Source organism: Python bivittatus, unplaced genomic scaffold (genome assembly GCF_059951505.1).
Source record: "Python bivittatus isolate LINGU-HERP-01145 unplaced genomic scaffold, Pbiv_v1 ctg000700_np1212, whole genome shotgun sequence".
Lineage (NCBI taxonomy): Eukaryota > Metazoa > Chordata > Lepidosauria > Squamata > Pythonidae > Python > Python bivittatus.
The window spans coordinates 8,250,351-8,394,032 of NW_028277098.1; the positions used below are offsets into that span (position 1 = coordinate 8,250,351).

General features: G+C 40.1%; 6 protein-coding genes across 8 annotated transcripts; 3 read left to right on the forward strand and 3 right to left on the reverse strand.

The window, feature by feature from the left end:
• Window positions 1-3,401: 3,401 nt before the first annotated feature.
• On the reverse strand, window positions 3,402-7,522 carry LOC112542326 (uncharacterized). Its single transcript, XM_025174911.2, has 6 exons — window positions 7,319-7,522; window positions 6,440-6,763; window positions 5,973-6,290; window positions 5,491-5,616; window positions 4,366-4,412; window positions 3,402-3,841 (listed from the first exon to the last, which is right to left on the reverse strand). Exons 1-6 carry the CDS (start codon window positions 7,353-7,355, stop codon window positions 3,770-3,772), a joined length of 924 nt encoding a protein of 307 aa, XP_025030679.1. The 5' UTR covers window positions 7,356-7,522; the 3' UTR covers window positions 3,402-3,769.
• A 443-nt stretch (window positions 7,523-7,965) lies between these two features.
• On the forward strand, window positions 7,966-15,480 carry LOC112542327 (uncharacterized). The gene is made up of 4 exons (XM_088153300.1): window positions 7,966-8,008; window positions 8,792-9,100; window positions 10,928-11,255; window positions 13,757-15,480. The coding sequence occupies exons 1-4, from the start codon at window positions 7,966-7,968 to the stop codon at window positions 13,773-13,775; spliced, it is 699 nt and encodes a 232-aa protein (XP_088009426.1). The 3' UTR covers window positions 13,776-15,480.
• Window positions 15,481-16,810: 1,330 nt separating this feature from the next.
• Window positions 16,811-22,945, forward strand: LOC112542325 (uncharacterized). Its single transcript, XM_025174909.1, has 6 exons — window positions 16,811-17,060; window positions 17,420-17,755; window positions 18,620-18,931; window positions 20,761-20,856; window positions 21,947-21,996; window positions 22,774-22,945. The coding sequence occupies exons 1-6, from the start codon at window positions 17,018-17,020 to the stop codon at window positions 22,804-22,806; spliced, it is 870 nt and encodes a 289-aa protein (XP_025030677.1). The 5' UTR covers window positions 16,811-17,017; the 3' UTR covers window positions 22,807-22,945.
• A 4,757-nt stretch (window positions 22,946-27,702) lies between these two features.
• On the forward strand, window positions 27,703-72,544 carry RGSL1 (regulator of G protein signaling like 1). Its single transcript, XM_088153303.1, has 20 exons — window positions 27,703-27,754; window positions 29,083-29,165; window positions 34,516-34,590; window positions 36,637-36,766; window positions 40,671-40,832; window positions 42,054-43,042; window positions 43,613-43,675; window positions 44,414-44,636; window positions 46,401-46,508; window positions 47,754-47,859; window positions 49,383-49,576; window positions 50,145-50,262; window positions 50,723-50,819; window positions 56,308-56,437; window positions 58,122-58,311; window positions 58,786-58,924; window positions 61,376-61,500; window positions 64,113-64,231; window positions 64,517-64,612; window positions 72,483-72,544. Exons 1-20 carry the CDS (start codon window positions 27,703-27,705, stop codon window positions 72,542-72,544), a joined length of 3,261 nt encoding a protein of 1,086 aa, XP_088009429.1.
• Window positions 72,545-73,244: 700 nt separating this feature from the next.
• Window positions 73,245-96,426, reverse strand: RNASEL (ribonuclease L). 3 transcript variants are annotated; one of them, XM_007431847.4, is made up of 7 exons: window positions 96,147-96,416; window positions 92,811-94,278; window positions 88,732-88,823; window positions 87,974-88,176; window positions 84,940-85,069; window positions 78,210-78,367; window positions 73,245-75,434 (listed from the first exon to the last, which is right to left on the reverse strand). In XM_007431847.4, the coding sequence occupies exons 2-7, from the start codon at window positions 94,201-94,203 to the stop codon at window positions 75,296-75,298; spliced, it is 2,115 nt and encodes a 704-aa protein (XP_007431909.1). In that variant the 5' UTR covers window positions 94,204-94,278; window positions 96,147-96,416; the 3' UTR covers window positions 73,245-75,295. The 3 variants fall into 3 exon arrangements, 2 of the variants coding, with proteins under 2 accessions (XP_007431909.1, XP_088009201.1); XM_088153075.1 differs by having other exon boundaries at window positions 92,811-96,416; XR_015798308.1 differs by lacking the exons at window positions 73,245-75,434; window positions 78,210-78,367 and adding an exon at window positions 86,555-86,652 and having other exon boundaries at window positions 85,047-85,069; window positions 92,811-96,426.
• Window positions 96,427-102,699: 6,273 nt separating this feature from the next.
• Window positions 102,700-112,199, reverse strand: RGS16 (regulator of G protein signaling 16). The gene is made up of 5 exons (XM_007431848.3): window positions 112,071-112,199; window positions 108,756-108,848; window positions 107,929-107,990; window positions 107,044-107,210; window positions 102,700-105,600 (listed from the first exon to the last, which is right to left on the reverse strand). The coding sequence occupies exons 1-5, from the start codon at window positions 112,112-112,114 to the stop codon at window positions 105,400-105,402; spliced, it is 567 nt and encodes a 188-aa protein (XP_007431910.1). The 5' UTR covers window positions 112,115-112,199; the 3' UTR covers window positions 102,700-105,399.
• Window positions 112,200-143,682: the final 31,483 nt, after the last annotated feature.

Genomic DNA, 143,682 nt, shown 5'->3' on the forward strand with positions numbered 1-143,682 from the left:
AATATTTCACTACTGTGGAAGAAAAGATGTATACAGGAATATGACTTAACCCCCGAGGCAGGGAGTTCTGCAGATGGGGAAGCCTATTGTATTAGTGCCTAACAATTGTCCATCATCAATTGTTTTCTCTTCTTCTTCCTCCCCCTCCTCTTCCTGTTTGCCTTCTCCATCTCCATCTCCTCCTCCTCCTCCCTTCTCCTCCTCCTCCTCCTCTTCCTCCATCTCGATCTCCCCCTTCTCCTCCTCCTCCTCATTCTCCCTTCTCTTCCTCCTCTTCTTCCTTGTCCCCCTCCTCCTTTGTCCTTCTCCTTCTCCTTCAATGGATCAATGAAGAAGGAAGCATATTTGATGGTCAGCTCCAGCAATAATGAACAGAATTTGGAGGGAAGGATCTGTGAGAGAGCTAATGGTGAAGAGTCGGGATGGTGCTGAGAGAAGTATCAGTGCACATAAAAAATGGGCAGAGTTTGGATCACATCATCATGGCTGTCATCTTGGATTTTTTTTTACCATATCCTGCCATTACCCATAGAAGGATCCATGCTGGAAAGATAGCCTGAGAGCCATACTAGAGTGGAGAAGTATGGCCCAGGGGCCAGATTTCTAAGAGAGCTCAAGAAACAGGGTTTTTTCCTCCTTTGTCCTTTTTTCTATAAAAATGGCTAAAGTAGCAGGAAAGCAAAACTATTGCTAAGCTGCCTAGAGAGGGGAATTAACAAAGCTCAGTGATTAGGTTTAGCAACTGTGTGGATGAAAAAGGGAAAGGAAATGCATGAAAGCAGTTAAAGAACTTTAAGGAAGCTTTGGAGATAGCTTAGATATCGTTTGGTTAGGCCTGTAATTAAGGAAGCACATATGCATGCACACAGAGACTAGGTAAGGACACTGCAATTGAACACCAGCACAAATTATTCGTCACATTCATCTCTGAGTAACCATGAAGTTCACTTTAGTTGGCGGAACATCACTGTGTGGTGTTACTCTTCTATCCCATTCCCTGATAGTCCCATAACAAAAAATTTGCATCCCCCCCCCCCAAAAAAAAAACTTTATTCAGGAATTGACTTAATCAGCAAAATGCTCAGGCATGACTTGGCAAGATACAGTATGTCTTTACTGCTGATACAATAAAGGCATAGGCACAGAGAGAAGATTTGTGTGCTATGGTACACACAAATCAACCCATTATTTAGGTCTCTGCTCCAAGGTTTAAATTCTAGGCTTTTCTGAGTCAATGGATACTTGGACATTCTCTCAGTGGCCTTGGAAAGCCCCTGAACTACGTTGACATAATTGTTTTTACCATGGGAGCTTCTTGTTCCTGCCTCATTCCTTACACCAAAAAACACTGGATCAAAGGGGATGCATACATTTTGAAACCATGGTTATAAGACATAATAAAGCCACAGCTCATTGAAGGATTTTCCTGATCAGATCCTATTCATGCAGATGTTTGAATGATGACCCAGTCGCTATTGCTGTTGTTTTATACATTTGGGTTCAGACTCCTGTCATGGGTGTGGAAGATGGAGCAGAACTCTGAGGAGGAAGATCACACTTAATTGAAGCAACGATTGTTCGGTTCCAGCTTACAAATGAAGAGGAACAGAGAACAATAGAAAGGAAAGACATTGTATAAGAGTTTTGAATTCTAGACCTAAAGACCAGCGAATGTTACACAGCTGATGTGGAGCTTAGGCAGATGCAGAAAGCAGTTTCCTAAGAACAATTTCGGTTGAGGAAAATTAAGAAAATGGACTTGGAGATCAAGCCAAATAAATAAATAAATACCATCCAGAACCCAAAGAAGAGTGATAGTGTCTTTTGTCATTAGTATTTTGCTCACGTTGTTTGCTTCTAGTTGTGGTTTCTGCCATGGGTCTTGTTACATATCTGTGGTCTCCTTAGCCTTGAGAAATGGACAGCAGTTGCCTAAAAATGGGTTTTGAAGTGCAAGCTATTTGTTTCATTTCCTGTTGCCTTTCTGCGTAAAATAAAGTGAGAAGAAGTCTGTCACCAAGTTTCTATTATGTCAGTAAATCCCATGAGTGTGGCTCCAGACCTAGTTAATTGCTATTGTTAAATATCAGGCCACTTCTCACCCTTAAAAGGGGGTTGTCCAAGCACTTAATGTAGTACCAAGATAATGCACTTTCTGATTAACAAAGCATTAAGGAAAACAAGTAGCAAACCAGTCCAGCACCACTGCAGCTCTCAAACACTTCTCTAGACAAAAATAAAGAAAAATGTACTGAGAATCTCTGGAAAAATCACAAGCAAGGTGCGTTGCTGAGGTTTTTTTAGACAAAAGGCTTTACAAGGAGAGTGCTACAATAGAGAAGGCCCTGCTCCTCACAGGCACCTCTAGATTCAGTTGAGGGGTAGATGGCAATTATATATATAGAAAGTATTCCTTCAAGGTCATCAGATCTTCCATTATTCTGTCTCCTTTTTTCCCCTCCTCTCTGAAGCTCATCCTGGAATGGGAGGCTGTAGTTGCAACCACATGCCCTAAAGCAGGTCAAAGTTTGTATGTGAAGGAATATCTATGGTATGTTCGCTCCAGTTACCTCATCAGCCAATATCTCTAAGATGTAACTCATCCTTATACTGTTTTATCCAGAGCAAAAAAGGGATGGTCCAAGAGGGACAATGTGCTACCTGGTAATGCTTCGGTCACCTCAAACTTGCAGAGAACATTTCCTTCTTTGTTCCCAACCAGACTGACCAACAGTCTCCTGCTGTTGCTGGGGACATTCACTTTCCCCCCTGGAAGCCTGGGGACATAGAAAGGATTAGGAGATGCAAAAATTCTGCTGGGAATGGAAATCAAGTACAGGGAGGGCACGAACATCCACGGCTACTCAAAGTGGAGGAACCCTTCCAGACAGAAACTGGACAGCTTTTTTTTTTTTTTTTTTTTTGCTGTCCCTTCTTTTGCAAGATGGGTATAAGGGAGCAAATCTGGAAAGCAGAAGATCCCATCCTCAATAAGCAAATCTCTCTTTTTCTGCAATTTACTTTTTGCTGTTTTTTTGATATGAGACCTCCATCCTGTCTTTTTCCTCAGAAAATTATCAGTAGTTTAACCAGATGTCTTTTTCTTCTCTGTGATTGCTCTATCCTATGTGAAAGGGAGTCACAGATTGATTGATTGATTGATTGATTTGTCAAATTTATATAACAAAAGAAGTGATTCTGGGTGGCATACAACAAGCTAAAAAACAATTACTAAATACAGAATTATTACTACTACTACTACTACTACTACTACTACTACTATTAAAACATTAAAAAACTCTAAAATACAAAACTAAAAAGAGAAAATATTGGGCGAAGGGATGTTAATAATAACAGATTATTATGAAACTGACGTAAACACATTCATATAGTACTGTACCTTTATTAAGTTACCTCAAAATCACAAACAAGTGCAAGCTTTCAATTTCTCAAGGCCTTTTCATCAGATAATTTACAGAACTCTTCCCCATTTGCCAAAAAAAGGGGGGGGGTGAGAAAACTAGTGGCTTATGTTGAAGTATTCCTTTATTACAAAAATATATTTATACTCATTTTCCGTTACATGACAGTTGGACGAAGTAGGGAATTATTTACATTGTAGAAGGGAAAAATCAAGGCCTAGCGCCACATTCTGTCAAAATCCCAGATCTGGGCTTCTAATCCCAGCCTCCAAAGGCAAAATTATGTTGTCCATCCAGGTTTCTGCTTATCGGTTTTGACAGGCTGCTCAGATCTTTGCATTCGCCTATCAAGATGTTTGTCTCTTCTTCCCATCCTCATTATTTGAAAGAAACACCAGCTGAGAGTAGCAAATGTCCTCCTGTAATAATTAATTGATTGTTGATGAAATAAAGTAATAGTAACAATTCATTGGTCAATTCATAGTCACAAGAGAACTACTGATATAGCCAAACTTATACCAAGTGGGTTTACTTCTAAGTATACAGGTGTATAAACCATACTCTTATGTATATAAGACATATATAGGAGTATATGCCATGAATGTTCTTCTTAGAAGAAGACTTCATTTTTCCTTCTCTCTCACATGGAAGAGAGAAACAAATCGTTTAAGAGTGCTTCACAGAGAATATGAAGAGATCAGCTAAAAATAAAGAACACTAGTCTGCAGATTTATTGACTTATTTATTAATTGATCAGATACTTCTTAAATCTTCTTGCCCCGGCCAAATAAAGGCACTGCTTTCCTTCATTGTGCTATGTGTCAGAAAAGCTCAGACATATGACTAGATCTACATGTTAAAAGGGTACCAATATCCAATAGGAAAGGGCAGTAGCAAAGCTTGAGATATTGTCCAAAAAAGGAAAAGTAGCGAAGAGCCATACCTGTGATGTCTCTAAAGCTGGTGGCATTGAGTCCTTGGGTTGGTATCCTTATGGGCAAAAAGGAAACAAAAAAATGAAATGTCATTTTCTTTGCTTTTCCCTCCTTATTTCAAAATTTAATCCAAGATTGTGATTTTAGAGAATTAACTCCAAACCAAACTTTGGGCATTTTGGAGTTTTCTCCTGACCCCCTGGGCTCTTGAAAGCTCTGCCTTTTGCTTTTCCCAGAGACGTTTAGCATATATAAATCAAATCAATCAAATCTATAAACAGAATAATAATGTTAAGACTTGGAATAGGACTGCAGTGGAAACAGATAAATGGTACCATGAAAGAATTGGGGTTACTTCCCTTGCTGTTCATTTGCTCTCCTTTTTAAAAAACAAAACAAAAAACACAAATCTTGCTCTTTGCACTTTTTAAAGATTACCACAAAAGTCTGTTGTTCTGAATCTCCTTTGAAGATCATATATCACTGGTCTTAATCAACCTATAAGGGTTCTTTCAAAGTATTTTCAAGCTTCAGAAGCCACTTTTGCTTATGAAAGGGTATGGAAAAGAAATGCCTCTTTGCCCACAAATGGGCCATCAACCCTTTCTTACATCCGAAGCCCTGTGGCTTGCCTTCAACCCGAAGAGGCTAGGGGAGAGGCTAGGTGTACTTTCTGCAACCCTCTCCAACTGGAATTTCTTTTTGAGGGAATGTGCTGGGTGCCATGCAAGAGAATAGCAATGTTTGCTCAGGTCTTTTTACTTTCATTTTGTTCTGATTTATGACCTTTCTGTATTTGCTTATTTGTACATTGTTCTGAGGAGCCCTGGAGGACAGACCTTAATCATTCTTTCAATCAATCAAAGGATAACAGCAGGGGCATACTGAGAAAGGATCAAAAAGTCAAGACGGTGGTTGCACAGTGCACATAAAAAGGATGGGGTGGTCCGTTTGAGCATGTGGTCACAGCTGCCATCTTGACTTTTTTGACCCCACAGATGAATCTGGATCACAGAATTATTAACTTACACTGTATCCAACCCCAACTGTCATAGTAAGCCTTAACATGTGAATACTTCTATTTTGCAAGCCAGAATGCTACAAAGAAGTAGGATATATTTTCCTGATATTACCAAGCCTAGAAGGACAGCATCGAATCCCAAGCCAGGTCAGGATAAGCAGCAGAAATGCCAGCATTCCTATGACAGCCAAAGGTATTGCATAATGTTGACAATCATTTCTCTGCGAAGTCCTTGTTTCTGTGGGAAGCGGGGAGAGAGAAAGGAGGTTGGTTTACTCACAACTGCTCATAGTAACCCCAAACCAACTAATTCTATCTTGAACCCCATTTCACAAGTTTGGTGAAATGCAACAGGAAGGGATCCATTTTGGCTGATTATCTTCACCAACGTTCAGCATTGCTCACGCACAGTTCTTTTACAAGACTCTGGCTTCCTTGTGACCTTTTTGATGAAGCTCAAATTGGTGATCAAGGAGCACCCCAGACAATGTATAGTGAGGATGACATTACAAATCTGACTCACTCAAATACCACTTCAAACCTTGTGGGTGAAAAAGCACCAACATTTTATCATGGGCATGGAAAATAATTTACCTGCATACAATGTGGTGCTCAGATTCATGGGGGTGCCAGATGAATTGAATTTGACTTGGCAGATGAATTTCTCCCCAATGATAGAAAAGTTCTCAGGGATATAAAGGACGCTGACAAATGTTAAGGAGCCACTGTGGTTTTTCATTAAATGAGTCTGTCTGTCTTGGAGAACTTGAGAGGTATCCCAGGATATCTCGACCCAGTTGGAAACTCCATGGACCACACAAGCCAGCTGGCTGCCACTCTGCATTGCCTGGAAAGGTGGATTTTGTGCAGGAGGTTCTAAAATCATCATCCAGCTGCTTGAGGTATAACTGTCTGATGAGGAAGAGGAAAAGGAGGAAGAGGAGGAGAAGGGAGCTCAGTAAGATCCATTGGCTGAAATTAATTGTTCAAGTGAACAACTGCTCCAAGGGACACAGCCTTAGCCCTACTAGTGGTATTTCCATTTCAAATCCATTACTTACCTCCCACAATCAAATAGAGTGCTTTGGCAAAGTTTAAGGAAAAGTAATTTTGGGTTCTGTCCGCACACAGATATAAGCCAGAGTCCTCCACTTTCGTGTCGAAGATTTCTAGCATCAATTTTTGTGCTTCAGTCTTGCAGTTAAACTTCCTGTCAGTTCCACCAATCTTACAATCATTAGTTAAAAGTAATAGCTCATTCTGTCTTCTTTTATACCAAAGAAGGTTATGTACGTTGTTGGTAATGTTTTTTGAAAAATTGCACACAAATGTTGCGTTTCCCCCAACATCCACAAATAGTAACTGATAGTTCTGGGCTTTGTATACTGTGAAGACAAAATAAGAAGAATCTGTTGGGATTCTAATTTTAACTTGAGTGTCATCTTAGGAAGAGGGAGGTAAAATATCATATCTCACCTTGGCTACAGTTCTCTCCACATGACCTTGGGCCACAGATTATGAGGATCTGTTTCCCATTGGAGGAAATATATGGTATAATGGGACAAAGTAAGTAACTTAAAAGGCAGCATTACTCCTTTAGTAGAATACTGTACTTCACTAGGATGAAAAGCAGAATCAAAGTTGTGGAGAAAACTCTTAAGAAATTATGTTAGGAAACCATACAAGGTTTTGTGGCATTTTAAAGACTATCAAGTGAATTCTATTTGATTTTGTGGATTGAAAATTCCTAAAACGTTGTTAGTCTTTAAAACACCACAAGTTTTTTCCTTACCACAACAGACTAGGCTGTCCCTCTATAACGTACAGCCTAGTTAGATAACAACATTATTACAAGCTTAACTATGTAGAAAATCTCTTCTCTGAATCAGATCCAAACAGTGCTTAAGCTAGAGATTTCTGATAGAGTAGATTGGACTTACCGATGGAGAACAGAACAAGGTATTTGGTGAACAGCATTGCTAAAATAAGAGCATCTGAAGAAGGGCTGGCGATTTGTGTACCAGGTGGGTGGCACAAAGTGTTGATGGGGAACTGTCAAGAAAACGTTGGTGTGATGTGATTCACCACTTAGGTTGACACAGTGATGTGGATTCCGCTGCCTGCATTTCACCACCCCCTGCTAATTGTTCCTCACATCTTTAGACTAGAGCAGGATTGCAGGATTTTAGTTCACTAGGTTAGTTTGGGGTCACAGTTCTTGCTTTTTGGCTCCTTTGCTTGGCAAGCAGATTTTACATACAATTAAATCATCATTATTTGAGCAGAATACTTCGTTACTCAGTAATATAAATGTTAGTGCCGGTGGAGAAAGACTTGGATTTTCTCATTGCATAGTTCAATGTCTTCCTAAAACCCTGCCTGCTTGCACATTTTTTAAAAAAGAAAAGCTACCAAACCTATATCCAAAGTTTTCCCAGTTGAGGATGTTTTTCTTGCCCCTCCTAATCTTCATTTTCCTTCTCTACAGATTGACAGGAAATCTAAAGGTGTTGATGTTCATGGACTTCATTTAGATTGAACTGTTAAAAATTAACTGAAGAGGTTGGAAGCTGAAGAGGAGTGTAAGATGTTTGCCCATTGTGCTGGGATTCTTCTACTTGTCTTGCACGGTAAGTGTTTTCAAAAATCAATCTTATTCAGACTCAAAACTTATTACAAGCTTTTCTTCTAGAGGTTAATTATCATCTGTGAAGGGTGCTTTCAGATTACGTTTTTCTCCAGTTTTATTCAGATGGGTTTTTTTCCCCTCATCCATGTGTAATCCGGTCTCCTTTTATCTACATGCACATGCCCACACAGTATAAGGGATAAGAAGTTATTAAATTGTATCTATGACTTGTCACAATATTACTTCAGACAGGTTATCTCAATGATCAATTATAGCACATCATTAAAAATAAGCAAAGTGTAACTGACAACTTTCAGTATTTTCTATCAGCAGAGTGTAGCTAATAGTATATAAACAGGATATTTCTATCCTGTTTATACTGGTTTGCATAATACGTTTAGTTCATAGATAAAACTCAAGAACTTCCCAAATTATAACTTATTACATATCATGCATCTTTTCCCTAAGATACTGTAATTTTGTGTTATTCTTCATAAGGATAGTAATGTGAAATATATATTTTGTGGGGCTTCTACACCAACAGCTTCTAGGACTGTTAGTCTGTTGTGTAGGCTGTATGAATCCTCTAACTGCTCCATCAGCCAAGGTGATGGTTTTGGGGTCTGCACAGGAGGAAATCCATCTTTATGTGGATTGCAAGATTGAATGCACTGCACCAATGAGTGAAAAATACATATGCAAACACAGAGACACACAGAGGCACACTCATATTTTCTCTCTGCTTCATTTTGTAATAAAAGGCTCTTTTGTTTTCTTGCTGTAGCTGCTGATTCACAGGGGAACAAAGTAGAAAATATTGTGTCTCCTCTTGGAAAGACGGTAAGTATCAACTGCAAAAATTCAGCTAACGCTCTTGCACGGACCTTGACCTGGTACAAGGAAGGACACAACAAAAACCTGCGCGTGATTGATCAGAGTGACAAGAACTTGAGAAAAGAACAAAAGTGCTCCTCACACAGATGTGATCTGATTATCAACAATGCACAAAGGAATGCCTCTGGTGTGTATACCTGTGTTGTAAACCCTGAGAAGAAGGTACTACCCATGAGCAGGACAAGAGTGATAATCACAGGTGAGAACGCAAGCAAATTTTAAGATGTCTTATTAAAAGGTTGCATTAAGCCTAGACCTGCTTCTCTTCATGCTGTTTCCACAGCTCCCATGGTTCTAATGTTTCATCCCATTATTCTGGTGGGAGTATTTGAGATGCAGCGACAGGGTTTTCTCTCTGCACTGATTTGAGTTGGGCTACAACAGAACCATGGTCACTAGTGGAAACTGGATATACTTGCATATATCAGGGTCTTGGGAAGACCCAGGTTCAAGTCCACCCTCAATGAGAGTAGTAACTCACTGAGTGACTTTGGGCCAGGTACTCTTCCTCAGCCCATCCTACCACACAGGATTCTTGTGAGGAAAAATTAGGAGAGGGCTATGTATACCACCCTTAGCCTTGAAAGAGAAGCAGGATATAAATCTAATAAATAAATAAATGACGTGATCAAGTATAGCTGATAAAAATGATATTTGGGTTGAACTAGAAGGAAGATGGTTCACAGTGGAAGGTAGACAAATGGTGCCCACTTCAGTTACAAGAGAAAACCCATACTCCTTCACCATCTTAAATTGTGAATTGTGGCCATGAAATATGGAAATATAGAACATTCTTGGATGTCCTGCCAAAGTTTGGTCATTCTTTACTGTGAATAACCCAGATACATCTCCTTCTGATTTTCCATTTACATACACTTTTCACAATAAGCTTTAAAATGTATTGGCCTTTGGCTGCTATAATTTGCTCTACTTGTGTTATCACCTCTCCAAATGTTTGTTTTGATCTCATTGCTAGCCTACCTACCAGTTTTATGAATGCTGTGCTAACCTATTACTGTATTTCTACAGTAATGCTAACCTATTACTGTAGAAATAAATTTAATTCAAATTTAATTGAAAAATATAGTTTAAAAGAAATGTAAAAGAATGCACACAAATTCCTTCTTGGATGGAAGGGAAATTTGAGCTACCACACATTTAAATATGTTTTAAATAAATCTATCCACAAACAAACAAGTTCTTTCCTTGACAATCCAAGACTGGGATATGTGTGAAAAGTTGCTTTAGAACTTAAAATGCTGGTATGACTTACTATCTGAGTTACTGGTTCAGTTCTATGTGATTAGACTTATTTTAGAAGTTATTTTAAAAATCACACACACATATATATTGATTGATTATGTGCAATCAAGTCGGGGTCCACTCTTAATGATCACATAGATAGATTCTCTCCATGATAATCTGTTCCTCACCTGGTCCTTCAAGTCTTCCAACTCATTGCCTCTGTAACTGAGTCCATCCACTTTGCTGCTAGTCATCCTCTTTTCTTCCATCTTTCCCAGCATTAGAGCCTTCATCAGAGAACTAGATCTTCACATTATGTGAAAAATGCACATATATACATATGGATTTAAAAAAAAAACACAGAGACCAAAAAAGCAAATCATATACCTGTAATGAAAAATTAATATTTCCTTATTACTCCTCCCATACATTGATATGTTTGGCTGGTAGAAAGCAGTCACCATTCCTTTGGTTAGCAGAAGCCAGAGCTCCAGCATCATAATTTTGTCTCTTCAGTGTTACCTTATGGACATTCTGGTGGCAATCAACAAAATACCACTAATTCCTTAGAGTGAATATCTGCAGTGGAGCCTAAGAATATATCCAACAATGCAAGCTGTGGATACATATTAATTAATTGATTTATAACTTTACCAATCTCCAAGAACACCTCGACCACAAGGCAAAGACATAGGATTTAGAAGTGTTGTTGACCAAACTGAACATAAATAATTCAAGGGACATAAAGCTAATAACCACTGTCATTTTCCATCTCTTGTAGAAACTTTGAAGCCAAATCTTTCTATCCTTGTGCCATCCTTCTTGCAGGATGGATCTCTGAAGCATGATATCCCTCTGCTATGCTTCCTTTTCAATGTGAACCCTATTTCAAATTCTGTCATTTGGAATATTAATGGGAAAACATATCAGGATGGGATGGATGTTGACGTGATAGACGGGAAAGGAGCTTTCAGCATTTGGAGCCTGAAATTGATTCCTCCAGAGGAGTGGCACCCAGGAATGCCTTATGCTTGTTCATACCCAGGAGACAAAGTGATCATGCTGCAGTCTTCACAACAGGAAGTGTCCTCAAATAGGAAGCATCACAGGTACAGCATGGCAAAATAGACAAATCAGTTGATCTCTCCAGAAACTTATAATACAATCATCTCTAACCTGCTGTCCTCCAGTTATGTTAAACCACATCTCCCATCATCTACACTTAGAAAGGTAGGAATTTTAGTCCAACAGATGGACAGGTGGAGGCCAAGAAAATTGCATGGATGTGTCCGTATAGCCGCTAGGAGTCAAGCACAACTCCAGGGAGTCTTTTCCTTTTTTATATCTGGAGTGTACCTGACTGGGGAAACCTGTAACCTTATAACTCAGAGCTGATCCTTAGAATCTTCTTGCCTTGGCTTCTAGACAGCCCACCTAGCTTTCACCAGGGCCATATCCTCACAACAAAGGCTCCGTAGTGTTGCCAGTGTAGAGAGTAAGAAAGATGACCTTAATGGAAATATGCAAGAACCATTACCTAGGCAAAGGGGGCTGAAACATCTTGTAAGGCCTGAGAAACAAGGTAATATTTGGAAGCGGCTTAGGAAAATGCCTCCCCGATTCATTGTAATATAAGAAGGAGGAGGAAGTACAACACAATCAGACCCGCAAGATTCTGCTATTATAGCCAGTCTCAAAGTAGTTTTAGCCTTCCTGTGGAGTTGATTTCCTGGTCTGATCTACCTAATGTGGATGGCACTAAGCCACTGCTAAGGCAGGCTGAAGCTGGACCAAGGTGAACCTGCAGGAAAGTAAGATTTCCATTGAGAGATGGAAGACAACATCTATTCAAGCATTTGGATTCTCACAGAGGAGAAGCCTAAGGGAAGTCAATGAACTGCGGGATACACCAGGCCTGCTACATCACCACTCCCTCCCATACAGCCATTGAGTTCTGCATCTCTTTGTCCATTTCTGTTTTAGCTGCCAAAGAGATCAGAACTTCATCTGGTGTCCATTGTTGCCCTGTTACCATCAGCCACAGCTAACCACTGCTTTTGGACAGAACCATCCTGGGCATTAGTGACCTGTGACTGCTGCTTCTGTTGGGACAGGTGGCAATACTCTCCAGCAAACACTGACATGAGAGAGAGGAGCAGGGAAAGTGAAGGACACGCAGTTGGCCTGGTGGAGGGAAGAGAAGGAGGCAGCTGAGAAAAAGAATCATCTCCTGCCACTTCCCTGCTTTATGCTCCTGTGACGACAGCACCAGCTAACTGTCGCCTCCATTTCAGAGCAGGGAATCTACTAGCTTTGTTCCTGATGTGTGTTAAGAGGAAAGCACCTCTGTGAGTGGGTATATACAGTATGAGGCCTCAGAGACATTGCTCTGTAAAAAGCTAGAGAAGTATAGATGAATAAAAGGTTAAGCTGGGAAAGCAGATAGGGCTAGAATACCAAGGCTATGGATTTGTGAAACAAGAGTTTCTGGTGGTTGGGAAAAAGGAAGAAAAATGTATTGGAGGGAGGGGGCAGAGTTCTAAGCATAGCTACCTTGGCAAAGGGGTGCCAGTGGAAGAGCAGGGTGGCTAAAGTAGCTCTTAAGAAATTCCTACCAGTTTCAGTTCTTTCCCAGGACAAAATTAGCCTTGGTTGGAGATCTGATTGCAAGCAGACAGGCCTGCACTGATGATCGTCCATCAACTGAAAAACTTCAGCCACTTGCATTTTGGACCAGTGGCTAGTCCAGCTGGTTGTATTTATTTTTCCCTTCTCTCTTTTCACATAGAACTGCTTTTACAGGCTTCTCTTTTGGATTATCCCATATTATCCTTCTCTTTTGGATTGCACTGTTGATTCTATTGTTCAGAGTGTATGTTTTCTGAAGCAATGCATTTGACAGTGGGTTTGCCTTGTACAAACTATTATTTGATTCCTAAGCCCTTCTCCTTCTCCTTCTCCTCCCAGGAAATAAAGATAAGCCAGATATTCAGGAAGAAGATCTCAGAAGTAACTGGCATCCTTACCTGATGCCATTTTGGAAAGTTCATGTTGTTGAAGGGTTTTGAGATCAAGCAGTCAAATTCTGCTAGAATTAATAAAGAAGGAAGGCTGTACAGGGAGTCGGAATGGGAACTATGGGCATTATATATGAGTAGGGTATTAGAACATTCTTATGTGAAACCTAGGATGATTGAAAATAGTTTCCAGAACAGTGATGGCTGGGATGATGGACTGGAAAAAGTGTTTCTGGAACTAGCATTTTCTGTTAATCTGTTTTTCATTTTAGCTGTTTTTATATTCTAGCAGAACAATTTTATTTAAATTGTCATTTTAATTAAAATAGCCTAAGATATAGACAATAAAAGCAGCCAGTTAGCATTAAAAATAATAGTAACAGGGAAACTAAAGAAGTCTACACAGAAGGTGTTCTGAACTAAGTAATTCTAGGGTTTCAGCCCCAAATAGTTATTTAATGTTACATGTGGGTAATGGAACTCAGCAAAACAAAACTCAAAGAGCTTTCTGATGCCATTTTCAAACTGTAGACAAATAAAGAATCCATAATCATTGCCGAGACTGCCTTTGATCTTCCTGTTTTCTTCTTTAGATCAAAGGTGCAGAACTAAATCGGAGAAGCTGAAATGTGCCTTAAAGGGATTGAAAGTTTTACATGATAAATAGAAGATGGAAAGACTTGCAAAGAAGAAAGTGAATGACAGAATTTAAAGGTTTTAACTTGAAGAATAGACGTGCTTATGCAATATCCAACCTTTCCTTCCAATATATCCCTGTGATTTATAGTCCACAAGCATATACTAAAGACTAAGTTGCATTTGCCATGACTCCATGTGAATTTTGAGGAGGAGGCGCTGCCTTTATTCTGAAGTAATTTGAACTTTATCTCAACAATTATCTACGAGTTGGGTGCCTGCCAGTTTTTATGATATTCAAATGTCCAAGTATTTCTCTTTTATTATATCCAGCAGTGATCGTGTGGAAACTATAACACAATGCACAACATGTATAAAATTAGTTACATGACTACCTTGCAACACTTCCTCTATACTACCCAAATTAGCTTGCACAAAGATCTTTATTTTCTCTTAGCAAAACCCTCAAGGGTAAGCTAGATCTAGACATAATGGACTTTCTAAGCCTTTTGCCTAGCTGAATATAATTCAAAACTAGTTCTTTCCAGGCCAGATCCCACACCTTGTCAATTGCTAAAAATATAGTGGTACCTCTAGTTACGAACGCCCCTCCTTACGAATTTTTCAAGATACGACCAGCTCCGGCCCCAAAAATTTACCTCGACATGCGAACTCTGCCTCAAGCTATGAACCGGATCTGCGGCCATTTTCCCTGCTGCCACGCGGTCGCGGCTTCCTGTGGGCGAGATCACGGTAGCAAGGAGACATACGGTGAGGCTTGTGGTGTGTTTTGTGGCATTTGGAAGGTTTTTGGTGTGCTTGTCAGCATGGCTCCAAAGAAAATGCAGAGCAGGCTGGCAACTGAATTTAGACAGGTTTTTCCCCAGAACTGAGCCTGCAGCTAAGAGGCAAAGAAGAGAGGAAACCCCTGAAGGAGATCTCCCCAATGTCCCTTTGGAGGGGGACTCTCCCTTCAAACAATAGCTGCCTCCCCACCCCATTCTCCCTCTTCATATTCTGCTGTACTGTACTTTTTTTTCATGTTTTTGAGGTTTAAAAATAAAATGCATATGTTTCAGAACTGTTTAGCCGTATTTACATTGAACCTTATGGGGGAAATTTATCTCGGGGTGCGACCAAATTCGGAGAGCGATTAGCCATATTTACATTGAACCTTATGGGGAAATTTGCCTCATGGTGCGACCAAATTCGGAGGGTGGAACGGATTAACCGTATTTACATTGAACCTTATGGGAAACTTTACCTCGACTTGCAACCAACTCGAGTTGCAACCAGAGTCACGGAACGGATTAAGTTCGTAACTAGAGGTACCACTGTAGTTTTTTCTTATGTTACTGGATCACTGTAGATAAATGTTCTATCTCCTGCTTGCTAGTCTAACATTTCCCCAAGTATACTAGGATGGCACCTACTTTCTAGAAATAAGTCCCTCACCTATATTTTGGAGGCATAAATCTTCATAGTTGTGAACTATGCCTAAAGATCCATTCTTTTGCCTAGAGATTTCTTCTATCAATGTTTGTATGGATAGTATGCTTGTGTTTAATTATATTGCATATGCTCCAAATGCTTTTACTTCTTGCATTTTACTTTTATGCTTATCAAATTATGTTTTATCAAAATGTATGTACTTCACCTGAAGATGTCTTTTGATATGGGATAAAAATTACATAAATAAAACATGCATGACAAAAAAATTGAGTGTGGAATTCATGTCAAGTACAGCTGGGAAAAAGATCTGTGGGATTCTAAAACCACAACCGGATTCATAAGAATTACATGGTGAACTGAATATGTAATCAGATCTAAGAGGCATCATCTTACAAGAGTCATCCATTAACAGAAACATGCAGTTCTCATTTAAAAGCTAGGAAAATAGCCTTTTTGTCATTATATGCAAATATATGCCAGTTCTGTCAAGGTATTGACAGATAAAACTCAAACAAGGACAAAGATTAGTTTAATTGATATAGCCCAAATCAAACCCTCCATGTCAATTTAACATTGTGCATTTTCTTTAAATTGTTTATAATTTGATCCGTAGCTAACAAAATCTGAGTTAGAGACTTGCTCAGATTTGCATATGCAAATGTATCTGGAGCACATCTCAGCACCAAGACTGAGACGAAGCTGGAATCTCTTGGGTGCAATAAGAATCTGTCAAAGGACAGATAAGACTATTTTCCTTCTTCTCTTTCCATACACAGAGTGAGGACATAAGAATCTTTTGGATTAGATCATGTAAGTGGACAATCCCACAAACAAATGAACAAAGCCTGTTCTGCAAGGACAGAGATAAGTTGAATGGATCCAGATGTAACTATGGGTGCTTGAAGGTGCTGACATTTTCTAGTGTCCCAGTTTCTTGCAATAAAATCATTTCATATCAGGGGCCTCTCCTTCAGCTTGACTCTGAGTCTGTCAAAACAATGAACAACCCTTCAGTGGAAGTGGATTAAACTTTATTTGACAGCATTTTATTTTAGATCAGCTTCACTGTTTTAAATATTCCCTTACTAAGATTTGATAGCTAACTGAAATTGGTCTTGCACCAAATGCAGTGGGTGAGTAGAACATTTGATGCTGTGACCCTAATAAAACTGGGCTGAAGCAGTTCATTAGATAAGAGGCTATAAGAAGTTCCATTTAATAACAACAGTTCCATGTAACTTTTTTTTTCTTTTTTGAGCAGCCATTGTAAACCTTCTTTCTTACCTCCCATAATCAGAAAACTCCAGATCATCTATTGCTGAAAAGGAAGCTAGCATTAATTCCCTTTTGCAAACAAATACAAACCAGAAATAGATATAAGATGCCAAGGAATATAATGTCTTCATGTCTTGCACGGACAACATGAAATATGAGGCTGCTAGCAAAACTGGAAGAAACATAGCTCTCAAAGCTCTGGCCTAAATCCTGCCTCTGATGTGTGCAGCTTTAAGCAGTTGAACCAAAGCTGGTTTCTGATAAAGGAACACCTCCTTGTGAATGTTGCAGAGTGCTGCTGAGGGCCATTAGAAAAACGGTAACACACTTCTTAGTCTCTAAAATGCCACAAGACATGTGGTTGCTAAAGAAAGATCATCGAGGTGTCTCTCCTAGCTGAAAGCAACCATGGGCTTTTTGTAGATTTCCCAGGCTCTGGATCAAAAAGGAGTCCACCACTGCAGAATTGCAAAAATCTACAGCACAGAAAGATGCTTTTCTACTTTGCTGGGTTCATTCTTATGACATGGCAGGGTAAGTATTTCTGCTTTCTTGCACAATGATTTGTTTTCACTGAAGTTTGGGAGTCATCAAGGGGTACAGATAATATCAAACTGAATTATAAAAATGCCTCAAATGAGAACAATAATATATAGCATTAATACAATGGAGATAACATTCAAAAGTTGTCCATATATTAGTTCAGTACTTAGAATCAACAAATGATTAAATCATATCCTGGTATCCTGATGTCATATTCTCCCTTTGTTAAATATCAGAGTTACTAATGAATAAATTATTGATACTAGAATTTCTACTTGTAATAATAATTGCCTTTAAGTATTCCACTGCTTACTCTTATCTTGACTTCCTTTTTTGAATATTTATTCTAGCTTCTGAGATGAGTAAAAAAATCTCACTATATTCAAATTGGATTGTGGAATCTCCTGGAAAAACAGTGGCAATCCAGTGTAGCTTCCCAAGAGAAGAATCTCAGTTCCCAGCAATGTCATGCTACAAGGAAAGGGAAGACAAGCACCTTTATAAGATTTATGATTGTACCATAGGTGCAAAGTCAGAAGGAAAGTATTCATGTAGCACGGATAAGCAGACCTACTACGCTCTAGTTATTAGTAATGTGAGCAGAAATGACTCTGGAATTTATCACTGCTTCACCCCTAAACCTGGGTCTTATGAAATCTGTAACACAACTCAACTGATCATCACAAGTGAGTGTTCCAAAAGAGTTTGACAATGATTTTATGTCATGCCAGGATGAACTTTCTGCCCTACAAACTATACTAATCCAAAATTTTCCATTGGATGAGTAAGATTGCATTGTGCAGGAATCAAAATGGATCAAGTATTTTGATTGGATGAAAAGCAGTGTTTGCTTTACACATTAAAAACCCGATTGTGCATTATCTGTCATACAGTTTATCACAACCATTTAGCTTCCTGAGTTTGCTATTGCTTTCTTAGGAAAACATGCATTTTCTTCTAGAAAAGATGGCTTCCCCATTTCATCTCATCATAAATGGATGCCCTCTCTTTTCCAATGGCATTTCCCCAAGTTTATTGTTTTAGAGATATAAGTGATTTAGTCAATAGTGTACGGAGTTTTCCTACAATACTCACCCTTGCCTTATAAGTCAATTTCACGTTTTCTTCCACACACAGTAAGTTTAGAAATACTTCTTCTTTCTTCTACCCCTCATTTTCTCCCTGCCCCACATTTACTAGTTTTACTATTATCACCTAATCCAAAGTGTTTTAATAGTGGTTACCACAACTTTTTAAAATCAGGCAAATCACTTTATTTTTTCATAGCACTTTGGAATGTTTATTTTGATATATGCACGCATCACTTCTTCCCTCCCTGTGCATCTATTTACCGTTGTCCTTCCTAAACATTTCAGCTCTGTCTTTCTGCTTCTAACTGAAAAGGCAGGGCTGTCCTAGGACTTTCTGTAGCTTGTCCTGAAGGGGAAAATCAACAGACAGGATGATGTCTTCCCCGGGCTTGAAATCCTTTGAGCGTGTAAGTAGTAGGATTTTTTAAAATGTCACAACACTTTTATGATTCTTTCCAGGTTTTTCTAGGCAAAGCCTTTCCATGCTTGCACCTTCCATTGGGGAGGATGCTCAGGTGAAACACAGTATCCCATTACTCTGCCTGTTCTGGGATGCAAATCCTGCTTGGGATAGTATCTCCTGGAATTTTGCTGGGGAAACATCTCAGGATGAGTATATTAACCCAACATATAGGCAAGAGCTTTTCAACATATGGAGCCTGAAGATGATTTCTTTGGCAAGATGGATCAACAGAACATCTTTTAGTTGTTCAAGTCCAAATGGAAACATGACTTCTGAAGTTATTAAAAAAGGAGCGTCTGCAAACACAGGTATGATACAGCAGGGTTAGGAATTTATGACACTGACAACATCTTCATCTGGCAGCACTGCCTTCCAGCTAAACTCTAATGATACTATCTATAGAAGGGTTGGATTTTGAAGAGGGATTTGAGGAAGTAAAGAGGATGTAGCCCCCGATTGGCCTTCTGTATATAGGCTAGATAGATTGGAGATAGTCTGGATTGGAGGGCAGCAGGTGTGATAGTCTCAGAAAGGGGGGGACAGGGAGAAAAGTGTATCTCTCCCTCTTGAAAAAAGGCATTGAATATAATTGTATTAGATACATGAAGAACTAGAAAGCCAAGGATTTAAGGAGATAAACAAACAGCCAAAATAGAGTTCTGTCTCAATATGGGTCACCACCTGAGTAGAAGATCATTCTTGGAGTTTAAGGTGATGAAGCAAGCAATGTGAACTACGGCAGAATTTCAGTAGCAGACCATTGGATATTCAGAGCTGGTCACTGCAGAGCAAATCAGCAGATCACAATTCATATGGCCCTTCACCCTAACCAGCCAGGTATGGCATTTTAGGTATTGAGTGGTAGAAGCAGGCAACCCAGGCAATTGCCCAGGGCTCCACATTTGAGGGGTCCCCAGTTTTGGTACTGATATCAGTGAATAAAACTAAAATAAACATTTCAGTGTTCTTTCATAGTATTATATGAAAATATCTGATGCCATCAGTGTGTATTCAAGTGAATGATGATTAAGAGATGATGATATGTGAAGATAAGTTGAAGCCTTCCAGAATGAATAAATGAAAAAAATATCACAATTTGTTAAGATATATGCTGACAGCTACAAGGACAGTTCTGACCCAATGAAAGAGACACTTTGCTGACAATATCGGAATGGGAAAACAAACCTGGGGAATTTGCAATGGCAAAATTAATGTTATATACCCAGGACAGAAGTTTGGCTAAAGTAAAGCAAGAATGGCTCCCCCATGTATCGTGTGTAACACAACAAGGCAATCTCAGACACTCTAGAGTACAGTTTTTAAGGGGGAAATCATTGATGAAAAGACAGTAATTACAAGCAATGTCAACGTTTAGAAATATTTTGATACAATCACCAGCTGGGTACAATCGGAGGGAATTTAGAATTTAATATTGCTTTTACTGCTTTTTCTCCTTTTTATTGTTTTGTTTCTTTTTTTCTCTCTTTTCCTTTTCCCTTTTCTTTCCCTTTACACGATTATGTGCTTTTGTTTCAGGACACTGACCAATAGTGGTGATATCGATATTAATATTAATGTGTAGAGTTTTATAGATATTTTTAGTCATTTATGAAGATGATATAATGAACCTGGTTCTATGCATTTAATTAATTAGTTAACTGATGGATTGATTAAGGAAATAAAGAATTTTAAATTTTAAATCCTTTATTTACTGATATTTATTCTTTATCCACTATGTCTTTTTCTGCCTCTTCTTCTTTTATGGTCCTATTTATTCTGTTCTTTAAATGTTTTAAACAATTTTTTTTTTTTTTTAAAGTTTCACCTACCCCCCCCCCCCCAAAAAAAAGGATAGGTTGAATCCTTCATCATGCAGATATATGAAGAACAGAATTTTATAATTTGTTGTTTGCTTTCAATTATGAAGTATGCTAATTGTACTTTCATAGCAATTTCATAACTTGAGAAATATTAGAACAAAATCAGATATATCACAGCTGGTAAGTTGCTGATAGATTGTAAAAACTGGGTCCCCATTTAGACTCTTGCCAGTGCCCCCAAAATTCTAAGGCTACTATTGGGGACAGGTAGGCACTTACCCCACAAATAATGCATTAACTTTCTGTCTCTTTTACAGGGCAATGTAATCTCTTTTTATATTTTGGAGTACCTTGTATCCTCCTCCTATTTTCTGCAACCTTATGCTTAATCTTCAGAAAACATCCTGCCCGAGGTAAGTCCTAATGATCTATTTTGGTATGCAGTTGGTACTAAATAGAAAAGCAAATTCTGTGACAATATTTTCTCCTGCTGCCAAAATTCAAGCCAGAGTGGCTCACAATATGAGGATGTATTTCCAGCTGGGGTTAGATAGCAGCAGTTCCCATATTTGTTTGCAGAAACAATATTACAACAGTCTTCATGCTTTAGGCCAGAACACACATAAAAGGAACACGTCAGAACTAGAGTTTGATTCAGCAGCTGCCATGCAATCAGCTCACCATCTCAGTTTCTCTTCAGTCCAGAGGGCTTCTTTTACGTCAAACCAAGTCTCCAGGAGATGACATATTCTCAGTGACTTTTTTCAGAAACAGCCTATACATACATACATACGTGCATACATATATATATAATTTTTTATTAAAACTTTTTAAAATAGAAGATAAAAACTAATACAAACTAATATAAAGTAAAAAGAAAAAGAAAGAAATAGAAAGCAAAAAAGTGCAAGAACAGAAAAAAAGAAAGAAAAATAGAAAAGAAAGAAAAAAGATACTAGGAAGTGGCTTCTGATATTCTTCACGGCAGTTATAAGTACAACTATATTTTAACCTCTTTCTTATGTAATCTTAAGTTACATCATAATATTCTTTCTATAATCTAATATAAAAACAGTGTATAGAGATGCACGTACAGTATAGATTGTGTGCATCATCTGTTGTGAGGTTATGTTTTGTCTCTTAAGTAAAGAAATAAATAAAAATACTTATTTTTAAAATAAAGAAAAAAGCTGAAGTAAAGACTTACCTTCCATGACTTTGCTTCAAGTGCTGAAAAATTGGCTGTATCATTTCTAATCTTAATTTCTGCCAATACTATAGAAACCAAGCAATAGTCGAAGTTGTCTAAATATAAGGAAAGCATTGGAACAATAAAGCGGGTTCTTATACACTTATTAAGTATATAAAAAATATTTCAATTTTCAGCCCATGATATTTTCAGTGGCAGTTTTTCCAGGGCTAAAATAGCAATAAATTTGTAAAGTGCATTGCAGCACATCAAGCTATCATTCAAACTCATTCAACCTTGTCTTCTCCTGATAGGAACTGTACAGGAATTAACTAATCAAATACTCATGAGGAATATCCATCAGGTAACCAGCATTTCAAAACTATGAGTCTTGTCAATATTTGGAAAAGTGCTTGTGAAAAATAAGTATGAAGTCTTCAGATAAGCCAATGTTTTCATAATGGGAAGTGAGATTCATCTTGGATTAAGAAATGGGGAAGAAGGAATATAAAGGGCTGTGGAACTGCAGATTTAAAGTAACAGGTCAGTGGACAATGTTATGAGAATAGGCTTGTGTGGGCCTACTGTATTTATATCATTACCTCTGCTGAGCATAAATGACCTCCAGATGACCAGCTGCAGAAGTTTAAACTAGAATAAAGTTCTTAGGTGTTTTATTTTAAAATTCTCAGTATAAAGTGAACTGTAAAGGAAGCTTTGAGTGAAAAGTCAGTTTTCAAATTAATGTGTCTTTGCAATATTATAGAAATCAATTTAATCTGTAATGCATCACTCTGAATATTCATTATTCTTACCAGCATAATCTAATACACTCAAAAGTCACCATCCCCCTTGAATTCAGTGGATATGAGATTTTAAATTGCCCTTTTAATATAGATTGCATGATATCAGATGAATAAAAGAAGTCAGTTCAGAATATAGAAACTGTAATAGAACTGTTATGAATATTGGAATATTAATGGAACAGAGAGACTTGTTTCAAGCACAAAGAATACTTTTTTTCATTTTAGAAAGAAGCATTTTGATTTGATTTTTCAGAGGTAGGAAATGTAAAAATAACACCAAGTTCCATTTTATCTGAGAGAAAGGCTCATGCCATTTTTCATTTTTTTCCTTCTAGGCTGATTATTCAGAATTCAGTTGCAGAAATTGAAGTATGGTCCAAAAGAAATGGCTAGAACCCTGTGTTAAATGTCTGTGTCCCTTTTATAAGATGAAAAAGCACTGAGAAGAAAATATATTTCAGTTTGTAAAGATGATCTATTTTGGGTTGCTAATTGTAAATCTTTGTATTAAACACAGTTTAGTTTGCATTAATGTGACTCTATGCTCTATTTTTCAAATCTTCCTCTGGTGGCCTGAATGTGACCAAAGGCAATGAAAAGGGAGTGTGGAAACTCACATCAGGCTTACCTCTGGTGAGAACTCCAGGCCTGTAACATTAAAGGAAAATAACAGAAAATTATGTAGAAAGAAATATAACTTTGGGGTTGGGAAAAATATTTCTAAATGGACTGAAAGACCAGGGAAATCAAATTGGCTTTCCCATACAGAGGAGAAAAAATACATAAGCAGACAGATGTTTGACATAGCCAACTGATTTAATATAGGCTAGCTGTCAATTTAATTATAGGCTAGTGAGGGTCAGGGAGGGTGTGCAAGGGTGCAGCATGGGTCAGTGTCTGTGCAGGGGTTGGGAGGGAGGGAAGGAAGGAGGGAAGGGACGGGGAGGGAGGGAGGAAGGAAGGAAGGAAGGAAGGAAGGAAGGAAGGAAGGAAGGAAGGAAGGAAGGAAGGAAGGAAGGAAAGAAGGAGGGATTTCTGATGCTCCCTGCCAGCTTTCCACAAGGAAAGTCAAGGGGAAAGCCAGTAGGAAGTTAGAAGTCACTCCTGCTCTCACTGCTTTTTTGCCTGCCCATGATCATTCTGTTTCCCTGTTTAGGTAAGGAAATGCCTCTGAAATGTGAACCCAATGGGTCACGGGTTGTCTAGTTTACTGTATATCTAATTTGGTATACAGATGAGAGAGAATGACTTCTGTTTCCAGGCTGGAATCCTAATTCCAGTTAGGGATTGCTGAAAGTCAGCACCACGGAGAGCTCCCTCTATTCGTCTACACTTCCAGGATGGGAATTTAGCCTAACAAATGCCTCATATAAGCTCATAAATTAGGTCTCTTGAAAAAACTTTATATTCCTCCAGAACAAAAATAGCCATTTGATTAATTGTATTCAGAGTGGCATTATACTTCTTCCTGAGCCTGAGTTTTGGTGGTTCAGTTTTAGATTTTACCTATAGTAAATAATATGAAGGTTAAATGAAAATAATGCCTCTACTTCCATAACTTTGGTTTAAATAGGGATGTTTTAATAAATAAAACAGGAAAATAATCCTGGAAAGTGTCTCTTTTGTTGTATTTACTTCTTCACATGATCACTATAATTCTCTACACACCACTGCAAAAAATGGACAAGCTTCTTAAAGCTGACACCAAAGAACTCCACCTTTTGCAATTAAAGGTGTAGCATTAGTAGCATTTAACCCCTACTAGATTAGCATATATACTATACAATCACTTTTCAAAATGTCATAGGAGTTGTACACAAAAGGGATCATTTTACCATATATGGTGGACATGCAATAAAGTAGTAGCCTTCTGGCACAAGATTTTTAGTGAAATTAGTATTATTACAAACCAAAAAGTTGAGTGCTCTCAGAACCAGGTTTATTATATCTATTTATGCAATCCAGTACCCCACTTAAAAATGAAGAGCCGATTGTCTATTTACTATTGACAACAAAACTAATTATTGTTCAACATTGGAAATTTCTTCAAAATTTAACAATTGATTCGTGGATCAAAATGCTTTCTCAATTACTTTATTAGAAAAAAGATACTATATTAGAAAACCTTAGAATGTTGAATTTCTAGAGGCAAGAATCACACTTTTATCAAGTTTAGACAGATTATATTCATTATGTTAGTTGCAACAGGTGTAATTTTGTTAATTCTTAACAATATATGGCAGTTAAGAACAACTTTTAAACTTTTTGTTAACTGTGCCTTTTACTCTTTATTTTTTTGTGTTTGTCCTTATAACATTGTATATTCTTTGCTTAGCCCTTTGTCTCTTTGAACCACTGTTCAGTAAATAATAATTCACTTTAAAAAAATACATGCTTCAGTAGTGTGGAGTATAACAGAAGAACAATCCACTCTTGACCTGAACTCTAGAAACTGGATCCTGCCTACATTATTTCTTGGAAGCCTGTCAGAGAGAGGTGGAGGAACTGTGGCTTTTCTTTGCAGTAGAGTGAAAGTGAAAATATGCAAGTGAGACGAAGCCTCAGACTTACCAAAAATGATTCAGAGGCAGCTACTGAAATTGTCATTGTCATATGGGCCCAAACATTTTATTGATCTTCCAGTTCCGGCCCCAGCAAAATGTGGTCTGGCAGGCAGAGTGGTTTGACCTCTTGAAAGGCAGGCGGTGGGGCACTGGAGGAAGGGAAAGAGTGGGTGTTAGTTGCTTTGTGGTGTTTACCAAGAATGATAACTTCTTCATGATAACAAACTGCCTGATATATTTTTGTCACTCTGTTGCCACGTAATTTGTGCAAAAAATAAATATTTGCAGAACTGAGGAAATAGGAAATCTATGTTTCCTTCTAGCACCAATGTTGCTTTTTCTTTCTTTTCCTTGTGCATCAAGGTTTCAGTCTTATATTTACAGGTAAAATACTCCTAAAATTGGATACATTATGACTCAGAAGTTGCACTTTGTCAGCATTGGACAGAGACCACAGTTGACACAAGATAATAGATTTTGTGCAAAAAGTGAGAAAACCATCCCCTTTTAATCAAGAACTGCCTATATTATAAATACCAAGGAAGATTTCTTTGGTAAACTGCAGGGAAAAAGGTGGCACTTGGACTTCTGGGGGCCTAAAGGATTATTCCAGTTTCTATTTCTGTGCCAAGGAAAATGATAGAATCTTTGAACACTGAATCATAGCCCAATCATTGGAAGGCTGACTTTTGCTCTGGAAGTACTAAGTAGCAAAGACAGGTTTATTTTGCATAAATTACATTTCCTAACTGGCAATAAATACTAACCCTCTGGAAATTCAATCCCACATTTGGCAACAGCTGATGTTTCTCTGATTTGACATGGCTGCCTCTTGCAGGAATCAAGTTCTATGTATGAGTCAGCCCTAGGGTTTAATTTCTAGGCTTTTTCCTCCTGCTGCTTCACGTCAATGGACTTTTGTCTGACCTTTTCCTTGCCTTGAGAGTCAGAGGCATCTGTTCTGTGTTTCCATAGAAGCTGCATCTGACCTAAGAATTGTTTGTTGCCTTCTTGCCACCTTCAGTCCTTATTGTTTTATAAGCTTAAAGTCCAAGAGGAGGGCAAGTGAAGGAAAAACTGGATCAAATGGCCATCCCATATATGGTAGGCAGTTCACTTGCTGAATTCTAGCCATCACTGTCGTGAGTAAAGGTGACCCTGTGTTTTGAAAGGGCCAGAGACTAGTTGAAGCCTAGTTGAAGTCCCAGCACATGCCTTACTGTGAGTTTGTGGATGCTTCCCAGTAGATCTTGTGAAATTCCTGCTTGTTTTTTGTGTTGCTTTGTCAGTAGCAATAAAGTTGTACTTTAAATACTTGATAACTGGAATGTTTTTGTACATTTTTATTGACTTTTCTTTATTTGGAATATAGCATGATCTTTGTTCAATTATAAATTATTTTGGGGAGCCTGCAATTTTTTTAAAAAAATGTTTAAATGTTAAATATCATAAGAAGAGGAAATAAGAATGTTAGAATCAGTAATCCAGAAATATATATTTACAGAATACTTATATTTCCACACATGTCTTTCTTCTGCAAAGCACTCAGAGTGGTATCAAAATACACAAGGATCTTGCAAGTAAGTATTGGGCAAATACAATACACATCCTTGCTCTATTGAAGCATAAATGCATTAGTGGTTTCTCTGGGATCTGCTTATATGCTGTTTTCCTTCATCTCCTGAGTTAAACTCCCTAATTTGCAACTTCTCCTTTCCTGTCCTGTCCTGGCAAGCGTTTCTGGGATTGCTGTTAATTGCTTTTCCTTATTCTGTATGATCACAACTGACATGTAAGCCAAGGATTAATCAATAATCCAGCACCAAAACTTAAAAAGAATAAGATGCCAGCCCTGTTCTATACAAATCTGACTCTACACAAGGAAGACCCTACAAGAGTGAAATGTTTTCCTATATCAGTCCAAGATCTAGGCAACCTGTGGTTCTGTTTTAAGTAGTTCCAGCCTAAGGCAAGAGAGAGAGGGGGAGCACAAACTTTGCTCTCCTTGTGGAAGGACTCACTTTCACAAATCCACAGCATAGGCTCTAAGGCTGGCCTCGTACCTCTGATCTGCCTTTGCAGCTCTGAAGCACAGCAAAGCACAAGTGGCAGCAGATGCCATTACATGCCACTGGAAGTGGGCCTGGATGAAGGTCATCAGGAATGCATTTCAACAACTTTGCTTTGCCAGCTGGAGGTACAAAGGTCTTATTTTGGACTGGTTTCCACAGTTAGATTTAGGCAGGAGATGTGGCTTCATCTTACTGATGTGTGATATATTGTATTATATATGAGATGCCTTTTTTCCAAACGAAATAGGGCTGTATTGCCACCCAGAGTCACTATGTGAGATGGGCAACTATACAAATATGATAGATAAATAAATAAGTAAATATTATCTGCATGGAAGGCTCTCCACCCAAAATGTAAGTTAATGAAACAAGAGGTTTCTCAGCTGTAGGGCATCACCTCCTCCCTTGACATGACCCTGTGGGTTCTTATAGGGAGGTGCTCTCACACAGTGATGGATTAAGGCTGGTACCTAAGAAGAGGAAATGTGTATAAGAAAACTGTGTAGATCTTAAATGACCTAAAAACATTTGGAAAGATCTTGATTGGAGGAAAGGGTCTTAGTGGAATGTGGAACCTGCTGGAACCTGCTGGAACAACAAGAGATCTAATGCATTGTAACAGAACAGAATGCTCAGTGGGGAACAGTCTGCTTCAGGACACCTGAGCATGAATACAGCTAGTGAGTTGATCAATTATATGCTCTTCATATTCCTATTCCACCTTTCCGCAAAGAGTCTCTAGGTGGCAATAGAAATGAATCTCTCTGTCTCCTGATCCTCAACATATTGAGAAGATTTGGAATCAAGGATGGCTCCCACAACCAAAGATGTGACTGTCTTCCCGATTAGTGAACCTCCAGATGGGTTCAGTTACTACTTTGGAGTCCTTGGGGTTCTCTGAGTTTGGTTGTTTTCTTGCAGACATTTCATTACCCATCTAGGTAACATCTTCAGTGCTAGAAAAAAGTGGGGTTTGCTCTCTGTTTATATACAGAAGCTGTATATAAACACCAAGCAGTGTTGGTGGGGTTCTTGTCTTTTTTCCTTGGTAGTTCCTGGATTAGGCTGTTGTTTACTGCTGGATTGTTTGTCTGAGTTGGTAGTTCCTTGATTAGGGTATTGTTTACTGCTTAATCCTGGTGTTAATTCCTGCTTATCTGGGTGTTGATTGCTGGAGAGGAGATATTCTGATCTTTTTGTTTCCTTTTTATTGTCTCTTTTGAATAATGTGTGAAAGGTGTTTATCTCTATGTGCCTCTTGATGGTTGACTTGTTTGAATACCAAGCTTCCAGGAATTCCCTTGCATTTTTGGATTTAGCTTGGTCTAAGATGCTAACAGTTTCCCAGTTGAAATTATGGTTAAATCTGTCCATATGTTGTGAGATTAAGGAGTTTTCATCATTAATTCATTATTTCATTAAGGAGTCTTCATTCTCCCCCATTGATATCAGTTACTACTTCCTTAATTAACCAATCATCAGTTAGCCATGAACAGAGGGCTTGTATCAGTTCATCTTATCCACTACTATATTGCCCTGCAATGAGGGCTGGAGATTATAGTCTTATATCTGAACATGGAAAGAGATGAGTTTGGAGAAACTAGGCAGAGATTATGGTTATATAACTAAAACCTGGGAAGCAAAATTATGTTACTATAGCCTGTATCAATAGAGTATAGTTCCAGTCAAACTTGTGGAATCTGTTTCCTGTCTTTAAGGATTGACAGAACATGCAGTTTCTACCACTTCATAGGTTCAGGATGAGATGGACATATTTGTGGCATCTTCCAGGGTGTATTTCTCTGATCTGAGGGTCAAATTGCCACAACAGTAAATTTAGTTGAGGCCTTACATGTACCGTCTCTGGAAATTAAGTATGTAAGTTTAGTGGTGTAGCCTAGTTTCTCTGTAGTAAGGTGGAAGCAAATAACCCAAGAGATGATATTATATCAGCCCCAGGCCACATTTTCTGCTTATTAATGTCATACCTGCTTTTCCTCTCTTGCAGAGTTGATCAGCAGCAAACATTTGTCTGTTCTGCTAAAAGATGAAATATTTACAGACTTCTTCAACACATTCCTGAATCTTTCTGTAAGTTTCTCTCTTGAGTCAAGCATCATTTTCCGTATATAAGCCACTTATCAAAAATCTGTCATCTGTCCACAGCAGATGTGGACAGTTTTGCAAATTTGGTAACCATGGTCCAAATTTATTTCTTTTTTTTTCAGTAGTACTTTCAGTGTACTTTCAGTGAAGTGATGATGACATAAAGTCAGGCAGATGGGTAGGATCACTAAGGAGAGATTATGAGGTTTTCTTCTTTTGGTTCCACCAGATACATAACCCCAGCGAAGGCTTAAGTATATGGGTACTATATTTGGGATAAAACATACCTGAATGGTATTAGGTGGCAGCAAAAAGTTAGAGATTTCTGTGCCTTTTCTGCCACCTACTGGCCATCCAGATTTTTCAGCCCAAGATTTGTTAAGGTAAGATCTCCTTCAAGATGGGCTCAGCAAATAGTGATTTCATGGACACATCCACACCGTTTTCTTAACAACAAGATGGAAGCAATTTGCCATTTTCTTCTGGGATGTTTTCAGCTTGCCTATCTAGTTTACAGCTCTGTAATTCCCTGGAGGTCTCCCATCCAAGTACAAACCAGGCCTTAGCTTCTTAGCTCTGAGCCCAGACAAAGTATGCTGAGCACTGCCTAGCTCTACTGTAATGGGAATTATTTAAAAAAGGAGAAACAACAAATTCTCAGCGGTTGGAATAATGACCTGAAACCACATTGAATCCTTCTCAGAATGCATGCTCTTCTTCCTCCTGCATAGCAGAATGGAAGTTGTCCATTCATACAAGGAAAAATACATAATTCTGTGTCAAGTGCTCTATTGGTTCTTACTCACACTGAGTACAATTGATGAGAATTTGTTGTTGTTGTTTAGTCGTTAAGTCGTGTCCGACTCTTCGTGACCCCATGAACCATATTGCGCCAGGCCTTCCTGTCCTTCACTGCCTCCCTGAGTTTGCTCAGTTTCATGCTCATTGCTTCAGTGATGCTATCTAACCATCTCATCCTCTGCCGTCCTCTTCTCCTTTTGCCTTCAATCTTTCCCAGCATCAGGGTCTTCTCCAAAGAGATCTCTCTTCGCATTAGGTGGCCAAAATATCTGAGCTTGAGCTTCATTATCGATCCTTCCAATGAGCAATCAGGGTTGATTTCCTTTAAGATTGACTGGTTTGACCTCCGAGCAGTCCAGGGAACTCTTAAGAGTCTTCTCCAGCACCACAGTTCAAAGGCATCAATTCTTCGGCGCTCGGCCTTTTTATGGTCCAGCTCTCACAGCCATACATTACTACTGGAAAAACCATAGCTTTGACTATGCGGATCTTTGTCGGCAAGGTGACGTCTCTGCTTTTTAATATGCTATCTAGGCTTGCCATAGCTTTCCTCCCAAGGAGCAAGCGTCTTTTAATTTCATGGCTGCAGTCTCCGTCTGCGGTGATCTTGGAGCCCAAATAAATGAAGTCTGTTACTGCTTCCATTTCTACCCCTTCTATTTGCCAGGAATTGATGGGTCCAGATGCCATGATCTTAGTTTTTTTAATGTTGAGTTTCAAGCCAGCTTTTGCACTCTCCTCTTTCACCCTCATCAAGAGGCTCTTTAGTTCTTCTTCACTTTCTGCCATTAGGGTGGTATCGTCCGCATATCTGAGGTTGTTGATGATTCTCCCTGCAATCTTAATTCCGGCTTGTGATTCTTCCAGCCTGGCATTTCTCATGATGTACTCTGCATATAGGTTAAATAAGCAGGGTGACAGTATACAGCCTTGTCGTACTCCTTTCCCTATTTTGAACCAATCGGTTGTTCCGTGACCGGTTCTAACTGTTGCTTCTTGGCCCGCATACAGATTTCTCAGGAGACAGGTAAGGTGGTCTGGTATTCCCATCTCTTTAAGAATTTGCCACAGTTTGTTGTGATCCACACAATCAAAGGCTTTTGCATAGTCAATGAAGCAGAAGTAGATATTTTTCTGGAACTCTCGTGCTTTCTCCATGATCCAGCGAATGTTGGCGATTTGATCTCTAGTTCCTCTGCCTCTTCGAAACCCAGCTTGTACATCCGGTAGTTCTCGGTTCATATATTGCTGAAGCCTAGCTTGTAGGATTTTGAGCATAACCTTGCTAGCATGTGAAATGAGTGCAATTGTGCGATAGTTTGAGCATTCTTTGGCGTTGCCCTTCTTTGGAATTGGAACGTAAACTGACCTTTTCCAATCCCGTGGCCACTGTTGCGTTTTCCAAACTTGCTGGCATATTGAGTGCAGCACTTTAACACCATCATCTTTTAGTATTTTAAATAACTCAGCTGGAATCCTGTCATCTCCACTAGCTTTGTTGTTAGCAATGCTTCCTAAGGCCCACTTGATTTCACTCTCTAGGATGTCTGGCTCAAGGTCAGTGATCACACCAGCGTGGACATCAGGGACATTAAGATCTTTCTTGTATAGTTCTTCTGTGTATTCTTGCCACCTCTTCTTAATCTCTTCTGCTTCTGTTAGGTCCCTGCCTTTTTTGTCCTTTATCATGCCCATCTTTGCACTAAACGTTCCTTTCATATCTCCAATTTTCTTGAAGAGATCTCTAGTCTTCCCCATTCTATTGTTTTCCTCAATTTCTTTGCATTGTTCATTTAAGAAGGCCTTCTTATCTCTCCTGGCTATTCTCTGGAAATCTGCATTCAGCTGCTTATATCTTTCCCTTTCACCCTTGCTTTTCGCATTCCTTCTTTCCACAGCTATTTGTAAAGCCTCATCAGACAGCCATTTTGCTTTCTTGCATTTCTTTTTCTTTGGGATGGTTTTAGTTGCTGCCTCCTGTACAATGTTACGGACCTCCGTCCATAGTTCTTCAGGCACTCTGTCTACCAAATCTAATCCTCTAAATCTATTCATCACCTTCACTGTGTACTCACAAGGAATATGATCTAAGTCATACCTGAGTGGTCTAGTGGTTTTCCCTACATTCTTCAATTTAAGCCTAAATTTTGCAGTAAGAAGCTCATGATCTGAGCCACAGTCAGCTCCTGGTCTTGTTTTTGCTCTCTGTATAGAGCTTCTCCATCTTTGGCTGCAAAGTATATAATCAATCTGGTTTCGGTATTGACCATCTGGTGATGTCCATGTGTAGAGTCGTCTCTTGTGTTGTTGGAAAAGAGTGTTTGCTATGACTAGCTTGTTCTCTTGACAGAACTCTATTAGCCTTTGCCCTGCTTCATTTTGTACTCCAAGGCCAAATTTGCCTGTTATTCCGATTACTCCTTGACTTCCTACTTTAGCATTCCAATCCCCTATGATGAAAAGGACATCTTTTTTGGTGCTAGTTCTAGAAGGTGTTGTAGGTCTTCATAGAAGCGGTCAACTTCAGCTTCTTCAGCATCAGTGGTTGGGGCATAGACTTGGATGACTGTGATATTGAATGGTTTGCCTTGGATACGCACTGAGATCATTCTGTCGTTTTTGAGGTTGTACCCCATTACTGCCTTTCCCACTCTCTTATTCACTATGAGTGCAACTCCATTTCTTCTAAGGGTTTCTTGCCCACAGTAGTAGATATAATGGTCACCCGAATTAAATTCACCCATTCCCGTCCATTTCAGTTCGCTGATTCCCAAGATGTCGACGTTCAATCTTGTCATCTCATGTTTGACCACATCCAGCTTGCCTTGGTTCATAGATCTTACATTCCAGGTACCTATACAATATTGTTCTTTACAGCATCGGACCTTCTTTTCGCTTCCAGATACATCCACAGCTGAACGTCCTTTCGGCTTTGGCCCAGCCGCTTCACTCTTTCTGGAGCTACTTGGAAATGCCCTCTGCTCTTCCCCAGTAGCATATTGGACACCTTCCGACCTGAGGGGCTCATCTTCCAGCATCATATCTTTTAGCCTTTTAACATTGTCCATGGGGTTTTCTTGGCAAGGATACTGGAGTGGGTTGCCATTTCCTTCTCCAGTGGACCACATTTTGTCAGAACTCTCTGTCATGACCTGTCCGTCTTGGGTGGCCCTGCACGGTATAGCTCATGGCTTCACTGAGTTACGCAAGCCCCTTCGCCACGACAAGGCAGTGATCCATGAAGGGGGATGAGAATTTACAAGTGGACAATTACAAGTTTTGTATAATGATGTATTTTTGCTCATCTTTCTACATTACTAGGTCTACTACATGTGTTGTATTTTTAAAGAATACATCCTAATCTGTTTTAAACCAGACCCACATGATTGTTACTAGCACATCTGCAATCCTATGTGTAATATAGTAGGGCTATCATATCTGGGCTGCAAAAATCCTGATGTCCACTAGATGACATCAACCGGATAGTGGGAAAAGGAATTCTGTATATGAAGGAGTTTATGAAGGAGAGACTTGATCATAGGCACAGACTGCTTCCACTTGGGTACATCCTCAATGGCACAACCATGTCTTACCTCTGTGAAAGGGCCCTGAAACTATTAACACCTTAATCTCTTAGGCCCAAACCTGATATTTTTCAGGTCCAAACCTGACATTTTCAAGCAATTAGCATGAATTGCCAACTGCATTTCTGGAGTAAGGTGTAGGGGGAGGGAATTTAACCATTTGTCCACACCATAGTCTCAGTCCAAATTTTGCCTCTTGCTACTGATGTTGTTTGTATCAGGAGAGTGCCCAGTACCCCCAATTCCTTTCCACTGCACTCAGGGGAAGATGAAGGGTATATGATTGGATCTTGGCAAGGCTTTTATTAACCTTTTAAAGGATCAGTGGTTGCTAACTGTGTAAATTATGTCCCATCTATTTTGTCAGGAGATGAAGATAATGTTTTGCTTTGATTCTTTTTACAATGTATTCAAGATAGCTTGAAGCAAGATTCCTAACATGGGATATATATTCTTCTTCCATTTTCCACATATGTTCTTTGCATATTTTGATCAACGGGTTTTGTTTCAAAAAGTCCATAGAAATTGATTCCCCATAGGCAACTAAGGGGAAAAAGAAAATAAATGTGTGTATATCCATGGGAATTGAAAACTCTCTTATTTCACTTTCTACTTGCTTAAGAACTACTGTCAATTTTCAACCCTGATTTTATTCATTAAACACAGATTTATTAATGACAAACAAACAGAATGTGACCCTCTCCAGATGATATTGCATCAACATTGGCCAATATACCCAGTAATTATGATGATGGGAGGTGGAGTCCACTAATATCTGAAGGACCACATGTAGCCTATCCTTGGTGAACCTGAACAGCAGGTTTGCTAAGAAGGCCTTACCTTATGCAGCCAGGTTCCTAAACCATGCTAAGCCACACTATGGCTGGTTTGGCATAGCAAGATGTGTGAATCTGGCTTGTTTCTCCCCTTCTTTTCGTCTCTCTCTGCAGGTGTTTGGTCAGACACCTCTTTTCATGGGCAGAACCCGTCAATGGTATCTGTGGCCAGAGCTACCATGCAGCCAGGTAAATGTCACAGTTTTTCAGTGTTGTGAAATTATGCCCTAGAGGATGGACATCACTGATTTATTCCAAGTCCAGGGAATGTGACATATTAAAAGCAGCCTCTATAGAGGCTTGTAGTTCGATCATTACTAATCATGATCATTGCTAGTAATTCTTTTCCATAAGATTAAAGTACAAAAATATATTTAAAAGGCCACCATATATTAAAAATGTCTCACCACAAATCAAGACAGAATGAAGATGCTTGCTCAGAAATACATTAAAGCCCAGAAAGGCAGTAAACTAAAGAAAATAGAGGCAGGAGATAGAAAAGAAAACAAGATTCATTAAATATAGTTCACACTGTCCTGTTCCCATCTTTAGTAAACATTCTAGCAAGGTACACAAGTTCATCTATTTGCTCCAGTTTTTTGTCATTCATGCACAGCTTGTAGTTCTTTTCCATTTTCCCTGCTGAATCCAACTACCTTGGTCTTTAATACATTAATTTTCAGATCCATACTTCTTGCTGTATTATACAGTCTGTACAATGCTTGTTGGAAATCATATGTATCAGTTTGAGATGGGAGAGTCAGTTGGGTGTAGTGGTTAAAGTGTTGGACTAGAAATTGTGGGACTATGAATTCTAATACTCCTCTAGGCATGAAAACTGGTTGGGTGACTTTGGGCCAGTCATTCTCTCTCAGTCCAACCCACCTCACAGGGCTGTTGTTGTAGGGAAAATAGGAGGTGGAAATATTATATAAACTACCTTGAATTGCATTAAGTAAGGGCAATATTTAAATATTATAATAATAGCAATACTACTTCTGAATACAAATGATATTGCATTGTAGGTTGAGAACACAAATGGCACTCACATGAATGTCAGCAAAGCATTCCTTATACAATTATCCATAAGTACATTAATCAGTCAGGGGACATCACCTATTTCTTACTCCCTGCTCAGTGGGCAACCATTCACCAAGCATTCTATTTAGTCTCATGTTTTATTTCCATTCAACAAGCAACCTTCAGTTCCAGATTTGCAATAATTCAAGCCCCAATTCAATAAATTCAATTCAATAAACTCAATTAATAAACTCCATTCATTCATTTTATAATCTACTGCCTTTAAATAAAAAGCATACAATAAAATTTCTTTCTCTAGCTAATGCAAATTAATGTTTTATTTATATTTAGCCCTTTTGTTCATAACTAAACCTACTGCTTTGCTTGCAAATATGTAACTGCCATTTGTCTCTGTTGATTCGGCAGCATACAAGTAGAATAAATAAAATGAATCAGCTCTACTCCATAAAAATCAGACTACCTTCCTTCAGATTTATTACATCCTTCTCCATTCCCTTAGGTCCACAGACACACGACATATTTACTTTTCATTCTTTCATTTGTTAATTCATACTCTTTACCATTTACTCCTCTTATATTCCTCTAGGCGTACTTAGAGTACAGTCAGGTCCAGTAACTTCTGACTTCTAAATAACCAGCATTGGGAAGTCTTCAGAACAGTGGCCAAATTTTGTGCCATTGCCATGGCAGTTAGAAGTTACTGAACCTGCCCATACTCTAGGTATGCTTAATCTCAGGTACAAATATATTTTACCTGGATGCCTGTATTCTATATTCTTCTCTCAACCGCTTGTCTTTTTTTTTTTTGTTCTATGAATGTATATTTTAATAAAAATAATTAATCTGAAACAAAAACATCTGTTCTGAATGCAAATACCTTGGGCTAATTATAAGCCTGTCGTTTTATCACAGTTCTTATTGCCTCTTCGCTTTTTTATTTTCTCCACTTTCCAAACATTTTCTCTTTGCCTGTCCCCTTGGATTTCCATCACCCAGAATGTGGGAGGGGCTACCAAACACTTCTGAAGTCATAATTAATCCTCTTTTCTGACAGAATCACTCACATGTGGTCCCATGTCTTCTAGGAAACATGCCAGAAAGTTCTCCAAAGTCCCTGCATTCCAGAATTCTTTTCTTGCATTGATCACACAGGTTATTTTAAAATGTCTCACTGCTCTTTTGGGGACCATACAGGTATCAAAGTGCAAAGGCTTATTGAATTGGATGGAGAAGCATCGGCTGCCTTACTTCTGCAAAACCAATTTGTTTCTCCACTATGTACTCTGTGAGGAACTCGTCAGTTTTACTCGCTCTCCAGAGGCAGGTGAGAGTTGAGGCTAAATGTGGAAAAGTAAAATAGAGAAGGACATGAATTTTTTGGAATTTTTGGGAATTGTCCACCTAATTTGTGGCAGAGATGCAGGATGGACAATTTCTCTGAATTTTTCCAGGGGAAAGAGAAATTCTGCAACAAGATTTCAAGAGCAGAGCTCTCTCAGGCAATAACGCTAGCCCTCCTACTCAAAAATCCCAGTGGGAGACATTCTAATGGAAGCCTGTGAAGCCAAGAGGCTGCAGACTGCTGGAGAAATGGCAATGAAATGAAAGAAAGAGCCCATTACTTCCTGGAGTTCACGTACGAGCTGCTCAATTGCCTCCTTGATAGAAAGAGCACTAAACTCATGTTCAAAACAAGCCGAACTATCAGTTGTGTGGCAGACCTGTTGAGTGTACGTTTAGCACTTTGGGGAGGGGGGATTAAACCCACACTCAATCCCATGGGACATTTCAAGATGGGAAGCTGCCCAAAATAGTAGGAGAACTTCAGTTTATGAAGCACTTTAATGATTAAGGGCTGAATAGGCTTCTTCTGAACATGGATTTAGCACTGTGCTAAACCCACAGTCAAAACAAGCTGATTGTCAACAGCTGTCAAGAAAAGTGGGGGAATCTGCCTCAGTTTATTGGGCAGATTTCCCACCCCATGGATCAGCTCTTCTGTGCACTGAGGGAAGTACCAGGTTGTGACAGCTAGCTACTCCAATGGGCCTAATGATCTGACAAAAAACATCTCTCAGTTATAATGCTTTGATTGGCAGATGGTTACATCAACTGTTGCCATTTAGAAAGAGGGGGGCAACAAAGCCGATGGCTCAACCGGTGACTTCATTTAACATACCCTGTACATCCATAATCAGGACTCTGCCATCCAATGGCAAGCTAGAACAGGGGCAATAGAGGCAGGATAGGGATTGGTAGCAAATGTTATGACCATATAGTTTTCTGCCAACTAAAGGCCATGTAGATATCCCTTTAATAGAGCCATGTCCTTAGTCACTATTAAGAGCAATGCATTGAATGTGATTCTAAAAAGAAGCTTCAGAATGTGCAGGAGTATGAACGTAGCACCTGGCTGCAAGTCTTTATTGCAGCCATAACTTTTTCTGGGGTTCACCTTTGCCCTTGCTGTCATGTGAGTCTAGAAAAAGACATGACTGCTTTCCAGATTTGCAGGCAGGTGCAACACCTACACCTCAGCATGGTCTTAAGCATTTGCAGAACCACAATCTCTACTGCTGTCTCCACCAAAATGAATTCAACCCAATAGAAATGCTTCAAAAAACTTTTCATTGCTAAGTATTGGTCATGCTGGTGTTTTGTTGTTACGTCTTACTTAAGGAGCTACAGATCCTGTTTCGTAAGTAGCAGTTTTTCATTTACCAGATGAGCTTGACCAACCAACAGAGAGAAACCAGTGATTTGTCCAGCAGCAATTGTGGGTTACACTAACTTTAGCCTTATTTTCCCAATTTTGTGAGGGGGCGGATAGGAAGAGAAGGCACATTTTATTAAACAATAAACCCTGCCCATCTGGTTCAAGTTCTCCACCACTTTGCATGCTGACCCCATTCAACTCCAACAGACCCAGTTTTGCATAGTGGTTAAGGTACTATTGTACTACTTGTAAGGTACTAGAAATTGGTACCATGAGTTCTATTCCCATCTTAGGCACAAAACCAGATGGATGACCTTGGATCAGTCACTCTCCCTCTGCCCTAGGAACAAGGTAATAGCAAATCACTTCTGAAAAATCTTGCCGAGAAAACTGCAGGGACTTGTCCAGCAGTCACCAGGAATCAAAACTGACTTGAAGGCAAAAAAATAAAATCCGTAAATCTGAAGTACTAACTGGCTGGTAGGTAGTGGAGTTGAATGCTACAGCTGGATTAATTATATTTACATAGAAATAAGCAGATGATGGGTTTTCAGCAGACAGGCAGGCACAATTACTTAAATACATTGGACCAGATGATATGGGTGCTCATTTCAGGCCTTTTCAGTAGGAAAGAGGCAGAGAAAAGCACAGTTTATGCCCTGCCTTGTTTTTTGCTACTTTGTTCCCTTTGGTACTAAAAGGAATAATTTCTAAGCCATGGGGAAGTCCCCAGTCCGCCCCTGGAAAAACTTTCTCTGGTGATGTTGTCTTTGCTTCTGCTTTGCAGCGGAGATGTTGCGATGGAAGAAGGCTGATCAGTGGCTGCTTGAGAAATGCATTGCCGGCAGCAGAGGCATGTGGCGGTTTCGATCCTTCATGCAAGGAATGGCAGGTAGAAAGGGCAGCACCAAAAATCCCATTCATAGAGATATAGGGCCAAAGAGAGCTAGCAATTCCTCTCCTGGATCAGTGGAGGAAGAGCACTGATTTGATGGAAGCTCAAAGAATGAAGGACAGGAGGAGGCCCCTGGTTGCAATCCTTGACCACTAGAAATTAAAAAGCCTGAATCTGGCAAAATGGTCTTCCCATGACCTACCGAGCTAAGATAAATATACCCTCCCTGATCTGAGCAGTATTTCCTGCCTTCTTTCTCCCTTTTTAGAGGGCTTTAGAAAGCATGTAAAACCTGGTGTTTTATTATATAGCCAGCCAAAGGAATTAGCTGTGACCTCACTAGCCCCCAACCCCTCTGCCTGCATCCTGTGCCTTGGAAACGCAAACGCAAAAAAAGGAAAAGGAAAAAAAGAGGAAAAGTCTGTTATCATCAGTGGTTACTAGAATACATCTTACTACTTGCTACTTATTACAAAGGTTTGGAGAGTGGGATAGATACAAAAGCAGAGAGGAAGCATAACTCCTATTAGGTTACCATATATCTGGGTTGCAAAAATATTGATAGCCGCTGGATGTCAGCAAAGAGTCAGGATTTGCTGTATCTTTTGCTGCCATCTATGGGGTCATCCTAGCCTAGCCACCATGTCCGAAGGAAGACAAAGGCGAAGACAAGCCTCCCTATGAAACTAGGCAGGTTACTCGTCTGACTAAATTAAGGCAGCCTCTTATCTTATAACAGTCTCCTTCGTGGCTTCTGCCTTCAGTGAAGGAGTGGGTAAGAGCATGCTCATCCAGTCCCCTTTTCTGTGGGGGGTCTCAGCCTATCCTTTGGTTATGGCACGAGCATATCCAGATTTGTTAACTAAAGAAAGATGCTTAAAAATCCAGTTCTGATTCATTTATCAGTCTTGCAAATTCCCCCATGCCACAGATGGTAACACTCAACGCCATCATCGTTCTCTTATTAAATAAAACTAAAGAAATGACATCCTTGTGGGGAGGAAAGTCACCATGGATGCATTTGCACAGGCAGCAGCCCGTCAGCTTTCTTCATGTGGCTTTGGCTGTTCATTTGCCTTCTCCTAGAGGGGTAAGAAAGCAGGCTTGGACTGCACCCTCTTGACTCCTGGCAATTGCCTGGACAAGTCCCTGCAGTTTTCCTGGCAACATTTTCAGAAGTGATTTGCCATTGCCTTCTTCCTAGGGCTAAGAGAGAGGGACTGGCTCAAAGTCACCCAGGACCAGAACTCACAGACTTCTGGTTTCTGGCCCACTTCCTTTAACCACTACACCATACCTCGTGAATGGTATATCTCCTTATTTAAGTCCTCAGACTAGAGAGATAGAACTATCATCCATGTCATGTTCTCATACCAGAGGTTCCATGATACCACAACCCCAGAGGCTGGCTTTACTGCAGGAATATTTACTTAAGATCAGTGGGGGATTCAAGAATTGCAACAGGTAAATCTTATTTTTTAAAAAAGCAAAGAAGGAAACATTGAGTGGCAATACTCAGATGCTGAGCTGCTTTGCTAGCTACCAGGCATTGCTACCAGGTATTGTTGGGGACTAGAAATGTGGCAAAATCAAATCATTCTGCCCTAATGTCTACAGGAGAAGAGCTCACCAAGTTCTGGCTTGCTGCAGAAAGGATACTTGGGATTGATGAAACAGATGAATCCCAGCAGGATCTCTATGTGTCACTGATCCAGATCCTGATGGCCACCCACTTGCAGGAGGGGTCTACAGTTGTCACCCTCTGTAACACAACCATTAGTAAGTTACAGATACTGATAGATTTTGGGGTCAAAATAGCCATTTTCTACCTACATGCTATGAGAAAGCTGCAGGAATCAAATAATCAAATTCATTAAACCACCCACCAGTCCAACATTCCCAGGAATCTAAAGGACCACTTCTTGATTCACTGCAAGAAGAGAAACCCTCTTGATTCATTCCTAGCTGCATCTCTCTCAGAGACTGTGTGGGGTATGCCTTCTTCAAAGAAGGTTCTATTAAAAGCCTTCTAGAACAAGACTTGTTCATTGCTTCTCTGCAATGATAAATCCCATGCTTCCAAGAAGCCTTGGATCTGCATCTGCTTTCCTTTTTCTTCCCATGGACAACCTCCTCACCCCTCCCCTCCCCCAACCAACTGCTTCTCAACACTGAGGCTCTATTCAACCATCATGGATCTCTCCTCAATGACTCTTAGGAGGCCTGGCCAGAAAAGCACTCAGTGAATGCATTTGTATAGTACACTTAAACTGATTACTGAATTGCCTCCTTGTCTGACTTCACATAGCATACTGAATCATAAGCCAATGAAACAGACAGGGATTGCAAACACTTTAAGCTACAAAAGAACTGACCAAGGTTAATAATGACGCTACTAGCATGTTATGATAATGCAGCCCTTAGGCCTTTAGCCTAGTTAAATGTTTCATATGAACATACAGCCACTTAGAAACGAAGTAAGGGTACTTGAGTATAATTTTTACACATAGTCATTTAATAAATCTGTGCGTGTGTAGACTTGAAATGTTCCTTAACATTTTAAGTCACAAAAGTATGACTCAGCTATCAGAAGCATAGGTAATACTTGTTTACAGAAGCTATGGGATTCTTTATCTGATCTTCCTCAAACTGGCATCCTGCAAATATGCTGAGACTGAACTCACAAAATTCACAGCCTGCCTAGGAACACCTAGGCCAATGTTTCTCAACCTTGGCAACTTTAAGACGTGTGGACTTCAACTCCCAGAATTCCCCAGCCAGCCATGCTGGGAGTTGAAGTCCACACGTCTTAAAGTTGCCAAAATTGAGAAACTGGCCTAGGCAGTAACGGTTTTGTCATGGCTTCTTCAGATCTGATCCAACATCAGAATGCTACAAGTCAACATGGGATTAAAAGTTGCTCAGGTAGAGTCTTTTCCTCCCTTCATAAACAAGGAAATCCCTGAGCCCTCTTTCTCTGATTTGTTCTCCTTTTCCCAGAATCGCTTCTGAAAATGACTCCCCTTCACCAGCAACACATCCACACTCGGAGGGAAATCCTAAGTGAGATGCAGAAAGTGGCCCTGTTCAAGATTGAAAGCTACTGGCTCCCCAACTTCTTCATTCATTGCAAATTAAGCATGGAGAACGAGCCCACATGCCTCCATCTGCTCCAGCAGTATCAGGACCGGTTATTTCAGGCTGGTCTGCAGAAGCAGAGGTTGTCAGCTGTGCCTCCGATGAGCATCCGAGAAAGCAGCTTGGACACAGACTCTTATTCCAGCTTGAAAAGCAAAAAGGAAGTCTGGGATCAGATCAGAGGTAGGAGCCTTTCTCACAAAGGGAAAAAAAAAGATGGCCGCTGCCAGAAGCCCAGATCACATAAAGGCAGTCCGGTGAACAAGAAGCTGGCCTCCTCCAGAAAGAGGTTCTCAAGTCCCAGCCCTCCTCGCACAGAACACAGCTGGGACTTGGAGGGTGTGATGGCTTCGAATGAATCGCCAAGCTTCAAAAGCAGCCCAAGCGAGTTCCTCTCTTCCCCTGTATCGGATGAGTATCCTGACAAGTGCACCTTCAACAAATTGCGCTCTTCCACTCCTGTGGTGCAGTTCCCTTCCATGCTTGCTCTGAAAACCCTTGTCAAGTCTCCCCTGTGCCTAGACTTCCTTCCTTGGGTGCTCAATGCCGACAAATGTGCGGGACGCCCCTTCAGGGAGTTTTTGCTGCGGCGGAACTATGCAGTAGAAGTCCATCTCCTTGATCTATGGCATGACCTGGAGGACTTCTTGCGCATGATGTTGTGCTCCCTTGGTGAAGGGAACATCCTTCTGCGCCACATGATGGGGGAAAGGATTTGTGAGCTGTATCTGATGCAGAGCAGCAATTGGCACCTGCCCCTGAAACTAACAACTCTCCGGAGTTTGCAGAATCTCCTGCCTTCTGGTCATGTGATTCCCTGGGTCCTGAAAGCACAGAAGGAAATCTGTAAGGTGGGAAGACCATCATCTCCATCCTTTTTCAAGGCAAAGCAACCCAGTCTTTTAGCAGCTTTGCTAGGTCCTGGGGGTATGATGCATGCAATACCTACGGTTTGCCTTACAGATAGAAAGGGTGCTTCACTGCTTGTAACTAGCATGACACAAATGTGCTCTGGCAGCATTTTCTTTCTGCGGGGTTCCTAAAACATTGCCTAACATTGTCTCCAGCCCATGAGTGAGACTGGCTTAAGTCATGCTTGGCTGAACTTGTCTTAAGGTACTATTTCCCCCTTTTATTCCAAAACTGTCCAAGAGTAGCCCCAAGGTAAATAAAGTCTGTTAGGCTTTGTCACCCATTGCTTGAAAGGAAGTCAGGAGGAACAGAAGCAACAGAGGCAAGATAGGGATCAGCAATGGGGGCGTCAAATGTTCTGATGGCACAGTTTCCTGCCAACTCAAGAATGAGAGGAGAAAACCAATTCAACAGTAGGGAAAAGGCCAATATTTCTCACTGCTGAACAATTAATTAATGTGAAACTGAAACGATTATCTACTTAGGTGATGTTCTTATGTTCATTTTAGATACTCAGCTTCCTCTATGAGGAGTTCCTTCAGAATGATGACAAAATGTTCCTGTATTATGTGGTAAGAGGGAGCTACAAAGACCTTTAGTTCAGGTGGGACAAAGAGAAGTAAGGGACTCAAATATAACACAAGGAAAACAAAATCTGAACAGTCCTGGAACAGGAGAGTGAGCAGATTTCAGGAATGGATTTTAGGTACAGGGTTAAGGAGTTTGCCTTGATAGCATGTGGCATGAGGGTATATTGCCTATTGAAACAAGCATTTTTAAAAAATCAATTAAATGTCATTAGAACAGCTCAAGGATAGTGCTGTTCAATTGGATTAGGGCTCCGGGCCAGAGTTATACTCAAAAGTTGTCCTTCAAGGCAAAAGAGAATGAGGTTTATCAGAACAATATTTCAGTTCCTCCATGCACTCCTGATTATTGGGCTACTACTGACTTTGATGAACAAAAACCAGTGGATTAAAAAACTGACATGGATGTAGAAAGCAAATAGAAGGATTGGGAAGGGAAGGGTTCAGAATGAACATGAGAAAGCCCCCAGGCTTCTCAGAACAGGCCTACCAGGTCTGGGCTGAAAAAAGTCTCAATGATCACTTGATGGCAGCAAATATTTAGAGTTTTCTATGTTGGCCACCATCTAATAGAGATTTTTGCAGCCTAGATCTGGTAGCCCAGTCTCAGAGTTGGAAAAAAGTCCTATATGGATCTGCATCAAGTGCTCATTGTGCAGTAATCCGACACTCACTGCTTTGAATAACCAGGTGTACTTTGCACATTTATATTGTTTTCTGTAGAGTGGCAAAGAGAAGAAACCAAATGCAGAAGAGCCGTATGAAAAGACTGAGAACCTGCGGCTGATCAGAAGGATCATTGAATCCTTGCATCTGAGCCAGGCCTTAGCTGGCATGAGAGACTTTGAGCTGCTTACACGAGAGCACTGGCGAATGCTGGGCATTCAGGACCTGGCCATGGGGGGCTCTGTTTTCATGGAATTGGAGCCTATGGTGCAACCGAGGGGTAAATTGACAGCGTTGGCTCAGCCAAAGACAGCATTTAATTGGAGAGCGAGATCTGAGTCTCTGCAGGGCTGGCAATTTGGATTGTATCTGGGGTACATGGATCCCCACTTTCCCTGTGATATGCCACATGCTTGGTTAAGCTATAACGGGGTGGGGTAATTTGTGGCTGAAGTGTTGTGGAAGTCGGCCACTGTCTTAGCATGCTATGTGAAACAGGCTGTTGCATTAAGGCCCTTTACTGCTATTGTCTGGGCAGAGCATCTTATGTTCTGTTAACCCGGGTTTAGCATGTCAAGTGGCTCTGCCTCCTTGGTACTTAGAATGGTTTTCCATCTCTATCCTAAAAGGACCCTGAGAATTGCTCAGTGGCAAATCTCCCATAGAGATAGGTTGCATCTGAGGCCAATATGGGGACATGGGGGGAAAATCAATGTCTCATTAGAGAAAAGGCAATTTGAATCATTTTAATATAAAAATACAAGCAACAAAATGTTTTCTCTCACTTAGATACACATGCAACTATAGCATCCTAGAGTTGGGCTGGTCATTTTGGCCATCAAGCCCAACCCCCATACAGGAATCCAATTATATATATGTATACACATACACACACACACACACACAAGCACACTTTGTGAATCATCATCATCATCATCATGCATTAAATGTATATGCTGCCTGACTCTCAGAAACTCTGGGAGATACAGGTTATAATACAGCCAAGATTTGTACTGCATGCTGCCCTGCTTCATTCACAAAATTACAGTACAGTCAAGATTTGTGTTCCATTTGTAAGCCTGCCTTATTTATTTATTTATTATTTATTATTTGTTTGTTTCTTTGTTTATTCAATTTATAAAGCTGCCTATCTCAATAAGGGATTCTGGGCAGCAAGCAATATTAAAAATTAAAATTAAAAAATGACAAATACAAAACACATCGCTGCTGAGAGAAATGCAACAATTATTAATCATTAAGACAAGCCGGAGACGGGACCCTTCACATACTCGGGGTCCCAGGCCCGAGCACAGAACCAAGTCTTTAGCCCCTTGCAAAAAGCCAACAGGATCAGGGCCAACCTAATCTCTGGAGAGAGAATATTCCAGAGCACAGGCACTAGGCAGAAAAGACTCATATTTTCCTACTGCCTCGGCACTCTTTTTTCCTGTTACCAAATAAATAAAATAACATAAATCTCTATTACGGAGATAAAAATGGAGCCGGTATATATTGCTTTGCCTTTGGGAGTGGCAGGAGTCCTCCATATGGAATTATCTAAGTGACCAATATTCTGAGTGCTGGATAGCCAACTGATGAGTCCTTTCAAGAAAGCTCCCTGTGGCCCTGGAGGCCAGATTTTCACCCAGCTCTCAGAAGTGTCAGCAGAGCAGGTTTGCAGAGATTCACCTCTGGAACCGCAAGAGCTCGTTCTTGGCAACCGGGGCAGTGTTAGGCAGCTCAGAGAGCAAAGCTAGGTGGGATGAATTAGCGTCTGCTTCCTGTTGTGTCTCAGATAGGGCTAAATTGTCCGTAGTGCTTTAAGAATGGAGCCAGAGGGGTTACAATGCATGGCTGAACCTCTCGTGAAGCCAGATACAAAATCACCTGCCGATTTCATTCTATACTGCCATCTGGATTGTAACTTCTTCCCCCGGAGATCTTAAACAAATCCTGAGCAGTCAACTCAAGATGGGTGAAGAGTTCAAAATTTAATGATCTCCATGCTTTTTCTTCCCACTCCTCCTCCCACCCATAACTACAGATTATGGCAGCATGGCATTTGAGGAACTGACTCAGCTGAACCCCAAGATGGCTGTGGAACTTCTTAGTAAGAACTTCAGGGAGTTCTGCAAGAGATGTCCATCAGACAGTGAGTTCCTGGAACATTGGAATCAAGTGGAATTAGTCTGGCTTGCAAGCAATAAGGCAGAAAATAGAATGGTTGAGGTGGAGTTTCCAATAGAGATGATTATGGAGTACTGGTGGCTTTATATAACTTTAATATCTCAGAATGGGGATAGAAAAAAAACTGCAGCATATAAAAATGAAGTACAGGTAGTCCTCATTTAGTGACCACCATTGGGACCAGCAACTCAGTTGTTAAGTGAAGCAGTCACTAAGTGAAACCACAACTGTACTTATGATCTTACTTCAGTTTTCCTTTGCTTTACAGACCTGTGAAGGTCATAAAAGTGAGGATTGGTCATAAAGTTATGTCTTTATCACTGTTGTAACTGTAAATGGTCACTAAATGAGGCAGTTGCTAAACAAGGACTACCTGTATCTCCTGCAGAAGTCTTGAGATTCTGCAAGGTTGGTGCTATTAAATTTTCAGAGTTCCAGCACTTCAGACCCTGTTGCCCAAATTTCATGATTTCACAACTGAAATGAAGTCAGCGATATAGGTTGCTGTGAAAACAGGCAAAGTCTAGTTGTTTGTAAGTGTGTGGGGCTGGTGGCAAACAGACAGCCACTTGAAACATGCCAGTTATTAGCCAATAAGGGAACACGGAGATGCCTCAACCAATCGGTGCTCAGGTATTGGTAAGAACAGCTGCTTTCACTTTCACACTCAAAAATACATCTCTTCCCCCTCAAATAAAATAAAAGAAAGAAAAAGAAAATGCAGGGGTTCAGCCTTGAATGGTGGCTTGCCTCTTGAAATTACAGCTTCATAGTTTGGGTCCTCTGCCAGTCCTCCTGCCTTGTTGGCATGTCTAGCCAGAGATGGGAAGCAAGGAGAATTCCCTTCAAGAGCCACCCAGACGACCCAGTATGATGCAACAGAGGGAAATGCAGCCCCTTCTGCAAGGCCACTTGGTGCTGGAAAATGACAATTCCCTGTTAGTATAAAATACTGCAATTGCAGCAGGAGGAAGCTGGAAGCATCCCAAAGGCCCAGTGATGATGCCGATTAATCTATGGGGGGGAGGTTAACTGTTGTGTGAGCAGATCCTAACCTACATCTGCTGATGCCCAGGTGACTTGAGGATTTAACATGAGCTTCAGGTTTTCTGCGCATGGCTCCCTCTCAGACGATGCTTCCAGCCCCCCCCCCCCATCAGGTAAGACCGAGATTGTACTTACCTGGAAATGTCCTGTTATTTCTCTGCAGAAGTGTTTGTTCAGCCAGCAGTTCCCAAAAGGCTTCTCCAATGGTCCCGATCCAGTTACTCCTTCATGAGGAAGGGGCCACTCAGGAAACCTCTTTCAAAGCCCAGGTATTTGTGTCATCCAGCCAGAAGGACACGTTCTTGCTATTTCGTTCCAATTCTCAGCCAAACAGGTTTTGCTCTATAAGTAGTAGCTGTAAAAAAATCCTAAGAAATATGGATCAGGGAATTAGGGATGGAGTAAATTTAGCTTTTTCTGTCTTTCTTTGACAAACTCCAAATTAAAATCTCTTCTCTAAAGCTGTTGTTTTCATTGAAACCGAAGTCTCCATTGCTACCAACAGGAGCTTTCTTCAAATTCAAATGGCAGCTGGAAGGAGATTTTTGAATGCATTACAGTATTTACAGCAATGTAACTCATGAAGATGTCAGGTCTAGTCTAGTCCTTGCCAGTTGCTCATTCTACACTATCAACACCACTTTCTGGTGGGTTCATTCAGTTTTTCAAAGATGCAGGGAGGTATAATATTGGCACCAGGGCCAGTGGTCTGCAAAATTATTATGCTATCATCTCTTGCCATCTCTTGCTTTTTAAGCATTTATTGCTATGCTTCTATGCATCCTTTTTCCTGGAGTAAGCCCCACTGAATTTAATCAAGTAAGCATGCATAGGATTGCATTGTAAATCTGGTATCACTTTGGAAGTCTGCAATTCCATGTGAAGCCAGGCACGCAAGAAATGACTATGCATAACAGTGCTGCCTCTTGCATGCTTGCATGAAATTGTATGATTTCCCTGATTCTGCATCAAAAGAAGCAAAGCAGAGCTTGGAGCTCAGAACAAGTCATACAAATATTATGGTTTAACCTAGAGATCTTTCCTAAATTGCTAAATGTGCAAACTTCCATGATCTCCATGGCCCAGAGGAAGCAGTGTTGGGGCTGATAAGAAAAGTAAGACATAGATTATATGAAGAAGGAAGTTTGTGCATAAGAAAACAGAAACAACCTTAGAAGAAACCTGGAAGGAAGATCAGGTGGGTATATAGATCGCTGAAGCTCTACTTCCGCACTGAGAGTTTAGCCCGGCACAAAGAAGCTCCAGCTTCCGCAATAAGTTTTATAACTGAGCCAGCTGGGTGTCCTTGGCCAGTCACTCTCTCTCAGCCTTGAGAAGGGGGCAATGGCAAAATACTTCCAAAATCTTGCCAAGAAAACTGCAGGGACTTATCCAGGCAATCACCAGGAGTCAACACTGACTCAAAAGCACTCCCCCACACACACAAAAAAGAAGGAATTTAAACCATATGCCCCTAATATGAATCCCACACTCTTATCATGAGGCCTAGGAACCTGATTTTAAAGTAAAGAGGATGTTTTTTGGATATACTGTCCTAAAAGGGGAAGAAAGGAAACACTTTTCTGTGTATTAATAATAATTTTTTTTATTGTATGGTTTGTCAGTAGTTGTATAATATGTTTCTGCACCACGATTCTGTCATTGCTATTATTGTTGTTTGTTTAATAAAGTTTTTAAATGGACGCCATCACCATTAAGTGATGACTGAGCCTCTGAGTAGCTTAATGGAAGAGCAGCCCCTTGACCTACCTCATCTCTCTTCCCTTTCCAGAACTCTCTCAGAAGTGCTGCAGAACTCACTCCATTTTGACTACTTCAGGCACTTCCTCCGGATGCACAATGCAGAAGCCCCACTCCTTTTCTGCCTGGCTGTGGAAGATATCAAAAATGAGAAGGATGTCAGGATTCAGAATTTGCAGATCAACGAATGTGTCCAGACTTACTTCCACAGCCCTATTCCACCTGGTATGCAGCAAGCGAGTCTCTCATTCTACCTCACAAGGCTGGAGATAGGCCAGGCAGTCACCAGGGTAATTTGCTGTGAAAGCTTACCTCCTTGTTGCCAGCCACAAGACCTTCTGCCTGTCTTGTGCTCCTGCCTTATTGGTCCGGATGGGCCTTCTGTTTGGTGCCCTGTGAAGCTGTGAGACAGAGGGGAGAAAGGGCAGTACTGCCTTCAAAAGTCTCAGCAGAAAGCTCGTGGTCTCCTCCTGATTTTGGCTGCTTGTAAATACTCCCAAGTCTGGTTTGCCCAAGCCAATTTGAGAAGAACCCAACTGAGAGCTTTGAATGCTTCAAAAAAGATTGGGAAGAAGTGCTTTGGATCTTGCACAAGTGCACCTCTTTGCTATTCCTTCAAGCTCTTCTTCAGGCTTCTGTACAAGGCTAAAAAAAAAAAAAAAAAGAAGTGTGGCTCTTTCAGAGTTGCATGAAAGATACAGTGCTTTAATGATGTGACCACTAAGGGTGGCCCAGGGTCACTCAAGGACAAAACAATCACCCAGATGTCTGGTATGTACTTTCTCTCATCCAGAAAAACTGCTGCAGTGCAATGAATATATCATCCAAGAGATTCCAAAGTTACCATCAGTCCCTGTTCCCATGCTAGTCACCGCACAAATATTAGTCATGAGGAACTTAGAAGAGAAGTGGTGAGTAAAGGGCAAAGGCCAAACAGTTTCATGGGGATTATTCCTTTTTGGATCATTCCATAGTCACAAGACCATATGTGGCAAATGTGTGGAACAGTGATAGAGGCATTGATATAATAATGAAGATAACAAGGAGATGGTGTTCCTCAAAGGGAACAAACCTGTTCTATTTTTGTCCTGGAGTGCAGCAGAGTTAGGGTTTAATCTCCTTTGGCCTGGGATCTGCCTTTTTTCCACACATTGCTCATATCTGAATCATCATATGACCAATTTATATCTTAAATATAAATTATTTCACAATCCCAAATATGGGGGTGAATGTAGCAAGATTTAAGTGCCAGTTCAATCTTGGCACAGGTTCCCTTTGCCTGTTACCCTCAAGTTTCTCCAAGTGAAATGAAATTCAGTAGATAACAAGGAGTGATAATCTACCGAAATGATTCTCCTTTTTTGCTGGCAGGTTTAATATGTATCAAAACCTATATCCTGAAAGTGATATTTCTGTTATTCCACCTGGCTGGAGGACAAAGAGGGATTCTCAGATGGCAAGCAGGCAGGTGAGTGATGGTTGAAGGGGTGGCGGGTAGAGGGAGGGGTAGGAGGAGGGATTGGATTCATATCCTGAATAAGGATTGATGGTTGCAGAGCAGGGATTTGTGTTTACATCCTTCTGTCATATATTCAGACCCAATCTGAAATTACAGACTCATGAACTGCTGACTCAGCGGCATTGAACCTGATTGAAAAAGCTATTCTAAGCTTCCAAGAGTCACAAAAGGATGTTGCAGGGCATTGCATTCAGTAAACAAAGCCTGTTGTCTGCAATATCGAACTTCTGGCTAGTACCGGAGAAACAGTTGATTAAAGGAGATGACCTTATTCTGATCTGATGTTGTCCTAATCAGTTGAGGTGCTACATCCAGAGTTTCCAGTAATGTGGGGGTTTTAGATAATTAGGTATCTCTTCTCAGTCTTTGTCTGTAGAAATGTCAGTCTTCAAATCTTACACTCCATGAACAACAACCAGAAACCCAAGGGAAACAACCCTCTGGAATGATCTCCCACCAGAGATTTGTATGGTCATTCAAAAAATTATTGAAGACTGGGTGGTTCTCCGAGGCCTTCAGGACACAGTGACTGTGGAGCCCCCTTCTTGTTTTGTTTTATTTTGATTTGGTTAGTTTTGGTATTATTATTATTGTTGGCTGCACAATCACGAGTTGTTTAGACTGGATTTGGCATTTTTATCCACCTATCGAGTCCTTCCCAAGGACCTGGGATAGGCAGATGTTGTTATTTGATGGTGTTAAAAGGTATCGTCATAGGATGTAAGCTGTTCCAAGTAAAGCTGCCTTTTGCAATTGACTGATGGTGATTTTGTCAATGCCGATGGTCTTCAGGTGGCGCTCCAGATGTTTTGGGATTGCATCCAAGGTGCCTATTACTATTTATACTATCTTTGCTTTCTTTTGCTACAGTTATTCTATTTCTATTTGCAGGTTTTTGTATTTTGTGATTTTCTCCAGTTCTTTCTCTTCTATTCTGCTGTTTCCAGGTATTGCAATGTCCACTATCCAGACTTTTTGGTCTTTCTTATCAACGATGGCTAAGTCTGGAGTGTTGTGTGGCAGGTACTTGTCTGTTTGAATTATAAAGTCCCAGAGCACTTTAGCTTCTTCATTTTCTATTACTTGGTCTGTTTTGTGGTCCCACCAGTTCTTGCTTGCTGGCAAATGGCATTTCTTGCAGATATTCCAATGTACCATTGCTGCTACTTTGTCATGCTGTTATTTGTAGTCAGTCTGTACGATTTTCTTGCAGCAGCTGACTACGTGGTTCACTCTTTCTTCAGCTTCTTTGCATAGATGGCATTTGCTGTCTCTTGCTGTCTTCTCAATTGTGGCTTTGTATGCATCCATTTTTGAGGCTTGGTCTTGTGCAGTCAGAATTAGCCCCTCTGTCTCTTTCTTCAACTTTCCTGCTCTTAGCTATTGCCAGGTCTTGTTATCTACTTTGCCTGCTAGGTTTGTGTGTGTGTGTGTGTGTGTGTACTGGCCATGTAGTACTTTGCCTTGCCAAGTCTCTTTTATATTCTTCATTTGGTCTTTCTTGTAGGCCAGTTTGGTCTCTTCACTATTTGGTAAGCCTTCATGGTGTACTAGCTTCAGTGCACCTTCTTCACTGTCCTTCAAATATTCTTCCAATGCCCTTTTTTCTTCTTCAGCTGTCTGGTATACTTGCAACATTCCATGCCCACCAATACTGCTTGATAAGTAGAGTCTGTCAACATCACTGAATGGATGAAGGGCATGATTCATTCTCATTATTTTTCTGGTCTTCCTATCCAGGGCTTCTAGTTCTGCTTGAGTCCAGTCCATTATTCCACCTGTGTATCTAATGACTAGAATTGTCCAGGTGTTAATTGCCTTGATGGTATTTCCTCCACTGAGTTTGGACTTTAAGATCTTTTTCACTCTCATGATGTATTCACTACTAACCTTCTTCTTGAAGGTTCTCAGTGTGCTGAGTCATGTTGTCAGCTTGAAGGATGCCCAGGTATTTGTAGTGATCTTCTTCATCCAGACTCTTGATGTTATTTCCATAGGACATCTTGATTCCTTTAGTTTTCAATATTTACCCCTGTTGATGGTAAGGGTGGCATATTTGTCCAGTCCAAACTCCATTGCAATATCTTGGATGTATATTCAGTGTTGAGCGGTGATTCTATTTCAGATGGTGTTTTTCCATACAGCTTCAGATCATCTATATAAAGGAGGTGGGATACCCTGGCAGATGTTTTTGATGTTTGATAGCCCTGGCCTGACTTGTTCAGTATTGTTAACAGAGGAATCAATGCAATGACAAACAGTAGTGGTGATTATGAGTCTCCTTGAAAGGTTCCTGTCTTGATAATTGACCTCTCCCAGTCTATCACCATTGACCAGCAACTGTGTCTTCCACTGTGCCACTGATCTTCACACAAAGCTTCTGATGTTTCTACTGATTCCTGTTGTTTCTATTGTCCAATTATGTGGCAGGGAGTTGAATGCTTTCTTGTAATCAGTCCAAGCTACATTCAAGTTGGTCTTCCTTCTCTTGCAGTTTTCCAAAATCATCTTGTCAGTTTATTTATTTATTATTTATTTATTAAATTTATCCCCTGCCCATCTCCCCCCAATGGGGGACTCTGGGCGGCTCACAACATGTTAAAACAATAAATAAATATACAATTAAAACCTATAACAATACATTCACAAAAATGAATGTATTTCTTCAGTTAAGAGCTGATCTTTTGTTCCTCTGCTGTTTGGGCAGTTTCCTTTCCGCTCAGGTGAAAAAAGCTTGTTTTCAACTAGATGCTGTTAGACTGCATCAGCTACAACACCTGTTAGCAATTTGAAAGTTGTTAGTAAGCAGGTAATTGGCCTGTAGTTGCCTGGTGCTGCCCCTTTTTGTTGGATCTTTCATTGTCAGGTAGGTTTTGCCAGATCTTCCATTTCACCTCCTTGCAGTATGTTGTTAAACTGCTTGGCAATGAGTGGGTGCAGACCAGCCAGATGTTTCAAGCAAAAACCATGCAGTTCATCTTCACCTGGTGCTGACCAATTCCTGATCTTCCTTGACCTTTTCTCCACCATTTCTGCTGTTATTACAAGTTATTTCATTTCAGCTTCTTTTTTATTCTTATCCACCTCCTTTATCCAAGCTGCATTCTTGTTGCGTTTCTTTGGGTTGTCCCATAGCTGTGCCCAGAACTGTAACTGTTTCTTCTTTGTCAGGTATTGACTGGTTCATTGCAGTTTTTCCACTGATAGATTGGTAGAAACGTTTCTGATTCGACCGAAATTGGAGATTCTGCCTGTAGCGTGCAATTCGAGTTTTGTATCTGCTCATCTTCTTGGCTATGGCTGTTATTTGCTGCTTTATTATTTTCAGTGCTTCTTTGATCTTCCTTGTTTCTAGGTGATATTTCTTGATCAGGTATTCTTTGGTCATCTTGTTCTTCAGCTTCTTTTCTTTCATCTGTTCTAGCTTGCTTGCATCTGATCTTAGCATGCTGATCTTATTTTCCAATCTGATCCTCCATTTTGGTGGTGCACTGTTTGGCTTTTTTTCTTATTTGTTGATTTTGCATCCAAGGTACTCAGTTATAACTACAGCCGTGCTGTACATTACTTGGTTTGTTTCTTGCAGTGAACTGGTATTTATATATTTGATATTATAGTACTGGCATCTTTTAATACTTGTGCTAGCTGTTTCTTTGTAACAAGCTTCAATGCAGGCAACCTTATTCTGTTCTTTTCATGCTGTTCTAGATGCTCAATTATTCTTTGTTTCAATTCCTCTTGTTTTTTAGTTAAAGGGCTTCATTCTTTCTGAGGAGAAGGCAGACGAGAGGATGCCTGGTTTGGGAATGAAAATGATTCAATGGCTATGCTGACTTCCTCTACTCCCAACTCCCCCTGGTTTGCCTCTACAGTTTGAGATTCTTCTGGAAAGGCTTCAGTTTCTTTGCCCTGGGTAGACTTTTGTAGTTCTTCCAATTCTACTTCTGTGAATACTTTACTTTGTATTATAAATTGACATTGATCTGCTAGCCTCTGCCCTGTTATTTCTGATTCTGGATGTTTTTCTTTCCAGAACTGGTGCATTCTTTTCAAATATCCTCTTCTCATTGGACTTGATTTATAATAGCAAATCATTATTTCTTTGTTTTCAGTCTTTGTATATTTGCAACAGGTAAACAAGCTTTCTTCCATGTGCTCCTGCACCTGCTGGCCCTGGTTGCTCAGCCAACAGTCCTGAGTCCTGTAACCCATTTGTCACCAGATGTCTAGGAACTAGAACACCTAGCACAGTTCTTGTTGACCCAGGATATGTCCGATCTGGTATAGGTTTCTGTAAATTACGTTTCATCATATTGCTTATGAGAGAGGCACTCTTCGTCTAGCTCCTCTGATGAGACTTGTCCAGTATGGTTGAACCTCTGGCCTAGCTCTCATCCTTCTTGGAGCACGCAAGCTCCACAACCACAACCACGTCAAAGTAGTGCCTCACTGGGGGGGGGGGTATTATTATTGTTGTTGTTGTTGTTGTTGGTTGCACAGTCAACCAGATGTTTAGACTGGGTTTGGCATTTTTGTCCACCTACCAAGTCCTTCCCAAGGACCTGAGATAGGCAGATGCTGTGGTTTGGTGGTTTGATGGTGTTAAAGGTATTGTCGCAGGATATAAGCTGTTCCAAGTAAAGCTGCCTTTTTCAATTGACTGAGGATGATTTTGATGATGATGATGATGATGATGATGATGATGATGATGATGATGATGATTTTGCTTTTCTGTATTTCTTAAAAGTAAGGAAGGCTATACAATAGATAGATAATGTGCCTGCAGCATTAAACTTTTCAAAGCCAAAGTACTAAATCCTTTGCCGTATGGCACAGCATTGTGTGTAAAAGTATCCTTGTGCCAGAAGCAGTTCTGCCTGAATTTCCTGCTTCAGTAACATTATTGTTCTGGTTATTAGTGAGGGGAAGGAGGGTGGAGGGAATGCAGTCCAGTCTGCAATGTTGGATTGAGGAGTGATCATTGAGAAAAAAAAGGGGCATCGCTCCCTGTCCACAGGCATCCATGGGGGGTGGTCAAGATGGAGACTATGATCAAGTGATCTGGTTCCTTTTTTACATGGGTTACATGCGTCATGAATGTAAAAGAGGGGTGGAGCTTCAAGGAAATCATTTTTACTTTTTTGACCCACACAGACACACACATTAATATTCCTGTGCCTTTTTCCTTTTGCCTGGAATGCTTTTTCCATGCAGAATTTGGCAGAAAGCAGTTTGCCTGCTCACTCTTGCATGAAGAAAAATGTCTCTTTCTCTGCAGGATTTGTTTGAGGAAAAAATCACCCTTCACCTGCCCCTACACTGAGAAATCTAGTCAAGAAGATTTGAATTTCAAAAGTTTCCATATTTGTGAGATTTAAAACGGTCAGTGATCAGGTTGCCCTGTGCTGAGCATTGCAAACGATGGTTTCTTTTCCAGAAAAGGTGCTGGTGTGCTCTTTTCTCCTTCATCAGGAGGGTCTGCAAGTTCCGAAAGGCAATGAGTTATGTGAGAGAGCGCAAACACTTTGAGAACTTTCTCCAGAAGGAGGTGAAGAACGACAAGGAAAGTGAGTCCTAAGTCTCTCACTTCCTACATGATAAGCTCCAGTGGATTTTTTCAGGAGGAGGAGTCGCTTTTGAGTTGATTTCTTGCTATTGTTTATTTGAAAACAAGGGAATGGAGAAAAGGCATCAGTTGGTCCAGATTTAAAGGAATTCTGGGAGTTGAAGTCTATACATCTTAAAGGTGCTGAGGTTCAGCAATACTGGATTAGGGGATAGGACTCAGTGGTCTAAATGGTCCCTTCCAACTCTATGGTGCTACTCTTTTTCCAAAGGCACACATACATATGGCTGTTTTGACATTCAGACCTTATCTGGAAACACAGCCTTAAACCTAATCCCTTAAATGTTGCTCCTTTCCTGAAGCAGAGGGCTCTCAATCTTTTCCTCCCCTTTCCCTCCCATTCTAACTACCTGCTCAGAGAAAAAGAGTGGTTATAAAGTTCAAATTTAAATGCTAAGCTCTTTGGAACAAAGATTCAAGTATTTTTTTCTTCTTAGTAATTTGCTTAGTCTACTTTGTAGAAGGCTATGACCACTGATGTCCACTGAATAAAGAGATAGTAATCAAAGTAAAAAGAGATGAACACCTAGGCACTCAAGTTAGCTATCCGGTTCACTCCAAAGTCATGTGTCCTTCACATATAGAATCCAATCCAGATAATTATATCAGACTCATAGAGCATGGGCCAGCTTTTTTTCAAAGAATAGTCAAATTGTCTGGAGTCTCACAGAGGGTGTTTTACAACTGCAGAGTAACATCTGCAAGCTCCACTCCTTTCATACGTGATGCATATAAAAAGGGAAGGAGTGTGTATTGCGTTGGCATGACATTGCTTTCATAATTTGCCCCCAGACCATGAACACTAATGTCCCCTGAAGAGATCACTGGCTGTACTTAGGCAAGGTCCAATCTTCAAATGCCTCTCCAATTAGAAGATTCATCTACCAATAGAAGCGAATATGTGTAGCTCAGGGTTGAACTGTGGAGTCCTTGGGGTTCTCTAAGCTTGGTTCTTTTCTTGCAAACATTTTGTTACCCAGCTAGGTAACATCTTCAGTGCTAGAATAGAAGTGCCATTCTAGCACTGAAGATGTTATCTAGCCAGGTAACGAAACATTTGCAAGAAAAGAACCAAGAATGTTTGCGAGAAAAGAACCAAGCTCAGAGAACCCCAAGGACTCCAAGATTCATCTAGTTTCCTAGACTAGCTTTCCCTAGCAAGCAGAGCACTTGGATCCAGCTAGAATTCCTAAAAACTCAGGAGTTCACTAAATCAGGAAAGCCAACCTTCTAAAATTAGAAGTTCATCCTGATAGCCTTGTGTTGGTTGTGGTCTCTGCAGTTCCCCACATTCTTCATTCTGATGGAAATAAATCACTGGAAGCTTCCAGACCAACAGTATCAGCTCCAGCAACAATTTTCCAGTCTAAACACTTTTATCAGAGAATTCTTTATCTTCAAGGCATGGAGTAAAGGGGATGGGATATTCATGGGATTAACCTGATTAGCTGAAGTGGATTGTGGTCCAATTGCTCCAAGGCATTTTGTGCAACTTCAGCTCCTCTACACTAGAAAATAAAAGCACAGTGCTTGTACTGAAGATTATTGAATTATGGAATTATTTTTATACCTCTCATCATGGATGGATTTTTGTGGTAAATGCTCCCTCTTTTTCTTTTCTCCAGATCTGCAAAGCCCAACTGGTACTCAAACAAGGCATGGAAGTATTTCTGGAGTTAGTGGGCGTTATGGCTCAGTTTATGGACCATCAGATGACACTGAAGTGCAACAGGTAAAGCGCAGGATACCTGGTGGCCGCATCATCTCAGTCAACTTCTTGGTGAATGATCTCTACTTTTATCTAGAAATGGAGAGGTAAGTCAGCCCGTGCTATATCTCTTACTATATCATCCACGCTTCTTGTATTCTGTGATCAACAATATTTATCCCCATCCATTGTGTCTAGGGTGACTCTTCAGTCACACTCATCCAGCATCATGTTGTAAGGCCGTATATGAATATCTATCATGTTTGGATTGGATAACTGGCCAATATGTTCTTAAACAGTCAGAGGCATCACCCTCCTAGTTCACAATGGCAATCTGGGGCAGCCATAGAGACTTATATCAGGCTGGTGCTGAATTAACATGACAGCTTTTAGGATGGGAATGGGCCACAGGAAGAAGTATCCACTTGACCCCAGATGTGGCTTGTTATTTGCTGCACTACCAATCCAAGACCAGATGATATCAACTATTATGTGGTCTTGCCTCCAATTTCTGTTACATCAAGGATGGCCTTTAGTATTGTCCATCCCACCTCTCCATTTTCTGTTTATTACTACCACAGGTTTTTTCATCTGTCTGATACTGTGGTCATGCTGGCTTCTCTTGGGTTCTATACAGAGCGGGATATTGCCTTCCTGAAGAGCAAAGTGGCCACCATCAACAAACTATTTCTGAATTCAGATATCCCACCTAAACTGAGGGTAAGAGATCTGGAAATAACTTTTCCAAGGTGGTGGGATTAGTTGCGCTCGGCAGAAACATAAAGAAAAGTTGCTGTGTTTTCAGCTGAATGGCACAAAGTAGGCACTGAAGTGGACAGATTGACAGGTTAGGCTCCAGCTTCCAGTGGTGAACCCAGGCAGGCATTGTTAATACATGGCAGGTATCATTGCTAGACTGAGCAAAGACACTGGTGATTCATAGATTCCATAGTAAAGCTCAACTTCTTATTATTATGATAACAGTAGCATCTTTTGTAGAAGCCAGGAAGCAGTTGGGTTGCATCCCATGCTAGCACCAAATTTGTATGCTTAAGGACCTATGTTCAAGGGAACAATTCAACTCCCTTTGCTCAGAAAGGAAGTTACTACTGTGGTCTGTCTTGATAACCTTCCTACACACGTTGATAGATAATTCAACAAAAATAAGCATTTTTTTTAATCTGCAAATTAATTTTTTTTCTTCATTTTTGCCATTCATCTTTTTGAGTATTGCAAACCTTGCCAATTCTTCCATTCCTTCTTCCCTAGAAATCTGACCCAGCATTCTTGATTGGTCTGTATGTTCAGGTCTGTACAGACTACTGGTTTTCAGGTTCTCCTACATTATCAGACCTGCCCCTGAGCAATTTTAGGGATGTGATTTCACAGGGTGGAAGGAAACCCTTGCAGTGGCCAGCATAAGCTCTTCCTTCCCTTTGTTTTTTCCCCTGGGACTTTAAGGCAACCTGAAGAGCGTTGCACCACCTAGTTTCAAAGTATTCAAGGAAAAGGCAATTGAAGCACTTGAAGTTGATTTGTGGGGCTGAGAATTCAAGGTAATTACTGATCATCAGCCACTTACATGTCTACAGAAAATGAAGGACAGTAATCACAGGATTACCAGATGGTGTTTAGCCCTACAACCATAGAAGTTTTCAATCCATCACAAAGCTGGAAAGCAAAACTTACTTGCTGATTACCTATCTAGCTATGGAAGAGACATTAAACCCCAGGAACCTTGTTGCACCATCGAAAAGGAAGAGGAGGTCAAGACAAGGGACTGAATGGGTACTGTGACCCTCATAAAAAAGGGGGAGAGAATGTTGTTTTTATTCCAGACAATACCTGTTTTGAGAAAGAATGTACCCTTCAAATAATGACAAGATATATCCAGATTCATATGTCAGGGGAAGAAATAATAATAACAACAACAACAACAACATAAAATAAATAAAAATAATTAAACCAAGGGTTAAATATAAAATTCTCCCAAGATGCAAAGGAAAGAGGTGGACTGAGATTGCCTGATTTTAAATTGTATTTTGCTGCCTGCTGTTTGGTTTGGATGAAGGAATGGCTGTTGCTAAGAAATAAGAAACTCTTAGAATTAGACGAACACGGTGTGAGGTTTGGGTGGCATGGCTTTTTATGGTATGGTAAAGTTAAATTAAATGTAGATTTTAAAAAACATTATATCAGGAATGTCATATTACGGATATGAAACAGATATAGACCCAGATTATGCCCAAAAATACTTTTGTTGGCCTCGGCTAAAGAAGCATTTTATAGAAAAGAAACAACAGGCAAAGAAAAATGGTTAACATATAAAGACCTGCTAGTTCAGGAAAATGGAGAACTCAAGATGAAATCAAGAGAACAACTGACTGCAGAAGGATTTACTTTTCATGGTTTTCATATGTACAATTAAGGGAGAGGTTCAATATGGACAGAAAGTTATCAGGTATAGAACAATATGTAACAGAATTTGAAAGGGAATTATGTACAAATGATGAACATGTGATTGCTAAAATGTATAAACTTTTGTTGAGATTTGAAATGGAAGAAGAACAAGTTAAAGAGTGCATGATAAAATGAGCTGAGAATTTTGGTTATAATATACAGATGGATCAATGGGAAATAATGTGGTTAAAAGAACTGAAATTCACACTGCCATATAATTTAAGAGAAAATTTTTATAAAATGATGTACAGTGGTATATGTCACCAGCTGTATAAAGGTACTTTGTACATATATAAATTTATAAAGGTATAAAGGTACTTTATCTAAGATGTATAAAGGTACTTCTAATTGTTGCTGAAAATGTGAAAAGCATGAAGGGACATTTTACCATGCATGGTAGACTTATTAAAAAGCGAAAAAATATTGGATACAAATATATATGATGATGCAGAAATTTTAAAACTTAATTTTCAGTTGAAACCAGAGCTTTTTTTACTAGGACTTATAGATAGTTGACCAGAAAAGATTCATGGAGGATTGGTTTTATATATGGTAACTGCAGTGAATCTTGGAGATTGGGGACCAGCCACATCAGTTTTTCTGTTTCTGTCTGATGATGGGTTGACATAATTAGCCATTTTATGATATTTTATTTAAAAATATATTTTATTTACATGTATGTTATTTATTTATGTTCTCTTTCATGACCAGGTCAATCTCACAGATGCACAGTATATTCAAATTCGGAATTTAATTTCTGAAGGTGTGCTGAACAGGACTCTTTATCATGGTGCTATAATCTCCATCTTCCCACTTTTATTATACTTCTGGAAGAAGTAAGTGTTTTTATCACTTGGATTAGGTTAGCTGTATAAGAAAGCATTTCAGTTGTATGTTTGGGCACCTCTTATAGGGCCTTTTCCCACTGCAGATTTAAAGTGTTCTCCACCCATCCACAAGTAATCAGAAATCTATACAAGAATAACATTTGTTGTTCTCACTACCAATCCATGCTGATGTTGTGTTATGATTGGATATGGCTGTCTGACTAATCAACTAAACTAACATTGTCAATCCTATCCTGTATCTAAAACCTACATTCTGGTTTGCCATCAGACAATAAAATCCTGATTTAAAGTATGCAGGGCATGTTCAGTAAAGCCACTGGTTAAAGTCCCTGGTGTTATTGTCCTCTCCTTTCTCAGTCTCACTAATAAATGGAAACTCTCCACTAGTCATTAGACTGCTGTGATTGGTAGACCCTAGTCATCTGTCAAGATCTGGTACCAAGTGTCAGCCCAGTAGACCAGACTAAGAAACCAATGCCATATAGGTCAGGACTACTTTTATTGTAACATTTATCGTAACAGAATCTTGCAAGCCTAAATGTGCTCCCCTCCCCCTTTTTCTTTGTGTGAACAAAGGAAGGGCTTGTCTGAGATGTGTTCCTGAGTTATTTTCTTGACCCGCCCTGAAGCCCTTCTTATCCAACTGTTGCCTTGGTAGTGGCTCCTCATCCTGTCCTTCAAGGCCATTCCCTCTGCCCTCTATGGCCCTTGATCTGTGGCATTGGTGGAGGCTGACCAGTAAAGTAGGAAAGGCTTTTCTGCCTTTCTAAACAGTCCTCACCCACCCAGAAGATTGGGCACTGAGCTGCAACTGATCCATGGGGGACTAGAGTCTCTAGAGTCTAGAGTAAGGCAATAGAGGTTGTCCTGCTTCACTGGGTATCCTCTTGCCACCCCTCCTCATCTGGGCAGCTAAAACCCAGGCTACCAGGGCAGGGAGGGATGGTGGGAGAACTGACTCTTTATTTACCAGTTACAGTCAGCAAGTCCCCCAAACAGCTGGGGGGATTGCAAAATGAAGTAAGAGAGATCCCACTTCATACACATCCCCCCCCCAAGTACTGACAGCTTTTTTTTCCAGACTTTTAAAAAACATTTAGTATGCCTCTGAACAAACAGTAAACCGATGCTCAAAGCAGCCCAGACGACAGCAGACAGGCACATCAGGAGGGGGATTGCACCATAAGTGACACAGCTAGCTTGCTGTCTCCTGCTTCACCTTCCAACCTCCATTACCACCACTGGTAGTGCTATTTGGGTTGAAACAGGTCTCTGAGCTGGGGATCAGCTCAGAAACCTGGTAAATATGAGAAAGAGCCCAAGTTGAAAGAGCAAGTCTCTCTGCTGCTCTCATTGTTCCCAAAATAAGGACCTGGAGGACACTGCCCAGGGATTCAAGGGAGGGGACATACCTGCACCAGCCCAAAGTGGCTAATAGATGGCAGGCTGATCCCAACCACTAGGGCTCACCTGATTGCAACACTGGTGGGTTGAGCCCCCACAGCAAAGTTTGCCCCCACAGCAAAACTGCCTTGGCTCATTGCCTGCTTAAGAAGAAAAATACTATTTTCAGACCAGAACAGCCAAGGACAATTTTAAGCTGCCTCATGTATGGGCTGAGGATAAAATGAAGGTAATGTAACAATGACATGACAGAATAAAAAAGTTGCTGCACCCATTATCATCAACAAAACCAGAGAATAAAGGTTACAACAGGTTTTTTAAACTGGGGTCAAAGTTGTCTTTGCCAGCTAAGCAATACATTTATCAAAATAAATTGAAGAGGAAGTCCAAATGGTATGGTCTTTCTGCTTGTGCTGTTTTTATGTGATAATTTAATATTGGATGGCTTAGTAGTGCAAAAAGAAAGGTTCAGCAGTAAGAAGAATTACATGCCCCCAACTTGTGACTCCATGAAATTTGTCTACAGGTAGTCCTCAACTTACAACCACAATAGGGACCAGAAAATTCATTGTTAAGTAGTGTGGTCATTAAGCAAGGCATCATGTGACAATACCTGATTTTTATGACCTTTTTGCAGCAGTTATTAAGTGAATTAAGTTATTAAGTGAATCATGTGGTCATTAAGTGAATCATGTGGTCGTTAAGTGAATCATGCAGTCCCTCATTGATTTTGCTTGCTGGAAGCCAGCTGGGAAGGTCACAAATGGCAATCATATGACCCTGGGATGCTGCAACCCTTTTAAATACATGCTGGTTGCCAAACACCTGAATTCTGATCACATGACTGTGGGGATTCTGCAACAGTCATAAGTGCAAGGACCAGTCGTAAGTCACTTTTTTCAGCACTGTCATAACTCTGAACAGTCACTAAACAAATGGTCATAAATCAAGGATTACCTGTACTGTCCTTTGGGTTCCCTCTTTCTAGACCTGGTCTACATAAGCTATAGCCCACCAAACCAAACACAGTCTATTATCTGTGTATGACAGGCCATCAGGAGCTCAGGAAGCCTCTTATCTTGTTTGTCTGCTTTGTTATTTGTAACTTTCTTAGAGAGCAATTCCTCTGATTTCCCAAACATGCATTTTATTATTTCAATAAAAGCTGCCACAAGTATCAACATTTTTCCTTGCAGATATTGTTTTTGGAAAGTAATGACGTGTTTCAGAAAACATAAAGAAAAATGTGATTTTTCTCCTCCTCCACCAACATCACCTCCAAAGCTAGCTAGGAAGTACAATGGTTACAGTGGAGGTAAGCAGAACCTGAAGCTTCCATGTTTTCTTTTGTATCTGCTTTAAATTATGAAATATGCACTTGATCAGCATGTTGGTTTGAACTGTATATCACAGAACTAAATAGCAACTTTTGACCTTTCATAGTATGCTAAATCAGTGTTTCTCAACCTCAGCAACTTTAATTACAGTACCATAATAGTGTGCATATTAGAACAATTTTTAACAGTGATGTTTTACTTGGGGGATCAGGAGATAATTCCTGTGTTATAGCTTGCTTTCTCTTTTTGATAAATTTTTATAGAAGATCATCCAATCATCAGGTTTACTTTGCTCAGAGGAATCCAGCTATTGCTGCCTCAGCCAAAGGAGGAACTAGAGGAAAGCCCTGGAGAAAAATGTAAATTTTTTAATATAATTTTATTAACAATTTTAATTATAATAGTAAAATCTAATACAAACCAAACTTAAAGAAAGAGAAGAGAGAGAAAGGATAAAAAGTACAAGGAGAAAGAAAAAAGAGAGAAGGAAGAAGAAAGTAAAAATATAATAAAGAAAAAGAAAAGAAATATATAAAGAAGTGACTTCCAACCTTCATCACAAGTATAAACAAATACAGTGATTCTTCACCCCCTCTAAGGTTACAAACAATTATCTCTTCATCCCATATCCCATCCTTTATCTATAAAGAAATCCATAAAGCATCATCTTTTCAGTCCTGCTGTCAGCAGAAGGCCCAGAAAGAGTTTCCAGACAACATATCTTGTTTTAACCTTGATCAAATAAACCAACTTTATATTCCTTCCTTTTACTTCTAATGGTCTTAATCTTAGTTCATTCAAATATTGTCATATGATTTGATCTCTTCATTTCTTCTTTGTCCCATCTCACAGAGTTCTTCAAGGCTTTAACAAGCCTCTTTTGTAAACCCAGTAGGAAAAAAATTATCCAGGTCACTCTCTTGGTTTGTCATTTGTATTTCCCTTTTAAATTTTAAAACCTCAGCCAATTTCTTTTATAAATCCCGTGAAACATCCTTTTCCAAGTCATCCTCTTGGTCTGTCAGTTGTAAATCTATTTGCAATACCATCTCTATCTTGTCAGATAAAATTTGTTCTATATCTGTCATTTCTTCAATAAAATCTTTTGGACATAGTCTATCCATAGAAGCAGACATCATTGTTGATATTGTAGGTACTAATTTCTGATTCCATTCTTCAAAAGTCTCCTTCAGTATTTTCATTGTTATAAGGTTTTGCATTTTATAGGCTTGCATTTTCTCCTCTGTCTAAAATCTGAAGCCCCTCTAGTGTCTAGTTTTTAAATCATGAAATTGCTTATCTCTGTTATGTCTTCCAAAAACCAAAAAAGATCTATTTCTCACAAGAAGTGGTTTGGTCTTTATAATTACAGTGGTACCTCGGGTTATGAATGCCTCTGTTAACGAACTTTTCGGCTTACGACCAGCTCCGGCCGCAAAAATTTACCTCGGTTTGCGAACTCCGCCTCGGGGTACGAACAGGATACACGGCCATTTTTCCGCCCCTGACACGTGGTCCACGGCCATTTTTCTGCCCCTGACACATGGTCCGTGGCCATTTTTCCGCTCCTGACACGTGGTCCGCGGCCATTTTCCGCCCCTGACATGTGGTCCGCGGCCATTTTTCCGTCCCTGACACGTGGTCGTAGGGAGGGGGACTCTCCCTCCAAGCAGTAGCCGCCTCCCTGTCCTCCACGCCAGAACGGATTAATGGTAATTACATTGAACTTTATGGGGAAATTTCCTTCGGGTTGCGACCAATTTAGGGTGTGACCAGAGTCACGGAACGAATTAAGTTCGTAAACCGAGGTTCCAATGTAATTCCAAAGTCTTATTGTCAAGTCAAAGTTTCAATATTCCAAATTTATCTGGACCCTTAGTCCATTTATAACTTTCTAAGATTAGAATCTTATTTAGCTTTTTGCTGTTTATTTCAAATTCTTTAAGTTCTTAAGCTTATAATTATTTTTTCAGAGTTTGAAGATAAACTCACCCAATAAAGACTTCTCAAACTTCTCATTCTGAAGTTTTGTAACAGCTTTAAAATGGTTAATAGGCAATTGATTAGAAAGTGAGGTTTGCGAACTTAGTGTCCTTTAAAAGGCTGCACCATGGTTGCAAGCAAGATGGCTAATCCCTTTGTCTCCTGATGCTCAAACCCATGGAAAACCACTGTCCTGTAGTCTCCTCGTGAGACCAGCTGTTTGGAGCACATGTGGGCAATCCCCTGTCTTCTCCTTATTTGGAGAGGTTCCAAGGAACTGGTCTACTCTCCAATTCCTTGGTCTTTGCTGTGGTTGTCGGCTCCACTTTTGCAAAGATGTCTTCAGTTTGCCATATCTCCCCCAGAAGTCCTGAGAAAAATGTAAGTTGTAAGATGAGCAATCATGAGCTGACAAATTTAATTTGTTTGGAGACCTCCAGCAGGTACCTAAATATCCTCCTTTCATCTCAAAGTCCCCTGCAGTGTCTTTTTTTTTTAATGTTTATTTGTTATTTCTGTCTGTTCTTTGTGCCAAAAGCTACCAAGGCAATGTACCAGGAATACATAAATAAACAATAAAACCATGAGCGCATAAAAAGAACAATATAATCTTAGAAGCATTAAAATCATAACATTCATTTAAAATGTACAGAAGTATTTCTTCCCATGTTTTCCAAAACCTGAGCACAGGTAGCTCAACTTTATGAGAAGTCCTATAGCTAACACCCCTGCAATCAGCTAGAGGAACTCCAAAATTGCTTCCAACCCTTTTTGATTCTATGAGCATACTTGACTCACCTATTTCAGGACCTATCTACCATTTTCAGTTTGATCTGGAACTGGCTGGGTAGCTTGTTTAGAAACAACTAGATTTCCAGGCTTCAATAAATCTGCCCCTTAATGAATTGGTGCTCTAGACAGCAATCTGTAGAACACTCCAAATAAGCAATAATAGACAAGTGAAGCATAGCAGACAGACAAGAATGGAAATCCAGACATCTGGAAGGCTATCTCAGTCTCATAGGTAGGAAAGCTAGAGCTACTAAACAAAGCCTACTCGAATTTTTCAGAGCACTTGCTAAATTCTCAGCTGCTAATTGGACATCAGCTGGTCACAAAATGGTGACATGTAGAGCTGAGGTACTAAAGCAAAGAAGGCCAGCAAAACCCAATCAACAAATTCAATTCTTACCCTAGGTGAACATAAGGTTTTTTCCCCTCTACCCTGCTCCTTTCCTTGATTATCAGTCAATATAATGGCTCAACCAAAGATTGAAGTGGGAACAATCTAACCCCAATAAACCTGGCAATTGTCTAGAACTTACCTTCCTTAGTTGTGGATGAGGGGGAAAAAAAGAGAAAGAGAGAAAGAGAAAGAGAGAAAGAGAGAGAGAGTTTTAAATTATTTTTATTCCAGGTAGGCTGAGGCTTCAAATCTAACTTAACTCCTTTTCCTTGGCAGCTTCATTAGGAAGTGCAACCCATGTGAAATCATCATCTGGTGTCTCTCTCTTGCCAAAAAGGTAAATGTCTTTGAAATACATTGTCTCCAGTTGAGACTTAAAACTTTCTTGGGAAATATAAAATTATGAAAAAAGCATAATGCTCAGCTTGGCCATGACTGCAAAAGGTCTTTCAGGATGTGCTACTACTGACTTGCCTCTGTAAGCAGCAAAGCTAGAACTTTATGGCAGAACTGAGTGACAAATACACATTGTAAAGTTACTCTGGACTTTTTTGGCCCTGCAAAATGATAATTTTAATTATATTTTGTTGGGTATTTTGTTATTGTCTTAATTCCTACAATTTACCCAAAGAACAGGATAGTGTATAGATTGAATCTCTCCCATTGAAATCTATTTATATATGCCTTATATACCTGCAATCACATGTTTAATTTTCTTACTGAAATCAATGGGAAGTAAGATCTTTGGTTGGAATAGAGAGGACCCCTTTTTAAGAAACAAAAATCTGAAGCTTGCCTAACTACTCTTTGAATGTATGTTGATTTACTTCTCTTAACCAATATGGCTGGACATGTTTGTCACACAGAAGCCACAGCGTAATCATGCCAAAAGATCAGCTAATTCCTAATTCAGTTGTGAATCTAGCATTCCTTTAGCGTTACCTATCTCAGCTTTAAATTGTTAAATTTGTTTTTGTTTGCTTGTTTTCTGACACAGGGGATCAGTTTTTGAAATTGGGAAAAAAGTGTTTTAACAGCTTAGTATCTTCCCTTCTGGAGGCATGATGTCAGCACTTTCTCAATGGATGATCAATTTCTGCTGCAGCGTGTGTAAACTGAGGTCCTTGACTATCACCACAGCAAGTAACAGGGCTTTGACAGGAAAGATCTTTGGGGGCTACGTGATAAAAGTGTATTTTCCCTTCTGGGATGTTTTTTCTAATCATTTCTATTAACACTCTGAAAGCAGAAGCAAGCGAGAAAAGGAAAGGATAAAGGGAAAAGAAAGAATTGAGGATATGTCTTGTGTGCATACAGGGATAAGAACCAGTGCCAAATTTAGAGAGCCGCTGTAGTAAAATTAAAACAGCTCACACACACACACACACACACACACCAGGTATATTTTAAGATGAGTGGATGGGTTTGTATTTTATTATAGCAGCAAGTTATCATTTCAGATTTTATTTGTAAAAAATCACTGCTTATATCAGTTCAGAAGATGAAGCAGGTACTTGTAAAGGATAATGGCATTTCTGGAATGAGCAGTTACCTTAATCATGAAACACTGTTCCTTTACTCAACCTCCCTTGTCAGATCTTTCTATATCAGTGAACTTAACACAAAACTCCATCTTTCTTCAACCCCTCATCCCATCAGATGTCACAGGGTCAGTAGCCACTGTATCACTCTCTTTGTTTCTTCCAGGTTAAAAAAAAACCCAGAGTCTGCTCAATCTAACGATTTGGGGGCACCAACAGCAGTAGGACCATAGTCATTCAAAGGATCCAAACTTCCATCTAACAACAGATACTGGTGGGAACCTTAGGCAGAAGCATCCACAGCAAACCACTATGACACCAAAATAATGCCACACATGTGGCAATGCTATCCTATGCATGGCACCCTTATGTATTTGTATCCTGATGTCTGTCTCAAGCACACAAGTCCCAGCACTGGCATGATGATGCAGTCACACACAGTTGGTCATTTGTTCTGTTGATGGTGCCCATGATTTTAGAGAGAGGTTGTCTGAACTACAGTGATCATTAGCCTACGGCTTGAGTCCAAGGATTCTGGTAGTCCTGGGCTCTAAATTCCAATTGCCATTTTAATTCCATACAATTGCCTACAGAAATGCTGCATGGAAGGAACTGTGAGAAGACAAGATGAGGGTTAGATGCAGCGGTCTGAGGATACTCAGAGGATTGATGTTGCTTATTGCTCCTACCAGGAAAAGCTAGCAAGTTCCACAGTTGAAAGAGGAGAGCCAGCCGAGGAAATTTTATCCAGGGGCCCCTCAAATATGAAGGACTCTTACAGGTCCTAGAACTTACCTGGACATGTCTGTTGAGATGACATTCCATCTTCCCTAAACATTTTCCACATATAACCTTTGAGTCCAGGAAAGGGGAGAGGAGAGAGGAATAATGTCCTGGTCTTATTAAAAAATGCTTCAGCATGAGAGACTTAGAAATCTCACCTTTACCTCTGTCCCAGAATTATGGGGTTTAGTGATCTCCTTCCATGGAGCATTCTCATCACACAATAGTATATGCATAAAAATTGGATTCTTGGTGTTCTCTGAGCTTGGTTGTTTTTCTGCAGACCCTTCAGTGCACTGATGATGTTCACTAGCCTGGTAAAGAAATCTCTGCAGGAAAACAGCCAAGCTCAGAGAACACCAAGAACCCAACCATTCAACCCTGAACTACATACATTCTCTACTATTGGATGCATAACTATTTCTGGATGAATTAATCCAATGAGTCACATTGAGAAGCCACAGATCCATACACTGTTTCCATTTGCATACAGAAAGAGGGTCAGCTTATGTTCATGAAATTATTACGATTACCCACCTAAAAACCAGCATCACTACACAGGATTGCCAAGGTTGAAAAACACTGGATTAGAGACTATTGGAAGTATGGCTTGTGGCTGGCTGGGGAATTCTGGGAGTTGAAGTCCACACATCGTCAAGTTGCCAAGGTTGAAAAACACTATCTCTCCACCTTTCCCGAGCCCAGGCTCTCGCCACTCAGCTGCTTTTCTGTATTTTGGAAGGAGGGGTGGAATCAGCTATACTAGAAAGAAGCTAAATTCAATCTGATATGATGAATATATGTCCTGAAGGTGCGCATTGTTGCACATTTATAAACAATCCTAGATCCTGTATCTACCAAGAAATTTGAGATACTGTAGATGGCAAGGAAATATTTTTCCTGCAAGTTTCTGTTTCATTTGTAAAGGGATTTTATGTCAAACAACTACAGAGCCTAATGAAATGTGCTTGTTTTCTTTCTCTGCAGCCACAGCCTGGATTGCATTTACAAAACATTGCTTGGTGTCCGTTGATAGGTCGAAGATCTTCACATCAAGCAAGCAGTGCTTACAATCCACGCTTCCTGTTAACATAGATATTAAACGATTCTTTTTGTATTCTCTCTTCACACTGAGTATGCTTTATATTTAGATAAAATCTAATAACCATTTTAGTACATTACTAGAATGAATCAAAACCAGAAGCTTTACCTGCAGGAATTGACTGCCACTTACATTCATTACAACTGAAAAGGGTTCTGAATATGAAAACATTTATCATTTATCACTCTACCAACTTCATTTCTAGTATACGAATAGCATATTGCTAAAGTCTCTCTCTTAATGCTTTTCTTAATTTCAGAAACCACAGCTATCAGCAGTGGAGGTACTTTCTGCTCATTTAGTTTGTTTCCAAATGAAGAGCAAATTGAAATCCGCAGAAGATTGGAAGAGCTAAAACATTCTCTATTATCTGATCATTCAAGCCTGGTCTCATTAAAAAAACTAGGTTCATTCCAGCTGTTAAGCTGTGGCTATAGAGGCCTAGACACAAAGCATGTCCTCATCTACAAAGGATCATGTAGCTCCTTCTGATGATTTGAATGAGATAAAACCAGGTAGTGTAGATAACACTGAGCCTCAGCCCCATCTTTCTTGACTCAGCTGAATAAAAGAACCAGATGCTGGGGGGAGAGTATATTTATCAAAGTTACTTATCCATCAAGGTGACAGAGGCATGAATTCCAGCCTTGAAATTGTCCATCTGCAGCTGAACATTACATCTGAAATGGTGCTGAAAGCTCCACACCCCTGTGTTTTTAGTGATGACCTTGCCTGGTGCTCCAGTCTTGAAAAGACCTCTCCAAAATGTTACCACCCTGAGAATGACCACTTGGCTCTATCAAATTAGTCAGGAACACTCACCTAAGTTTATCAGCAAGATGCAAACCAGCTAATACCCCAGGGAAAGGGCTCTGAGAGTCAGGTGGACTAAGGAGGTAGATAGAGTGTGCCACCTTGCACTTCTTAAACTCAGCCATTGCCTCAGCTCTTTGTGTCTTAGATGTTCGGTAACTTCCCAAAGTTAACTAATAACTTTTTGGATAAAAGTTCTTCGGGTTCAGATCTCCCTTCAGATCCAGGGAACCAAGTGCTCCTGAAAGCCATGGTTTGATTATGAATGCTAAAGCAAGAGCCAGATTAATTGAAGGTTTTAGAAAGTACAGAAAGTCTCCTGGCAAAAGCTTGTTAACAAAGGAAAATAATTCTACTGCTTTGAGTCAATCTTTTGTCCCCTCATTTCCAAAGGTCTCTGTTGACCCTCATTGCCTGATTTCTCTTGAGATCTTGGCCAGATACTTTTGTGTCTTAGTGTTGTCCCAAAGATCCTGATTTCATTGGATCACTGCCTCAGTGCCACAGCCAACTGACCTCCATTGTCTCCATTTGGGGCTGCTGAGCTTATCTGACAGCTCAAAAATGGCAAAGGAGCCAGAGGTGATTTGATCCTAGCAGAAATGCTCAAGGCAGACATGCACTGGTAGTTCTATCCTTTGACTGCCACTCTTGAAAAATTAATGGCACTGTTCAAATTAAGATTTGAAAATATTCAGGCAGATTCTTCCAGGCTTCAACAGCTTGGAATCAACAGCAAAGGGATGTTATGGCTAGGGCTCAAAGATGGTCAAATGCAATTTTGTCTTTTGCTGACCTTAGTAACAATAACCCTTTCCCAGCTGCAATGAAGATCTTCAAAGTCATCAGCTCGTGTTACACCGTGCAGAGATTTGTGACTTAAGCACTACACAGGGAGATCAATCTATTTTTTTTAGAACGTGGACTATTGCCCCATTGCACATCCAATTTCCTGCTGAGAGTGGAATCTGCCCTAATCTCTGTGGAGACCACATGTAGCTTTGCCCTTTGAAATATTGGATTAAATTAATATGGATTGATTGGATTAATATTTGCAGGATATTATCTTTCTTTCATTAATGTTAAACTTCATTTTGAAATTGGGTAACCTCACCTAGAAAACTGGGCTGAATATTATCTCTGGAACAGGAGGTAGTAATGTTGTCATTTGGGTTTCATAGCAGAAAATCACCTTAGAGATGGCAATGAGATTATCTGGGGAAAGGATTCAGACACACACACACACTTCAGTTCTTGAAATGGGGCTTTATACATTATTGGGGTGCAAATGTCTCTCAATTTGTGTGAAAAAGGCAAGGTTTTATGCTGCCCTATTTTGCTTTTGTTGGGTTTTATAGGCCGCATTAGAAAATTTAAAAATTAAAAAAAACAAACTTCCTGTTGATTTTCTGCAGTGTAGTGCTTCCAATGGATGATATTTATGGCAATTTTGGATGAGTTGCAGAAATAAATTTAAAGGAATTCTATTCTTTTCAGCATGCAATCATTTCTTTTGATAAACATTGGATGGATTTTTTCAACTGTTCAATTAACTGATGAAATGAAAAAACAGAGTTTTGAGACACTTTAAATACCAACAAGTTTATTATGGCACAGGCTTTCATGGATTTCAGTTCACCATACCACTATATGGAGTGACATTGCCAGTTAGGAATAAATGTGCATCAACAGAGAAGCAGACATCATAAGTAAAACAATAAAATCAAATTGAAATTTAATGCACTAGGCACAGAGAGTAATAATTATCACCATGGCCATTTACAAGATAGCTCCACAATTCCCAAACTCTGCACTGCTGCACCCAGGGTGCTGCAGTGAACTCACAGGGACATCAGAGGATAACACAATGATATTTGACAACTGTCCGACATTGTGTGAACTACAAACCTAGGGGCAGTGTGAAAAACTTATTGAGACACTAAGGCGCTTTAAACCAAGAACATTTGGGAATCTCTGATATAGCTGTTGGTTATAATATGGACCTTCCTGCATTGGTGAGTGTTGGCCTGCGGGATAGTTCAGCCAAGAAGCACAACTAGGAGTACTAGCTCTATCTTTATTGCAAGACTGAATCTGAATCTTGCAAGACTGAAAGTATTTCTCCCCTCCTTTCCTTTTACTGTCGAGGAAACTAGGGGGGGTCCCTTCTGAAACATTTCCCATGCCCTTCATCCTCCTGTGGGCTCTTTCACATGCCGGTTGTCCAGCCTATGGCTCTATCTCCTGTCTCCCGAGGTCATTCCCACATACCATTATAGTGAGTGACTGGATTCACTCATCATACAGCTCCTAGAGTAGGCAACCCATGGCCAATAGGCGTTATGTTCATTTATTCTGCAGCCCCCAGAGCACCTGCCAATTGTGCTCTGAATTTCAATGACAAAAACACTAATTTTCAAGCATCTCTTTGTAGTCTTTAAGCCCATCTGCACTTAAGGAGAAAACCTGACCAGAGAGCTTGGCCTAGTAAAATGGTTTCATCTTGCTAAAAACCACTGATCTGCTGCAAAGAAGCACAACTATTAGGAACAGCTTATGCAGCTCAGTAAAGCAGAAGTGAAACCTCCAGGAGCAGTTGTGAGAACACTTGCTGACACTGCATCTGCTGCTATGAGATAAGGCAAAGGGGACTCTGGGTTGTCAAGGAAGGGGTGCTGTGGATATTGTTATCTGACCCAATTTCTGGCACTACTATACAAGTTGCCTCTTCACCCTTGCCAAGTGGGCAAAATCTTGTATCCTCCCCAGTGTAATTACAATAAACTTGACTGAAAGCAGCGTGTGTGTTCTCCACTCATGAAAAAGGGTAAGGGGCTAGTATTTTCCCCTTCAGCACTCCAAAAGGTTTGGGCTCTATCGATTATAGAAGCTAAACCTTAACTTTTAAAAAAATGTAACCTTGATTTCAAAAAGTTTGCCCACTCTTGTACTAAGCCATAGCTGAGCTCACGTAACACAATATAAATCACAGTAAGTGACCTCATATACACACACAGTCAACAACCAGCAATTGAACCAGCAATTGTATAATGAGTAGTCTTTGTCTCTGAGCCATGGGAGATAGAATTGCAGCTTGGCTGTTTAATTTGAGATCTGCAGTTCCTTTCTCCAAGGATGGCTGCCTTACAATCAATATCAGAAAGTCATGGGAAATTACAGTACAGAATTTGCCCCCCCCCTCGACCCACATTTTTTAAGATTGTCATTTCTGATATCAGATGTTTATTCTTTTGTATAGAAACTGAGTTTGACATACAGACTCCTATACAGAGTACCAACAGCATCAATACACAATGCAATATATTAGGTGGGAGAGGAAGCAGATATGCAACTCCACCATGCTTTGTCCAATGCTATTGGAACCTGGAGTAGTACTGCCAGACTAGATATGATTGCACCTTTGAACAACTATCTACTGCATTGTTTGGTTCCTGTGGTGGTACCTTAAACAGCATTTTTAGTTTGGCCAGGCTGTCTATGAGCTAAAGAGGAGGAGGCTCATTTTCCAGGATGAGATGCTAATTGCTGATAAAACCCTTGATTGGTTTTAGCTAGGAAATATGTAGCTGACACCCAGTTATGTCCTTAAACAATCATTGCCCACTGGCCCTTGTTATGAGTGAGAAGGATTCTTAGCATTTGGAAAATGTATACTGTATTCCGTATTACACAAACGCTGATAGATATAAATGGTTAAATCTGGAAAGCGATCCAGAAAATAGTCTGCCGGGTCCCGAATTATGTCTTTCACCCTGAAATGAAGGAAAATACAGTTTTTAATATAAGCAGTATGCAAGCACTAGTTAGTCCTGTGTTAAAGAAGAAGGTGAAGCATAGCTGCCAAAACATGAATGCCAACTTGCTAAGATGTAACACAATTGTCAGTCAAGGAAAATATAATTTTTTTGCATCTGTGGACTATACATGCTGTGAAAGACTGCATAGCTGTTAGAATCCAGGAATTTCCTAAGAGCTGGCCTGGTAATTTTATTTTCTTTTTTTCTGAGATCATAATGTAGAGCCCCCACTGACAATTCACTCAGCAATCAACTCAAACCACTACTTCACTAGTCTTATTTGCTTTAAATACCCTGCTCTCAAGTTTACTGTATCCTGCTAGCCAATAGCATGCCAATCACTTTGATCCTTCAATGCTGGAACATTTTCCCATAGACATGTTTTTCTAATAACACACTCCCGTTTCTCAAGTTTCTGCTGTTGCAACCTACACCTGTGTAGACACTTGTTTTCCAATCCTCAAACTGCACTAAGTCCTTCCCCCGTTTTCTGCTTCTTGGGCTTTTCCCCCACAACCTCACAGTAACATTTTCCTCCCATCCTTGAGAGGGGAAGAAAACACACTGCTTCAGAAACCACTGCCCTCCTCCCCACTGCTCTTCTTGCCAGCCTGCAAAACAGGCCAGCAAAGTTGTCCTACTGTGGGGGAAGACTGGAGGTCATGGCAGGTGCAGGGAGGGGAAAAGGGGTCTGCTTTGTTTTTTCTCCTCCCCAGCATATATGGAGACTTCCTACAGAGGAGAAAAAAATTACAGGTTTTTCTCTGTTCTTCTGTAGAAAAAACCTGTGGTTAACAGAGAGGAGAAAAACCTAGGCAGGAGGACATCCCTTGGTAAGTGGAGGCAGCGAAGGTTACCAATAGGAATAGAAAGTTGGTTGAACACCTTCCACAAGGTCACAATTCCTATGTGAGATGAGGAAGAGGAGCCACAGAAAGACACAGTCTGTAGCTGGATGGGAGGGGCAGCCCTGGAATGATCCAATTGGAGCCAGGCAGGTCACTGGCCTTCCTCAGGCTCCTCCCCCATGTGAATCAGAATGTCCACCTAGGAAGTTGCACTGAATTTTCCAACAGAAAAGACAACTTTCTCGCTGGACCACTTTGATCAAGCTTCAACCTTGGTCAGCAGCATGCTGGCCAAAAGATGAAGGCCCTGCTGGGAAGGCATCTCCCACACAAAGTTGTCCTGTGCCTGACTGCCTTACCCTTTTTTTGTATTTTTTTTTCCTTTTCCCCCTTTTGCAGAATTTTCCCCCTTCAGAGGGGAGGGATTGCTTAAACAAGCTTTCTCTTCCTAAACTGCTTTTCTTCCCAGAGTTTCCCTAAAAGGGGCTAACCCCAGGTTAACAAGCTCAGCTCTGTGACCTTAATTAGTTAATTAGCACCCCCTGGACAGCTTGGTGTCTGAAATTGGCAAAACCCTAATCAGTTTCACCCTAGAGGCTTTCTTTTGCCTCCAAAGCAGCCAGGCACACCCTAAGCAAATAGCAGGCATTCATTCTTTTCAATGTGTATTCCCCACTGTGTGTCTGCTTACTCTCTTGTAACCCCTTTCTCTCCAATGAGTGTAAATACAAACATTCATTTCCCCTTGCTAATCATCCCAGAACTAAGGTGAGGATTCCAAAAGGCAGAGGAGTGGGGAAAAAAGGCTATAAGATTTACCCCTTTTTCCCAGCTTCCTCATGAGTCATGTTCCGGAAACCTTTCCCACCTTTTGGGGTTGTATCCTTCTGATGCTATAAGTATGTTCAGGGGCAATTTCTTAATAAAGCTTTTTCAAGAATTATTACTGTTCTGGAGCCTCCCTTAGTATTCTTATTCTTTGGTATGCATCCTGCAAATGCTAAATTAAGCATCGATGCACAGATTAACAGCAACAAAAGGGTTAACAGGCAATTTCATCACCAGGGCAAGAAGGATAAAGTCTTAGTGTCCCTACTTCCTCTGACCTGAAGTTAAAATCAGACTTGTTCTTAAGCTTGTATGAACATGCATATGGATTTTTTAAAATCAAAATTATATTTTGTTCACACAGCATGTTTACTATAATTATTCCACAGATAACGGGCAACATTATTTTTTTAGAAATACCATGCTTCTGAACAGTCTATTACACCATGCCAGTTATATATTCAGCATCAGATATTTCTTTGGAGTTGCCCCAAAAAATCTATATAGAAATAAAATAGATTACAGGAGATGCAATGTCAATCATCAGAATCTCTCCTGTCCTTTCTGTCATCCCCTCACCCCTGGAAAGCTCCCTTTCTATTCTAAACCAATCAGTTTATTTCCCACTTGGGAATTTATGTTTGACTCAGAAGGTCCATCTTCTAAATTAAATTAGAAATTACATTCTGAACACTTAAGATCAGAGGGACATGAATAGCATAGGGAGGATTAGTATCCAAAACTCTTGGGAAAGGGGCTTCTAATAGCTCTCTGGAGTCTGTCACTACCACTTCCTCTCTGATCTCAGTAATAGTTGCAGTTGGGTCCAAGACCAATTCTGAGTCCAGGATATTGAAAGAATTGTCATTTCCCTGACTTTTTCCTCCTGTTGCATGCAAAGGGGTGGATCTCTCTGCAGCTGGACATAAACAATGAAGGTAAGTTTTTGAACTATCTTTCTTCCATGTTTGGAAGGAGAAGCAGATGTTGCCACCCAACCAATCCAATGTAGAAGGCCTAGGAGGTAATACAATTTAGAGAAAGGTTTACTTACTTGTCATCCTTCTCATTGTAGTGCTCACCCATATTCCTAATCAACTTTAGTAACTCTGTTATGCAGGGGCCATAACTTCGTTTGTTGCCCTTCTGATTCCCCTTCTGTCCCTTCTCAGTGGACAGAAAAAACATAGAGTCCAGTACTGTTTTATCAATCTGAAAAAGATACTTATTTTGGTCAGTAGTTGGTCCATAAAACTCACTCTTTGCAACTCAATATATACCAATATTGGCTTTTGGGTGACTAGACATTCACCCAAAACACTAGACGTGGCAGACTAGACATTCCTGAAGGAACAGGGATGACATTGCAGCAGAGATCAGTAGCCAGATGGTGAATTCTGGCCAGCACAGTCTTTCTGGATAAAGGTGAGATTGTGAGATCACCCACTTGCACTCCAGACATCTGTTTCTCATGACAAGACTTTAGGAATGAGGTTTTTGCAGTCAGCTCATGAGTTGAGTGGCTGGGAATCAAGGGGTTTCAATCAAGCTCACAGCTGTAATGCAGCTTATATGGACACAAGGTCCACACAAGCCTCACTTTCTTAAACACTTTCAGATGTAATTAATTTACAATTAAAGAGAGATTTTCTGAGCGGCAGGATAAGAGAATTCCACCTGGCAAGTCAACATTCTTTATGGATTATAAAGGGGAAAAAAAGGTTTTAAAGATTTAAAAACTTTTGGCAAAAAGCCTAGCAAGGAGTAGATGTAAGAAAGTTTAAAATGGATAAAGGGGACAGTTACTTTGAAAGATTGTTTTTTTGGTGAAAGTGCTTTTGAACAAATTGGAATTAAAATAGACAAATGAAAAGGACCTTCATGGGAATGTTTTTTTTGTTTACTATTAAAGAGTGCAGACTATTGGTGGATTTTACAAAACAAAAGATAAAAGTAATATGAGCCAGACTGTGATGCTGAGTGTAACTACGGAGTGCCATTTGAAATGAAAGTATTAAGCGCATAGCAAGACAAAATAGAAAAAAAAATGGGGGAAATCTTATCTTTTACTCTTGCCATTGAGACACTTTCACTTTTGTATTACAATATTACAATGTCAACCACCAGAAAAGTGGCAAAAACAGCAGAGGGGAGGAAAGGATTGCTAGAGCAACCTATAGAGAGGGGAATTACACCAAATTTACTTCAGAAAATGTTTAAGGAATTGTCAATAAGTTAGCTAAATTACTTGATACTCAATTGGCAGCTTTTGAAAAAAGAATGGATCAGAGACTTGTAAAGATGAAAAAGGAGTTGAAAGAAGTTAAGAAGATGGAAAGCTCTATAAAACAAGGAGATGTAAAATAAATTAATGACAAAGTAGAATTGCTGGAGAGTAAGACAGAAGTTATAGACAGCTGAAAACTAGATAATTTGCCACTACTGAAACTGAGACAGAAGAAATTTTAATTGAGATTTAAAGCAACCCCAGAGGGTTCTGGTGAAGATATTAGAGAAACTATTATTAAAGCTTTAGCCATTTTTTTTGGATTGGGATGAGGAGGATACAGAGGCAGAAACGGATAAAGTATATAGAATAAATACAGTATTTGTGAGAATAAGAAATGTTCCAAGGGATGTCTTGGTGCACTTTGTCAGGAAGAATACAAGAGATTAAGTTTTGCAGCAGCATTTTATACAAGACTGAAGATCAATAATACAGATGTAATTGTTCTTAAAGAAATTCCTATTAGAATCTTGCATAAGACAAACGAGTATTCTTTTTGACTGATAGATTAAAAACAGAAAAAGATTCCATTTTGATGGGACAAATTGGAAGGTGTGATTTTTACTTTTAAACAGCAGAGGTTTCAACTGAATTCTGTCCAGAAGGTGAGGGAATTTTTAGAAAAATTTAAAGAAGAATTGGAGGAGATATAAATGAAGGTGTCAGATAAGACTACACAAAAACTTCAACAGCTGCAACAGAGAAGTGAAAGGAATGATATTGAACTAGGTACTACAGGCATTGACTTTTCTAAATAAATATATTTTCTAAATATATACAAGATATAATTTGCCTACAAGAGACACATATTAGGAAAAAGGACCTAAAATGTTTGATTTATAAAAATTTGGATGAAGAAATTATTTCAGTAGGAATTAAAAAAAAGAAATGGAGTTGTTTTGTATATAAATCCACAACTAAAACCAAAACTTGTATTGACTGAGAAGCATGATAGATTTGTTGGGATAGAAGTTAATTTGCATGGGACTAAGACTCTGATACTGGAATTTATGCCCCAAATAAGGATAAAGTACTGTTCTAATAAATGACTTATGGAGAGACTGGTAGATTTATTTTATGAAAATTGGTGTCTGATGGGGGATTGGAATGGAGTGATCTCCCCATAGCTGGATAGAACTTCTGAGAAAAATATTAAAATCACTCAAGGCAAATTACCAAAAGTTTTCTTTGATCTGATGGACAATTTAGGGCTGGTTGATATACGGAAAGAGAAAAATGGCAATTCAAGAGAGTACACCTACTTTTCTAAAAGACATAGGTCCTTTTCTAGAATAGACATGATTTGGATTTCAAATAATTTGGCTACTAAGGTTTCTAAAGTAGAAATACTACCAAAGACTTTTTCAGATCATAATCCTGTGAGTTTGGTTTATAAAAGGAAATCCAGTTCTTTTAGATGGAGACTAAATGAAATGCTGCAACAGAAAGAAGCAATAGTGGAGGATTATAAAAAGAAATTAAAATAATTTTTAGAAAATTATTTGGATAAAGATACTTATTTAAGAATGGTTTGGAATGCAAGTAAAGCTTTTATCAGAGATTATTTTATACAACATAAAAGTGAACTCAAAAAGAAGAGTCGAGAGAAAACACAAGCTATTTTGGATGAGATAAAAGAGAAAAGAAGAATTAAAGAAATTTCCAAAGATAAGTATTTCTCAACAAATTATGCTTTTACAACAACAGTTATCTATGTTAACAGTAAAAGAAATGGAAATAAAAATGAACTATGTAAAGCAAAAAAAGTTTGACTTTGCAAATAAACCAGGGGAGTGGTTGGCATATAAATTATGAAAAGGAAAAGAAAAGAAAATGATACTGAAACTACAAGAGATAGATACTGTATTAACAGATAGTGTGACTATACAAAAAGCATTTCATTAATATTATTCTAACTTGTATAAAGGAAGTGTCATCTTTCTGGAGAAAATAGATGAATATCTAAAGAAACAAAATTTACCGAGGATTACAGAGGAATAGAAACAGATTATGAATGGACCTATAACAATAAGAGAAGCTTCTGAAGCTATAAAAAAGATTAAACCAGGAAAGGTGCCTGGACCAGATGGATTATCAGATTCTTATTATAAATGTTTTGAGGATGAACTTTTACAACCTTTACAAAATACGATGAATTCTATCTTACATGGAGGAGAGATGCCAGAGAGTTGGAAAGAGGCCGATATAACACTAATACCCAAAGACGGACAAGATTTGACTTTAACAAGAAACTATCGGCCAATAATTTTATTGAATATTAACTTAAATATTGAACAATTGTTTACAACAATTTTGGCTGATAGGCTGAAAATAATTTTGCAAGAATTTATTCATGAGGATCAATGTGGATTTTTACCTAAAAGACAGTTAAAGGATAATATTAGAAATGTGTTGGACATTTTGGAATATTTGGAGCAACTTAATGAAAAACAAGCTGCATTGCTTGTCTTAGATGCAGAGAAGGCTTTTGACAATTTGAACTGGGCTTTCTCATTCAAAGTTTTGGAACATATGAACTTTGGAGAGAACTTTATAAAATTAGACTGATTTATACTTCACAGAAAGCACAAAACACACATTGTTAATGGAGATCTAACAAAACCCTGTGAGATACAAAAAGGAACAAGACAGGGATGCCCACTGTCTCCTCTGTTGTTTATTTTGGTTCTTGAAATACTGACGAGAGATATAAGACAAGATGAGAGGATTGTGGGAGTAAAGATTAAAAAAGAAACTTAAAAATTAAGGGCTTTTGCAGATGACTTGTTATTGGTTTTGGAAGATCCTTTAAAGGGAATTGAAACATTAATGGGAAAACTAAAGAATTTGATGCATTAGCAGGTTTTAGGATCAACAAACAGAAGATGAAGATGTTCACAAAAAAAAAACATGAGGATACAACATCAAACAGAATTGATGAATAAAACAGGTTTTAAGATTGAGAAAAAAGTAAAATATCTGGGTATCACTATGACAAATATGAATTGCATGTTATTTCAAAATCGCTATGTTAAGATATGGAATGAAGTTTAAAAAGATATGTTAAGATGGGAGAAGCTACATTGTCATTGCTGGGGAGAATTTCTGTGATAAAATGAACGTCTTGCCTAGAATATTTTTGTTTCAGACAATACCTGTTTTGATAACTGATACACCATTTAAACAGTGGCAAAAGAATATATCTAAATTTGTGTGGAAGGGGGAAAAAACCACAAGTTAAATATAAGGTGTTACAAGAGCAAAGGAAAGAAGAGAATTGGGTCTACCTGATTTGAAATTGTATTCTGCAGCTTGCTGTTTCTTTTGGATGAAAGAGTGGGTGCCATTGAGAAACAAAAGGCTCTTGGAGTTCGAGGGACATGAGGTGGATTTGGGTGGCATGGATATTTATGGTACATCAAAGTCAAGGTAAATGTGGATTTTAAAAATCATTATGATAGATGTGCCATAATGAGAATATGGAATAGATACAAACCCAGGTTGTACCCAAAAACACCTTTGTGGCTCTCAGCACAAGAAGCGTTTTATAAACAAGAAATAATAGACAAATACAAATGGTCAACATACTGTGAGATACTAGAATTTTTTCGAGGGGAATACAAAATAAAATCAAGAGAAGAACTGGTGATAGACAGATATAATTGCCAATGGTTTTTCTATCTACAATTATTGGAAAGATTTAAAATAAACAAAAGAGTTTATAGTTTTGAAGATTGTAAGACTAAGTTTGAAGTAGAGTTGTGTATAAGTGATGAACATGTAATTGCTAAAACATATAAACTTTTATTGAAATTTGAAACAGAAGAAGAACAAGTGAAAGAATATATGATAAAGTGCACTAAGAGTTTTGGTTATAATATACAGATGGAACGACGAGAAAATATGTGGTTGAAAGGATTGATATTTACACTATGTTATAATCTTAAAAGAGAATTGTTATAAAATGATGTACCGTTGGTATATGTCACCAGAAAAATTGTTTAGAATATATAAAGGCATTTCAAATTTATGTTGGAAATGTGAACAAGGTTATTTTATCATGCTTGGTGGACATGTAAAAAAGCTAGAAAATTTTGGATTCAAATGCATACACTGATTCAGAGTATTTTAAAGATTAATATACAATTGAGACCAGAGGTCTTTCTTTTGGGAATGATGGACTAACAGTTGGAAAAAAAGTCATGGAACATTGTTTTTGTATACGATAACTGCAGCGAGATTATTGTATGCACAAAGATGGAAAGATTCAGCATTACCTAAAATGGAGGAATGGTTGGTGAAGATGATGGAATTTGCTGAGATGGCCAAAGTGACTTCTTTGATCAGCAAAAAGACAATATCTATGTTTTTTGATGAGTGGGAACCCCATACAGACTTTTTGCATAAAACAGAAAAAAATGAATTTATGATTTATGGTTTGATGATAAGACAGGATAAATTATAGAAAGAAGAGAGTCATGTTGTAACTTTAGAGTAAGAGATAAATTTATAATTGTACTTATAACTGCTGTAAAGAAGATCAGAAGCCACTTCTTTGTATCTTTTTTCCTTCTTTCCTATTTTTTTCCCTTTCTTTCACTTTTAGCTTTCTCTTTGATTTTTTTTTCCTTCTTCCTTTATATTAGTTTGTATTCGTTTTTATCTTCCTTTTTAAAACTTCTAACAACATATAAAATAGATATAACAATACTGATGATGACATTTAAATTATCCTACTTCGAACACATTATACAAAGACCCAACTCTCTGGAGAAGGCTGTGATGCTGGGAAAGGTGGAAGGAAAGAGAAGAAGACGACAACCAGCAGCAAGGTGGATGGACTCAAGTTGCCGTGGCAATGAGTGCACCATTGGGAGACTTGAAAGAAAGGTTAGGGGTAGATCATTATGGAGAAAATATATCTATATGGTCTCTAGGAGTCAAAAACAACTTGATGACACATAATCAACCAACCAAACTACAGCAAATTATTTCAGTTCCATCATGATCTTGTAGAGTCTGGTCAAAATAGCAGTCCGCAGCAGTAAGTTTTAAATACTGATTAAATTAAGCAAAAAATATATAAATACATCTGGAAACTGTAATTAATATTGTTTCTTAGAGCTATACCCTTATTTTCTCCAGAAGCTCAAGCTGGCTTACATGGAAATGTCCTTCATTTTATCTTTTGGAAGCAAGGTGGGATGAGAGAGTGACCCAGTGACTGAGGGCGGACTTGAACCTGGGTCTCTCTGATCCTCATCCAACCTTTTAACCACTACACATGCTGTCTCTAAATAATGGATGCTGAATGAACATGCCCATGTGAGTCAGACCTTAGCTGCTTGTCACTAGTATAAGACGCCATCAAGCCTATTAGCTAGCACAGCCAGCTCCCCAAAAGGGCAAAAATTGGATGTGCAAATCAATATAATTGAAGCTTTAAAATGGAAGATGCAAAATGATTCCTAGGTGTTCTTGCTGTTCAACAGATTACCTTTTTTTTCCAGTCCCTGAAAGAATTATCCATAGGTTTCAAAGCTTCCAGAATATTTGTTTCACTGGTTTTATTACAGCACTTAGCGGCACGTATCTCATTCCCGACCTTTTTTAACACTCCGTACTTTCTGTAAAACAGAAAGCAATTTTAAGATATGCAGTATATTACTACTAGATGAAAAGTACTGTGGATGAACTGTGAGGCTAAGGTATTTATACAGCAAAATAAACTTTGCATACTAACTTCAGTTAGGAAGTGACTGCAGGCAATTTGGACAATATATTGTGGGTCCTCTCACAAAATGGCTGCCAAGAATGCCTGCACTGTCACAAAAACAACTATCTTGGTTGGACATGGCCAATCACCAAACACTCATTTATTAGAAGCCAAACTGGTGAGATTTTCCCTTCCATCCTTCTAAATTGGGATGTATTCTTTATACTCCAATACATTTCTGTCTGCTTTCTGAGCAAGCATACACTTCCAAACAGATGCGCTGTGCCCATCTTCCATTTTAATTTTTAAGGGTTTTGATGGGCTTACCCATTGCCCAAATATGTATTTGAAAGTAAAGATAATGCTAGAGACCTGTCCTCCCCTGGGCAGCATGCTAGCTGCCCATTTAGCTTGTTCCTAATGAAGAGAATCTTTAAGAATATATAGATTGCAAGGCCGGAGGGAGTTACCCAGTGGCATTTGTGCTTCTCTTTATCTAGCGGGTTGGGAGAGCCTTCAGTGTTGCTCCAGGCCATGCAACGCTCTCCCTTGGGCCTGGGTGCCAGCTCTGTCTTAGAAAAGCAACAAAACAGCTTTAAGGATTCCAACTTTCATAGGAGACACTGCCATGCGTTTCACCAGTGTATGTGTGTTTCTGTGCTCCAGAGCAACAAAATGGGACTTCTCACCTGTTGAAATCTTAGACAGATCTACGGCCTTTCCTTATACCTAATCATGATACAAACATTCCTTGGCCACATCTTTTGTCCTATGTCCCCATGACATTACTTTCACCTTGTCCCCAGTGAGTGAGACAGTCTCAAGTCACCCATAGCTCTACTACTAGCATTTTCTCTTAAGCCAATACAACCAGTGACAGCCACAAGTTGTGTAAGGTATGCTGGCTTTGTCACCCATTTTCTTGGAACAAAGGCAATAGACACAGCCAATTTCATACCAGTGTGGTTTTCTGCTGACTTGAGGAAGGGTAGAGAGCCCTGAGATAACTCAGCAATGGGGAAAGGCCATTAGGCTCTAGGAGATATATTGAAGCAAACGCTGTCTTCATAAATCCTATGGTCTATACTCTGATTGGATTTCCCAATAGAGATACATGTTTTACCTCCCAAATAATTACCTGTGAATGGGGAGGGAGGCTGTCTTACATTTGTTGATAAGAACAGATGAAAATAAAAGAATGAGAAAGAAGTTACTTTACTCATTAGGCTGAAGATTAGCTATTGTTTGGGAGGGCCTGCTTGACTGCTAAATGCGATGCTTTTTTGTAATGCCTAAAGAATGCTTTTCTGTTTTGTCCCTGTCCAGTTATTTCTCTCCCAGACCCACAGGCATGAGTGTACCCCACTGTTCCCCTTTTCTCTTCCCCTTTCCTTACCTCCCCAACTACCCTTTACCCTATTCCATCTTCATCCAGATTTTCTTTTTCTTTCTCGCCATTTCTGCTGGAACGGAGGGGTACGTGTTTATCTTTTTCTGCATGGGACAGTGATTTATATGTGAGAAAGACTGTGACACACAGAGATAATTTTATAAATAAGGTACCTTCTCTTACAGGAATTTTAGGTAGTTATTAATTTTATACGCACTTATCCAGTTATCCAATTACCTGCCTTATTTGAAGCATGGATTGTAACAGGTAAAAATGGATATAGGCATATCCTATAGATATACATAGGTGAGTGTGTCACACTCTACATAGATGAGTGTGTCACATGTGTAGATATTATGATGTTTGGTTGCACAGTCAGCCAGATGTTTAGACTGGATTTGGCATTTTTATCCACCTCTCGAGTCCTTCCCAAGGACCTGGGACAGGCAGATGTTGTTTGATGGTGTTAAAGGTATCGTTGCAGGATGTGAGCTGTTCCAAGTAGAGCTGTCTTTTGCAATTGACTGATGGTGATTTTGCCAATGCCAATGGTCTTCAAGTGGTGCTCCAGATATTTTGGGATTGCACCTAAGAGGCCTATTACTACTGGTACTATCTTTGCTTTCCTTTGCCATAGTCGTTCTACTTCTATTTGCAGGTCTTTATATTTTGTGATTTTCTCCAGTTCTTTCTCTTCTATTCTGCTGTCTCCAGGTATCGCAATGTCCACTCTCCAGACTTTTTTGTCTTTCTTATCAACAGTTGTTAAGTCTGGAGTGTTATGTGGCAGGTGCTTGTCTGATTGTTGTTGTTGTTATTATTATTAAATGTATATGCTGCCAACTCCCAGTGACTCTTTACTGTGGGGGGGCAGATATAATGTTTATCATTCTTTTCTGTTTACTTCTCCTTTGGTGGTGGAAATGGGGTGGTTGCCTTAAATTCAGAGTTATCTTTCATTGGCATACCACAATCAGTATCCTGTGTTGGTACTTTGAGAACTAGCAGCATTTAATGACTTTGAATGCCAACTTTGCTTTGATATCTGTAGCATGTTCATCATCAAAGGTTAGATGGAATACTTCATTGAATACTAATAAGATCCTTATGAGCCATCTGATCCTTGCAGAGAAAATACAATGGGGCAATGCTGACAGCAACTGTTTCTCAGTATTAATTGCATTGTTCTCAACACTATCAGGCTAGTGAGATGATAAAAAAAATTATAATCCATGTAATCGATTCCTGGGGTCCAATGCTGAGGGCAAATGTTAACATTTCAAAGACCTCCAATGAAGAGATTGCATGATTTCTGGTCTGTCACTCTAGCCCTTCTTGTAAAGCTCCTTCTTCCATGGCTATCACACTAATAAGCAGGCAATCAAGTCAGATTAGCCAATTACAAGATTTCTGGTATTAACTTACTGCTCCTTGGACCAAAAATATGGATGATTGATCAGCTTTTCCAGTAGGTCATCGGCTGGGGTACTTTGGTCAGAGAGTCCCAGCCTTCCTCGGAGGTCTTCAATTTCCTTATGGTTCTTTACATTTTCTGGGCATTCTGTAGGCAAATCTTCAAAGTCCAACTGGCCTCTCATCACAACATACAGGATAAGTTTTTGGAGGCCCTGTGTGCACAAACAAATGGCTTTATCACACCAGGACAATCAGAGCAGATTCCTGTCTTTAGCCTACATGCTGCAACTTAGTTCTCACCGAGGTCTGCGTCCAGACTGTAGCTAGTTCATATTAGCTGATGCAGGAAGCACCAAGCATACCAGTCACCAGATAGTAAAATTACAACTTGTGAGTTACATACATGTTTTGCTCCATAGGCCAAATGGACAACTTAAATGGAGTGAAATAGTGTTGCAGCTTTCTCAAATGGCTACTCTGATCAGATTCCCATCACCACAAGGATGACTAGCAGAACTGTAATTTGTAGAAAGGCAATTTATTTTTAAAATGAAACACCATGTCTAATTACTAAGTATAATAGGGTATGTGGGTTCTTCAGAGAAGAAATAAAAATATCATTAAATAAATTAGGCTTTTATGCGAAGACTTCTGTAAAGACCAGAACCAATTTTACATTTATTCCTGTTCTTCAGAGATTATAATTACACTTATCATTCTGAGGAATGTAGAAGACTGGAGACATATAAAGAAAGATAATTATTTACCTGTAGGTCTTCTGAGATTATTGAATATTTTATATCATCAGTTATTTCTCTGCTCTTATCAAAGTCGGCTAGGAAAATCCTGCCAGTGGCATCTAACAAAATAAAAAAGAAATTGATAAATACGGACAAAATATGAATTATTTGGAAACTGAATTGAAGTAACAGCACAATTTTGTCATTATCTTTTGAGAACATCTCCATCCCACATGGTGGGAGACAGGGAGCAGGCCATTCCAGGGGAACTCGGAACTGATGTCTCATACCGGTTCCATATTCCAGTTCCTTGATATCAGCCCCAGTACCTTGTCAGCAGATCTTCAGTGGCCCTGGCCTCAGGCTGCTGCTACTGAATGCCAGGTCGGTCTGCAACAAGGCCTCCCTCATTCATGATTTAATCATTGATGAGAGGGTTGACCTGGCATGCATTACTGAAACCTGGCTGGGTCCAGAAGCAGGGGGGTAGCCCACTCTGAGCTATACCCAGTGGGGTTTCGGGTGTGGCATCAGCTGAGACTCCAGGGCAGGGATGGGGGTGTGGCAACTGTCATCCAGAAATCCCTTATGGCTTTCAGGAGCGCTGCCCCACAGGTCCCTGGATGTGAGACTCTATTCCTTAGCTTGGGCTTTAGGGATCAGTTGGGATTGTTGCTGTTGTACCAGCCTCCCTGCTGCATAGCAACCTCCCTGCCTGAGCTCCTTGACGCCATCTTGGGATTGGCAGTGGAGTCCCCCAGACTTATGGTTCTGGGGGACTTCAATCTGCCTTCTCTTGGGGTGGGATCTGAGGCAGCTTGGGAGTTCATGGCTACCATGATGGCCATGGGCCTGTCTCAGGTCATCCAGAGCCAGACGAGGGATAGTGGTCACACTCCGGATTTGGTGTTCCTGTCGGAGCAGTGGCTATGTGATTTGAAATTGGGGAAGCTTTTGGTGTCTCCTTTGCCACTGTCAGATCACACCTTGATTTCCATGGGATTCTCTAGCACCGCTACCCACTGTAGTGAGGCTGGACCCATTAGATTGGTCCATCTCCAGTGACTGATGGACCCTGATGGGTTTCAGAAGGAGCTGGGGCTTCCTTCTGCTGGTCTGCTGCACAGTCCATCTGAAGCCTTGGTTGTTACTTGGAATAAGAGGGCGGCTGAAGCCTTGGATCAGATTGCGCCCATGCAACCTTGCCTCTCCCATGGATTCTGTCACTCCCCATGGTTTACAGAGGAGCTGAGGGAGATAAAACAAGAGATGTCTAGAGCATCACTGGTGCTCATCCAAGGACGAGCACAACTGGACACAGGTTAGAGCCGCTATTAAGGTCTACCTGGTGGCGGTAAGGGCAGTGAAGTGACAATACTTCTCCACCTTTATTTCATCTGCAGATTCCCGCCCTATAGCCCTGTTTTGGGTGACACAAGCCCTCTTGGGTAAAGGGGGCCCAGAGCACCTTTTGCAGGGGTGCACAGAGGAATTTGCTCAGCATCTGTCAGATAAAATTGCTCAGATCTGCTTGCAATTGGACACTGGTTTTGCTGCAGGTCCAGAGGAGATGCCTGGGGTAGAGTCTTGCCTGGTTATCTGGGAATGGTTTGAACCTGTTGGACCTGAGGAAGTGGACAGGGTCCTTCGAGCTATGAGCTCAGCCACTTGCTCCCTAGATCTATGCCCCTCCTGGCTTGTGAAAGCAGCCTGGGGGTTGTCGTGTGGGTGGACTCCAGTGGTGGTCAATTCTTCTTTGAAGGAGGGGGTTGTTCCGTTGCCTCTTAAAGAGGCTCTGGTGCACCCCCTCCTCAAGAAGCCATCGCTTCATGGCATGGGGCCAGGTTATCTGAGGGACCACCTCTCCCCAATCACATCAGTCCATCCCGTTAGATCTGGCAGGGAAGGTATGCCACGCATTCCATCGGCCAGGGACTTGCATTTGGTGGATCCCACGAGGCGGGCCTTCTCTGCCGTGGCTCCCTCCTTGTGGAACATCCTCCCCCCTGAAGTTAGGCTCGCCCCTTCCCTGCTGTTGTTTGGGAAGTCTCTCAAGCCCTAGGGGATCTTTGGGAACCAGAGACATTCTTAGATGGCTCCACTGTAATTGATATTCTGTTCTCTCCATGGGATTTGTGTATTTTAAAATCTTTTTAAAATCTTTCTTAAAAATTGTGATAATGTTTTTATTCTGATAACTTTTTATCTTTTCATAATGCCTGTTTTTATTTACTTATTTTATTTTAATTGTTGTACACCGTCCAGAGTCGCTTTGTGAGACGAGCAGCTATATAAATGTGATATATAAATAAAAAATAAATAAAAAATCAGCAAAACATGCTTATTTTGCATAAGGCAAATGATCTTTTTTTTGAAATACTGTTTTACTTCATTCACCTTAGTGCACAAATGAGTTGGTTTACATAAAATATTATTATTTATTTATTTATCATATTTACATAGCCATCCTTCTCACACAAAGTGACTCTTAATCTTAAAACATACTCTTAGTGTTATAAGAATGACTCTGTATTATCCTCGGGCTTTGTTCATAACACAATAAGAGAACCTTGTTAGTTTTTATATCTACTTTTAATTAAATGTACAGTAGATTGCAGCCTAGACAATTTAATATAAACTCTTTGTAGTAAACAAGCTACCTTCAAATCATACAGTTCTATCCAGGGATCAATTCTGCTCACACAACATGATTTTAACTTGTCTTTCTCCCCATGCCCTCCAGTCTTGTCCTGAGGGTCCAGATTTTGATGGCTGCAGAAAGGGGAGGTGAAGAAGAATAATTCTCCTCCTCTTTTATTGATGGAAGCACTCCACCATCAGGGTACCAATTCGATGTCACAGAGAGTTAATGAAGCTGTTTTGTTTTCACTAACTAAGATGAAAAATAACAACAGTTTAGGCTTTGGGATGATATAGTAATTCTTGTATAGCAACACATACATTTCAAATCCTCTCACAGTCCTACCAAAGTAGGATAGAAGAAGGAAAGCACCCAAGTCCATGTAGTTGGTAGCTCAATGTTCTATCAATAAACTATTGTTTAACGTAACATTTGAATACTGTACCACCTTCTGGATAGCCCCTACTTTGCTGCTGTTTAGAAGAGCCATGAAGACCTGGTCTTCACCCAGTCCTTTGATGAGGAAGAATGAGATCCCTCACTTCACTCCATCTGGGCTGTCATACTTCCCATCTTTTATTTTTATCTTTTATTTATTTTATTGTAATTTCTTTGCTTGATTGTTGTGAGTTTCCCAGAGTCAGGCAGCATACAAGTTTAATACGTAATTATTGTTGGTCACAGTCAGCCAGTTGTTTAGACTGGATTTGGGATTTTTATCTATTATTATTATTATTATTATTATTATTATTATTACTATTATTAGCTAACATGGCATCACCAACAGAAGCTGAGGGAGGGGGTTTGCTCTTCTTTTTCATCCTAATGAGCTCAGAGTGGGTGAATTTCCTAGGCTAAACTAGATGTGAAAGGCTTTTTCTGTTCACATATAAAGCAAACAATGTCTGAACTGTACAGAAAAATAAATCACTCTTAGCTTCACCTCACCATGCAGTCACTTCAGACAGTTTATTCCTAAATTCAGCTCATTCCCAGTATTGGTTCTAGAATTGAGGAAAAGGGAAGGTGAAGGGAAGACAGCATGATGGGGAACAGTCATCACCTCTCCTCAACCTTTTGACCTTCAGCTATAAAATGAGACCCTGTACTTCCTTTACTAAACCTTCATTTTGAAGGACTATTGGAAGAGGAGGAGGAAGTCATCAGCCTTCACCGTATTGAAATTTTCTTTTACAGTACAGATGACCAGATGAAACTACTTTGGGGTGAGCTTTGGGACCTTTTTAAATGATAAGCAGTTTTGACACTTCTGATGATGAGATGGTTAATTGTTTGCTAAAGTGTCAAACTGGCACTTTAAACACTATATAGGGAAGGCTGAAAAGAACAAAACACTCTCTGCAACGTAATATTGAAAATCTGCGGCTCCATATTTAGCCCATAAAGTTTAAATGGATTACACTGGAATAAATGGGTAGACTGCCAAATAAAAGAAAACACCAACCTATCAAAATGTTACTTGGGTGCAGTTCCTGATGGCCAAATCCAAATGTGTGAAGTTCCTTTACGGCCTGAAATACTGTTCGAAGAATCTCTTCGCTTTCCATAGTTTTTTTCTTTTCTTCCTTGAAGTACTCTTGAAGATTCCTCTCACACAAGGAGAGGCACAGGTAGAGACAGGTCTTCCTCTCTTCCCAGCCGCAAAACTTCACCAGGTGGTTGCTGGTTCGACATTTCTCAAGGCACACTTTCTCTCGCTTGGCATTTTCTGCACCTTTCCAGAATATCTTCACAGCCACCTCTTCTCCAGCATAGAATCCTAGGTAGACCCCTCCTTGGGTAGTCCTCTGGATCCATAAATCTTGATATGGAAAGATCTTGAGCTTGCCAATCATAGGACGATGCATTCCATTGAGCTCCTGGAGTTTTGACCCCCATCGTATGCTAGAGAATTCCTTACATGTTCCTGGCTGCCTTGGACTAAATGCTGATTTGTATTTCTGAAGAAGTTTGATCATATTGCTATTGTAAGTTATACGGGCAATCGCCAGAAGATCATCATCCACGCTTGCTCCCTTTTCACACAAGAGAGCTGCTATTTCATTGTTTTTCTTTTTCACTGCTACCTGCAGTGCTGTTGTATTATCTTTATCAGCATCATTGAGATCAACTTCATCTAATTCTAATATGGCCTTCACAAGACTCTGGCTTTCTCTTTCAACAGCCAGCATGAGCACAGTTTTCCCATTTTCATCCCTCTTCTTGGCATCAATTTTGCGTTCTAAAAGGAAAAGGGCTGATTCTTCTTTCCCTTTATTCCAGCCTTTGTCCTCAGACACCACGAGCGCATGGACTAATGCATTTGCATCTTTATTGTCACAGATATTCACATCAGCATCCATTTCCTCAACCAAGATTTTGACCAGAGCAAAATGGCCATGATTGGCAGCATCCATCAGGGCTGTCGCACCCCCTTTTTTCACAGCCCTTTTATTCTCATCAACTATACGGCCCTGATTTACATCTGCCCCATTCTTATGTAAAAATCTCAGGGCCTCCTCTCTCCCATAAACAGCAGCCTCCATGAATGCTGTGAAGCCATTGATGCCATATTCATTGATATCTGAGCCTTTATCAAGAAAAAGTTTCAAAATGTTCACGTTGCCTTCTATTCCTGCTAAAATAAAAGGAGTAGCACCATCATCCTTCCTAACAAATGGATCAGCCCCATTTTCCAGCAGAAAGTTAACGATCTCTTCAGAGTCACGTTGAACAGCACTATGGAGAGGTGTCCAGCCACGTTCAACATGTGCATTAATATTTGCTCCTTCTTCCAACAGCTGCCGAACAAGCTGAATGTTACCTGCTTTCACAGCATCATTTAATTTTGTTGCCATTGCTTTTCTGCAGGCTTCTTACAGTTCTCAAGAAAGAGGATTATACTGGATTTCCAGGAATATATTCCTATTACTCTATAACATAAACATGTATACAGTTATGGGGACATCAACAGGTTGAATGAATGAAAGAACTATTCACACCAGAGTGATGCATCCATAAGGTTGGTTGCAATACTTATACTTGCCGGATTCCAGTGGCTTCAAAAGTGAAGAATTAAAACAAAAAAGGCACAAACATGGATACAAATTGTTCTCCTTGTTATAAGGATATACATATCATACATGGTCCTCTATCTGCTTCCTACCAGTTGACTAAAAGCAGACAGCACCATTTTGATAATATGAAGAATTCGCCTTTTGGGGTATAAGATGCCTTTGCATGCCAAAGGCTGGGGGCTACTGTCTCCATATATTGTTTGTAGAAATTCTTAGAAACATCTGACTGACCGTTATTACAAACAGAATACTGGACGAACTACATATGGTAATCAGATGTGTATTTATTCAGAAGCCTCACTGGGCTCAGTGGGTCTCACTGCCAAAAAGTTTATGACTCCAGCCTAAATTAGGTTCTGGCAGATGAATCCCAGACCAGCATTATGTCATTGCTATCCTAGAGAACAAGTACCTTAACCAATGTTGCTCAGCCTAGGAATGGTGGAGAAAACACACAAGTAAAAATACAAATATAAACATAGTATAAAAACAACAGGATCCATCCAACATCTCTGTCCATTAGAGTTGTGAAGTGAGTGTTTCAGATTTCCTGCCAGCCTGAGACTACTTTGCAACAGGAAATCCTCATTTAATGACTACCTCATTTAGCCACTATTTGCAGTTACAGTGGTGATGAAAAGGTAACTTTATGACCAATTCTTGCATTTACAGATGTGTAAAGCAAAGGAAAGCTGAAGTAAGATCATAAGCACAGTCACAGTTTCACTTAGCAACTGCTTCGCATAACGACTGAATTGTCAGTCCCAGTTGTGGTCACTAAACACAACTGTATTTCTGTTGTACCTGTATTTCCAACTTTATGGAATCCACTCTTTAAAGTTAACCAGACTATTAATATACCATTTCATAGCCCAACTCTGTAAGGCATAGAAATACTACAATTTTAGATAAGCCAGCCCAGTGTGGTCATATCCCAGCCCACTTCCTAATTCTCTTTGCCCAGCATTATTCAATGTTCAGAGGAACTATAACTCAGGGACAGGGTTTATTATTTTCCTGCTGGTTCAGTTTCCCAATCCTGCCCAATGATTTGATTCAGTTGAAGGTGGTTACTACTACCACTACTACTACTACTACTACTACTATTTATTATTATTATTATTATTATTATTATTATTATTATTTCTTCCTCAGCTTTCAGCCCAAATTCAAATCCCTTCAACCAGCAAAGAATTGTAGTTTGAACCCATTTATCTGCAGGAAGAACCCAATGAACTGAGTGGGACTTACTTCTGAGTAAACAGGTATAAGATCATTCTCTGACAACAGGATTCTCTGATTGAATTAACCCATGCTGAGAGGTTTGCATGACATATAAAACTAACCAATTAGATCTTTGCTCACTAAGTTCAGCCACAGGAAAAACCACCAAGGTGTATGTTTCTTTCTACCCGTTCTGACACACAGGGATCTGCTCTCCGATTTCAACCTGCCTCTAACCCCCTGCTCCCAGAAGGATGCAGATGTTTTCCTGAGCAACAAGCAAAGGGTGCCAAGATACAGCAGCGCCAAGGGAGGCACTAACTTCCCCCGTTGAATCTGCCTGCCGAGCGCTTCTTAAAAGCACGGGAACTCTCGCGCGGGGGGTGGGGGGTGGAAGGGAAGAATGGCGACCCAAAACCTCGCCATTCGCTCTTCTTGCATCGAAGCCCTGTTTATCTGAGTCCCTGGCACTCTTCCGAAATAAGACCAACAGCGTTCACCGTAAAGTCCTGCTCTCTCCGTTCCTCTTCTTTCTGCCTTCTCCGATCAAGAAAGCCTTCCGTTCTGCCGTCTAGCAGCTTGAGGCGCGTTGGCTGAAGGGGAAGGCAGGAGCGAAGGAGATAAGGAAATCTTAGGCGTTGGCTTCATTTCCTCCCGAGCGGTGACGTCGTTGGGCCATTCTAGTTCTGAATTCTGCAGGCGGCGGGGACGGCCTAAGCTCTACGGCAGCGTTTCTCAACCTTGGCGACTTTAAGACCTGTGGACTTCAACTCCCAGAATTCCCCAGCCAGCCTTGCTGGCTGGGGAATTCTGGGAGTTGAAGTCCACAAGTCTTAAAGTCGCCAAGGTTGAGAAATGCTGCTCTAGGGAAAGGCGGAAGCGGATAGAGTTCAGGTGGAGAACGGAAGAAAAAAAGAGGAAAGGGAAACTTGCTTTGAAAAGCGAAACTGAAAGTGGTTCGGAGGAAGCGAAGGACCGGGCGGAGAGTCCAGCTCTGCGCCGATCTGCAGCTTTGAAAATAGAAACAAGACTAGAAACAGTGGGACATACAGGATAAGAGGGACATGAGAAAAATATTTGAGAACCGGATCCCTTTAAATATATTTTTAGTGGCCTCGTAGTATCCAAAAGCTGTACGGAACAAAATACTCCAGGACACCAACTTTTGCAAATAAATCGAACCAACTAAGATCACCAGCCAAGCATAGCTAAAATGGGTCCCTCTGATCAGAAATATTTTTTTCCATGGAGATCCCATGCTGCTAATCATTCTGCCCAAAATTCAGTATTGGAAATTTCTAAATAAGTTAATCCAGCTCAATTCACTAGTCACGCAAGACTGGGAAGTTTTGCACCAAGTTGATGCAGGAAGATATAAAATTTCCAAAACCACCATGTTCTGCCCCCATTGGGCAAAAAGCTATACAGTCCTTCACAAAACTGCTTGGGACAACAATTTCCCAGGGAAGCCAAATAAAGTTGTCAAAGACTAGATCACATCGAAGAAATAATTGATTAGAACTATGTTACTGTACTGCTCAGAAGTGGGCTCAGTGTTTTTCTATCTTGTACCTTATAAATATGTGTTTGATTTGAACTCCTATCATCCCAAGCTATCCTTGCCATTGGGGAAGTTTGACATAGGATTGGGGGATGGCTGTAATAAAAGTGAGAATCTGAATAATGTTGTCTTCCTCAGGATGGTGCCTCCAGATATGTTGGATTAGATCTAGTTATTATCTTCAGTCAGTATAGAGCAATAGTAAAAAAAATATTTGAAGGGCACCAGATTGTAGAAGACTTGGATGGCATATGAAATAGATGGACAGGAAACTGATATCCCAGAAGGACCTAATTTGGCCTTCATTGAATGCTTAATATTGCCTCATTCCAAGTAGTTTTACTTCATTGTTCAATCACAGTTGAATGAATCTTCTCTCATAACATCATATCCTGCCCATGTGGGTGAGAGACCCCAAGATGGTCCATCCTTAGAAGTGGATGGAGTCTGATAGATTGCTCAATGCTCTGGGGAATTTTCCAAAAACCAAAGCTGATGATCCTGTCAATATCTGTAGAGAGAACAGGAGATTACCTTGGCAGAATATGCAAGAATCACTGAATCAGCAAAGAAGCTGAAACATTCTTTAAGTCCTGGGAAGCAAGATAGTATTTGGAAGTGACTCATGAAAAGCTCCTCCCTGATTCACTGGGTTATAAGAAGGAGGGGAGGTAAAACACAATCATGCAAGATTCTGTTGTTATAGCCCATCTCAATAAAGTATAGTTCTAGTCTTCTTGTGGAGTTTGGTTTCCTGGTCTGGTCTACTGTATGGCACTGAAGATAGAAATGAATTGCTTTGTAGCTACCCAGCAATTCTCTTTAGGGTGCTCAGGGTTTTATTTTCACCTGCTCCAGAAAAGCTAGGGTTGGAACCTCAAAGAACTGGTATGATAGATGATATGACAGAGTGGAACCACTGACTTTTTAGCATTGATCCATCTTTTCCTGAAAATAGTTTCTAGGATCCAGATTATTTTGCCAATTTTTGTCCAGTTATTCACCTTGGACAGGGGGCAATTTGCTTGAACGAGTGGTGGGTGTGCAGCTGCAGACATTCTTGGAGGAGACTAATTATCTCAATCTCTTTTCAGTCTGACTTCTATATGATTTGGAAACACAATCAGTTCAGGTTACCCTGACAGATGAATCTGTGGGAGAAAGACAGAAGTGTAACTCTGTTGACCCTACTTGATCTTTCAGCACTTTTGATATCACTGACCATAGTATCCTTCTGGGCCATCTTCATGGATTGTCGAAGACAGGCTGGAGTTACAGGGATGTGGTGGTTCTCGTCCTACTTTCAGGGACAGTCTCAGAGAATACTACTGGGGGACTGTGATTTTGAAGCCTGGTAGTTATACTGCAGCATTCTTCATTTTATCTCCAATGCTATTTCATAACTATATGAAGCCAGTGGAGGTTTCTTCAGGATTTTATGGAGAGTGTAATCAATATGCTTATGACACTCAGCTCTATTTCTCCACAAGAAACTATGATGATGCCCAAATGATGACTCATATACAGAGATGTCATCATGCAATTGCCAGCCTTACATACATATATTTCCAACATCAGATTCAAGTATTTATTTTATTTATTTTTATTTATTTATTTTCAAATTTGTATGCTGCCCATCTCCCCCAATGGGTGACCCAATGGTATTGTGAATGAGTATCTGAATGCAGAGATGGGATGGATGAAACCAATAATCACAATAATAAAAAAGAAGAAAAAACACAGGACTCTCCAGACATGGACATAATCTATAAATAGTTAAAAAACATATATTAAAAATGGCCTAAAAACCTCCTATAATTTGGCCCTAAAAAACCTGTAAGATGCTGGCCCCCCCCGACAACCCCTCACCCCACCAGCTATCTCCACAGGTGCGGGCCCCCCTCTGCCCCCCAGGCCTTCTGGCAGAGCCAGGATTTGATCTCTTTCCTGAAGGCTATGAGGGAGAGGGCACACCGCACCTCAGGCGGCAAGATGTTCCATACGGCGGGCACTACAGCAGAAAAGGCTCTCTGCCTAGACCCCACCAATCGAAATTCCTTGACGTATGTAAGTCACAGTATTTGTGTAATAATGTCTTTGCCCCCCACCTTTGTCCTGCCACCCATAGAGACTCATGTGCATAAGACCTCAATCAAGAGAGGCTGTGTGTATTGTGAATGAGTATCTGGATGCAGAGATGGGATGGATGAAACCAATAATCTAAGACTGAATCCATATAAGACAGAGGCCTTGTCAGCCCATGATAGTAGGGACATTTACCTGTTATCAGTGGGAGCTGGATTCCCTAAAAAGAACAGGCACAGAGTTTGGTGATACTGTCAGACACATTGCTGTCCTTTGTGGCAAGGAACTTGTAATAAATTTCATTGGAAGATACTAGAAAATTCTTAGAAGGATTTCTAACCAAACTGTGATCAACAAACATATAAACTTAATCTTTTTTATGGACCTATCAAAAACTATAACCAAAGACTTCCTTCCCACAGAATTATCACCCTGTAGCATGTGCATAACTGACATAATAAATATATACAACTCTTGCCAACCAATAAACCTAACTTCCCCACATCCCCTGCACTGAGGATGTTAACCTAGTATGGTCATATGTGCAACCCCAAAACATAGCTCAGAGAATTCTAACCACACAATGTACTTGGTGCCTCTTCAGCTGGTATGCCAACTACGTTTTTTCCTCAACAGCCTAACTACTATTGTCTGTGCACTGTAATGCTCCTTCTGTAGGGTTCTGTTTTCTCTTGGTTTAGAAGCTGCAGCTGATGCTGAACACAGCAGCCACATGGCTGGGGGAGTGTCTGGCTATATATACGTTACACCTCAGTGGAAGCAGTTGCACTGCCCACCCACTCGTTATTGAGCCAGATTAAAGAAGTTGCTTATGGCGTGTAAGACCCTACACAACTTGGGACTGGGCTATACTGTGGCTGTCTTGGCTGTTACAGATATGGTCGATGGCTGGGATTATCAAGCTGGCTATATGACAGAATTGCAGGACGTCATTTTATGCTTTCCCTCTGGTGGCACTTAATTCTAGAAAGCCTTTTCTCCTGACATTTGCAAGGCATCTACTGTTACTTCATATGGATATGCGAGAGTGTGTCTGTGTATAAGTTTCTATTTTGTGTACCAAGTTGAGATGCTTTTGTACTGAGAAGGGGTATAAACTATATATTCAGTAATAGGAAGAGCAGCCCAATGGGATGTTCTGCTTCAAGACCCAAAATAATTGTCTTGAATGTGGGTCCAAAGCATCACAGAAAAAGGAGGTGCTTCAGGTAGCAAGTGCCTCAAGCCTGTCTTCTTCTTCCTGCATGCTGCTCATTCCTCAGAACCAAGGTAATGTAGAAAGGTCTGATGTACAGAAGGAGGAAGCTTTGCAGCCTTAAGGTGTGCAAAATCTGCTCATCTTTGTCACCCATTATCTTGAAGTCAGGTGACTTGCAGTGATTTTTAAGAGAGGCAACAGATGCACGGGAGTAATAGGAAATAGGGATAGAACATTTCATGCTGGTAAAGTTTACCGTCAAGTCAAGGATGAGTGGGTAGTACTTCTATTCAGCAGTATATACGCACGAAGCTGCAAAAGGTATGTGAACTTGTACTCTTGCTTGTTTGCTTGCTTGGAGCATTTTTACCCATTTTCAGAAGAAAAGGAGCTGCCAGAGTAGCTTAGAAAGATCAGCAATAAAATATTTCCTGACCTCAGCAAATTGTTTTTTTAAATAACACAACACAAAAAGGACAGGACTGAGGAAGGAGGAGAAAAGCAAATTCTAGCTTGAGTACAGCCACCAAATTCTTTTGTGTGTCCTTTCGGGCAGCCAGGGCAGAGAGCGTCCACGGTGCCGTGGACTGATGGAAGGGGCCAACTTATTCTCCCCTTGCTATGATGTTCTTCCTGGGAGACAGAGGGTGCAACTCCCTGGGCCCCTTAGTCTCTCGCTTGCTGGCATATTCCAAAAGAAATGCCCTTTCAACTCCACTGTGCAGCATCAGGGCAAGTTCTCATCAGTAAGAAGCAGGCCACATTATATGCCAAATCACTTACTGTGGCACCAAACCAGAGGTGCAATTGGCAGTCCTTTACAAGTGCTTTTTTTCTTCCTTGCTTGAAATTGAAGCTCCAAGTCAATTGTGTTTAGTATATCCATCTCTACACTAGAGAGACGAAACCAGAGATTCTGAGCCAAAGACCTCCTCCCTTAGATCCTCCACCATTGAGGTAGCTTTCCAAATGTATGGCCTGGCCTCTGCTGTAATTGATGTACACTTCCAGTACATGCTGGTGCTGCTTGAACTGGATGTAGACTACATGGGACAATTTGGCATAGAAGCTCTAGCAAGGCGGGTTTGCATTCACTTCCCTGAGGAAAATGACACACTGCTGGAATAGCTCATAAGATTCAGCATCAGAAGGGGATTTTGGAAACAGTGTGTGATTTCTTTAAAATTAAATAAATTAGGGTTGATGATGATGTAGTTTTTTCCTGAAGTCAGAATTCTTTAATATCCAAGCCCAGGAATATGAGTATTGTGAGTCAGTTTTAAAGGTTAAATTGCAAGCATCCATAATCCCCCCAAAAGCCATGATTCCTCTGAGAAATGCCTGGAACAGGTAGTGGGCAGGTTCACGAATCTTTAACTTTGTACGCTTGGTGGGATCTTGGAGCTGTATTTCTGCTTTTTAGTATTAAAATGCTGACTCCAAATTGTGTGTAAGTGTGCATGTATGCAAACTATTTTTCTTTGCAGAAAGGGGAACTAAATCCAAATGCTAAGTTAGAATAACCACTATGCTAAATTTTTATTCTAATTTTTATCCTGGGTGACACTCACTGCCTCCTTGATAAAGGCCCAGATTTCCTCCAGAAGGGCACATGGGAAGGAAAGGAAGCAGATAGTGACTGATGCTTTGAAGCTTCATGTAGCAAGTTCTTTCCCGTCTTCTCCTCACTGCTCAGAATGAAACAGATTTCCATTGTAGTGGTATCTGGAATTGTTTTATTTTTTGAAATAAAGACAATACAACATTCATGAAACCACAGTGCAGTATCTCAGTCATTCACTGAAAGAACAGGAATACAGAACCACCTTCACCTGTGAATAAATAATACATATCCAAGCCATTCTGGCCTTGGCAAAATCCGAACCCCAACCTGGACTCTTATGCATCTCTTAGATGGGAATAATGTGACCTGCAGTCTGGATTAGAAAAGGTTCTCCTACACTTTTGACCAGAGGAACTAGAGGGTTGCTCTAGCCATTTTATTGTTGATCATTGGAAGGGTCTCTAACATTTCTTAGTTAAATTTTAGCACTAGATCCAGTTTATGTCTGTAAAATGCCTATTCTCAGAAAGAACTCAATAAAATCAGTATTAAAGGGACACCTAGGCAGTTGTAGGAAACCACTTCAATAGATCTCTAGGATGCTCATTCAGATGCTCTGGGAAGAAAAAAAAAATAACCACTCTCCTTTTAGAAGTTGTTTTTTTAATAATTTGCTATTATTTAAATAATAATAACAACAACAACAACAATGGAGGATTTCACCATAGATGACTGAGTGCAAATGGAATTGGAAGCTTTTTCAGGCATCTCTTTGTTGCAGTTGGTCTAAATAAGGATCAAACAATCAGAAGAATAATCTCAGGATGCAGTCCCTTTCGTATATACTGCAGCATGCAAAAAGGAATCTGCAGTTGGCTTGGGATGCATCTCATCTAGAAATGCTGCCAGTGAGTAAATAATTTATTTTCAAGACTCCCTGCTGCAGGAAGAACAGTTTGCATTCATCTTCACAAGCCCTGGTCATTTTACCAGCACCAGCAATAGCTCCGTTTAACCACTGCTAAGAAGTTCAAGTCAAGTATAGCTGCAGTACGTCTCCAGAATGTCTAAATCAGAAATTCTGTTCAACCAAGCCATCTGACTGGCAATTCTGGGAGTTATAGTCCAACACATCATGAGGCCATGAGGTTGGAGAAGGCTGGTAAACAGTGTTGCCCAGTTTGAAATATATATTGCTTCCGGTCTTTCCCTCTCTATATCTGTGCTAAACACTTCAGAAATAAAATGGAAAGCCGGTTTGCAAATTCATTTATACCACTTGATCATACTTCGCTTGATTATTCAAGACTGTCAGCCAAACATAGAAAACAATGTCCGGTGAAAGTATTCTGTTGGAACTAAAATCAGACAGTGAGGATGGGTACTATGTGTTTAATCTATAATACCTCACTCCCATGTCACTTAATGCTACAATCAGTTCTGAACATGTACCCATGAACTAGTCCAAAGCAATAGAATATTTTTTTAGATTTTTTATCCCACCTTTATTATTTTTATAAATAACTCAAGGTGGCAAACATACTTAATGCTCCTTCTTCCTCCTATTTTCCCCACAACAACCACCCTGTGAGGTGAGTTGGGCTGAGAGAGAGTGACTGGCCCAAAATCACCCAGCCGGCTTTCATGCCTAAGGAGGGACTAGAACTCCCAGTCTCCTGCTTTCTAGCCTGCTGCCTTGACCACCAGACCAAACTGGCTCTAGTTTGCTAAGTAGTTGTGTGTTACTTTAGTTTCCCTCCAGCCATCTTCAGTATCTAAATCATATAAACAATTCTAGGCAGGCTTACACTTATTTATTTTGCAGCTGGTCAAACAAGACAGACAGGATATATTTTAAATAAGTTACTTGGAGTTCACTCATTCAGAACTGTCTCTATATACGGTATGTCTCAATTGAGCTACTGATAGTTTCACAAGGATATGAACAGTTGCCATTAATTTCAGTACAGTATGGTGCTCTAGAAAAGCACATCCTAAACAAAGAAAGTCACAAATGAACTATCCTACTGGTTATATTTTATTTTCAACTTTCATTGAATCTAATGTTCAACAACTGATTTGTGAATTGAAGCCCTGGAATTTGAGTTTTACATCAGCTATTCAACAGTGATGATAAGAATCATCTCCACAGAGCAGGCAGGAAATTGTTCACTGGAAAATGTGTCCCTTCTTTTTCCACATTCAGGCTATCAAATGAGCTTTAAGTGGCTAAATATACGTATCAGCATGTTCATACAAAGTTGTAGGGTAACCTAACAATTCTGAGGGACTTATTTTTGCAAAGTTGGTTTTGCCTGTCTCCCTCTTTTAAAAAATCTCTGTGTAAATGTCCCCTATTAGTATAGTCTGTAAGTGCTATGAACATGGCCAAAAGGCCCACTTTCAATTGTAGGCTCCTTGTAGCAATGATTTATCCATAGCACTTACTTCTAAAGTGCTGTGCTTATCTAATGCCCCATCACAATAAATAACAATCAAATGACAATAATAAATATAAATAATTAAAAAATAGGGCACATCTCCAAAGGTTGCATATAATGCTCAGAGATAAACAAAACAACAAGGTCTTCTTGCAAATGTCTTTGGAAGGAAATTTGTCCAAGATGGAAGAAGACTGAGATGTATGATGTCGTTGGAACAAAGCAGATTCAGCCTTCCTCTTGAGTATAAATGCAAAACCGTTCAGATGCAAAGCTCTGGAACATCAAGTTGATCACTTACAAACATGCAGAGAACTGAAGGCCTCTGAGGCTGACATGCAATGGGTGGAAATCTCAAACTAGTGTGTGCTGCATATACAAGATATGAGAGTTGTGCTATGTACAGTTTTTGGTCTGTGTTTATAGGTGCAGAGACTAGCTTCTGAGAGTAGATGGAGGCTTTCACTGGTTCAGACAGATGAATGCATGGAGATCTTTCCAAAAATGGTAAACATTTTAGGAGAGAATCGAAATCCAACTTTTCCACATATTTCTCATTCCCTTTCTATAATCCTGTTGCATTTCTCTTCCTATCTGGAGATCAGACTCCTCCTTGAACAAATTTCTCCAACATTTTCACAGGCTCTCCCATTTTTTCAACTCACAGCCTCTTTTCTGGAATGCTAGAGAAGGTCTACATTTGATAGAGCTTCTGGGTGCATGGAAGCATTTGAGGTCCCAAGCATCCTGGCCAGGAAAAAATCCCAACCAAAGCTCTGTAACTGAAATGTTCTTAACATCCTCCACTTGGACTCCAGCCTCTCCAGTTTCATTCTGTGTCTCTGTTCCCCAACACAGTTCCAGCTGATGACAAGGGATGGGCTCAGGTGTGTGCAGGCTTGCCCGTTCTGTGGCCAGTTGCTTGTTCAATCAGGTCTCTGTAATAAGCAGATTTCAGAAATCTGGGATAGGAGTCCTTCTCCATCAAGATGTATGTTTTTGCTTGTGCTTCTTCAAAGCATGTAGAAGTGGCAACAGTAAGGTTCCTTCTGGTTGCCTCCCTAGTTTCATGGTCAAGGTTCACCTGAAAGAGAAAGATTGTACCTGGTGACTATTCATCCTCCATCTTAACTATGTTGAACGAGAAACAACACATACAATATAGGATATATTGTAACACCATAACTGAGATAGAAAGTCCTTTACAGAGCATCACAAAAAAGCTTCTGGGTTATAGATCTGGATGGAATAAGCTTCCATTTCTTAAAAAAAAAAAGTATGCTATTTATTCAACAGTGAGAGATCTGCATAGTAGATATCAAAAGCTTCTGGAAGTAAGATTTGAATAAGCAGATATGAACACTGGAAATTTGCTTTGCAACAAATAAAAGGTGGGATATTCTCAAGTAAATGGAAGAATTCAAACTGCTCCACTCACCTGTCCTCCTTTGGGCCCATGTACTAACATGCTGATAGTACATAGCTCTTGCTATGTACTATCAGCAAAAGCACTTATATCCAGCTTCCCCGTCCTGAGTGTTATGGGAGTGGGTGAGGTAAACAAGGGTTATGGGAGCTGTACCTAGATCATAAATAACTTATAAATATGATAAATAAATAAATAAATAAATAAATAAACGTGTTTTTTATTGTTTTTTATATGTAGCTGTTTTTATGTATTTTTTTTTATTATTGTACAGCACCCAGAGTCATCTTGTGTGAGATGGGCAGCTATATAAATATGATAAATAAATATGGTGAGCACCAAATTGGGAAAGGGCAATTTAGATAACCTTGACATTTCATGCCCTTCCCATTGCAAAGGCATCGTCGCCAACACCAAGATATACAGTATCTTGAAGCTGAAACTGCATTGCTGTACATGGACCTGATTATGTACAACATGTTGCCTGAAGCCAGATCAAAAGTTAATATAGTCTTATTATGGCATAGGCCCTTTAGAAAACTACATGACTCAGTTGAAAAATTAATACCTACTCCAGATAACTGAGCTTCTCTTCCACTATTTATTATGTGCCTTTCTGAAGAACCCTCTTTTTCATTCCATTTCTTTTTATGAGTCAATTACTCCAGTGATGCTGAAAAAGCTAATTAGTGTTACAAGGTAGCAGAAATCATTTATCATTTGGAGGCCTCCTGCATGTGTGTTTTATACTCAGGATGATTATTCCTGCAAAGCACACACCTACCTAAGTGTCTTGCATTTTGCACATGGTTATTATCAACAGATATCTCTTTATTTCCTGAAACAGAGCTGTGAGAAATGAATGCTATAGTCTGTATAGAATCGTACTCAATCTCAGCACTGTGGGAAAGACTGTGACCATATAACCTGTCTGAGCTTGTTGAAATCAGCTCTCCAGGTATTAACTGATGACAGGCCATGCCTCTTCCTTCTGATGCTTCTTTCTCTTTAAACTGGGTTTGGGCCAGACAGGTTTTCATAAAGAGGTCTGCTTTGAGGCTATCTGATTTCCCTTTTAATTTAAACACCCTTTTGACTCACCTCTCTGGGGGCCTCATTTTGAACAAAGTCCTCAAAGATCTTGTTGGCTCTGGCTGCTAACTTTGCTTTGGACGGGATTTTCTTGTATTCTTCACAGGCCAGCCAAAACTCCAGATTTTCTTCACTAAATTCTGTTTTAAGAAATCCATGGAATGCTGCCATGCCACCTGTAAACAAGGAGGTAGAATAACCGGTTTAGAGGTGATGGAGAGAGAAGGGAAAGAAATTTCTAAAATGCTGCATGTTTTGGAAATCCTAATAAATGTTAAACACGATACATCTTAAAGATGCATAATTATTTTTTGATAGGGAATAACCTATTAAACCACATCAGTGTTTTATTTATTTTGCCTTCTATTGCAGAAAATAACAATCTGGGTGGCAAAAATACAGTATTGGGGGATAAGAATCCTCTCCCTTCAAATACAGAGTGAATGGTCTTACTGTTGCTAAATTTTAAAAAATGGAGACAAGGACATGTTTAGCATCATAACTATTTGATTCAGAGCTTACATGTGGCTGGGATTGGGTCCACCTGAAGGAACTGGGAAACAGAATGAAAACTTGCATTTTCTATACCCGCCTTCCACAACCTGATATGTTGGGACTACAGCTCTTCGTATTCTCAGCCAGCTGAGAGCTTCATTATTTGGGTTGGGAATTCTGGGAGTTATAGTCTCTCAACACTATGTTAGAGATGATTGTTCATACAGTGGTTTTGTGAAGATTCTGCTTTTTCTGCTTTCTAGAAAAATCCTCTGTTGCGTTTTGTGAAGACATGACTGGTTTGCAATCCTACTGAATTGTGTGAAATCACATGATCACCATTCTTGTGACCCGTAATTATACTTTTCTATGAAATGTTCATACAAGGCATGTACTCACTTCTGCTTCTCAGCAGTTGATCAAAGGACTCCTTCCATCCAAGTGCTTCTTCCAAAGAATATCTGGAGAAGGAACAAACATTTTTAGAGCTTGTTCCAAAAGATTTCAAAGAGTAATGTTGTGAGCAGAGTACAAGAAGCAGAGCAACTGGGAAGTGCAGGGCTGATCCTCCTCACTCCACTTCTCATAATCCCCATCCAGGAAAAGCCCTTCAATCTCTTGCTCACTGCCACACATTACCTCAAATACATTATGCCATTAATGACGTTTAAGTAAATTGAAGCAAGTTCTGCAAACTTTCTTACCCTTCTTAGCCAATGAAGGGTGTAGAGACATTGTTCCTAGAGATGGTATTCTGAAATGGGCAAAAAATGCCATCTGGGAGCTGTCTGAGTAGCTGGGATATCCTGGATTGAAGCTTTACTGAAAAAATCACCCTATTTTATTCATAGAATAAGTGACTGAGATAACAGGGTCTTCCATTTTTAAGTCCCCCATTTTTTTTCCTACTACTTCTTCCATCCTTTTCTTTTCAGGAAAAAAAAAATCTGTTTTAAGACCTGCCCAAGGCTTTTTAATGTTAATGCTTCTCTGTCCAGAAGCAGCCTCTCTCCAAAGACATCTCAGCTATTTGGCTGATTCAGGGCAGCTCTTTCTCTGATCATGAATGGGGGATGCAATGCGGCCGTATCATACAAAATGTTTTCTGCCACAGACAATTAAAAGCATTAATTATGATTCTTTCCTCTCTTTGAATTCAATTAGAAACTGAAATAACCCTAAAATTGCATTGCTCTGCTGTTTCTTTCAACCAGATATATACTTACTTTTGTTTCATACCCCAGCTGAGGTTCCCAATTTTATGTCCAAATTCTGGTTTATGAAGCAGAATACCCAAACGTGTTTTAAACTCCTTGGCTCTGAAAAATAGGAGAGGAATAGAATTCAAAATGCATACTAAAAAGAAAGTATTATAGTTACTACAGGGCAGCAAGGACAGACAAGGAGGTTCCTTCAAGCCTAAGGTCAGGAAGCAGCCTGTTGGTTCAGGCGGTTTAAGGTAAGAGTTTGCATAGTGCTGGAAGGTGGATTGATGGCTGTGGCATTTCTTTAGTAACGCCCCCACTCAGTTTCTCTGCTAAGCTTCCCTTTTTCCCATTATTACTTACAATTTTTTATCCTTTGTTAACAAATCTTTAATTTGACTATCAGTATTACATTTCTTGGTAACCAGGATAAATAGAAAGATGGGTTTAAATAGCAGAAACTCCATATTTACTTTTCCTAAACTTACAGCATTTAAGTTCTGGGCTATAAATATAAATCCAGCCACCACTAGATGGTAGCAAAGGGACAGAAAGAACACCAACTTTGTGCTCTAATGGTCATCTGGAGCTTTGTACACCCAGATCTGGTAGTGCTACTCTCAACTGCCTTGAGCTCTGACATGAAGTGAAGTGACATGACATGACATGACTCCAGCCTGCCAGGGCGTTAATTCTGTCATGGTCCCAGTCATCTTACAAAAATTCAATATTCCAACCACCTAATTTCTTACAAGCTGTTCACAATGGTGTTGCATGTTTGTTCCAAAAATAAGAGAAATAATTATGCTTTCTGCTTTGTATAACTCTGCAAGCATTTCAGTTCATCAGAATTCTTAAGCTGCTAATTATCATCAGTACAAAAAGCAAGGATGCAAAAGTTTAATAATCTTCAATAAACTAGTTGCCAATGAAAAATGTTTGATCTTTCAAAAACTGTTGTAAAAATTCTAGCTATGATATCTATGTCTAGGATTTTTAATCAACATATTTTTGATTGACCATTATTATTCCATAAGGTCAAAATTTAATCTGCTGTAGAAAAAATGAACATATATATATAGTTTGTGTGTAGATATATACACATAATTCTATTAAGCATTTTTATCTTCTTTTGTTTATTCTTGTTTCAATCTTTTTACATTTTTCTTGCATCTTTTGTTCTTTTCTGTTTATTAAAGCAATATTTAAACAAATTAAATGCTACTGTTTCTAATATTTCTCCAGCATGTTTTAAAAATGTACTTTCATGATTCCACAGATGACTTCATAATAAAGATGCCATTTAGCTAACAATGAATCTACCTTATCATTACCTAGTATTCAGACATGTATTTCTGAATTAGCTATTAACCTTTACAGCATTTAGGATTAATCAGTGTCATCCTGTTCACTAACTTGTAAACATATTTACCGAGCCCTCATAATCTGTGTGCTGAACTCCTGAAAAACCATATTGTCACATAATACCCAGACAAATCACAAATATTGCTAGGAACGAACATGAATCAAGCCAAAGTAATGATTTCTATAGTTTCAAAGCATTACAGTTTCAAGCTCACTGCTCTCTGGCTAATGACACTTATTTTCTAAACTTTTTATGAAATTCCAGCTTTTGATGGATATGATTTCTTTATTCAGCTGTAGGAGTTCTCAATCTATCTGGACCAGTGGTCTCATTTGGAATTTGAAAGTCACGTTACAACTTTTCTCACAAAAGGATTGTCATGATAGATTTGGTCAATCCATATATCAGAATGTAAATACTATAAGGTGCTGGACTGCAACCACCTAGCATTTTCTAAGAATGTAAGTATTCTTGGAAATACAGATTACATTTGCAGCTGGTGCTTTGCAGTTTGCCATTTTTTAAAATTAAAATAATCTTCTTTAAAAAAAAATAGTTAGTTGCAAGTAGTTTCGTGGATGCCCAGGAATGCCTGTATGGGCACACTCTTGCTTCTGGGCACGATGTTGGGGACCCAGATTCTTTACCATGTGGCCTTCAGGTGCAGAAGGGCCAGGGAATCATGATGACTGTTAATAGTTTGTTGCTTCTCACTTTGGAACATCTGGCATCCCTTTTGATCTAAGGCCCTCTGCCTGGACTTGGCTGTGCACCCACTAACAGACTTGGGCATGTCTCTATAGCTGTTGAATCTGAGAAAATCAGAACATGGAAATTAAGTTGGATTTTCCCAGAGGTTTAAAAGATGTTATGACGTTGTATTTGCCTCTGATGCATTTGTTATCTGCACTACTTCCTCCCAAAGGTTACTAGGGCACTTATCAAGACATGATGATGTAATATGGCTGGGGAAAGGAGAGAGTCAAGAGGTTCTGTAAATGCCAGGAATATATAGACCCTGCCCTTAAGGCCATCACTAAAAATGCTATCCTGCCTTTTTCAAATGCAGAGGATATTCACAGTAGATTGACAGCACACACACACACACACACAAAAGTCAGATGCAACTATCTCTCTCTTTGCTGCCCCTTTCTGACGCTGCTCCACCTGTCACAAAATACACTGTGTGTTCCTCAAGGCAGGCCCTGAGCTTTTTTGCTGCTAGCTATATTGTTTTATCAAGACACAAGTAAAGTGCCACTATCATAATGATTATAATTATTTCCAATCCATGCTCCTATACCATCTCTCCAAATGGTCCCTCATACTATTCCTCTTCAATGACCCACTGGATGCTTTGTCACTATTCAAAGCATCCCACAGCTGGTAAGAGTATTCTGAGTTTGGATGTTGTGTGACCCCTGCCTACCACGGTGGTCCTGCAGCCATTCAGAGGCCTCTCCCTGCTTGGTGCATCACTGCGACAGTTTGGAGATGGCTGCCTGGCGCATCGCTTTCTATTCTTAGCTCACCAACCTCTGGCTGGTGTGTGGTGGGCATGCTAATGAAGTGGAGTGCTACTTACAGAGGTATCTTTGAGAACTGCATTGCAAAGGCAGAGGAGAGTTTTGTGCTCATCTGCTCATCACAATATTTAAAAGAATAAAAACAAGCCAAATGTATGAAGCAGATAGTCCAACATCTCTTGAGAAAAGCAAGAGAAATACTGTATAGGGCAGACCTATTTCTTTTAATCTGTTGTTATTACAATTACCTCCCTTATCTTTCCTCAGTGCTCAGCTAAACAATGCCAGTTCAGCCATTACATGAAATAGTACAATCAGGGTTTGGGATGCAGACAAAGGTCATTCCTGGTCAGTACAGGTGGCCAAGCTAAGCCAAGCCCAGTCCTTACTGTTCAGCTAAGTAATCATGTCCTAAGAGCCCCAATAATGTCCCAAGTCTCTTACCTTTCCAAGCAGCTAGCAGGCAGTGCAGCTAAACCCCGGCACATGTTGAGAAAGTAATTGAATTGCTTGCTTAAATCTGCAGAAACTGGATTGGGGAGCAGTGGAGGGCTCTGATCACAGCCTTCACCTATTAGGCTTTCAGTGCTGGAGCCTGGAAGCGGAGCTTTTATATCTTACAGGAAGTGGGAGGGAGCATGAATCAAGCACACAGCTCCCGCCTTGCCTCTAGACAAGAAGAATTGGAACTGTCCTTGAACAGCACAGTCATAAGCAGATCCCAGAAAGAAGAACAAGCAGGACAAAATACGGGTGTTTCTGTTGCTGTAGCCACTCTCATATTCCATGATTAAAGGGTACTTACACAGAGATTGCAGTCAAGAGCTCAAGGGATGTTATTTTTGCTTCTCTGAAAAGCACTTGGCTGCTATGCTTATCATGAAATAAAATACACACTTTGCTGCACTTGTTCTTTTAAAAAATGTGATGACAGAGTCTATGCATAATTTAAAAAGTCAGGCCAATTTCCCAGGACACAGTTGGTGCTAGCACCAATAGGAGCTTTCTTCTGGGTGCAAGGAACTGGCCTAGGCAGGGCAGTGGCATGAGAGATGGTGTTAAATTAAGATCACAGTAGGGTCAAGGCCAAACAAATTGTGACAAGCATATCTACTTTGGCCCAAGGGGTCTAGTTAAAACCACTTGGAAATAATTCTGAGTAAACTAAGATGTAAGTTTCTGTAGGGCAATGATGCTGCCTTGCTGGAGTACTTATTAGCTTCCCAATGAAGAATAGGGACAGCCAAAGCAGTGTGAATACAGTTGAGGATCTTCTATGGAGCTCCATCTCTAATATGTAGTTGGGGAATTTAGTGAAATGGAAGAGAGAGTGCTGCACTAACCATCCCCAAGGTTTCTTTTGATGCTTGCTTATATCATGTCTTAGTAGAAGGAGGTATGCTGGATTCAAGGGTTGACAGAAGGAACTTCCTTGAATCAGAGTGATCTTGGTGATCGGTGACTCCAAGGAGTGAGATCCTGAAGCATGAAAGGAGAGCACTCGATGCATATTCCCCAACCTTGCAATTGCACACTCAGGAGCTATTTTGGGGTGGGGGGTGCGAGTGGACAGCACTCTCTCTTGCAAGCAACTGGTTTATTTTGTCATCTTCTATATTCCATTCTCACTGATCCCTGAAGGTTTTATTTATTCATTTATTTACAATATTTATAAATTGTCCCAATCAAAAAGACTCTGAGCAGTGGATTCACGTTCTCTTCCAAGTTTCTATTTCTTTCCTTTTCTTTCCTCTCATAACACAGTCCAATCATTGGGACATTTTTTTATATGTACTTAACCTCCTTCATTCCTTTATATCACCAGCCTGCTCAAAGCCTGAAGCACAGCTGGGGGACACCTCAGTGCTCTGGAGGCTTCAAAGCTGCAGAGAGGAATCACAGCCATAGAGCAGGGAAGTAAGGATTGGCAGGAGGCGTTATCAGCCCACCTGCAACCTCCATCAAGTTCTGGCATTTCAAACAGCAATCAAGCCAGAAGAAAACAGGTTTGGTTGGCCAAGGAAGGCGGCTCTGAGCAGTGGGACTGATAGCCATCTGGGGTGCTCCTATGGAAGAGCTCTTATGAAAGTGGGGCATATAGATTGTTGCTGTCTGATTAATGTATTAATACTAAATTAATGCCACTTTTTGGAGGATGGGGTCTTTTTAGATTTTACAGCTTATATTTTTAAGTTTTTGATTTCTTTTTGTTTTTTAAAAACGAAATGTGTCAATGAAATTTAGGGGTACCATTTATCATTTTAATTTGAAGTTTACAAATGCATGCAAATAAGGTTTTATGTATATTTTACCATTTTTATTGCTGACAATACTCATAATGTACTGTAATATATTAACTAGCTTGAGAGGTTTTTTTAAATTTATGCATTATTTGATTTTCCTGTTTTTATCCCTCTTTTGAGGGAATGCTTCTTCTACTGCTTGGCTAACAGCTGAATCCTGGAAATCAATGTGATAATACCACATGAAAAATAATCACAATGTCAGCCCTTCCACATGTTCAAGTATTACCAGAAGATAAGGCTCACATAACCATCACTCCACAAAAATACACTGCCCCAATACACAGAAAACAACCATCAGGTAGGCTGAGTTTTAACCTGGTTTTCTCCTTGATAAACTACGTTTCTATGTGGAGTTCTTAGGACCAGTCTAAAATATGGGAGAGAAGAGAACAAGCACAAATTTCACCTTAAAGCCCAAGGCAACAACACATGTATGTTCCCAAAGCAGGATTCACTGGGCTGAAACTGCATTTTCCCATTAGTGATAAAACTGCACTAGTAGAAGGATGACTCACAATAGCAAAACCTAGTGGTAATGTTGTATAGACTGTTGGGGGCATGTGGCCCAAGTTTCATGAATGCATCACTGCCTGGAAGATCCCTCAATCCACAACTCTGTGGCTCTTACCCAGAATGGTGGAGGGGAGCTGCATTTAGCTTTTAAAGCTGTGAGAGATTCATTCATTATCTCCCCCATCTTTCCCCACGTGGCGGGGGGGGGGGGAATGCAGGGAACAGAAAGCAGAGGCCAAAGACGCTGTTTTGATTGGCCCACTGTAAACACTTAACTAAAAGAGATCAGAAGAGGGATTTAAACAATAGGGAAAAACAAAGGGGGAAAAGAGAAACATACAGAAAATCTCACAGGCAGAAACAAAGGGTCACGTTTCACAACATATTCCAAACCATGAATTAGAAATCCAGGTGCAGAATATATTGCACAGAACTATCTAGGTGAAAAAGGACAATCAAAAGCTTAGCCCATCTAGAGAGGGCTGCTTATTAAGAGGCTAGGAGTCAGAAGGGCTGCAGAGCAGAGGTACTTCCAAAGGTTCTGCAACTCCACGTGATGTCCTGCTTTAATTCAATTGTGCCACAGAGTCAGCCTGGCGCAATATGGTTCATGGGGGTCACGAAGAGTCGGACACGACTTAACGACTAAACAACAACAAGCCACAGAGTCAGAGCATGCCTCCTGAGATCCCAATTGTGTAGCCACAGAGATCTTTCAGTAATGTGCCAATCTACTGATACTGGAAAGAAGGGGAGAGAGAACTGGGTAGAATTTCCAAGCTCCTTGCCCTGCCCCAAAGCTGTGTTCTTTTTCCACTGCTGAGTCTTGTGCTTTGATCAGGGACAGAGAGGGCCCACATAGAGATTTCCACAGTAGTACCTCTGCAGGGATGAGCCAGTACTTTTCTGCTTGTTGCTAAGCTTACTTACCTCAATGTTAAAGAAACTATTCAGATGTATTCTTCATCCCCAATATATTTGTACTGGAAGCCTTATTAGTCTGACAGAGTAGCACAATCAACTATGTTGTTGTAGTTAATGGGCAACCTGAGGCTACAGGGCTATCATATGCCCCTCTAGGCCCTTTGTTGCTGCCCCAGTGCCTCTCATCCCAAAACTGACAAAGCAAACCCCATCCTGCTTAACAACAGCAGGAAAACTCTAGAGTTGTAGAACTCTAACATCTACAATAGGTTGGACATAATTTTAAAAACAAAGAAAATCCTGAGCTCATCCCTTAACCAGAGAAAAATAAATGTGATAGTCTTGTTTCCCTCAGCATCCTTGCCCCACCTTCTGCACCCCTTGGCTTCCTTAGAAACATTAAATGTGGGCCCTGCCACCAAAAGATTGACCACTTCTACTGTAACCTTGCTGCCAAATATTAAGCAATAAATTCTAAAGGAGAATTTTGGCACAATTATATCATATTTAGAAATGTAATAGCAGCAGCAGCAGCAATTTTATATTACAATTCTTATCCTAAATATATTTCCTCTGAAGTAAGGTATATTGGCGTTGATGGTCTAAACCTGTTGAAAATTCTATGCAACTTTTAAGGTTTGGGGAAGGGAAAAGGGAAGCTAATTTCTTCCCCCTATTGTGCAGCAAATTTAAATAACACAAATTATCTGTAATGCTGCCTAGAGTCATTGGTATAGTGATATGGGCGGTATATATAAGTTTGAAAAATAAATAAATAAGGATGATGATGATTCTGCACCTACAGTGGTTCAATCCATTTTACTTTCTCAGTCTGATTACCAAAATCTATTACCTTGTGTATACCAGGCCTGAATGCTTCCACAGTTCCATAAGATATTGTGGCTGGATACCCACGTCCAGCTAAGCCAAAGTGTGGTTTGTGGATGGCTTAGAAAAATATACAACTTCAATTATCTCCTTCCAGACAGACAACTTCCAGCATAATTTCAGCTGGGAAACAATGGAAATCTTAGAACAAGGCAGATTGGATAAACTAGAGACATTTCCCATATCAATCTAACAACAAAAAGCCAGCAACACAACTATTACAGAAAAAGAACACCCTCCACAAGCCATCCAATCACACAGCAATCAACATCACCAATCACACAGGAAGCAACGAATGCTCAGATGAGACAGAAACACCACCTCACCCATAAGTAAATAATCTACCAAAAACAACACTTGCAAAACAATATCTACCTACAGGACCATCCCACCCAAGCATGTATAAAGCAGGCAAGACATAAGGATACTGTATATAATCCTTCTCAACCAATGAACCTCATTTCTCCTAAACTCATGCATTGATCATGTTACTTAGTAGGGTGATGAAATGTCTGCAACCCAAAAACAAAGCTCCAATGATGCAACACACCAATCCTGAGCTACACATATTTGTTACCATATTACTTCATGGTTAGCAGAGTGTGTAAAGCACTAATACTATATAGATGTTCACAAAATACACAGTATCAGCTTGGAAATAAACATCACAATCTTCAAAAGATCTTGTTCCAAGATAAAACAGAATGGCAGGCTCAATTCATCTCTTGATTGTATAATGCAATCAGCTAGAAGAAAAAGCAGGTGTTCTACTTCCTATCTCTCCATTTAACAGTCTCCTGCTATATCAAAACCTTGTATTCAATTCCTGCCACACAGATGGGAAAAAATACGCATTGCCTCAAAGTTCTGCCAGAAACTGTACAAAAACTAGCAAATGCAAAATGTTTCTGACACTGATATAGCTCACAGAAGCAATAAAACTTGTTTTTATGCCACTCCACAGGTTGAATTATCTTAGGGGTCTCTTGAGGGGGAGAGGGGAGGGAAAGAAATAGGAAAAAATTGCAGGCAGGCAGTGTCAGAGAAAACTATCACAAGAACAAGATGAGCCAGAGGGAAGGCCAGGAGGAGAGATGAATGTACACCCAGAAACATAAATGTATCACAGATATTATTATAGCAATTGGAGTCAATTGCTGGTTTTGTATAGCAGTAAGAACTCTTCTTCCATCTCAATCATGTTTCTTCCTTTTGCTGGTAACACTGAGCCTGATTAAATTCTCTGCAGACAAACCCACACCTCAGTGATGCTGGTAGCCCAGATAGTCATTAATTTTTAGAGGGGATGTACGTATTTGAATATGCGTATTTCTGCTTATGAGAACCACGCTGCTGAATTTTTTCCCTAATACGCTAACTTTACTGTACTGTAGGGAGCAAGCTCCTCTTTATCAGGCAACAGTATTATTAGGTGCTGAGTATGGCATATCAAGCTTTTATAGGTTGACATGAAGTTTAATACCCTCCCAGTGGTAAACTCAGGTTTGTTTTTCACATAACTTGAGTCCCAGCGCTCGTCAGCCATCCGAGCCCTGTGATCATTGCTACAGAGTTGATACTTTTCACATTGCTCTGGTAGGATAAAGTGACAAAACTGTGGGGGGAAAAGAAATGAAGAATATGAGAAACTGCAGTGTCAGCCTTCAGGGAAGCATGACACCATTTTGGCGGTGAGACAAATTGTAGGACTGAGCGTTCCAAACTCCTGCCTGCTTTCTTTTGGTGTGCAATCTTGGAGGAAAACACTAGACAGGAACTCAGGGCCCATGCCAAAAATGATTTGCAATGTCTTTAATAACTCTTCCATCCTTCAGCTTTTATTGTGCTATCCCCCTCGCCCTCTGACTCTTTTCCACTGTCTAGGATAAACATTATCCGGGCAATCGTCTCTAAAATACGTAGTGCAGTTTATGAGAACCAGTACCAAATCGTCTTGTGAACTTTTCAATATTCTAGTTACAAATATTACAGCTTGGTTCTGTTAGGTATCAATGATTCTTTTTGTTCCCCACTACCTGACACTTGTTAAGGAAGCCAGTCTCATCTGCTTAGGCAGGGATTTCCACTAAGAAAAGTTAATGGCTCCTTGACCTTGAGGGGAAGTGGTACGGCATGATTACTTGCATACATCCGATGCCCAGTGCAGTCGGGAGTAGGTGGCGTCCGCATTTTCTAAATACATAAAACAGAGGTCTAAACGGCTGGGACTCAGCTGATGAGATGCGGCAGGCTAAGGGGAAGAAAACAAGAATGCTCTGCGGCTCCAATTTTCAGGGTTTCTTCCAAAACGCTCGTCACCCTCTTTCCCGCCACCGCCGTGCTTTGAGGTTCAAGAGACCTTCCGAACAGGCGGCGCATTCTGCTTCCTCCCCCCGTCTCCGCCCGGTGGCCCTCGCGGAAGCTTAGTGTCCAGCGCCTTCCCGCCATCCCGCTGCTCTTAGCAAAACGCAGATTACAGGTCGGAGGGGAAAGGAGGGGAGGAGAGAAAGGGCGGGGTTGCCCGCGCGTCTCTGAGGCCTGGATGTTCGAACGAGGCCTCATGTACAGCACTGCAAACAGAGCCACGTGCGTTTGCGGCGTGCACACTTTCAAGGCTCCCCCGCCCGTGTCCAACCTTGCGGGGGTGGGATCGCGCCTGACAATGCCAAGCGTTGCTTGATGACAAATCAAAGCCCCAAAGGGGCACGCAACGGCCCTCTGAACGCGAGACCGTGGCCGATTCATACACGTGTGGGTGCATGTGGGAACACCCGCGCCCTTTTTGTATATACTGTAGTCGGCGGTGGTGGGGTCTGCGTCCGTATGCCGGGAAATTTCCACAAGGCCTGTTCTTTAAAAATAAATAAACGATCATGCGGCAAGAAAAGAGAAAGCAAAAGAAAGCATGCGCGTAAGTCACAAATTAACCTAGCTTATTAACAGCGGCAATTAGCAGCAATAACAAGCAGTACATTTGCCCACAGACGCGTGCCCCGCAAAGGCACGTTCGCGGTTGGCGACGCTTCTTTCGAATCCCGGATCCAACACGAAAAGCGATGAGCTACCCTTTCCTCCAACCAGAAGTCAGGTGGCAGGCCTTAAAGGGGGGCCTCAGGCTTAAGAAACGAGACTCTATTCTTACATGATAATACAGTATTCAAATTATCGCACTCTCTGTGGGGCTTGTGCTGTATTTCATGTATCATTTTAACTTTTATCTTGTGCAGGGGTTCTCAGAAATGTGGCGTGGACTGCGCCGGATCTCGGGAAATCTTGCTGGTGGCCTCTATAATGTCCAGAAAAGTATTTGGGAATATTTGCAAAAATTCTCCAGAAAGTGTAATTGTGGCTTCAGCTTCAATGAGTGTGTTAGGGCTAACATTTCTCAATGAATCATAGTATTTCAGAACAAAGCATCAGTTACCGAAACCAACTTCGGCACGATGCTTCTGAATGCAACATGTAATGTCACTGACATTCCTGATTTTGGGCAGGATAAGAAGGAACAGTGTAATCCAGCTTTCTGCCATGCAGTTTAGATATAGAAAGGATGTTTTGTTTATTTTGGCTTGCAGAAAAACAATCAAGCTCACTGGAGAGGAAATGGTTTTAACCTGCCCCCAGATCACAATGAAGCTAAATTAAAATGTTCGCTGCTACCACAGATTTTTCCTTCTTTTCTCCAGCATGGAGACCTGTGTGTGTGCATGCACATATACAGTATTACATGGCTGCGTTTGCATAATATTCCATACTTGGATAAACTGGGATTAGGTACTTGGTGGTTCAGCCAGTTGTGAGAACCCAGATGTTGTCTTAACCTATATAAAAAAGGCCATTACAGACCTCCTTTACCTGTATTATATTATATCTCTCCCTGTCATCTCCACCAGGTTGGCAAGACCAAGAAATCAATTCCATCGGAAAGCTAAAACTACTTTTATTGGGACTGGCAGTAATAGAACCTTGTAAGTCTGATTGTGCTGGACCTCCTCCTCCCTTTTATGCAGGTAGTCCTCGTTCAGCGACCACTCATTCAGCAACTGTTCAAAGTTATGACGGTGCTGAATCAGAAGACTTACCTCACAGCTGTGGTCATCACAACGTCCCTATGGTCATGTGATTGCGATTCTGGTGCTTGGCAACCAGCTCACAATTATGATGTCCCATACTCAGTGATCGCCATTTGTGACCTTCACTGCTGGCTTCTGACAAATAAAGTCAGTGGGAAATTTTGGACTATTCTGGGTGCCAGGCCTGGAGTATTTATAAGCTGCTACTTGATTTTTGGATGGCTCATATCATACAATTACAGGGAAAGGAGACTGTTATTCTCAGTATGCTGGGAAAAGCTCTGAATTTCACATCACCAAAGTGGAAACTAAAATTTGGGGGAAAACTCCCCTGGACACTCCATCCTAGCATGCTTTAATTTTAAAAACACATTTCTTGATTGCTAATCGTGTCACATGGAATTGGCCCCTGGCTGACACTCAGCCACCTGAATCCTTAGTGAGAAGGAATTATAATAATAACTTTCACAGAAGATCCTGCTCCAATGTGCCTGCTGGCTGTGTTTTTCTGCCTGAGGAAGAATCACGCCTAAACAATTGCCTCCAGCAAAAGCAAAACATGCAATATCCTCTACAAGCAGGTAGAGTTTGTTTACACCTCTTTATCGGGAGTGACTTCCATCCTACCTGATGCAAACACAAGAGATCACACCACATTAAAGATAAAGATGCAGCACATAGCTTAAGGGTAGATATTTGCGGGGGGGGGGTGTTATCACAAGAGCCTTTTAGCTATTTGGTTAATTAATTCCTTGAGACTGAAATGTACCTGAACCAGCACTCACCTGGACCATTTCCAAGGTGTCTTTCTATCTCCCCATCAAAAGAAATTGTACAGTAATTTAACACAAGGCTACTTCTAGACAAGTTAAGTTGAGCCAAGCCCAACAGACAGTGGAACAGATACCACCAACTTCAGAAATTGCCCATGGGAGCACTGCATCCAGGTTCCTAGAGCTACCAGATCTTGGCTGCAAAAGTCTGGATAACCACAAGGTGGCAGCAAAGATGGCAGATGGCAATAAAGAGCCCAGATCTGGTAGCCCTACTGGGACAGATCCGTCTACCTTTTACCACTCAGACATTAATGTTCATACTATGTTCACATATCTCTTGATCCTTTCAAATGGACCAAATGTTGTCATTTAGTAGCGTGCCTGCAGCAGGAAATGGCTGCTGAGGGGAATGCAGAATGGAAGGTGAGGCCTTTGAGATGCACTATAACTTATGTTCTAACTTAGTTGGGCCAGATGTCAAGAGCATTTTACAGTTCCAATGTAAAGGAGAATGTACTTTTAAGATGCTTCTAAACTCCGGCTTTCTCTGATAGATACAGTGCTTCTGCTGGTGAAAGCCATGCTGTTATTGCCAGCCCTCAAGGCATCCTCATGCTCTTTGAAGTTTCTTTCACCACAGTAGTTGGCTCTGCAAGGAAGGAACATGGCGCTTCCCTTAAATTGCTAATGGTGACTCCGAGTTTCCATGGTCATGCAAGTCTGTCTCGGATGAGGTGTTTCCTGTTATTTATTTCAGAACAACTGACATGGAAATGTGGATGCTCAGACAAGGAACCCTGTGCAGTAAATACTAATTGTTCTCTGCCTTATCAGAACCAGTAATCTGTAATCATGGAACTGCAGGTCGTTTGAATTAACAATACTCTTGTTTCTGAGAATCTGATATTCCTAATGCTGGGGAGCCAAGCATATGCTGGTATTTGCTATAAAGATTTCAGATTTGCTACCCTGTCTTAAGCTTAAATAATGTATCATCATACTGGTCACCGAACCTGCAGCTGACACATGATTGCTGCTACGATCCATGCAAAAGTAAGTGCCTGGTAGCAGTCTTCCCTAGTCTGCAGTTACAAGCAGTTAATATCTAGCAAAAAATAGCATCCTTACACAGTTATAATCCCCAGGGTCCTTAGAGAAGGATCTAGACACATAGAGATAAACCACATTTACACACCATTCAAAAGAGATTATAAAAAACCTAGGAAGGAAACAACAAAAACATAGAACACATCCCCTCCAGCAGCTAATATTCAGATAAGCAGGGATCAACACCAGACAAACAAACAGGCAGAAAACAACACTCTTATCAAGGAACCACCAAGGAACTACACCCCTACCAGATTGGCAGGGCAAGCTATTGTGTATAAACAGGCAGCAAACCTCACACTTGGTCACACTGATGATGTTACCTAGTTGGGTAATGAAACATCTGCCAGCAAACAAACTCAGCACCAAGAACTCCACAGAAGGGGTAAGCCATACTTATTAAACAAATTGCAAATTCAAAACAATCCCCTTTTATAACAGTTTAACAGTCAAGACTGTCTCTCAAAAACAAAGTCTTGAGAATTGTAACTTTTGAGGGTGCTAAAATCCTTTGCTAGAGAGCCTCAATTTCTTTCAAGTTTCAAGGAAATCTGATGACTGGCAGTGACTGGAAATGGGGCAAAAAACACAGGACAAAGATTAGCAATTGGGTTGGCAAATTTAATACTGGGGGTAGTTTTTCTGCCAACTCAAGGATAGGAAGATAGCATTTCAACTCTGGTGGGGAAAGTCCATAGACTATCCTTCTGGTGGTCAGTTATTATTCCAACCCTGCAAAATAAGAGGACCCTTATCATGGAATGAAACTCATTTATTAATGACTTGTTTTACATCATTTCCCTCCTACTACGTGTGTGCGTGAGAGAGAGGCCTGGTCTAGATCCAGTTGTTTTGTTTTATTTTATTTTTAATGGAAAAATCCATGTGAAAATATTTTAGAATGGAATGCAGAAGCACAAGCCCTAGATCATGTGGAATAAGATGGATCAGTCTTGGCTATCATCCATCGAGCACTGTGACTACAACATCTATTTTTCTTTTTTGTGGGATTTTGTAATTATTTTTAACTTCCCCGAGCCCTATGTTGATTTATCTTTGCCTGCAATGAATGTTTCTTGTCATACAGAAAAGCAAATTTCCTAAATGAAATCAGGCCACCTTCTCAGCAGTTCACTGGGTAACAGTAAGCAATGCTAGGGGGAATTTCCACCCTGGCTTTGGATTTTAGTTGGCTGTGACATAAAGAAAGATTTGAATAATCTAGTTTAATAAAGTCTGGGTTTTCTCCTTTTTATAGGAATTCTGAATTGTTCCAATTATGTTCCCCTCCAAAGTATTAGGGTTGGGGAAATGGCTTTTTCAAGACTTAAGTAGTGTTCTGTTGGCACAAGAACAGGGCCCAGGCAGCATATGGGATGAATGGAGGGAGACAGAAAGAGGTCAGTTGATATAATGGAAAGAAGCAAAGAAGAACGGAATGTCATAATGGGTTGGAATCTCAAGTACAGGATCCTAATTAAAAAGACCCCAAGCCACTTGGGGGGCAATAAAATTGAATCATTTCTAAGATTTTGGCTTATCAAGGAGTACATTCCCGCAAAAGCTGCTGCTATCATCTTGTTCTTACTTGGCAAAGAACCAACTGGTTTTGGGATAGGCTTAGTTGACTTTGAAGAGAGAGGGCAGTCAAGACTCCCCACAATAATGCAAGGAATTATAAGGCATTCTCTTACATTAATTCATTCCTTATTGTCTATGCTGTACTGCCTTCTTAGATCTATGTATCACTGAAAAAGATCTGAAGATTGAAAATTGAGACAGGGTCAGTTACAAAACTGAGAATTAAAAAAATAGGCTAAAATAATGCTTTAGTTGGCACAGTATAGAAAAGTCAGACCTGGCAAAATGAAACTGATTTGTGTCATAATGAAAGACTGTGAAGATTTGCCTTAGGGGCAGTAAGATGGTGACATTAGTTAAGCCAAGTGCTTGATTTCATGCAACTCTTCCTGAAAGGTTGCAATATATAGTTCAGTGGCTCTAGCATAAATACTGAACAAATGTGCTATAGCTTTAAATGTGGCAACATAGCAGCTCTCACATAGTTAGCTTGTGGGTATCCGAGCTCTGTAGCCTTATATACAAGGATTTTGACCAGTAATTATTTTTCTGTTTCTCATATGTAGGGCTACTAGATCCATGTGCAGATCTGTCATATAGGGCTCTAACAGTAAGAAAACTCACTTTGCTGCCACCCAGAGGTTGTCCAGATTTTTGCAGCTTAGATTGACTGGGTTTTTAAGGTTGCCTAATTGTCAAATGACTCAAGGAAGCATACAAGGAAAATTAAAAATTCAATATAACAATAAAAGAAGAACCCAAATAGCAAAGAACAGCCCAGAGAGCTGGTTCGGGATAGCAGGTTTCGGGTCATGCAGACCTTGGGAGGAATGCAGTTCCAAAGGGCAGGAGTGACATAAAATAGACATGCTTCTAGTGTCCCATAAGATGACAGCTCTTCATTGAGGGGACTTGGAGCATGCTGACCCTATCAGATTTTATAGGGCGGGCAGAAACAATTGGAGAGAGAAAGTCCTGCAAATAACCAGGCCTTAAGCTGTGAAAGGCGTTAAAGGTGACCATCAGTAACTTGAACTGTACCTGGAACAGTTGGCGTCTAGTGCAGCTCATGAAGTAGAGGTGTCATATTGTCAACCTTTCAAAGTAGGCAAGATCAAGAAACACAAGTAGCAGTGATTTCAGGAATCCTCTTTATTGTTTTAGGGTATAATAATGAAATCTTGAATGCCTATTAGAGTTTCTTTCTCAAGCTTTCTTCTTTCCCAGGACTGAGTAATATTTTCTGAAACTCCTCCCTTAATACTTTGTTCATCCCTTCCTCATTTCCAGGGCCAGGTATACATTTCATCACATCATTAACATAGCAAGGTGCACCCATAATTACTCACATTGTCACATTCTGAACCAATTGTCACTTCCTAGTGGTCTTCAAGGGTAGATCCACATAGAGTGCATCGCTGTAATCCAAACAACAGGTGACTAAGGCAGGAGTGACTGTGAGAAGGGCTCCCCAATCCAGGAAAAGGTGCAACTGATGCAAAAGATGGATGTGTGTAAAGGTCCTCCTACCCATGGCTGCCACCTGCTCTTCAAACAGGAGCTGCAAATCTAGGAGAAACTCCAAGTTGCATACCAGTTCTGTCTGGAAAATTGCTCCATCCAAAACTAAACCTGAACAAACTTCTGGAGTGGAAGGTCCCAGGGCCACTTGGTCTTGCCAGGGTTGAGCCCATTCCTCTCCATACAGAACCTAATAGCCTCTGGACACTGGAACTGAACTGGCAGACCTGCTCAAGTGGCCAGTTTGAAAATAGATGAAAGGGCTGAAAACTCCTCAAACTGATCAGTGCCAAGATTCTGCAACTGATGCATATCTCCAACCAATGTCTTTCCTGACCAACAGGTTAATTTTTTTCCAGTGCTATTACCTGAGCATCTGGTTGGTTTCTGGTTGCTACTAGAATGCTTGGGGTTCACATTAGATAGCTGAGTTCTGTAAGACCCAATCAGCCATATTTGTGGTGATGTCACAGCTGTCTACTTAACCTTGCTGTCCTTGAGAATTATCTGACACCACTAAGATAGTTCACCCTTGGCATGATCTAGTGGCTAATTCTTAGCTAAAGTAAAACAACACTCATTCATGACTGACAAACTCAACTTCCTGATCCCAGAAGTGTGGGGGTGGGTTGTGATTGTTCAGTGATGAGAAAGCTACTTTGGCAGCCAATGGTATTGTGTATGTGTGTTTTTTTTATCAAGCATTAATTTAATAATGGAAAATCTGGGAACTAGATGTCCTCTTAAAGGAGCCACAGACTTTAAGTAAGCTAGGATTTGTTTTCAGTGTTCCTGAAAATACTGCTGCCAGAAAGTGACTCTAAGTATGTCCAAAAAAATCAGAAGAAGTCTGATAGCACCATTTGCAACTAACTTTTTTTTAAGGTATAAGCTTTTGTGAGTTACAGCTCCATATTTTTAAATAAAATATATTCGCTGGAAAGGTGCTATCAGATTCCTCCTGATTTTTTTGCTAACATAGACTAATACAGCTCTCCTCCTACAATATCTAAGTGTATCCAGGGTCCCTTGGTAGAAATGCTATGGGTTACACCATCCAACTGCTTTTCCATGTTATCATTTATGCAGTGAGAGGGACTGTCCATTTTCATGTGTTTTTCATTTAAAGGTTTTAAAGGTGCAACCATGTTTAAATCTAATTCCCTTGTATTGGAAAGAAGTTGCAGAAGTAATATGAGTAGGATTTGGGAGAAGAAAGCCACTTTGGTGTAGTGGTGAAGGTGCTGGCCTAGAAACCAGGAGACTGTGAGTTCTAGGCCTGCCTTAGGCATGAAAACCATCTGGGTGACTTTGGGCCAGTCACTTTCTCTCAGCCCAACTCACCTCACAGGCTTGTTGCTGTGGGGAAAATAGAAGGAGGAAGGAGTATTAGGTATGTTTGCTGCCTTGAGTTGACCAAATACTTTTTTTTAAAAAGTGGGATAAAATATAATAATAATAATAATAATAATAATAATAATATAATAATAATAATAATAATAATAATAATAATTTTAAAAAAGAAAATCTATGGTGGACTTGTGAAAAAGCTAAGAAATATTGGAACATTATATGTATTCTGATTCAAAAGATTCTGAAAATGGATTTGCAGTTGAAACAGAGACCTTCCTTTTAGGTATAATGGATAAACAAATGGAAAAACAACACAGAAATTTATTTCTCTATATGATAACTGCGGCGAGACTTTTAAATGCGCAAAAATGGAAGGATTTACAAATGCCTACAGCTGGAGAATGGATATTGAAATTAATGGAACCGGTGGAGATAGCGAAACTAGCATGAGCATGAGACCCAGAACTAGTTAGGTCAAACCATTTTGGCTGGAGATGATAGAAGCTATGGTCTAACATAGCTGGAGGATACCAGATTTGAGAAGACTGATTTAACGCTTTAAAAAAGCTACTTCTGCTAAAACCTTTAACCCATTTTAGTTGCTTCCCTGTCCAGCATTGCTGGAGAACATGAACTGAATTGACTGATTTTTATTTAGCTAGCTTTTATTCTCTTTGTGGGGAGATGGGTCTAAATTACATGTCTTCCTTCCTTCCTTGTTTCTTTTATAAATAATGGAAGTAGATCAGTACTGTAATGCATGTACACAAATTTAAATCTGGTTAAGTATCTAAATAATAGACTACAGTACCTAAAAACCCCACTTATACTACCATATGTGAATACTCCAATACTCAATTTTATCTCTGAAGCTTTCTCTGTTTTACCATTTATTTAATGTAACCAAGCCCTATTATATTTTTCCACAACTTTCTCCCAAATACCCTAATTTTTATGCAACTTTGCTGAAAACAGGCTAAATTTACAAGTGTTTCTAGCCTGGAATAATGGATGCCAGTTGATTCTATTTACTGATGCTGATCTCCTCTGACAGATCGTGGCATTTGTAACTCTTAGCACCTCTTTCTTTAGAATTTAAGTAGTACTTAAAGGCAAATCCAGTGCCCACATTGTGTGACAGGTGCTAGGAAAGCTGCAACCTGCTTGTGGGCATATTACAGTTGTACCAAGAGCTGCTTTAATCCTGTATTCTGACATTAAAAGCAGATCCAGCATTTTTAAGGCCACAGTTCCATGCAGTATGACCTATATTTGAGGGACCTCTTTTTCTATTATAAATTTCTGTTTAAAACCATGTCATCAGGTTTGCCTGTTGTGTATCCTGCCCTTTTTTGCGCGACTTAGATCTCATTTCTTAGATACCTGTTTACTGCACTGTTGTGCTAATAGGCAAACCACCCACCCACTTAGCAGTGCCATCTATTATTGATAGCCAGCTTGGAACATCGTGGTTGCTTTGCATTTGAGACTGGATTTTCCCCTCTATGTTCCCTTAAACTCTCCCTTAACAGCACTAAGCTAACTCATCTCCCATGAATTCAGGCCATGAAAAGATTCATGTTCTGAAATGTGCATACCAAGATGGATCAAATATTAGCTGGATGTTGTGCCCCCTCAACATCATCGGTCCAAAAATAAAACAGCTTTTTTTTTTTTTAATCGTGCTACTTTTCCCAGTGGATGCTTTTTAAAACTTTGTAAAAGATTTTTAACCTTTTAAATGTTGTTTTCTCCCCTAATTACTTTATTTTCTGAGTGTTGGCTGGTAGAGGTGTTTCACAAAGGGAGAGGGAGAGCTGTTGACGGAACATAGGTAACGCACAGTATCGGAAAACTTAGTGAAACTGCATTTTTATAAACATACTAATTTAGTTTATGTAGGGTAAGAAACATTTGTACATATCAGGGACAAGGTCAGAGATCAGATCTTCAGTTAATGTAGTTGCATCGTTTGGGCAACTCACCAATATACAGTACATAGATAGGAAACTGAACCGTATGTTTAGCATAATTTCACTTTGTTTTGAGTACAATATGGCTAGATCATATCATTGGCCTGGTAACATTCCAAGTTACGTTGTGTGAGAATAATGGATAGGCATTTTTTTTCCTCCATTAGCGTTAGTATAAGAGAGCCAGTTTGGTGTAGTGGTTAAAGGCACTGGACTAGAAGCTTGGAGACTGCGAGTTCTAGTCCTGTCTTAGGCACAAAAGACAGCTGGTAACTTTGGGCCAGTCATTCTCTCTCAGCCCTAGGAAGAAGGCAATATTTCAAATTTATTTTCAAATTTATATATGCCACCCATCTCACTGTACAAGTGACTCTAAGCAACAGTAAACCACTTCTGAAAATATTGCCAAGAAAACTGCAGGGACTTTCCTACGTAGTCACCAGGAGTTAAAAATGATTTGAAGGCCCCCTCCCCACAAAAATTTGGTATGAGTAGCATCTAACAACTTTCACGTCTTCGTCTGGTTTAAAACTTCAAGCATTACTGGAACAGCACAGAATCCAGTAAAAGAGCAGTAATGATGCCTCATTAAGCATTTCTTTGTGCCACTGCTGAATCCCAGATGAAACTACTCACTCGCGAAGGACTGTTCAGGCTGCCCTCCACATCTGAGTGTAGATTAGATTAAGTCTGAATCTAAGCAGAAGCATCCTCAGTATCTATATTTTCATCAAAATGAGAAAGCAGCATCATGACATAAGCTCAACCCCTTTTGTACCTGCATATGATGTGAAAACAGAACAACATTGCTTTCTTCAATAGGGCCTTTTCTTCAGTGGCCCCCACGGGTTATGGAAGAGAGGTTCAGATCTTCTGTCTCCTTTCAGTTAGCAAATGGTTTTAAAACTATTCTGTTTAAAAGAGCTTTTGAATTACGAAGGAAATAAATCAAGTCTTAAACTTAAACTGGATTTGCTGGTGTCCAAATCCTTATATCATATATTTTTTTAAAATGAAAGTAATTAACTGTAATGTTGCCCATTTTGTGATTATGGATTTTGTGGTACTTTTATGTTTTGTTTGAATTCAGCTGCTGGGTGGCACCGTAGTAGCAAAAAAGAGAACTCCGGGTGATATGACAGCTTCTTCAAGAGCTGTTATTTCTTCAATACTCCCCCCCCCCAAAAAAAAAGAACTGGTATAAAAACTTTCTTTTTTTCTTTTTGGTTAAAGCACTAAAAACACTGAATAAGAGTTCCTGAGGGATTTTTCCCTGAAATTAATTGTTGGGATTTACATTAACTACATATCTTCACCCCCACTTCTGCTTTTCCCTTCCTCTGGTTTCAACTGAATGGTGGAAAACATCTTTTCATAGATATTTTTCACCCTCAGTGTGGTTTTAATCTGCTGTTCCTTATGCATTTTATTATGGTGATTTAATATTGCTGTGTGTTTTTGCAGCTGCCTTTATAATTGTATTTTTGCTTTCTATACATTTGTGGTTGTTCTGCATAGACAGTCAGGCTTTGAAATAGTTGAATAAATAAATACCAATTGGACTTTAGTGACTGAAGTAAGATAGTTTGTTTCTTGGGCAAGTCCAAAGGTGTCAGGGTTCAAAATCTCAGTGCCTTTGCCTCTGTCATTTTCTCTCCAATGTTTCAGGTACAAGTGCATGCATGTTTACTCAGAAGTATCAGTGAATTCCATGGGACTTATACCAAGTATGAAGCCTGAGTCATCTTCCTCCTGCTCGCTCCTCCTGTTGATTCTGGAAGCTTCACTGTTACAAATAGGATGATATCAGACTTATTAGTCTAAACCAGTGTTTCTCAACCTTGGGAACTTTAAGATGTGTGGACTTCAACACCCAGAATTCCCCATGCTGGCTGGGGAATTCTGGGAGTTGAAGTCCACACATCTTAAAGTTCCCAAGATTGAGAAACTCTGGTCTAAACTATTTCACAGTCTTGCAAATCTTGAACACAAAACTAATACAAATAGGTTTGAGTTTTAGAAGGTGTAGTCTCTTGATGCAGAATTTAATTCTTTTAGCAAAAAAATATAAAACCCACCAGCCACATTTTATTTATAAAATTGGAGAGGGAGGAGAAAAGAGACAGTTTGTGGGCTTGAGAAAGAGAAAAAAAGCAAGCACAGATGGTGCAGAGAAGAAATGATGAAAGTTAGATGGCTAATCAGGTAGATGGGGTAGAATTAAAGTGATGGGGAGTGTTAAAAGCAGAACAAGAGGAAAAACATTGTGCAAGAGGACATGTACGGGACTGTGATTTATATAACACGTTTCAGGGAATAAGACATTTAGGAGGGTTTTTTTCCCCCTTTACTGAAATGAAAATATGGATATTTGCCTGCTTTCCAGCTCCCTTCACTTTTAAAAGGCAAGGCGCACATCTTCCTTCCCTGTGACATAATTGCAGTCCTACAATGCTCTGTCATCCATACATTACACTGGCTCTCACAAGCCAAGAGGGCGCTGACTTACTAATCAAATCATGATGTCACCGATCTGATGATGAAGGGCCTGGCAATTTCTCCTCAACAGAAAGTGAGGTAGAACTGTGAAGAAGACAGCACAAACACAAGTCAGTGGCGTGTAAGGTAGACTGGCTAAGCAAGGTTTGAATGTCGCCTGACAGAAGAGGTGGGTGTCTTTTATCTGGGATGTAAAAGAAAATAAGGATATGATCAAAGGGGGTGAAGGGGACCGGTGTAAAAAAAAAAAATTGAATAATAGGAAGCATTTCCCCCCCTATTTTGCTAATCATAGCTTGCTGGAAGTGGAAGGCCTCCTCTGCCTTTGCACCATCATTCTCCCAAATGGGGGGGGGGAGGGGGATATTGCCTCTAAAATCACAACAGTAATCTGCATTGCCCTTTTAATCCTGCTATTTGGATGATTGTCTGAAAGAAACAGTTGTGGCCAATTCATGGACTGAGCCAAATTGTTACTGCTGGGATGATAGAATTAGAAAACCTAGATTTCCCACCCTAACCCTTAATACTGTAGAAATTCATGTTAGAATTACAACACTGAGAAGATACCAGCACTTATTTCTGTCCACAAGGTCAATTTAAGTCAAGCAAACCCCAGAAAAAGTAGAAAATAATGCTAAAAAATGAGAATATGAGGCTTGGTAAGTAAGGAATTGACACAGAGGCCTCTTTCACTTGCACCTAACCATAACACAGTATGCCCTCAGATCCTTATGATGTTGCCTGCATCTAGTCCCCAGATACCTGAGGCAGCCTTAAGTTGTTCTTAGGTGTTCTTCTTCTGTGACAGTAGTGCTTTCCCTTTTATCCCAACACAGTTTTTGCTATGGATATACTCTGATGTACTCCATTTACTATTCTGCTGGTGGCATGGTCAGGTGACCCATTTGAGAAGTAGGAGCAGCCAGGAACTTATTGGTCACTTGAGGTTGTGCAAACATCTTTCCAGTCCCTGGACACTCTTCCTGGACCATTCCGCTTTAGGCAGCTGGGGAACCCAACTCTCAAACCAGGCTCTCCCCCAGTACCTGCCTGTTTCTAAACCACTGTCTGGTATGGAAACCTGTCTCTGAATTAGAACAGCCCAAATAGCAACTGTCCATGAAGCAACAGAGAGCCACCTTTCTGGCTGCTGATTGCATTATTGTCCCTTCAAGACTATGGGTATAGTGCTCTTTCAGAAGGACTGATTGACAGTAGAAAGGGGGAGGGTTGTTGCATTTCAAGTGTTAATACTGATATAAGTAGGGAAATGTCCAGGTCCCACATTATCAATTTCGTGTTAGTTAGGCTCCTTTTCAATGCATCCATGGCCAAAGCCAGCAGTGAATTTTAAGAGCTGGCTAAACCTATTAGTCTAGCCATTTGCCAAAACTCACTGCTTCCTCAACCTCCGCCCTTGTGATGTTTAGTGGGAGGTGAAGGGATAATCCATTGGTCTCTTTCCTTAATATACTCCATAAGTAAAGACAGACCCTTTAGTGGCAATCCTGGACAGGCATGATGGGGCTTAGCAGTAGTGGCTGCATCTGAAGAAGGGAACAAACATTGTAGTAAATGTGGGTGCTTGTGCACTACCTCCCCATTCTTGTTCAGGAAGAATAAATGGTGCTGGGAGTCTGATTCAGGAGAGCATTTTCTTCTTATAGCAACAGCTGAGCAGAAGATCTGTCTGAAAATGCAAGTATGATCCAATATCACTTTGTTGTTTGTGACTTGATTGCTTAAGATGAACATAGTGTTTTTTATATTTTCTTCCATTTGAAAAGGGCAAAGCTTTTCAAAAGAACTTGTGGTAGTGAATGTTGAACTTTATCAGTTACTTTGTATGGTTAACTGAAAAAGTAACTGAAAAAGTAGTTCTGCTACCAAAGAGCAGGGTGGGTTAAGTCCAGCATCAACACCCATTTATTGCATATCTGGGCATTAGTCATGGGTCCTGCAAACCTGAAAACTCACAGGATCCCATGATAAAACAGTGAAAATGGAACAATGAATGTTCAGTCAATAACTGATTATGCCTCTCTCTGCTGTTTTCAAAGTATATTACATGGATCACCCTAGGGAACTCAGAAATTAAATTTTCTGGGATCAAATCTGGAAGTAGAGCAGATTTGCTTCTAAAGATGACAGCTACTGTTTCAGTGTTCCCCACCATTGGTTATGGTCCATTTGACTGATTGAAAACAAAAGAGCACGCTCTAGCCTCATGTCTCTGAATGAAATAATCCTTCTGCTCTATCAATTTGCTGTGTTATGTGGAAGGACGTTGCTGAAGTAGAAATTAGAATTACAAATGAAGCTATAAAAGTGTCTGTAAGCTGGGGTTTTTTTTAAAAAAAAAATCCTTCTGATGTTAAATCCTGATTATATTTGCACAAGAGTAATGCTTTCGATCCAAACCTTTTCAGAAATACAGCTGTAGGCAAGGATCATTTGCCCACTAACATAAAGTTGGATCCTCCAAATTAAATCTAAATAATGGGAAGAAACTGCTTTAAGAACTGGGATCATAGTTTGCTGTCCTTGGAATCACTGTACCAATTTCAAAGTAGCCCTTACTAAAAGCATTTTATTATTTATTAAGAGTTTCCATATATTCTGGGACATGTCTGGAATTTGACCTTTGGGTTGTTTCTTTTGCATTTTTCCCTCTTTCTAGTTAAATAAAACTCTAGTTCTTCCCCCCACCCTCATTTACTAAGTTGTCCACTGATTTCATCTCCTTTCAGAAAACAAAATGGTAAGTAGATTGGAAGAAGCACACAGCATTATTCTCCCAACTGGTTTTCTACTGCTTGAGGTCAAACCAGGTGATTCCACCAACGACTGCTGGGAGGGAAAATGGAGTTACACTATTAAAAGGAGTAGACAGGTACAGAAGTTAAAATTTCCCTAAATTCCAAGAAGCCACTGCACCTTTTCCTACAACTGCACAGCTATTCTGCATGATACCAGGAGAAACCTGTTTAAATTAAGAAGTAGGAGATAGGTGCATTGTCTGCATACCTGCCCACCTTGAAACACCTTTTTGCCTTTGAATCCAAAGTGCTACATTATTCTAGTGGTTCTGTGCAGCAAATTCAAATCTTAATCAGAGGTTGCTGCTCTTTTTTCACCCTCTTTCTACCTAGGGAACCAAGGACATTGAGAAAGTCTTAGACATCACTGCTAACATTACCTATAAATTTTCTGTGGCATGGGCCCTGGGTATTTGCATGACTGCCCATCTCTAATAGTGTTTGCTAATATCTGATGGGATTAGGATGCTGTTGGTCCCATCTGTTAAGAATTCGTCTTGAAGGACCCAGGAGGTGTGACTTCTCTGCCTCTACATCTGCCCTCCAAGATCTGAAGACTCCCAACCCTGCTGTCATTCAAGACAGCCTTGAAGACCCAGCTCTCTCTCCATGCACTGGCAGGACATTATGTGAGCTGGCCATTAAAAGTGTAGTATTGATAATTGGTGTAGTCTTTTCCCCCTGGCATGGCCATTTTTATTTTAGTTTACTTGTTTATATTGTACTTTACCAAGGTTTTTGTATCAGTGGGTGGTCATAGAAATTGAAATAGTAAATAAATAAAGAACAGCCAAAACAGTGGCTAAAATTAGAAAGCCAAGACACCAGAATACCAAGGAGAAGAATCCTGTAAACATAAAGTATTTAAAGATAGAAAGGAAAAGAAAATCCGGAGGTAGAGAGATAGATTAAGTAAGAGGAAGAGCAGGGAGGAGGAATCTTAAGAGTGACAGACCAGCCCTGGTTTAATGATTTCAGTCCAGAGAAAAACAGGAAAGAAACTCTGTGAAAGGAATTCTAAATGATGCTGCTATCTTCTCTGAAAAGACAAGCTGAATAATTGGGAGTATGCAGATTGCCAGGGAAAGAAAGTATTCTGCATATCCTGATGGGATATTGATAAAGACTATCCATCAACTGATCTCTTAATAGATGGTGGGCCAATCAAGATAATAAGAAAATTATTCTTGTTAAAGAAGTTTTCCAGGTGCAAACTTATTACCCAGGGGTAAGAGAGAAGGTGCCCTTAGATGGGCAGATTGCAGGCCATATGTAATGTTCCATGGATGTCCATAACCCTCCTGTGGCTTCCATACTTGCAGACTACTCTTTACGTATATTTCATATGCTAACATAGCTGCTGGTTATGGAAATTTCCTGTTTCTGTAAGTCCCATAATCAAGCAAAAACCAGATTATTTGGCACAAGCCCCTGGGTAGACTCCACGGTAAGAGAACAGAAGTGTTCATGAAACTGACCCCTTCCCAAGACCTACCCACCCCAGAGCCCTCTCAGAATGGAAGACAGAGTGTCTACTCTGACGTCTTCACTGACTCAATGGTCACCAGACCTTGTTGCAAATCAGCAGTAGGTTCAATGTAGCACATGAGGGAAGGAAGAGATTTTAACTATGTCACCTTAGCAATCTCAGTTGCATTAACATGGCAATGGGAAGAATAGCTATGTATGTAAAGCCCCTATCAGCCTTGCAAGGTAGTCCAGACAAGTACCCCCAAAAGTACTCGCTCTACTTTATTGTAAGGTTACATTAACAAAATCTTGCAAGTCTGAAAATACATCTCCCCCACCTTTACAGTCCAAGAAACTAGGGAGGGTCCCTTCTGAGATGTTTGCCATGCCCCCATTCCTTCTGTGGACTCAGCTGCCACTTGTATGACTGTTGTCTAGTTTGCAGCTCTTCCTCCTGTCTCCCAAGATCATTCCCACATACCATTACATCCCCTGACCTCCACTAAGTAACACATGCACTTTAGGGCCAAAAGGATTGTCATGGCACAGAGACTCTGCAATCTTGTTTTTAGCCCTCCCACCCATAACTTTTGTCATTTTGTGAAAAAGACATTTTCATAAATATGTGCCGGTCTGCTTTACTTTAAGCACTCTGTGTCTCCCTGCACTGATAAATCCTGAAATTTCTGATTTGCTCTCTGTTCTCTTAGGGTAGAGCTGTTCATTTCCATTTTGTCAAACATAATCTAGAGAATGATCACTGATGAAGGTATTCATAAAAAAGGGATAGGAAACATCAAATCATGGTCTCAGATGATTAATGCAGATGCTCTACCTGACAGTCTCTTGAATTTAAATCCACCTTATTCCCTTCCTCTGTTTTCCATGGTGTAATGGAAAAAATCGCCTTATGTTTTCCATAGTCAGTTCTAAGTGTCAGTTGCCTATTTACATTCTCAACATTCCTGGTCTGGAAAAGTCTATCTCTTGGTAAAACCCTGACAGCTGTCTTAACACTGGGATAGCTAAGGATGATAAGCCATTTCACACATGAGTTGGAGAGAAGATAAGGGGGGACATGGCAGGAAAAAGTTGTCAAGATGTTTTTATACCTTTGTTAGGTGCAAGTGGGGAAAGGCCCCTAGTCTGAAGCATTGAAAAGGGGTTGCCCATTTAGGATTGACGATCAGTGAGCAGGGAAATTAATAGGGAAGTGTTATCTAAAGATCAGCTTCTTTTACTTTCATACAGTGGAGCCAGTTCAGATAGCACACTTATCCATTCATGTTTTCTGCATTAAATGTAGTTTCATCTGTCAATTTATTATGGAAAATCATATTTTATATATAATAAGAAATATGGTTTCTCGTGCAAATTAATCTACACTGTGCAACTTACAAAAATGGCAATGTATAGTGACATCATCTAGTGCTATCTGGGCTGGCAGGATCCACAGAAAAGGCAGAAAGTGCTACAGTGAAACATTTGGAAGTGTAAAGGAAAAAAACACCTAATTTTGCCTATTACAGTCAGATGCCAACAGCAGAATAAAATAGCTTAGTCACAGAAACAATTCATTTTTACTTCTTCATAGTATCTGAAACTTCTAATGAGGTTTCCCATTCTTTTGTTCTTGTTTGGGCCAGTCACTGAATTTCATCCTTAATGTCTTTGGATGGTAATTGTGAAGATAATTTTTAATTCCATGGAAGAAGGTGGAATAAAAACATAACAACACATTGTTGCCTCCAATATGCCTGTATTTTTCAAGTGTGGTACTCTACACTCCTGTCCCCAAGGAAGCAGCTGAAATGGAAAAATAAGGAGATTTGTAGTGTTCACGTGAAGTTCTGGTGGTTCAGCTGGGCTATCTTTATTTCATTCTACGCTTGACTAAACTGGATAGCTAGTAAAGCTAGATTGCTCTCTTGCCACCTCATTTGCTCCTCTGATTATTCTCTCCAGAGCAACGTCTAGTCTTTATAGAATGTGTCCCATGGTAGCACTCTGGGGAAAGAAATACATTTCTACCTGCTTTGGCAGATGGAGGTCCTGCAGCAACTGTCCTGCCTAGTGAGATTTTATAGAGAGAGCAAGCTAAGCAAACACAGGACCGTCTGTTGTTCTCGGCTTTCTCAGGGGCTTGGTTTTTGTGGGTGAGAGGTAGGTTATCATTACGGTCCAATGACATTCACCAACTGTTCTGTGAGTTGGATAGTGATTTCTTTTCAAGTGAAAGAGTGGAAAAGCTCTGCCCTACCTCCTTTTTCCACATGGATTTCCAACTTTCTATTTTTGGGGAAAACTTTTTCATAATAAAGGGAAAGACAGATGTCTTATTAAAGGATAGTCACAGGTGAGTCTTCCTACCTGGCAAGCTCAGCGTCACAATGGGCATATCAGGAGATAGGATGTCTTACTCCTGTCTCTATGAATTAGATGGGGTGACCATCTGTTATACATCCATTCTGGAAAAACAAAAAAGCCAACTACACATTTGTGGTCTGGGGATTCAGATGGGGATGATGAGTCACTAAGGATACATTAAAAAACATACCTCCCCAACAAGTTTTTTCCCACTTAGGGCAAGCTTTACCTTCCTGAAACTTCAAAACTAGGAGAAGGGCTCAGAGTGCACCCCAAAGTAAAAAAGCAATAGCTTGTTCAGAGAGCAGTGTTTCTGCCTCTGCTATGTGCCCAACTTCAACCAACCACCTTCCAAGAAACCTGTTCAAAGCCTCTCAAAAACTTATGCTGAAGCATGTCCTAGGGGTCACACTCCAATTCTAGAAGGGCACTGACCAAGTAGGTGGAACCTCACCTTTACAACAGTACATTTAATATGACATGACAGACCCTGTGAGCTTCAATTGAAGGAGGGAACTAGAAATGATACATAAGCTGCTTTCCAATAAAGCTTATTTAATTTTACAAACCTCTGGGCTTAGGAGCACTAAATAAAATTTCGAGAAGTCTCAGGGCTACAGATAGCACAGCTGTAAGATTCATAAATCATTCTAAGGCATAGTTTGCTAATTCATGGCTTAATGAATAAACTCTTAAGCGCCTGTATAGACAAGTAGATGGCATACAAATGCTTGTAATAAATAAAAGGCTAAGCTAAGGGTTGTCACCACATCTCTCATGGGTGCCAAAGAGATGTGGCACCTGAAAAAGCATCAGTTGATATCAGCTCCACTAAGTAGATTAGACCAGGAAATCAACTCCACAGGAAAGCAAAAACTACTTTTATTGAGATTGGCTATAATAACAAAACCTTGCAAGTATGATTGTGCTATCTGTCCCCTTTTCTCATACCCCCAATGAATTAGGCAACTTTTACCAAATTGTATCTCATTGTTCTGGACTTAAAAAACATTTCAGCCTCTTTTGCCTAGGGGTTCTTGCATAAGGAGGGTCATCTTCTTTATTCTCTACAGTCAACCCCCCAAATTAAATGACAGTGTGGGATCTCTCATAGGATTGCCCAAAATACTGAAGCTGAGATTGTTGACATCTCATGTAATTTAGTGATTTCACTAGATTTTTCCACTTTAAAATTATTTTTTGGTGTCCGTTCTATCACACAAGACCATATAATGGTTCAGGATGCCTGAAAAGTCTGTCGGTTCCTGCGTGGCAGCTTAAACTGATTTACAAATTACAGTGGCTGGATTCATGCAATACACCAAGGCAAAACCAAATTAATCATGTTGTGACTTCGCATGATTTTTGAACCCATCAAGTCTGAAAAACACTATTTTATATAATCTTCAACCAGCCAGGCTATGCTCTATATTTAGCTGCATTTTTGGTTAGCATCCATCCTCTGCTTAAATTAGCCCTGCTGCTTTCTGGTTTTAAGTTTGCTTCTCTTCCTTAAAAATTATTTCTACTTTCAATCTTCTATCCCACACTCCGCTACAGAAATATAACATGCATGAAATAGAATTTGCTGACTCATCCTGGGAACCCAGTCTTAGACAAGGAAAAACATTTCCCCCCGTCTTTACAATAAAAGTCAAATAACAATATTCCATCTTCGTATTTACGAGACAATTCCACTGATGATGTCAAAGGAATCTTCAACCATATAAAATATACATTGTATGAGGCACTCTGATCTATTAAGGAGTAAGTGACTCATAAAATAAGCACAAAAATAGCAGATATGAAGACCATTTCAGACAGCAACTATATCTGTAACTATAATGTAGCTGCTTGCCAGTTTTGCAGTGGATACTTTGCTTGGTAGTTTTGGTAATCAACAAGTCCATGTAAGAGGCTGGGAGACGTTCTGGAGAAGATTAAGATGCTTCCTCCTTCTTTTGAGAACCCAATAGCTATGGGTGGAAGAAGAGGCAAATTCTTCCTTGCTTTCTTCATGACCAGCATGGAAACTGAGAGGGCTGGCAAAGAAAAGGAAAATTATTCTATTCCTCTACAGCCAACCTGCTTGGGAAAACACTTCTGCAATTCCAGCAGTCAAGAAGCTAGAACCCTGCCTCTCTATGTGGATGACAAAATAGGGGCTTCTTGTCTTTCATAACTAGCATGGAATTGCAAGGTCCTAGCTTTGCAACAGATCTGTAATTTCTGTTGCCTTATTTATAACCCTGCTCAAGAGAATCACTTTCACAGCTGAAGCACACACCTTGTGGCCAGTGAGTCTCCCCATTTTTTCTTAAACGTGAGTTTCAGCAATGAAATAAAGCAATATCTAGAAAATTCTAGGCTATGTGCAACTAACATATTAAAAGATGTTTTTTTCTTCCAATCTGCACAGACAGCATTTACCTTTGCTCTATAAAAACAGATGAGGCACACTAGCAGCTCCAGTGTTAATAAACTCATTATTTTGCTCATCCCCTTATGCTTTACACAGGTCACAGGCTCACTTGCTCACTCGCTCTCTGCATGCACATAAGTACATTTATTAATTGATGAATGGACTAACAAACTGAGATTTTTGCCCAGGTAAGACAGGTGCTTTGGTTACTATGAATATAAGAACCTAAGCAGTGCCCTGCTGGATGCAAACCCCTAGTCCAGCAGTCGATTCTCACAGTGGCCAATCAACTGCACAAGGAAGCCCATTAGTCTCCCAGCAGATGGCCTTCAGAAGGAATCACACTGCCTTCAAGGCCATTGATCCCCATGATTTCCAAGAATTGGCCCAACCCTTTTTTGAAGCCAGGCCAGCTTGAAAGCTGGTCTATGACCATACATTCCCTTCACTCTGATGTGGCAGAAATTCCAGAAAATTAGGGGTGGAAAACCTTTTTAGCCCCACAGGCAACAGAGGGTATCAGGTAGGGAGATACATATTGCAAGTTCACACACACACATAGAATATGTATGGTGTACATGCATACACAGCCATACAGAGACATTCCTACCTTCTTCCGCTAAACAAAAGCTACATTGTCTTACAGCCTGTTAAACTTCCCCAAAAGAAGTGCATTTCCCTTTCAAACAGCTTACTAGGGATGCTACTGTGGTAAGCTGCTTTATTGTTAATGTTGTTTTGTTTTATAATAACTAAGTAATGTTATTGTGATACAGCACTATAACATGATGATAAAAGATCTGTTCATCAGATTTTTAATGCACTGCAGAGGAGGGCTGCCAAGCTGGGGAAAAGTAAGAGGTGTGAGAATTAAGTTGACAGAGCTGTTCAGGGCAGAGATGCCAATTATGTCAACAATCAAGAGTTCCCAAGGCAAGAAGAGGAGAGAGGGAGAGAGAGAGAGAGAGCAGTGCTAGAGTTAAATGACAGAGACTATAAAGAGGAACTGCAGTTCCATGTGGATTGATTTAATGGATTCATCCTAATATGCAAGCAAGATTTTTGTCTTGGTCTGTTATGTGTTGGGCAGCCTTAAGCCAAATACAAGTCAAGTGCCTAGGTGGAGAACCTGGTGGGGCCTCTTGCAGTGCTTTTAGTTGTGTCCACTCCCATCTATCCACCAATCAGTGGACAGGAAATTCTGCCATGGTCTTCAATAAGCCTGACAATAGTAACATGACATATCCTGTCAAATAGCTGATTGGTGGATAGCTAGGGGTGGATAAAGGTAAAGGGTGCCTGCAAGAGGCCACCCGGAATTGCTCATCTGTGAGAATGAGATTTGGAACTAGAAGCAGAGCATAAATGTTGCATCATCAGGTTTGCATACCAGTAGTAGCCTTTTCTAGAGAAGCCTAATTTGGATATGGTCATGTGTACTTCAGATTTGGTTATTTTGATATGCCCTAGAGGAGGGTTCCTCAACCTTGGCAACTTTAAGACGGGTAGACTTCAACTCCCAGAATTCCCCAGCTAGCAAGGCTTAAAGTCTACCCATCTTAAAGTTGCCAAGGTTGAGGAACTCTGCCCTAGAGCTACTTTAATGACTATTCAAGACCTGCTGCTGGTTCAAAATACCACTACCAGGACAGTGGCCTTTTGGGACCTTAGGGCATTTTCTTCTGATGGTATTCAGTCTATAGTGGCTCCAGTTTTGTTATCCAAGGCTAATCCAAAAAGCTTATTTCTGAGTCTGATCCAAAATTTTAAAGCCTTATTCCTGTCTGAAAGTAATCTCACTCTTATTAAATTTATTAAATTTTGCCCACCAATTGAGATTCCTTGGAGAAGATGCTTCAGTGTTCTACTCCTGGCTGAAATGAAATCAGTGAGTACACAGGGCAAACTTTGGTGTATATACACAGTGTATGTGTGTGTGTGTATGTGTATATATATATATATACACACACACACACACATATACATACATACATACATACATACATACATACACACACACACACACAGGGCTCCTATCTTTTCTGTGTCAGCTTAGACAAAAAGGCTGACCTGATACACTTTTTGGATAGTTTGCATCCTGACTGGTTTTTATTACTTGTGCTAAACAATTTTTGCTTTACTATTCTTATTTTGGTTTAATGCGGCTTTGATTTTATTTTTGTATTACATCATTACTACACACTGGTTTGGGGGCTGAACTTGGCTGAAAAGCAACCTAAAAATAAATGCATTTGCCACCAGCCTTGTGCATGACAAAGAATTTAGCACAATGAGGATGCTAGCCTTATCCTAAACTATCTAACAATGATTAAATCTGTTTACTTTGAAGTTTCATAAAGTCATGTGTATTGACTTATGAAAGACACAGGTGATAAGCTGGATCTCAGGCCATTTTAGCTCAGCAACAGAAGTCATAAATACCTCTATGTTTCATATGGAAATTTCATTTAAAATGTTAATTATGAGGGCCAAAAGAAAACTATAATATATACATGTTTATTATCTGCCTATCAGCTGAAAAGAATCCTGAATAGTACCAGGACAGAGTGTTTCTTCACTTGCATTAGCCATTATACAATATTCCCCAGCAATCTCTTTTTTCTGCTGTGCCCTCACCATTGACTTCATCTGATCTCTGGCCCATGCCTGAGGCAGCCTTAAGTCATCCTTAGCTGTACTGGTGTTAAAGTAGTGGATTTCCCCTTATCCTGAGACATGCTTTGTTGCTGATATAATCTGATACACTACACTGACCATTTTGTTGGTAGTACAGTCAGGTGATCCTAGAAAGTAAGATCAGTCTGGCACCTTTGGACATGTTCGGTGGGTGCAGACACACTGCTTCCAGGGCCATTCTGATTTGGACAGTGGTAACATCTGCTTTTTTCAAATTGGGCTTTCCCCTTCTATCCACTACTTCTCTGAGCTGATCCCTGGTTCAAAGACCTTGATCACCCAAACAGCAACTGGTTGCAGGGGCTGCATGGTGAAGCAGAAGAGAGGGAACCATCTTTCTCACTGCTGTTTCAAGAATGCATCTTTTCCTATGCTTGTCAGCTGTTCTTCAAGCTACTTTTAAAAGTGGTTTTAGCACTTTTCTGGAATAGCACTAAAGCTGTGTCTCAAGGAGTCCCACTATCTGCTGATAGTTGAGCTCCCTTTGGATGCACTTGTTTAAATCCTACTGGTCTGTTCATCTGTCAAAAGTCACCTTCTCTACCAATCCCAGCCCATACAACAGGCTTTCCATTTCTGAAAAGAACACCTCTTAATGTTTACATCTTCTTGGACTCTGTTAGAAAGCCATGGTTGCTTCTTCTTGACTTTGATTTAGTTCTTATATAATGCAATACATTCAAGTTAAACATTAATTATTGTGGTTTTAAATAATGAAGTGATTTATCTCTCTTGACCTTTTCTTTCAGTTTCTTTTTCATCAG

What these genes read in the sequence shown, in the direction of transcription:
- LOC112542326 (XM_025174911.2), bottom strand. Translation starts at nt 7,355, where the DNA reads ATGCTGTTCACCAAATACCTTGTTCTGTTCTCCATCG. An exon ending in CCTTGTTCTGTTCTCCATCG is followed by an intron (nt 6,764 to 7,318) that starts GTAAGTCCAATC and finishes TTGTCTTCACAG; the next exon opens with TATACAAAGCCCAGAACTAT. An exon ending in GAGCACCACATTGTATGCAG is followed by an intron (nt 5,617 to 5,972) that starts GTAAATTATTTT and finishes CGCTTCCCACAG; the next exon opens with AAACAAGGACTTCGCAGAGA.
- LOC112542327 (XM_088153300.1), top strand. Translation starts at nt 7,966, where the DNA reads ATGTTTGCCCATTGTGCTGGGATTCTTCTACTTGTCTTGCACG. An exon ending in TCTTCTACTTGTCTTGCACG is followed by an intron (nt 8,009 to 8,791) that starts GTAAGTGTTTTC and finishes TTCTTGCTGTAG; the next exon opens with CTGCTGATTCACAGGGGAAC. An exon ending in GACAAGAGTGATAATCACAG is followed by an intron (nt 9,101 to 10,927) that starts GTGAGAACGCAA and finishes CATCTCTTGTAG; the next exon opens with AAACTTTGAAGCCAAATCTT.
- LOC112542325 (XM_025174909.1), top strand. Translation starts at nt 17,018, where the DNA reads ATGCTTTTCTACTTTGCTGGGTTCATTCTTATGACATGGCAGG. An exon ending in CAGAAAACATCCTGCCCGAG is followed by an intron (nt 20,857 to 21,946) that starts GTAAGTCCTAAT and finishes TTCTCCTGATAG; the next exon opens with GAACTGTACAGGAATTAACT. An exon ending in TCATGAGGAATATCCATCAG is followed by an intron (nt 21,997 to 22,773) that starts GTAACCAGCATT and finishes TTTTCCTTCTAG; the next exon opens with GCTGATTATTCAGAATTCAG.
- RGSL1 (XM_088153303.1), top strand. Translation starts at nt 27,703, where the DNA reads ATGCTCAGTGGGGAACAGTCTGCTTCAGGACACCTGAGCATGAATACA. An exon ending in GGTGAAGAACGACAAGGAAA is followed by an intron (nt 56,438 to 58,121) that starts GTGAGTCCTAAG and finishes TCTTTTCTCCAG; the next exon opens with ATCTGCAAAGCCCAACTGGT. An exon ending in TTATTATACTTCTGGAAGAA is followed by an intron (nt 61,501 to 64,112) that starts GTAAGTGTTTTT and finishes TTTTCCTTGCAG; the next exon opens with ATATTGTTTTTGGAAAGTAA.
- RNASEL (XM_007431847.4), bottom strand. Translation starts at nt 94,203, where the DNA reads ATGGCAACAAAATTAAATGATGCTGTGAAAGCAGGTAACATTCAGCTT. An exon ending in TCAGGGACTGGAAAAAAAAG is followed by an intron (nt 78,368 to 84,939) that starts GTAATCTGTTGA and finishes TATCTTTTTCAG; the next exon opens with ATTGATAAAACAGTACTGGA. An exon ending in TACAATGAGAAGGATGACAA is followed by an intron (nt 75,435 to 78,209) that starts GTAAGTAAACCT and finishes CCTTCATTTCAG; the next exon opens with GGTGAAAGACATAATTCGGG.
- RGS16 (XM_007431848.3), bottom strand. Translation starts at nt 112,114, where the DNA reads ATGTGCCGGGGTTTAGCTGCACTGCCTGCTAGCTGCTTGGAAAG. An exon ending in AGCTGGGGTATGAAACAAAA is followed by an intron (nt 107,991 to 108,755) that starts GTAAGTATATAT and finishes TTCCTTCTCCAG; the next exon opens with ATATTCTTTGGAAGAAGCAC. An exon ending in AAAATGAGGCCCCCAGAGAG is followed by an intron (nt 105,601 to 107,043) that starts GTGAGTCAAAAG and finishes TTTCTCTTTCAG; the next exon opens with GTGAACCTTGACCATGAAAC.